The sequence below is a fragment of the Ranitomeya imitator genome, chromosome 4 (assembly GCF_032444005.1).
Source record: "Ranitomeya imitator isolate aRanImi1 chromosome 4, aRanImi1.pri, whole genome shotgun sequence".
Lineage (NCBI taxonomy): Eukaryota > Metazoa > Chordata > Amphibia > Anura > Dendrobatidae > Ranitomeya > Ranitomeya imitator.
Genome location: NC_091285.1, coordinates 462045270 through 462164461, shown reverse-complemented (window position 1 = coordinate 462164461; position 119192 = coordinate 462045270). Strand labels below are relative to the sequence as shown.

General features: G+C 43.7%; 1 protein-coding gene across 2 annotated transcripts; it reads right to left on the bottom strand.

Moving 5' to 3' along the window:
- Positions 1-24335: 24335 nt before the first annotated feature.
- Positions 24336-86812, bottom strand: BNIP2 (BCL2 interacting protein 2). 2 transcript variants are annotated; one of them, XM_069765817.1, is made up of 11 exons: positions 86658-86812; positions 65942-66058; positions 63934-63995; positions 54536-54721; positions 44854-45030; positions 34521-34623; positions 34027-34158; positions 29454-29540; positions 29258-29356; positions 27636-27671; positions 24348-24458 (listed from the first exon to the last, which is right to left on the bottom strand). In XM_069765817.1, exons 1-11 carry the CDS (start codon positions 86717-86719, stop codon positions 24407-24409), a joined length of 1113 nt encoding a protein of 370 aa, XP_069621918.1. In that variant the 5' UTR covers positions 86720-86812; the 3' UTR covers positions 24348-24406. The 2 variants fall into 2 exon arrangements, with proteins under 2 accessions (XP_069621920.1, XP_069621918.1); XM_069765819.1 differs by lacking the exon at positions 27636-27671 and having other exon boundaries at positions 24336-24458.
- Positions 86813-119192: the final 32380 nt, after the last annotated feature.

Sequence of the window (119192 nt, the reverse complement as noted above, 5' to 3'; positions counted from 1 at the left end):
ATGAAAATGTGTATTTTTACCACCTAAATGTTGCTAAATTCTAAACAGATTACTATAGCCGGCAGACTCTAAGGCCGCTATTTGGTCATGAATTGCCATCGCAAACATCAGGACAACAAAATCATGATCTGAGGGCACCAATTGGGATAAAGAAGAAGCCCCCACACTCTGTTAACCATTTATAATGATGTAGTCACTATTGACAGCAGCATCTAAGGGGTTAAACAGATTTAGAAGGCGCAAATACTGATCGTGGCTGATACAGCAAGTTGTCAGCTATAGTGTACAACCAACAGATGCTGGATTGTCACCTGTATGGGGATACTATTCTCTTATATCTAAGGTCAGTTAAAAGACGTATTGGCGGTCATTAAGGGGTTAAAACAAATTAAATGAGGATAATAATACCAAAGAATTTGTGTTTGCAATCATTTTCAGGAAGAAAATGAGTATTATCTGACAGAATTGCAGGGGTGTCAATACTTTTGGCCATGACTGTATATCCGATCACTCACTCGCTCCTGTCACCTGCATCTTAAAAACATCTCCAGAATCCGACCTTTTCTCACCTTTGAAACTGCTAAGACTCTTACTGTCGCTCTTATTCATTCTCGTCTGGATTACTGCAACTCTCTTCTGATCGGTCTCCCTCTTAACAAACTTTCTCCTCTCCAATCCATCTTGAATGCTGCAGCCAGGGTCCTACAGTATTTCTGTCCAGCCGCTTCACCGATGCTTCCATCTTGTGCCAGTCATTACACTGGCTACCCATTCACTCCAGAATAAACTCATCTCACCCAGAAAGCTCTCCACAGTTCTGCACCGCCTTATATCTCCTCTCTCATCTCTGTCTATCGCCCTACACGCGCCCTCCGTTCTACAAATGACCTAAGACTAACATCCCCTGTAATCCGAACCTCGCACCTCCGTCTCCAAGACTTCTCTCGTGCTGCGCCAGCTCTCTGGAATGCACTTCCCCAGACAATCAGAATGATACCTAGCCCCGACCTATTCAAGCGCGCTTTAAAAACCCATCTCTTCAAACAAGCCTACCACATAAACTACTCAGTAAACTAACTTTGCCCTGTTCCCTCCTTCCAAATATTACTCTGAATATGCACCCTACTATTCATCTGTCTCCACACCTTCCATGCACACGATAACTGCACTTGATACTTGACTATTGCACTTAAACACACGGGCTGATGACCGGATCATGCAGCTTTATATGAAAATCCCTATTTATTATAATTGCCAGACCTGAAATAACAAGCACTTTTCACCTATTGTGTCCCATTTCCTTGTAGATTGTAAGCTTGCGAGCAGGGACCTCACCCCTAATGTCACTGTTTAAATTGTCTTAACTTCTACTGAATTTATTGTCTGTACATGTCCCCGCTTAATTGTAAAGTGCTGCGGAATATGTTGGCGCTATATAAATAAAAATTATTATCTGCAGTGCAATGTGCATGCACAAGGGGGCAGCAAAGTGCAATATGGTGAATGCAGATGTAAACCAGAGAGAGCGCGACGCAGGAGAACGTAAGGGTAGATGTACTCTGTCAATGACTATATTCCCAAAATAGCAGCCCTCCATTCAGTCACCTCAGAAATGACTAAACACAATAGAACATACTAAAGGTCCTGCTTGTCAGAATGACCCACACCAACAAACACATGTAGACACAAGATGTGGGCTCCGGGCCCCCCGGGGGCTGTCCCCTACATTTAGAGGAGTTGCGTTTGGTGGCGTACAGTAATCCAGGATGTCCCATCTTGTCTCTTTGTGACTGTTTCCGCTCATCCGTACGGTATGACAATACGCCGGTGTATGCCAGGGGGCTTGTTGCCTAGAGGGGTTTTTCATACATAGTTGGCATGTTTGGCACTTTTGTAAATCTGATGGTATTTGGGCTGCAACATGAACAAAAGAAAACGCACCAGGCAATTGTAAAATTTGATAATGAGAAGCCTCTAGTAGGAGCTCTTATAACTCCCGCAGAGGCAATGACACTTATGGAAGACTTGCTAGTAAATTGCTAATACCCTGAGACTCAGGCCTGTAGTGGACACGTAAAAATATCTGAGCACTAGTTATAAAAAATGAAAACCTACATGACTGCAGAGAAATATTTTTTGACCCAAAAAATAAGTTGACTAGATATGAGAAAATAGATTGACACAACCCTGGTCCAGCATCTACATGGACCCTCCGAAAAGCCAGGCAAGGCAGTGTGACACTTCAGTGCCAGGGTCCCGGGCACCTCTAGGATCCCACAAAGTACATAAGCATGACAGTTCGCCCAGGACGCCAGCATTCTTGTGGCGGCTGCAGACGTTTGCACTGCCCTGGTCTGGCTGCAAAGGAGCACAGACACCAGGCCAGGGTCCTGCAGACCTAGCTGCTCAATGCCATTGTGTAAACATAGAGTAACCTAACGGCGATACACAAAATGAATGGGGTGCAATCAATTGGAGTTGGCAGTTTTCTACCAGAATATCATCACCCAATACTATCGGAGCGATACCCTAATTTGTAAAAGATCAATGATTTAAAAAAGTAAAAAAAATGATGGTATGTCCTGGCCACCTTGCCATAGCCCTGATTATCATCGTCTGCAGAAAGAAGCACGCCAAAGAGATTTTCAATGACTACTAGGAGAAGTTTGAGAACCCTTCATCAGTTTTTTTTTCCCTTTCTCTTTACATTTGGTACAAACTGTCACAAAGACCAAACACCGATGAAAATATGATCTGACACATTGAAGGAAATAGTTTTTTTTTCAAGCACAATAAAAAATAATGGCATACTCTGTCACACAAATGTAATGTTGGCAGGCTTCTGCACCAAAATTACGGGTGGAAATGTGATAACACTCGCCGCCAGGCCAGGATATCCACCTGTAAATAAATGACAGCACTGTAAAGATCAGGATGGGTTTTGTGGACAAGACACAGACACCAGAATGTTCTCGTGTTACTGCGAAGTTTACCTAAAGGGTTTATGCATTCAACATCCCAAACTTTTTTCTTCTTATAATACTGTATTGCTATTAACCCCTTAACAACCTTGGATGCATCCATACGTTCATTTTGATAAGTACTTACCGAACTTGGATGTATGGATACAATGTATCTTTAATGCAGCACAGCAGTCGTGGTGATCGCATTAAGATGCCTGCTGATTCTCACGGCAGGGCACCAGGAGTTGTCGTCGTCCCGGGGGGGTGGTATCAGCACCGATCATAGGCTGGAGACTGGCAAAGTCAGCGTCTCCAGGCCTACAGCAATCAGATTGCACACGATGTGCCCCCACAGTGACAGCTTTGTGCTTCCTCATTCTAGCTCCGGACGTATGCAGAGTGGTCAGAGTGGTGTTCTGTCACCGTGCCGGACCTTGTGGTACCACATACTTTTGAAACCTGCACCATCACTGCTGCCAGTGTTCCTGCAATTACTGAAGGGCGACGTTCCCAATCCCTGATTTTTCCTAATCCACCCCAATCCACGTACCCCGCCCTCCACATCCCCCCACTTCTGCTGCCGAGCGCTGATTAGTACTTGATCACTCCATTTTTGGCAGTTTTTCTGTTCTTATGTCCTGCAGCCTCCAAGCACTGATCAATGGCATAAATGATGGATCGGCACCCGTGCTTGCTGTTTTACAGGACTTTTAGTCCTTATTTTTTCTCCTCCCCCACCTCTTTGCATCACTGCTGAGCCGCTGATCAAACACACGTCACTGATTGTCAGCTGTGATCACTTTTGGCAACACCTTTTTTTTTTTCTGTATTTTTTTTATACCCTTTTTGCACCACATCAGTGCCGCGTCCTACAGCCGTTGAGCACAGGTTGGGGACGAACTTCACTTTTGGACCTCTGCTGATTTTGTGTGTGGAAAAAAAAGAATTAAAATTTTTTTAGATTAGTTGACAGGACTAGATCAGGGATATTAAAAATATAAAATATACTGTAATAATCGGTGTCTACTACCGTATTTTTTTTACTGAATTTAGTTAGGGCTAGTGTCAGATAGCAAAGCGGGAAAAAAAAAAAGAATCATATCCGTGCATGCGTCCTGCAGCCATCTAGTGCTGATCAGAAACACATCACTGATCGGCATCCGGTTGTTTTTTTTGTGTGTGTGAAAAAGAATGAAAAAAAAATAGTTGATATGACTATATTAGGGACAGTAAAAATATACTATAGTGATCGGCGTCTACTACAGTATTTTTTTTTTACTGAATATAGTTAGCTTAGTGTCAGATAGTTGCGGGTGTTCATTTTTTTTTTTCCATGGTCTGTCTAGTTTGTTTTTATTTTGCCAGTTTTTATATTCTTTTAGTTGTATCTTTTTCTTTCTAAATTATTTTTTAGAAGTGAAGAAAATAAAGTTTACACCAAACACACACACACACACACACACACACACACACACACACACACCTGAATAAAATTTGGTACACGAACACCACATACATGAAAAAAATGTCATGCTTGTTCCAATCATGGTACTCGGCTGATAGTGAGGGATAGGATCCCACCTTCCTTTATTTTTTTATCTTCCTCCTCAAGTGATACCGAACTGCTACGCAGATGTCCAAGGACATAAAATGAACCAGCGCCCACCATTACTGACCCTGTATGGGCCTCATCCCCAAAAGATTATGGACCACAGATTAGTGGCGCAATAACAAATCAGATTTGAAACTACTGGCTTCACAGAAATATTTTTTCAAAGTCTTTTTCTAGGAGGATTTTGTAAATCTCATGGTGGCCTAGACAAATTTGTATGCCCAACAATTTTTGGCACATAACCACCCTTCATCATTTTCTAACTGGACCCTTGTAGACACAGAAGAAATGATGGGGTTAATGAAGCCAGAGCATTGGCAAAATTGGAGTTTTGACGTTTTGAATCACTACACTCTTCTGCATGGTTATGATCCATAAACGATTTGAGGCAATCCACAAATGTTTGCATTACAATGATAATGCGCGGTTTCCTCCCCGAGATGACCCAAAGTGTGACTGACTTTTCAAAGTTTGGCCGGTTATTGGGCATTTGTGTACATTCCCCAACGGGACATCTACAAGTCCCTGATACATTTGAAGGGGAGGCTCAAATTCCAACAATACCTGCCCAGTAAGAAGGCCAGATGCAAAATTAAAATTTACAAGGTATACGAGAGTACCTCAGGGTACACCCACAGGTTTAGAGTTTATGAAGCGCAGGACACCTGGACTGATCCCTCTGAATGTGCCCCTGTCCTGGGTGTGAGTGAGAAAACTGTGAAATTTGGTGCACCCACTGCTAAATCAAGGTTATCACTGTTAACTTTTCTACCAGCATCCCACTCTTCAAGTCCCTCCCTGTGTGAGCTACTGCAGCATGCAGTACTATCTGCATAAATCAGACAGGACTCTGTAAGACGCTAAATGGGCATCTGCTCTGAAAGGGTGAGAGCAGAGCCCAATGTAGCGAAAACATGCTGGTGGTCAAGTACAAAAGGGATGTCCTTTTCTTGATTCACCATACATAGTGATGGCAGCACTTCCACCATTATATGAGATAATCTGCACAGGTCGCCAAAGCAAATATTATTTGGAAGACACTGCACGCTCTAGTGATAATTTATGCAAGATAGTGTGAGTTTATTAGACATAACTCAGTATAAATAACACATGGGAGCACATCAACAAACATTAGATAAGCAACCTAATATAATAACACAACATGACGTTTCGACTCTCCCGAGTCTTAATCATACCATCGCTAAAAGACAAAAAAATAAACATAGGTAAATATAACATAGTATGTACATATATAAAGTCTGCAAAGTACATGCACCGTCCGTTTATCGAAAGGATTTTCAAAGAGGCACGACAAGCAACCATAGAACCTTCAAGGCACCAATGAGTACACCAAGGTGAATAAGCTGCTAATACCATCATGGAGGTGGAGAATATAGGTGGTCCAGAAGTTAGTGGTTTAGACCGGGAGGAGGTAGATAGGAGAGGTGACAGCAAACGCTAGTTACCTTAGTATGGTGATAATATGTAAAGGTAGCAAATCCCTTGTTTTGGGTATATGGATAGTGCTGTAGAGGGTTAATGGGGGATATAGATCAGTATCATGGAAGTAACAGTGAGGCTGGATTACAATAATGAAAAAAAAGGGGGGGGAAGTCATTGATTAAATACCTAATTATTGATAAGGTAATCAAATGCCAATGGCTGTATGCTGCCCTGTGCGTAGGACCTCGAATTGAATGAGGAATAATGAATATTGAAAGCCCTTAGTCAGGGATCGTATTGCATTAAGCTTAAAGGTACCGTCACACTTAGCGACGCTGCAGCGATACCGACAACGATCCGGATCGCTGCAGCGTCGCTGTTTGGTCGCTGGAGAGCTGTCACACAGACCGCTCTCCAGCGACCAACGATGCCGGTAACCAGGGTAAACATCGGGTAACTAAGCGCAGGGCCGCGCTTAGTAACCCGATGTTTACCCTGGTTACCATCCTAAAAGTAAAAAAAAACAAACAGTACATACTTACCTACAGCCGTCTGTCCTCCAGCGCTGTGCTCTGCACTCCTCCTGTACTGGCTGTGAGCACAGCGGCCGGAAAGCAGAGCGGTGACGTCACCGCTCTGCTTTCCGGCTGACCGACGCTCACATCCAGTACAGGAGGAGTGCAGAGCACAGCGCTGGAGGACAGACGGCTGTAGGTAAGTATGTACTGTTTGGTTTTTTTTACTTTTAGGATGGTAACCAGGGTAAACATCGGGTTACTAAGCGCGGCCCTGCGCTTAGTTACCCGATGTTTACCCTGGTTACCAGTGAAGACATCGCTGAATCGGTGTCACACACGCCGATTCAGCGATGTCTGCGGGGAGTCCAGCGACCAAATAAAGTTCTGGACTTTCTTCCCCGACCAGCGACAGCACAGCAGGGGCCTGATCGCTGCTGCCTGTCACACTGGACGATAGTGAGGACGCTGCAACGTCTGGCTCTAACAGGAGGGACGTTAGTCTCAAGTGGTGAGAGCACGGAGGGCACTGGTATGTGGTCCCACTAGCAAACCCCTACGGTACCTGTTGTGCGTCTTGAATAGCGGTGCTCCAGCACCTTGCAGATGTCGGCATGGTGAGAGGAGGCAGGATGGGGCTATTATAGGAAAGCACAGCGCTGGGGACAGACAGCGGAAGGTAAGTATGTAGTGTTTGTTTTTTTTTTACTTTTACGATGGTAACCAGGGTAAACATCGGGTTACTAAACGCGGCCCTGCGCTTAGTAACCCGATGTTTACCCTGGTTACCGGCATCGTTGGTCGCTGGAGAGCTGTCTGTGTGACAGCTCTCCAGCGACCAAACAGCGACGCTGCAGCGATCGACATCGTTGTCGGTATCGCTGCAGCGTCGCTGAGTGTGAAGGTACCTTAAGAAACTCACATTATCTTGCATAAATTATCACTAGAGCGTGCAATGTCTTCCAAATAATATTTGATTACTAGGACTTTCCAGTCCGTGACACTAGCACCTCGTTCTAAATTGACTGAGTACACACCATTGTACCCCATTACATTATACTGCTCAGGTCACCAAAGCAGACTGTGTCCTGGAGTACAACAAAAACATGGGGGGAGTTGATCTCTCTGATGAAGTCCTCCAGCTGTACAGTGCCATGAGAAAAGCCAAGTTGTGGTACAAGAAGCTGGATGTGCACATTGTACAAAGCTTATGTGCTATCATGATGCGCAGGCTATGTCGTACCCGTCATTCACCCAAACCAAGTATCCTAAAGATCATCAACTGAATTTTCTTAAGTTCCTCAGATAAGGATTCAAGCTTTTTTATAGCCAAGGTAACCTTTCCATTCGGACCTGAGTTATCGGGAATAAAGGTACAAGTTTCTCCAATCATTTTACATACCCCTCCTTTCTCTGCTAGTAACATATCCAAAGCCATCCGGTTTTGGAAAGCCATAGTGGATGTAGCTTCCAACTGTTCAGCTATCCCCTTTAATGCATCCTTAGTATAATTTATGAATCTTTGTTGGTTATAATATATGTAGTTAATCCAATCTACGTTTTTATTGACAGTTACAATAGGGATTATAGACTCAAATCCTGCTTTAACCTGGTCCCTTGCTTTAAACTCATCAGGGCTCCCCCCCCCCCCCTTGGTACCCCTATAGCATCAATATACACATGAGGGTCAAAGCTTTCTTTGGGGGCAATTCCACTTTTTATACCTTGGGGCTGTTTCTGATTAGTCAAAGGCGAACCTTCAGGGATAAGATGAAAAGGCATGATGGCCTTGGCCCAAGTACACTGTCCCATCCAATTACCCTCTTAGACCTTATCTTCATATCCTCACACATCCAGAATATGTTCGCTACTGAGGAGACCTGCTGTGTTAACTTCTCGGGGGTTTCTGAGGAGTAATTATGGCAAAAACCCTTACTAAAATTCCTCAAGAAACGGTCCTCTCCTTGTATTTGCATACAGGTGTAATTCCCAGGATAGATAGTAATACTTCGACCAAGAGACGAAGTTTTATCCAACACAGGATATTTATCCCTCCATCTCCCACATTGTATATAATTAGTGGAGGTGTTGGTAAAGAGGGCAAGGGCACACTCCTCCTCCAATTCAGGGATTAATAGGGGAACAGATCCCAAATGGGGCCTGGCTGCTGCACACATAACAATTGGCTCTATTTTGTTGATGTGCAGTGTACCTTATCCACTCAGCCCAGGCGTAAACATCTGTATATCCAGTCTCTATATCAAGTGTATCCTCATAAGTGGGGTTCTGAATTGCAGTTATGCCCCTAAAAACACAAACATGTTGAAGAAGTGGAATCCATGGTATTCCAGATTTGTCACTTTCACCCTGCACATTTGCCCATTCTTGAGACTTCAACATATTTTCAAGTTGGAAATTGCCTGTTGGGGTCTTTCCCCCTTGACTATAATATGCACCCAAAGTATACTCTCCTACATCATTAGGTGATGGATCCTCAATACTGAGTATCAAAGGATGACACTTTGTCCTACATTGGTCACTAGAGTCAGACTTGAGTAAAGTCATTCGTGTAAGTAAGGACTTCCCTTTACTACTCTTTTGTTTGAGGGCAGGGGTCGGTTTATATCCCCACTCTTTATCACTTGTATCCCATCCTACAGATGTCCAAGAACCAGTTTTTATTTTTTTCTTAATTACCACAAATAAAGAATACAAACTGTTGTCTTTCCCGAGAGTCGTGACGCTCCTAGCTCCCCATACCCACTTCCCTGAATTATGTCACAGGCATCAAACCCATATGTAGCCAACACTGTACTCGAGGAATTATACCAAAAAGTAATAATTCCCTTTTCTTTAGTTACAGCTACCTGTTGCCCGTTTCCTATACATAACAGCATTAGGTAGATGATGGCAAGGATATGTATTACTCGGGTGGTTAGTCCACCTTTTTTTTTAATGTTAGGCATGAATCCATGGTGGTCTCCCTTAGAGTTTCACTGAGGTAAGCGTTGTCAGAACCTGGACATAGGCTGTAGTACTTATGGGAAGTACAGACCAGTCTTTGGGGCACTACCAAACAGGACTTCAGAAGAAGATAAGCCTGTCTTTCTATTTGGATTGCGTCTGACTGAAGAGAGTGCAAGAGACAAGCACTCTACCCAATTCTTTAATGTGTCTGTCATGGCCTTCTGAATTTTTAAGTTTAAGTGTCATTTTAGCATTAATTAGCACATTTTACTGGATGGGCCTCCGGCCAACCATAGGAGAGATCTACACATACTAGGACATATTCATACACTCCTACCTGGGTAGTTGTATGTAGTCAGTCTGCAGTCTCTGAAACGGGTAGAGAGGCCTGGGTGTCGCTTTCTTAGCGACTTTTACTGTTTTACCTGGGTTGTGCTGTGCACAGATGAGGCATGACTGTACGAGTTTCACCGCTACGTAACTGAAACCAGGAGCGATCCAGAAGGCATTTACCATGGACACATGTGCCATTTTGAGGTGTGACTGGGGCCATATGTTGCTTGCGCCTTAATTGGGAACAGGGACCTTGGTATATACAATTCATCCTTATTCCCCCATACTCCATTCGAGTTCAGCTCAGCTCCCAGTGTTCTTTCTCTGGGCAGCTGGAGGGATTTCAGGACATCTAGACTGTGTGGCTGGAATACGCTGACTCTCCTCGCCACCGTCCACTGCTCCCTAGGCCGCCTTGCTGCTACTTTAGCAGCCTCGTCCGCCCTTCTGTTGCCCTCTACCTCCACGGAGTCACCGTTTGTGTATGCTTTCACCTTGATTATGCCAACCTGGACTGGTAACATCAATGCGTCTATTGTTTCACCAGCTCTGCATTGTTAATGGGCTTACCAGCTGATGTAAGAAACACTCTGCTTCTCCAGATAGGGCGATAATCAAGGGATATTCCCCATCCGTAATTCGAGTCTGTAAATATTAGCGACTTTACCTGCAGCAGCTCTACACGCCTCAGTGAGTACCTTCAACTCTGCCTCCTGCACCGACATGTGAGGAGGGAGTGGTTCAACTCGGATTACCTCATGTGAGGATACTACTGCATATCAAGTGTAGAATCACCCATCCTGGTGGTATCTGGAGCCATCTACAGGAAAAAACTCAAAATCTGCATTAGGATCAGGTTTATCATGGACATGTGCAAAACCCACGGTCTCCTGACTCATCTATGCAATCATGTTCGTGCGTCACGACCAGGGCTGTGGAGTCGGTAAGCCACAGTTGCAACTCCGACTCCTGGATTTTATCAGGTTCCGACTCCTTCATAAATGGCCAATTCGTAACAAATTTACTGTTGTCAAATATTAACATCGTGCTTATTCAGTTTCTCACCATCATATAAGAAATCAGACCACTTAGAGCAAAAACTATATTTATTAGAATACAATTAGGATATAGCAAATAACTTTTATAAACTTTTCTAAACTCTTGTAAGTAAATATGCAATAAAACACTGTTCTGCAGTTAATAAGAAGAAATCTATAAATTTGTCCTTAGAAAAAGGATCTGTCAGATCCTCCTTCATGGATGCCCTGATCTTGGCTTCACAGCATTTGTTTTGATCTGGATCATTTGTCATACACTGACAGACATAATGTTTTCTATCTTGAGTGATGGTGAAATGTTCAAATACAGCTGATTTAATTTGACGCTTCTTTGACATTCTCAGGTTTTTAATTCTGTAGTCACAATTCAAATGACAATTGTTTTTCCTAAAAACAATTGTACAAAATTATTGCCAGGTCGTACAACTGATATAGTGATCAGTAATAACTGTGAGTACATGAGGAATAACAGTAACTGATGCAAAGTTCGTTGAAAGGATAATACTTCTTACAGTCTTCCTCTTCTGAGTAGCAGCTGTGAGATGCTTGGAAGACGCACACCAAACATCTAGTCTAGAGGAGGAGCTTTATTACTAAGAATTTGCAACACATTTTCACTTTGTTTCATACATTGTAAGTAGGGGGGTTGGGGCAGCATGAGGTTAACCAAGGATAAAATTAGATAAGGGCAGTGGAGAACAGTGACACACAAGAAGAAATGTCTCTATCTCCAGCAGAACTGCTTATCACTGTTGTTCATAGTTTGATAGAGCATATATATTTGAGTAACATTTATAAAATTCCTATGAAAGTTCAATTACAAAATACTAATACATTTTTTTTAAAGCTGGAGTCGGAGTCGGTACATTTCTACCGACTCCGACTCCAACCAAAACTAACTCCGACTCCACAGCCCTGGTCACGACAGAGTACTCTTCCTGGACCGACATGTGTGGGGGCAACGGTTCCACATTTATGGTTTCATGGACCAACAGCATATTCGGTGTAGAACTGGCCTGGTCTGAGTTATCTAGTGGAACATCGGCACCATGACTAAACCCCCCCCACCTGTGGGACATTATCTGTACACAGTCATGGTCCTGTTGTAGTTCAATTAGCAGGTCAGGCAGGTCCCACTACCATCCACTTCCCTCCAGAGGCAGCAGGATGGCTGAAATCAGTAGTGCGGCCATGAATGCTGATGTTATCAGACATAAGGAGGCAGAGTGAAACCTGAGATCGCAGCAGCACTGAGAGAAGGGTGAGAGAGGGAGGTGGCCATCACAGCAGCACAGCTTTATGACCCTGACTCACCCTAAGGCCGGTGTCACACTCAGCGTATGAAAATACGGTCTGTTTTTTACGGCCGTAATACGCAGAAAAGTCCCCAAAATAGTGATCCGTATGTCATCCATAGGCAGGGTGTGTCAGCGTATTTTGCGCAATTAGTAGGAGTTTCTTAGTTTGGAGACGTGCTCAGGTGGGAGAGCACTCCTCGGGCGGATGTGCTTAAGAAGTCCTCCTACCTGACGTTACCATTAGACCCGTAGAAGCTCAGGAGAGCGAAACGGCCGTCGTCACTAGGAACCACAGGTTCTCCCTGCTATGCCCTGCTATTTTAATATGAAGCCTCAATAAAGAAAGGACATTTTTTGTACGGATGGTGAGTGCTCGTTTTTCTATCAGTTTTTACAGTTGCCAGTATTATCTTTCTTCAATGAGCACCCGTATTTCGTTGTGGCATATAACGCTATCTGGTCCGTGGGAGGTGTATAAGAATACAGGAGCTGATTGTGCGTTACACTTTTTTCTTATTGGTTTTCAAAACACGGAGACATGTCAGTGTTCGTGGGAGCGCACGGATTACACGGACCAATTAAAATCAATGGGTCCGTGTAAAACACGTACCGCACACAGACGCTGTCCATGTGCAGTCCATGTGCCATGCAGGAGACAGCGCTGCAGTAAGCGCTGTCCCCCCAGCGTGGTGCTGAAGCCTCCATTCATATCTTCTCTCCAGCAGCGTTCGCTGGAGAGAAGATCTGAAAAATCCTTTTTTTTTTCGTGTTTATAATAAAGATCCCTGTCCCCTCCCCTCTCCTGTGCGCCCGCCCGCTGTTAATGAAATACTCACCCGGCTCCCTCGCAGCTTCCTCTCAGTGCCAGCTTCTCCTGTATGAGCGGTCACGTGGTGCCGCCGATTACAGTCATGAATATGCGGCTCCACCTCCCATAGGGGTGAAGCCGCATATTCATGACTAATGGGCGTCACCACGTGACCGCTCTTACAGGAGAAGGTGCAGCGCGGAGAGGATGCTTCAAGGGAGCCGGGTGAGTATTTTATCAACAGCGGGTGGGCGCACAGGGGGTGGGAGGGGACAGGGATCTTTATTTTAAACACGAAAAAAAAAAAAAGGATTTTTCATATCTTCTCTCCAGCGAACGCTGCTGGAGAGAAGATATGAATGGCGGCTTGGCTTCAGCACCAAATGCAGGGGACAGCGCTTATCTCTAGCGCTGTCTCCTGCACGCTCCGTGTGGTACCCAGTCGGCACACGGCTGCCGCACGTGTGCCACACGGATGGCCTACGTGAGCTCACGGATAATTCCGGTACCGATTTTTCCAGTGCCGGAATTATCTGGACGTGTGAGACTGGCCTGACAAGGTGCAGTACCCCAAAACAAAGGATAAAAGCCAAAACCCAAATCTCAATTAGCAGACACTGTTTTTCGGGGTACTGCCCCTCGTCAGTGCAAAGTGTGAGATCTGGTTTGGCTGGGTGAGAGGCATTTGACCAGGATCCAAGTGTCAACTGTATAAGGATTATTAACATCAACTCTGTGACGATGCCTTGTGAAAAAAAACGTAAAAACATCCTGACAGAATTTTATTATTTGCAATAAAAACAAAAAAGGAAATGAGCCAAACCGTTATATTTTGCCTGCCCAGTATAAAGGGATCATAAATGAGCAATTTCACAATTTTGCCAATAATGCACATTTGTAAGAACAGAAACATTGTCTGATCACAGCTGCGTGTACAATACAGCTAGGTAGGGTTTGTGTCTTATTACAACAGACATGGAGGAACACTTACCTGGGGCAGCAAGTACATTAGAAAATATTGTTCACAAAAATGTCATAAAAATATATATTAGCTCTGTCCTTTCCATTTTATGAATATAAATATTTCATTAAAGAACATGCATCCTCCAGGTAAAAGTTGCAGAGTGCATTCTATATACATAAAAGAGCAAACAAGAGAAGAATGGGATTTGCCATTTTACATTATAAAATATAAAACAATACAATATTAAAAAGGTAAAACACAAAATAGCAGTTTCCTCTGAAAGCATCTGACATCCACAGAATAACATCCACAGAGATGCAACTTTCCTTTCCAATATCTTTGGGATCTAGGCTGCAAGGGTCAATTTCCCTTCTAACCAGTCATTTCCCTGTAACATATTGTGGAATCACTGGTGATATGATCCAGATATACGGGTTGTCTAATCAGGAAGATACCTATGACCCCATCAGACCCTCAGCGGTGATAGACGGGTTTCCCTTTTGGAATTCCTCTCTATTTCTAGAGGTACTCTGTAATATAACATTTCCTCTGTAACGGATAAAGGGTTAATGGCCTCTTTTTCTGTCAATCATTTCCCCACAGGAACATTAAAACAAAAAGTGGATCACGCTAGACAATTCCTTCGGGACGTGTGTGTAGGGTGTAACACCTATGTATCTCTAGAGTTCATAGACACTATGGCCATAATCTCCTGAACACACTTGCCATCGCCTGGGGGTAAGTAGCTTTAAAGGAAACATTATTTCTCCTACAGGTTTTACAATAGCCCTTGCATAGCAATTGGGCATAACATGAAGTTGAGACATATGGTAAGATATAAAAAGGATGGCATCATATAGATCAGGTCATCAGTCTATCACCAACCATGGCAGACATTAGTGACCATCCAAAGCCTCTCCCGTAAGCGATTTCTGGATAATAACTTAGGCTTGATGCTTGGACACTGCTACATTATAAAGACTAAATTGTGCAGACGCTATACATAACTATTAAGGGGGACCTCTTAGTTGTCACTGGCAGCATGAATCAGGAACAGACTTCATTATTGCAGCCGTGGTTGTTTTAGGTCAGACTCAGATGGGAGTATTTCATGGTCTTTGATGGACTTCAATGCACAGACTGCTAGTCTCATGTGTCAGTGAGGTCGTAAGTCTGGGTCGGCACATCCAACGTCAGTCCGGGCATTGGGGTCTGCATTCAGACAATGAAATATGCCTGTCACTGCGTATAAAAGAAAACATACTTTTAAAAGGCTGTCCCTTGTTGTCTCCTAGCGTGACTACTCTTTGCCTATGTGTGATTTGCAAGTCAAGGGGAGCGGGGTGTGGATAAGCCACCAGGGGGACGGCTCTTGGACTTTTTAACATAGGTTTTCTCGGATACGCTGCTGTTTTTCATAGTATGAAAAAAATAGAATTAGACTTACTGGTAATTCGGTTTCTAGGAACCTTCCACGACGGCATACGGAGGTTGCCTCTTTGCCCTAATGGGGAACAGGAAATACGGAGAGGTTAAAAAGCCCTCCCACTTGCCAGTGACTTATAACTGAAAACCATAGGACCGGTTTACCTTGAATCCCAGATTTTAATCCAGGAGTATAGGAAGGGAACTAGGGCCGTCGTGGAAGGTTCCTTGAAACCGAATTACCGGTAAGTCTAATTCTATTTTCTCTAGTCCCCTTCCACGACGGCATACGGAGAAATACCAACTAATTTGGCGCTAGGGAGGGACAACGGCCTGGAGAACTTTCCGGCCGAAGACTAAATCCTTGTTGGGCATTATGTCCAATCTATAATGCTTGGAGAAGGTATGTAATGAAGACCATGTAGCTGCCCTGCAGATTAGTTCTGCTGATGCACCTGCTCTTTCTGCCCAGGAGACTGAAGTAGCTCTGGTCGAGTGGGCCTCAATCCCCACTGGGGGTGTCTTGTTTTGAGCAAGATAAGCTTCCGCTATAGCTTTCTTAACCCCTTAATGACAGCCAATATGTCTTTTAACTGACCTGATATAAGAGAATAGCGTGCCCATACAGGTGACATTCCAGCAGCTGTCGGCTGTACACTATAGCTGACAACTTGCTGCATCAGCCACAATCAGTGTTTGCACCGTCCAAATCTGTTTAACCCCTTAGGGTACCGTCACACAGTGGCATTTTGATCGCTACGACGGCACGATTTGTGACGTTCCAGCGATATATCCGTGACGTTCTAGCGATCTCGCTGTGTCTGATCAGGAACCCCGCTGAGAATCGTACGTCGTAGCAGATCGTTTGAAACTTTCTTTCGTCGTCTAGTGTCCCGCTGTGGCGGCATGATCGCATGGTGTAACAAAGGTGTGCACGATATTGTATACGATGTGCGCATAGTAACCAACGGCTTCTACATCGCACATACGTCATGAAATTATCGCTCCAGCGTCGTACATTGCAAAGTGTGACAGCAGTCTACGACGCTGGAGCGATATTGTTACGATGCTGGAGCGTCACGGATCGTGCCGTCGTAGCGATCAAAATGCCACTGTGTGACGGTACCCTTAGATGCTGCTGTCAATAGTGACTACATCAATATAAATGGTTAGAGTGTGGGGGCTTCCTCTTTATCCCAATTGGTGCCCTCAGATCATGATTGTGTGGTCCTGATGTTTGCCATGGCAATTCATGACCAAATAGCGGCCTTAGAGTCTGCCGGCTGTAGTAGTCTGTTCAGAAGATAGAGGCATTTAGGTGGTAAAAATAAACATTTTCATTTCTGTCATGCCACATTGCATTAATTCCTGAAAAGCACCTTAAGGGTTAATAAACTACCTGACAGCAGTTTTCAATATGTCAGGGGGTGCCGTTTCTAAAATGGTATCACTTTTGGGGGTTTCCCGATATATAAGACCCCTAAAGTCACTTCAAACATGGATAAGTTCGTAAAAAATAAAATTTTGTAAATTTCCTTGAAAAAATGAAAAAAATTACTGCTACATTTTTAAACCTCCTAAAATGCTAACAAAATAAAAGAACATTTTCTAAATGATGCTGATGTAAAGCAGACATGTGGGAAATGTTATTTATTAATGTTTTGCTGTGGTATGACTATCTGGATTAAAGGGATAATCATTCAAAGTTTGAAAATTGCTAATTTTGTAACATTTTTCTCAAATTTCTGATATGTTTTGTGTTTATTTATAAAAAATATCAACCTAAATTTACCATTATCATAAAGTATAATGTGTCCCGAAAAAAACTATCTGAAAATCACTGGGATTTGTTGAAGCGTTCCAGAGTTATTACCACATAAATTGACACTGGTCAGATTTCAAAAATTTGGCTCCGTCACTAAGGGGTTAATCCAGTTAGCAATAGAACTCTGCTACTTTTTTCCCCCTATTTTGCCCAGAGAGATGGACAAATAGATTTTGGTCGATTCTATAAGAGCTGGTTTGCTCTAAATAATGTAGTACAATACATCTGACATCCAGAGTATGAAAACTTTCTTCTTTTGAATTTGCTGGTTTTTGGCAAAAGGAAGGTAGAACAATTTCCTGGGAGCGGTGGAATTCTGACACAACTTTTGGAAGAAAAGAAGGGTCGAGACGCAGCACTATGGAGTCATCTGTAACAAACAAATAGGGCTCTTTTATTGAGAGAGCCTGTAGTTCTCCTACTCTTCTTGCCGAGGTTATGGCTACCAGAAAAATTGTTTTGTAAGTAAGATTTTTTGGAGAACAGGAGGATAACGGTTCAAAGGGTGGACCCGTAAGCCCCTGTAACACCAAATTAAGGTCCCATAGGGGCTCCCTCGTTTGGTTTTAGGATTTATCCTGGAGGCTGATATCATGAATCTCTTAATCCAGCGATGATTTGCCAGATCCTGGTCAAAAATAGAACTGAGGGCGGAGACTTGGACTTTTAAAGTGCTAGGCCTAAGGCCTATTTCTAAGCCTTTTTGTAGAAAATCTAGGATTTGAGACAAATTCAGATTGAAGGGATCTGGTAATTGAGGAAGACACACTTAGGGTAGGAGAAAAAAAGGATCATCCCCGCGCTCCCGCAAGAATTCCAAAAATTGTAGAGGTTTCAACGTGGTTTATTCTACGCGTTTCAGGGTTCAGGTGACCCCTTCATCAGGACATACCACAAATAATGGACAATATTTGTGGTATGTCCTGATGAAGGGGTCACCTGAACCCTGAAACGCGTAGAATAAACCACTTTGAAACCTCTACAATTTTTGGAATTCTTGCGGCAGCGCGGGGATGATCCTTTTTTCTCCAACCTAAGTGTGTGTTTCAATCAGGTCCTGCACTGACCTGTGGATCTGCAGCAGCCATTAGTATATGTCCTTCCTTCACTCTCACCAGATGGGTAGTTCTCTTGGTGGGCAACTTTGTGTACCGTTTGATAAGACCCTTTTGTGTCTCCCTCTTTTCTCTGAATTGAGGAAGACAAAGATGAAAATTTCTTCCAAACTTTATGGTATATGGCATTGGTTACTGGTTTCTTTGATTTTTGAAGTGTGAGTCTGATAGTCCTTTGGCTCTCAGCACTTGGGCTTCAGTAACCATGCCGCCAGATTCTATTTGTGAGAATCTAGGAGATGAATTGGTCCCTGTGAGAGTAAGTCGTCTCCTACTGGAAACTGGACCGAGCAGTCTACCTGTAAGTCCACGATCAGGTTGTACCAGCTTCTTTTTGGCCACAACGGGGCTACCAATATAGTTGGTGTTTGTTCTTCTCGGATTTTCTGTAGGACTTTTGCCAAAATTGGGATTGGTGGAAACGCATAGGCGAGGCGAAAGTTCCACCTCTAGGCTAGAGCATCCACCCCTATGGAGCAGTCCCTGGAATTTAGGGAGAAGAAGACTTCGACTTTCGTGTTTTGGCGAGATGCAAAGAGGTCGATTTCCAGAACACCCCACCTGTTTACAAGCATCTTGAAGCTCCGGTTGCTCAGGCTCCATTTTCCCGGCGACTCAGATAGTCGGCCTGGGTGTTGGCAGAGCCTCTCAGGTGAATTGCCGTCAGAGATAGTAGATCTCTCTCTGCCCAGGAGCATATTCGGGTAGATATGTCTTAAGTTGTTGTTCTTTGAACTGCCCTGGTGTCTGATGTGAGCAACCGCAGTCATATTGTTCGAATATACTCGAACGTAATGTCCCCTGATGAGATGACCCCCTATTAGAAGGGCTTCCTCTACAGTTTTTAGTTCTCTGTAGTTGGATGACTTTCTGCTCGTTGCCCAGTCCCAGAGCCCTTGGTAGGGGGTATCGTTTATCATGGCCCCCCAGCCTCTCTTGCTGGCATCTGTTGTAATTGTAGTCAAAGGAACCTGAGTCCAATTGACCCCTTTTTGAAGATTCTTCAGGTTTACCTACCATGTCAGGGAGGCTTTGACTCGACCCGGCGTGTATAGTTTTTTGTTCAATGAAATTGGATGACCATTCCAATTCTGCAGAATATGTGCCTGAAGAATTCTGGAGTGGGCCTGGGCCCAGGGTACCGATTGAATGCAGGCTGTCATAGATCCTAGAAGTGACATGCCCTCTCTGATCATAGGAGATCTCAAGTCCCTGAAAGTCTTGTCCTTTGATATCAAGGTTAGACTATGGTCCTCTGGAAGAAAGGACATTTGCCTTGCAGAGTTTAGGAGGACTCCCAGGAATTTCCTGGATTTGGAGGGCAGAAGCTGTGATTTTTTCAGATTCGGGACCCACCCTAGAGACGTCAGAATATTGAGAGTTTTTGAGACATGAGACTCCAGGATCACCTTGGTGGAGGCTACTATCAGTAGGTCATCTAGATAAGGTACTATACAAACACCTTGCTTCCGAATAAAGGAGACTACTTCCGCCAATATCTTGGAAAACGCTCTTGGAGCAGAGGAGATTCCAAACGGAAGGACATTGAACTGGAAATGTTCTATCAGACAATCCCTTTGCACCGCAAACTTGAGATACTTCCGCTGTTTTGGGTGAATCGGAATATGAAAGTATGCATCCTTTAGATCAATAGTTGCCATGAAGAAATGAGGACTTATCAAAGGGATGGCAGTTTTACCGATTCCATTTTGAATCTTCGGTATTTCGCATGTTGATTGAGTCCTTTCAGATTTAATAATACGTGACTCACCCATAGGTTTGGTTACCAGAAATAGACGGGAGTAATGTCCCAGATCTTTCTGATTCCGGAATTTGAGATATGACATTTGATTTTATTAAATCTCTGAGGCCCGCTTTCAATATTGTCTGGTCTTTTAAGGAGGGAAGGGAGGTGACTTTTAGACCCCATGCAGGGGAGGAGATGAACTCTATTAAAAGGCCCTCTTTGATGACATTGAGGACCCAGGGGCAATTGGTGATATTTTGCCACTGTAGGAAAAAATTTGAGAGTCTCCGCCTCACCAGGTCGAAGTCACCGCTTCTCCTGTTGGGACTGCTGTTGTCGTTGAGGGATAAGGATATTTTTCCCCCCGCCCTTCGGATAGCTCCACCTTCCAGACTTGCCTTTCCCTCTTTGAGAGGTTTGGGGCTGAAAGGGACGAAAAAAACTTTCTTAGGGGTTTTTTGTTCTGGAAGAGCTTTTTTCTTATCAGTTGCCTTTTCCAATATTTCATCTAGAGAAGGCCCAAAAACGTAGTCACCCTTAAATGGTATAGCACATAATTTGGCCTTGGAGGTGATATCGCCAGACCACATCTTGAGCCAGAGAGCTCTTCTAGCTGAATTAGTTTGTACTAATGATCTGGCGGCAACTCTGACAGTCTCTATGGAGGCATCCGCCAAGAACCCAGTAGCTCTAAGAAGACTGGGTAGAGAATCCAGCAATTCGCCCCTAGAAGTACCCTGGGATATATGGGATTCTAGTTCCCCTAACCAGCGGAAAAGGGCTCTAGCTACACAAGTCGAAGCAATATTGGCTTTGAGGGCTACCGTAGAAGTCTCCCAAGATTTTTTCAATAGACTTTCTATTTTCCTGTCCATTGGATCTTTTAATTGCGAGGAGTCTTCGAATGGAAGAGCCGTTCTTTTTGACACTCTTGATACTTGTGAGTCGACCTTGGGGATATCCCATTTGGCCGAATCTCCTTCTAAGGGGAATCTGTGCTTCAACTCAGAGGGAATGCTGAGGCGTTTTTCTGGCAGTTCCCACTCTTGGCTAATCACGTCAGTTATATTAGAGTGAACCGGGAATCCTACACGTTTCCCCTTGGTTATTCCACCAAACATCTTGTCCTGTATGGACTGTAGTTCTGACTCCTCCTCCAGCCCCATAGTACTGCGTACGGCAGATACTAAATCCTAAATCCAATCTGAGGAAAACAGATATTTCCTGGTTTCAGAGGTCATAGGGGACATTGGTTCTTCCCGTCTACCTGAGGATGAGGCATAGGAGACGTCTGATTCAGACTCAGAATCCTTGTCCTGAATTTTTCTTTACTTTGCTGGAGAAAGTGGTGGGGGTGGAGGGGTAAAGGCCGCCAGGGAAGACTGCACCTCTTGCTTGACTAGCGAGCGGATTTCTTCCAATAGGGATGGTTGCTCTGCTCTGACTATTTTGTCAGTACATGATCTGCAGAGTTTTTTTCTCCCATAATGGGGGCAATTTAATATTGCAGATGGCACATTTTCTTTTAATAGAGGTTTTAGGGGTAGACTTGTCTCCCTGCAACGAGAAAGAGAGAAGTGTCAGAAAAAAATAAAGATCCCCTCACCTATCTAAGGTCCCCCGTCCCTGCAACACTTACTGTGGCAGGGGCAGCGCTAGGCTCTGCAGGCGCAGGGCAGGTATTGCCTTCCATCAGGACAGTCTTACCTGTAATGTTTTCCGGCAGGTTTTTATACTGAAGTAAAATTCCTGCCCCCAGCGAAGGATGGTTCCCTCCTTCCCTCCGTGCTCCTGGGTGGAGGAACAGCGTCCTGTATGAGGCGCCGCCGGTAGTGCTGCATTGAGCGGCAGAAGAGACCGGAAGTGACGCGCGCGATCACTTCCTGGACGCCGGCAGAGCGCGCAGAGGGAGAGGAGACCGGAGAGGACTCTGGTCGGGATCATTGGCCTACTTTACCCTCTAGGGGGTGCTGGAAGGCCAGGGAACAGTCCCGAGGACACCGCAAAGTGGCCCGACGGGAGCAGCAGACCAGGGGGAGGTGAGACACGACCCATGCTGCCCGGCTATAGTGAGGCAAAGCCCATCAGGTCCTGTAGTCGCCGGCCACCACAGTACACAGAACCTCTCTCTGTCCCATGGGGAACAGTAAAGACACTGGGAGGTGGGAGGGCCTTTTAACCTCTCCGTATTTCCTGTTCCCCATTAGGGCAAAGAGGCAACCTCCGTATGCCATCGTGGAAGGTGACCTAGAGAAAGAGCTGGTCTCCAGAGAGGGTAAATGCTCTTTAAAATGCTATCTGCTACTATGCCACCTGGCCTAAACTTTAATAAAGCAATGTGATGGAAGTAGATGTCAAGTACAGTCTTCAGCTATACCCTATAGCAGTCAATGTCCGTCATCACTGCACATTACATTCAGTAACACATGTACAATGGCTTTAACGTTAATGAATTGCGTGTGCGTACGCGGTCCGTAAACAATTTTTTCATAAGCTTCCATATTTTTACAATGTTCAAAAGTCACATGGCTAAATAAGACTATTGCTAAAAAATTTACTTGAAGAAAACCAAAAGGGCAGTTTTCATGGCACCATAAATACTCTAGGATCTAGGAACAAAGATGACAGAACAACAACTAGTTATACTCACAATGTATGAGAAAATATAGGCATTGATAAAGAAAAAAAGGAAAAATATTAAAGCGGTAACATGACTAGATGATTGCAATTTTCGGAAGCCTTCCACTTCATAATGAACGCTCTCCAATAATACAGATACCAGTGCACTAGGATTGTCAGCAGACCACAGTAGTCCATCCGCAGGTTGGTCAATGAGCGCTAATTGGCTGTAAACCGGTCTGTGTCTGCAGTAAGCAACGGACAACTCAAAATCCCTCACAGCCATGTGTATGTAATGCTCTCTGCGTCTGTCTGACCAATATGTTCACTGTATATTCTGGGGAAAGCTCCCAGTGTATATGGCAAAGAGGGTGACCACTTTCTTATTATCTTTACCGATGTGATGTAAGTGGATAATGTACCACTTACTACTATACTGTTCTCAGCAGCTCAGTCCCACTATGGACTCACTGGTCCTAAACATGGTAGCTAATGTAAGGGCATGTGATCAAACCCGTCCATAAGCAGCCTCCACTGAAGAGCACTGCGTAGCACATGGGAAACTAGCACATGCACAGTGTTGTTAAATAGGCTTCTTTCACCCAAAACAGTCTCCTTTTGACCTGTCGGGATGGGCTACCATACAGCATTTATGGTATTTTCTTATAGAGAGAGGGCCACAGAAAAAAAAACAAAAACCATACAGTACAATTTTTTTTTCCTCAATAAGATCCTAGGAGTGAATCCTGCCACTATATGCCTATACACCTGCACATGTCGGAGCATTCAGTCTCAAACCCAAGTGATGGGCATATGATGTAAGGCTCCAGACCACCCGCAATGTCCTATGTGCTGGAAGGGACAATTGTGGTATCTATATTACTACATGTTCAGTGAGGAGGTATGTGGAAGACTGATTCACTTGGACTTGTAAGAACTTTGGGTGTGTTCATTTACTACTACAAAAGTTGACAATAGAAAACAAAAAATAGGAAAGCGGATCTTTGATATGCTTAAAATAATGCAGCAACTAATTGAAATGCAAGCTACCAAACAATGGGGTAATCTCTTACCTAGGCTGACACTAGGTCAGGCACTAACCATGGAAACTCACAAGTTATACTCTTTGCACATGAAACCCATAACACTTTCTATGCGTCAAAGCTCTTCCTTAGGTCAACATTCAGTGTTCTCACTGACAAAGCACAAGGTATGAGTCCCCTAATATAACTCACTGGACATGCAATGTATATCACCAAGAGATGTATCATATGAGTCAAATATGACAAAAACCATTATAGCAATAGTGCATCTAACCACCCAAAAGGCAACATCTGAACACTTACTCAGTGGCCTAAAACCAACTTCTACAACAATGACTTGTGGTCTCTACTTCACAACGGCTTCTTCTCTGGTATAACCATATGGTGTGCACACTTTCACTGTCACTATCACATACATTAACTATTCAAAGGTAGGGCCCCAGCAATGGGTTAACAGTCAATATATTGCAACACGTCCAGTGCCTTTGTATATTTGTAACAGTATGAATAAGGATCCAAGATTCCTTTTCAAAGAAAACCCATAGTCACATCTGAAAGGCACGTTTCAGAGCAGGAAAACTTTGACAACAGTATACTGCAAACAGGAGTAACGGACACGTGTCCCCATCTTGACGGACGTTCTACCGGTTCATAGGACGTCATCTACAATCTTACTGCACATTAGCTTGGTCTTCTGTCTTCTTGTTAAGTTCTTTATCAACACTGAAAAATAAAGTAGAAAATTAAGAAATTAAAGTTTGTTAGGACTCAGTCTAAGTAACTGTACTTGTAGATAATTGTTAAGGTACCGTCACACTAAGCGACGCTGCAGCGATACCGACAACGATCCGGATCGCTGCAGTGTCGCTGTTTGATCGCTGGAGAGCTGTCACACAGACAGCTCTCCAGCGACCAACGATCCCGAGGTCCCCGGTAACCAGGGTAAACATCGGGTTACTAAGCGCAGGGCCGCGCTTAGTAACCCGATGTTTACCCTGGTTACCATCCTAAAAGTAAAAAAACAAACGCTACATACTTACCTACCGCTGTCTGTCCTCGGCGCTCTGCTTCTCTGCTCTGGCTGTGAGCGCCGGGAAGCCGGAAAGCAGAGCGGTGACGTCACCGCTCTGCTTTCCGGCTGCTGTGCTCACAGCCAGAGCAGAGAAGCAGAGCGCCGAGGACAGACAGCGGTAGGTAAGTATGTAGCGTTTGTTTTTTTTACTTTTAGGATGGTAACCAGGGTAAACATCGGGTTACTAAGCGCGGCCCTGCGCTTAGTAACCCGATGTTTACCCTGGTTACCAGCGAAGACATCGCTGAATCGGTGTCACACACGCCGATTCAGCGATGTCAGCGGGAGATCCAGCGACGAAACAAAGTTCTGGACTTTCTTCCCCGACCAGCGACAGCACAGCAGGGGCCTGATTGCTGCTGCCTGTCACACTGGACGATATCGCTAGCCAGGACGCTGCAACGTCACGGATCGCTAGCGATATCGTCTAGTGTGACGGTACCTTTAAGGTATTTGCCAAAACAGTTCTCAGCTGGAAGGTGCTCTCCTCTGAGACTAAGACTTTAGTCAGCCTCTTTACTCCTGAGCAAAAGTCTCTGCTGGCTGCTTCTGCCCATCCGATTTAGTGATCTCGAACCCCCACAGATTAAAACTTCAAAAGTGCAGGTACGTTTTAAAGGGGTTGTCAGCAATTTCTGGAATTACTTTTTTTCAATGGTGAATTTACAACCATGTCTTCAACAAGAAAGGGAACCCATTGAGGGCGAATTTACAGCACACACCTTGCAGGCAGACAGGCCACATTTCCTACTCGTACAGAATGATCAGTAATGCATCGCTCTGTGTGCCCAGACTGTCATTGCCCTATTACACAGGATCATGAGCTGCCAAGCTTAAAAATCATTTCACCTGACGAATGAGTGTTTTGCACTTTTGTCAGGAGATTATCAGCCTGTTTAAACTCAAATATCGTAAATCGGGCGTTCCTGTAAAGGCTTATTCAAGATAACTGGCCAGTGTAAATCCAGATAAAGTGTGAGCACCCCAACTGATCACACTCCATAACAGGCCGTAGCAGCAATGGCTTTTTCCTGAAGCGGCTTTGCCTAGGAAAAACCTTCCCAGCTGAGCTGGAGTCTTAAAGATGACTTGTGCGCACAGGGAGGTTTTTGGAGATTTTCTTATTTTTACTTTCCTTGAAGTGTTCTTGTAGGATTTGGATTCTTTTTTTTTTCTGAGCGGACACTGCATAGTTTAGAGCAGTTTCCAACAGAATCCACTTCAAAGTGACATGCACTTAATTTTTTTCCACTAGGCATTTTGCAAAACCTATTTAGAACAACAACAAAAAAATCACGTGAACAACGAAGTGGATTTTTCATAGAAATTAACTAGAAGTTTTCCAAAAGTTTTTGAAGAGGATTTTGGTGAGGATCCACTAAAAAAATAAAAAAAATCCTCCATATCCTAAAAACCTTTAAATGGCAGTCTTAACATTGCGAAACTGAATTTGTAATAAGTTTCATGAGATCAATAAAAAAAAAAAAAAAAAAAAAAAAAACGCATTTCACTTAAAATCTTGATTTAAACGAAAAGTCATTTTCTCGTGACACATTCCCTTTGTAAAACATTTTTTAAGTATTAATTTATACAATTTATCTTAAAAAGTAGCCATCATCAATAAATACCCAGCTCCCTCTGCATGTGGCACATTTCTACCGCTAGGTGCATATTGAAGTCAGATTTTACAGGGGTTCTCTGGTAATAGCAAAAAAATAACTAAAGAAAATAACATTATAAAAAAAAATTCCTAAATACATTTTATTAACAAATCATGCTCATTTTGTCAAGGGAGATAATCACTATAGAACTAAAATGGCTGCTGTCTTGTTACCCCAACAGAAACCTGTCCCAGAAGCGGAGGGGCACGTTAGCATGTGCAGTGGGGGGCTCACCATTCTAGGACAGGTTTCGGTCATTGTAACAAGGACAAAAAAAATTGAGATTTGCCATTTAATAGTAATCGGGAATTTATTTATCAGGACATTTCCTTTAGTTATTTTTTCTATTCCCGGAGAGAACCTTTAATGAACCTGTAAAATAAGCTGTGCTGCCCCTTGTGGCGATGGTGTTCTGCAGAAATTATCATACGTGGATAAAAGGCACCACTGTTCAATAGTCATTGAATGGTTATACAAATTCATAGAAAGACAATGGTGAGTAAATGAAAAGATGATGAAATTATCTTGAAAGCATTTGTAAAATAACTGGGATTGATGGTGCTTCTAATTAAATGATGCACCAATATTTCATTAATATAATGACTCATGCAAGCTGTGGGAATTTGGCAACAGCATGTCAATGACAGGCAGGGGCACAAAATGCAGATTGGAAAGTGCCCGTGTCCCTGCCGGCCGCATGGAAGCTGGGAGAGGGGGATCAAGAGCAGACTCCGCTTTGGCGTAGTGGTTAGCCTGAACACCACAGCACAGCAAATACAAACATTGCACTGGTTAAATACCTTGTTATCATGTGTGCCCACAAACAATCATACCATGCCATATATACCTCTGTATCACTCAACAGCATGCGGATATATGTACATAGAGACATCAAACCAATTAGATACTGGGACTATTAGTGAACAGAAGAACAGACGTTGATTTAATGGAATCGTATTGAAGTTGGTTGGCAGAAAAAAAGACCACGATGTCCACATCTTGTATTTTTATCCCATGATTATGTACAATGTAAGACTACGTATAGGGTGCATGTTTGTATTTACTAGTGCAATATGGTATTCTCCAAGCTGACCAAGAAGGGAAGGGTTAGTTTGTGCAGAGCAGATGGACTTGTCTCGGTGCAACCCACAGAAGGTGTGCAGATACCTTTTGTGTTTCTTTTTACTTTTTGCGTCGTCATACCTTAGTAGGAGAGAGTTGGAATTCATTAAACAGAAACAACGGCTAGATAACGGATATGACAGGAGTATTTAGTTAAGAGAAATCAGCACAATAATGCAAACCATAAAGCTACGCGCTTCCATATTTTCTACAGTTCATGCTATAAGGACATGTCCCCTACTGTCTAGAGTGCTGTCTATATGGAGCAAGAAGTGCAGGAAGCACATCAATCAGAAAGTGACAGGGCATCTGCAGGACAAGAATGAGGTGTCACGGAGATAACACGTAACCTACACGTTCTTATGTGGAAACATGGAGAAGATATCCTACAAGCAGCTGGTGTGTGGGGACAACGATCTACTGGCTAGTCACAAGAAAGATTCCTTGACATAGGCCATCATCGGTTTAGGTGTAATAAGAGTCATAAGTAATGAGGTTCTCCAATCCAAACTATTTCACAAGAGAATACTATAAAAGGGCATTAGGTGGAGTCAGAACGATCACTGCACACTTACAGAGAGCCTAAGGCTACTTTCACACTAGCGTTAACTGCAATCCGTCACAATGCGTCGTTTTGCAGAAAAAACGCATCCTGCAAAAGTACTTGCAGGATGCGTTTTTTCCCCATAGACTTGTATTGACGACGCATTGCGACGGATTGCCACACGTCGCATCCGTCGTGCGACGGATGCGTCGTGCTTTGGCGGACCGTCGGGAGCAAAAAACGCTACATGTAACGTTTTTTGCTCCTGACGGACCGCTTTTTCCGACCGCGCATGCGCGGCCGGAACTCCGCCCCCACGTCCCCGCACCTCACAATGGGGCAGCGGATGCGCCGGAGAAATGCATCCGCTGCCTCCGTTGTGCAGTGCGTTAAACGCTAGCGTCGGAATCTCTGCCCGACGCATTGCGACGGGGAGATTCCGACGCTAGTGTGAAAGTAGCCTTACAGAAGATTCATGCTGGCCGAATCACCGGAGTCAGACACTGGTGGAGCCATCAGCTATGTCTGCTTGAAGCATGTAAGAGAAAGCTTACTATTAAAAGCCAGCTTGGGATTGTGCTTTGGATGACTTGTCCGATGCAGGTCCCTGGCTGCTTTTCTCTGCCTTTCTCCCCATAACAGACCGGTCTCACAGGGGCAGGGAAACACACAACCCTGTCAGTCTGTGGGACCACGAGGGACCAGTTTTGGACTAGTCATCTGAGACACATAGTCCCTGGCCAGCTCTTCTAAGCAATTTATTTTTTTTAATCTAAAATGCCTCCACATTTCAGAGAAATGTATGCACAGCTGCAGTGATGGAGCCAGAGTCTGATTCCCGATGCCCAAGGTTCATGGTTTGGGTAGCATGAGTCAGCTGACATTTTAATATGATGTGTTTAGATAATAGAAATATTATAAATAGAGACCAAATAATACATATCATTAAAACGTGTTGCCCTACTGTTCCTGCAACTTTACAACTTCCAGCATTCTCTGAAGACCTGTTGCCATCATGGATTGCTGCGTGTTATATTCTTGCAATAACTGGTGAACCAAAGGGGGTCACTACTAAATGAAAACATTTGCTCAATATTAGTCTAGAAACATAAATGTAACATACTCTTTTATGCAGTCTGGTATGACGACATACTCCATAGGAATAAGCTCGGCTAGTTCTACCAGGCTAAAGACATACTTAATCTTCTGACTGAATTTCGAGCTAAAGAATGGAGAAACAAAAAGCAAAAGAAATAATGAGGATACACGAGGTAAAAAGCTTATACATTTCTTGTATGGAACGGATCAATCGGACGTACCTGATGAAGGGCTTGGTAATAGCGAGCAATGTTCTGATAAACCAGGAAGGATGGACTATGATGAGAGACTTCAGATTTTTCCGTAGCCTTCAAAAAAAGAGCACGTTATTAAAAAAAATTTTAAAAAAAAATCACATCTCTGATTTACATGACTTTGATGGGCTGGGGAGGTCCTCGGAGTCAGGGGGCTGATACATATAGAAATGTGCTACTGACACCTGACTACATTTCTATGGATGTCTATCAAAGCCCTTATTGCCTGGCTATTACAGTTAACTCATGGAATGATGTTACACTGTCAAATAAACGTATCCAGCTGGACCACCAGGATTCCTGAAAATGGACAGGTGTGAATCTCCAAATGTATGTGTGATTACTAGCCATTGGAAGGAATGGGGATTACATAGTGTTTGTTTTCTGCTTAAGCCACAGTGGAGCGGATCATATACAGGGGAAAGGCATAAAAGAGATCGTTCTACAACTTTGACAATTCCGGAGCGCTTGCATGTACAATAGTGTTGTATGGAGCCGTAGTGTGCATGATCGACCAACTTTACATAGTGCAATTTTGTTTTAGCCTATGGTACAGTCATTTTGTCCCCTCTGGAGGAAATAATGCAGACAGTAAAGATCTTTATGCCTGTATCATTGCTCCTGGGTGTCCATGCCAATATAGCTTAACCCCTTTACCCCCAAGGGTGGTTTGCACGTTAATGACCGGGCCAATTTTTACAATTCTGACCACTGTCCCATTATGAGGTTATAACTCTGGAACGCTTCAACGGATCCCAGTGAATCTGACATTGTTTTCTCGTGACATATTGTACTTCATGACAATGGTAAAAATTCTTTGATAGTACCTGCGTTTATTTGTGAAAAAAACGGAAATTTGGAGAAAATTATGAAAATTTTGCAATTTTCCAACTTTGAATTTTTATGCAAATAAATCACAGAGATATGTCACACAAAATACTTAAGTAACATTTCTCACATGTCTACTTTACATCAGCACAATTTTGGAACCAAAATTTTTTTTTGTTAGGGAGTTATAAGGGTGAAAAGTTGACCAGCAATTTCTCATTTCTAAAACACCATTTTTTTTTTTAGGGACCACATCTCATTTGAAGTCATTTTGAGGGGTCTATACGATAGAAAATACCCAAGTGTGACACCATTCTAAAAACTGCACCCCTCAAGGTGCTCAAAACCACATTCAAGAAGTTTATTAACCCTTCTGGTGCTTCACAGGAATTTTTTGAATGTTTAAATAAAAATGAACATTTAACTTTTTTTCACAAAAAATTTAATTCAGCTCCAATTTGTTTTATTTTACCAAGGGTAACAGGAGAAAATGGACCCCAAACATTGTTGTACAATTTGTCCTGAGCACGACAATACCCCACATGTGGGGGTAAACCACTGTTTGGGCGCATGGCACAGCTCGGAAGCGAAAGAGCGCCATTTGACTTTTCAATGCAAAATTGACAGGAATTGAGATGGGATGCCATGTTGCGTTTGGAGAGCCCCTGATGTGCCTAAACATTGAAACCCCCCACAAATGACACCATTTTGGAAAGTAGACCCCCTAAGGAACTTATCTAGAGGTGTGGTGAGCACTTTGACCCACCAAGTGCTTCACAGAAGTTTATAATGCAGAACCGTAAAAATAAAAAAATCATTTTTTCACAAAAATTATCTTTTAGCCCCCAATTTTTTATTTTCCCAAGGGTAAGAGAAGAAATTGGACCCCAAAAGTTGTTGTACAATTTGTCCTGAGTACGCTGATACCCCATATGTGGGGGTAAACCACTGTTTGGGCGGATGGGAGAGCTCGGAAAGGAAGGAGCGCCGTTTGACTTTTCAATGCAAAATTCACAGGAATTGAGATGAGACGCCATGTTGCGTTTGCAGAGCCCCTAATGTACCTAAATAGTAGAAACCCCTCACAAGTGACACCATTTTGGAAAGTAGACCCCCTAAGGAACTTATCTAGATGTGTGGTGAGCGCTTTGACCCACCAAGGGCTTCACAGAAGTTTATAATGGAGAGCCGTAAAAATAAAACAAACATTTTTTCCCACAAAAATTATTTTTTAGCCCCCAGTTTTGCATTTTCCCGAGGGTAACGGGAGAAATTGGACCCCAAAATTTGTTGTCCAATTTGTCCTGAGTGCGCTGATACCCCATATGTTGGGGGGAACCACTGTTTAGGCGCATGGGAGGAATCGGAAGGGAAGGAGCTCCATTTGGAATGCAGACTTAGATGGAATGGTCTGCAGGTGTCACATTGCATTTGCAGAGCCCCTAATGTACCTAAACAGTAGAAACCCCCCCACAAGGGACACAATTTTGGAAACTAGACCCCCCTAAGGAACTCATCTAGATGTGTTGTCAGAGCTTTGAACCCCCAAGTGTTTCACTACAGTTTGTAACGCAGAGCCGTAAAAATAAAAAATCTTTTTTTTCCCCACAAAAATTATTTTTTAGCCCCCAGTTTTGTATTTTCCCAAGGGTAACAGGAGAAATTGGACCCCAACAGTTGTTGTCCTATTTGACCTGAGTACGCTGATACCCCATATGTTGGGGTAAACCCCTGTTTGGGCACACGGGAGAGGTCGGAATGGAAGAAGCACTGTTTTACTTTTTCAACGCAGAATTGGCTGGAATTGAGATCGGACGCCATGTCGCGTTTGGAGAGCCCCTGATGTGCCTAAACAGTGGAAACCCCCCAATTATAACTGAAACCCTAATCCAAACACACCCCTAACCCTAATTCCAACGGTAACCCTAACCACACCTCTAACCCTGACACACCCCTAACCCTAATCCCAACCCTATTCCCAACTGTAAATGTAATCTAAACCCTAACTTTAGCTCCAACCCAAACTGTAGCCCTAGCCCTAACCATAGCCCTAACCCTAGCCCTAACCCCAACCCTAGCCCCAACCCTAGCCCTAATGGGAAAATGGAAATAAATACATTTTTTTAATTTTTCCCTAACTAAGGGGGTGATGAAGGGGGGTTTGGTTTACTTTTATAGTGGGTTTTTTATATCAGATTTTTATGATTGGCAGCCGTCACACACTGAAAGACGCTTTTTATTGCAAAAAATATTTTTTGCATTACCACATTTTGAGAGCTATAATTTTTCCATATTTTGGTCCACAGAGTCATGTGAGGTCTTGTTTTTTGCGGGACGAGTTGACGTTTTTATTGGTAACATTTTCGGGCACGTGACATTTTTTGATCGCTTTTTATTCTGATTTTTGTGAGGCAGAATGACCAAAAACCAGCTATTCATGAATTTCTTTTGGGGGAGGCATTTATACCGTTCCGCGTTTGGTAAAATTGATAAAGCAGTTTTATTCTTCGGGTTAGTACGATTACAGCGACACCTCATTTATATCATTTTTTTATGTTTTGGCGCTTTTATACAATAAAAACTATTTTATAGAAAAAATAATTCTTTTTGCATCGCTTTATTCTCAGGACTATAACTTTTTTATTTTTTTGCTCATGATGCTGTATGGCGGCTCGTTTTTTGCGGGACAAGATGACGCTTTCAGCGGTACCATGGTTATTTACATCTGTCTTTTTGATCGCGTGTTATTCCACTTTTTGTTCGGCGGTATGATAATAAAGCGTTTTTTGCCTCTTTTTTTTTTTTTTCTTACGGTGTTTACTGAAGGGGTTAACTAGTGGGCCAGTTTTATAGGTCGGGCCGTTACGGACGCGGCGATACTAAATATATGTACTTTTATTGTTTTTTTTTTATTTAAAGAAATGTATTTATGGGAATTATATATATATTTTTTTCATTATTTAGGAATATTTTTTTTTTTTTTTTTTTTTTTTTTTTTTTTACACATTTGGAAAAATTTTTTTTAACTTTTTTACTTTGTCCCGGGGGGGGGGACATCACAGATCGGTGATCTGACAGTGTGCACAGCACTCTGTCAGATCACTGATCTCACTTAGAGCAGTACAGCCTTCACCGTGCCTGCTCTGAGCAGGCTCTGTGAAGCCACCTCCCTCCCTGCAGGATCCGGATCCGCGGCCATCTTGGATCCGGGCCTGGAGCAGGCAGGGAGGGAGGTAAGACCCTTGCAGCAACGCGATCACATCGCGTTGCTGCGGGGGGCTCAGGGAAGCCCGCAGGGAGCCCCCTCCCTGCGCGATGCTTCCCTGCACCGCCGGCACATCGCGATCATCTTTGATCGCGGTGTGCCAGGGGTTAATGTGACGCGGGCGGTCCGTGACCGCTCCTGGCACATCGTGCCGGATGTCAGCTGCGATAGGCAGCTGACACCCGGCCGCGATCGGCCGCGCTCCCCCCGTGAGCGCCGCCGATCGCGCTGGATGTACTATCCCGTCCGTGGTCATAGGGGCCCACCCCACCTCGACGGGATAGTACGTCCGATGTCAGAAAGGGGTTAAACACAAGGTGTAGCAAGGAAAACATTTGAAGCAGAGAGGAGTGCGAAAAACAACTAGAAAACACTTATGTATTGAACAGCCAAAATTCTCAAAAAAATAATTAAATAAAGGAGGAAATAATTGTAAATCAGTCTTACCGCCTATCGATTTGCTGATAGCATCTCCGCAGCCAGCCAAGACTTGGCATTTTTCTTCTGGTTGTGGCTCCATTTAAATAAACAATCATGTAGTTCTCTGCAACTAGCATTTCCAAAGTGCCAATGACGTACCTGCCAAAACAGTGTGCACAGGTCTTACAATGCTGGAAATTATTAGACAGAAGCCAGAATGTATCACTGCTGTACGTCTGAGAAGTGAAGGTGGATAACAGATAACATCCTAGTATTCCTGGTTCTGGTGTCCTGGGACCCTGACAATGCAGCAGAACCTCTGTGGAATCACAGATTATAACGAGATCTATGCACGTACTCTATACGTACAAGTGTCAGAAGACACACTCCGCCATGTGAGCCTTTACCTTAATGTTGTGTTCCTACAATGCACAAACTGCAGTGCGAGCATGGCCAGGTAGCGGTGCAGGGAGAAATCATTCATACACCCCATCCACGTTACCCCACACAGCAACACTTACTTGAAGAGATTGTCCATTAGATATCGATAGTTCGGTTGACTGCTGTCTGGCATAAAACATACAGCAAATACAATAATGGCGTTCAAGCCATCACCATAGTAACCTAAAAATACAATGGAACAGGTTGGACAAAAATTTCCCACAAAAATGCAAAGTATATACAGTGGGGAAAAAAGCATTTAATCATTCATCAATTGTGCAAGTTCTCCCACTTATAAAGATGAGGGAGGCCTGTAATTGACATCATAGGTAGACCACAACTATGAGAGTCAAAATGAGAAAACAAATCCAGAAAATCACCTTGTCTGTTTTGGCAAGATTTATTTTGCAAATTATGGTGGAAAATAAGTATTTGGTCACCTAGAAACATGCAAGATTTCTGGCTCTCACAGACCTGTAACTTCTTCTTTAAGGCTGCTTTCACACATCAGGCTAAATCCGGCAAATTTGCAAAAAAATGGAAAAGAAAGAAAGAAAAGAAAGCAAAGAAAGCAAAGAAAGAAAAGAAAAAAAAGAAAGAAAAGAAAAGCAAGAAAAGCAAGAAAAGAAAGAAAAGTTTTTTGTGCCCGACAAAAATGCATAAAGGGACGCATCCCGCACAAAACAAATGAAACGCATGTCCTTCAGGCACAATCCAGCGCTAATACAACTCTATGGGGAAAAAACGGATCCGGCGTAAGAAGAAAAACGGATCGTTTTTTTCAAAAACTGCCGGATTGTGCCTGAAACAAAAACCTGATGTGTGAAAGCAGCCTAAAGGCCCCGTCACACATAGCGACGCTGCAGCGATACCGACAACGATCCGGATCGCTGCAGCGTCGCTGTTTGGTCGCTGGAGAGCTGTCACACAGACAGCTCTCCAGCGACCAACGATCCCGAGGTCCCCGGTAACCAGGGTAAACATCGGGTAACTAAGCGCAGGGCCGCGCTTAGTAACCCGATGTTTACCCTGGTTACCATCCTAAAAAGTAAAAAAACAAACGCTACATACTTACCTACAGCCGTCTGTCCTCGGCGCTCTGCTTCTCTGGTCTGGCTGTGAGCGCCGGGCAGCCAGAAAGCAGAGCGGTGACGTCACCGCTCTGCATTCCGGCTGACCGACGCTCACAGCCAGAGCAGGAGGAGTGCAGAGCACAGCGCTGGAGGACAGACGGCTGTAGGTAAGTATGTAGTGTTTGTTTTTTTACTTTTAGGATGGTAACCAGGGTAAACATCGGGTTACTAAGCGCGGCCCTGCGCTTAGTAACCCGATGTTTACCCTGGTTACCAGCGAAGACATCGCTGAATCGGTGTCACACACGCCGATTCAGCGATGTCTACGGGGAGTCCAGCGACGAAATAAAGTTCTGGACTTTCTTCCCCGACCAGCGATCTCCCAGCAGGGGCCTGATCGCTGCTGCCTGTCACACTGGACGATATCGCTAGCGAGGACGCTGCAACGTCACGGATCGCTAGCGATATCGTCTAGTGTGACAGTACCTTAAGAGTCTCCTCTGTTCTCCACTCATTACCAGTAGTAATGGCAGCTGTTTGAACTTGTTAGCAGTATAAAAGACACCTGTCCACAACCTCAAATGGTCACACTCCAAACTCCACTATGGTGAAGACCAAAGAGCTGTTGAAGGACACCAGAAACAAAATTGTAACCCTGCACCAGGCTGGGAAGACTGAATCTGCAATAGGCAAGCAGCTTGGTGTGATGAAATCAACTGTGGGAACAATAATAAGAAAATTGAAGACCTACAAGACCACTGAATCTCCCTCGATCTGGGGCTCCACGCAAGATCTCACCCCGCGGGGTCAAAATGATCACAAGAACGGTGAGCAAAAATCCCAGAAACACACGGGGGGACCTAGTGAATGGCCTGCATAGAGCGGAGACCATCGTAACAAAGGCTACCATCAGTAACACACTACGCTGCCAGGGACTCAGATCCTGCAGTGCCAGACGTGTCCCCCTGCTTAAGCCAGTACATGTCCGGGCTCATCTGAAGTTTGCTAGAGAGCATTTGGATTATCTAGCAGAGTATTGGGAGAATGTCATATGGTCTGATGAAACCAAAGTAGAATTGTTTGGTAGAAACAAAACTCGTCGTGTTTGGAAGAGACAGTATGCCGAGTTGCATCCAAAGAACACCATTCCTACTGTGAAGCATGGGGCTGGCAAAATCATGCTTTGGGGCAGTTTCTCTGCAAAGGGACCAGGACGACTGATCCGTGTACATGAAAGAATGAATGGGGCCGTGTATCATGAGATTTTGAGTGCAAACCTGCTTCCATCATCAAGGGCATTGAAGATGAAACGTGGATGGGTCTTTCAGCATGATAACGATCCTGGCCAGTCTCCAGATCTCAACACCATAGAAAACCTTTGGAGGGAGATGAAAGTCCGTGTTGCCCAGCAACAGGCCCAAAACATCAATGCTATAGAGGAGATCTGCATGAAAGAATGGGCCAACATACCACCAACAGTGTGTGCCAACCTTGTAAAGACTTAGATTTGGATTTGTTTTCTCATTTTGACTCTCATAGTTGTGGTCTACCTATGATATCAATTACAGGCCTCTCTCATCTTTTTAAGTGAGAGAACTTGTACAATTGGTGGCTGACTAAATACTTTTCTCCCCACTGTAACTGGTTTATATTTTTCGAATATTTTATAAGTAGAAAGTAACATTTCTGAACATAGTCACCTGGCACATTGTTAAAATGCCAGACGGTAATTCATTCCAGTAAAGCAGTGTTCCCCAACTCTGGTCCTCAAGAGCCACCAACAGGTCATGTTTTCAGGATTTCCTTAGTATTGCTCAGCCGATAATTGCATCACCTGGACAGGCAAGCATTCAATCACCTGTGCAATACTAAGGAAATCCTGAAAACATGACCTGTTGGTGGCTCTTTAGGACCGGAGTTGGGGAGCACTGCAGTAAAGAGAGACCGCTTATGTATGAGAGCCCGTCTCATCTCCCCTTCGTAAGATCACTGGAGCTTACATCTAGGATGGACAAAAACCGATCATCTGCATGTTTTTCTGACACAAATAATAATAGATGCAATCTATGGCATACGTGTCGAAAAGTTAACTTGCGGACTGACATGTCTGAACCTCATCAACCAAAGCCAAGTCTGAACCACAGATCATGAGAGTTATCGGTAATATGTCATTTTTATTTACAAATATGTCATCCAAGATGAAGACTTTTTAACAGACCAACCAAGAAAGACAATATCAGTAGTAATAACTAATATTCAAACCCGCCAGTCTATACGAACATCCCAAGATATGAATGCTGCAAGTCCACCAGGTGAATTCGCTTTTGTGTTTTTTTGTTTGTTTTTTTATATTTAAAACAATTGCTGCTGTCAGTTTTTACTTTCGGACAACTCCTTTAAAAGTCCACCTTGCTGTCCTATAAATCTGTCAGCAGAAAACAGGTGCCCGTAGGTTGTGAATGGTCTGTCAGCAGAACACTTGTATAAAACCTGTATCTTTGTGGGATTACATGAAAGCAGATAATCTCTTAACTGTAGGATGCAGATAATATGCAGTTTAGTGGCGGCTCTGGATGCGCTGTACAAATATTTTTCTGATCACTCATGACAGCACCTGAGAGAGTGGTACACGCTCCTTTCACTGGACAGGAAAACCAAGAGCACAAAATAAAAGGCAGCTCCCTCTTCCTCCTTCAATGTGGTTTCTTGTCCTTTGGATATAGGAGCCTGGAGCAGCGGAGAATCATAGAACACCACAGCGTGTCCGATAGCATCCTCTAATAAGAATGGCAGTGAGTACAGGGGCCCTGTTGGAAGCTGAAATGCTAACATCAGTTTGGGAGATTCAACATTTAAATCCCTTAAAGACCAGGGGCAATTCCGTTTTTGCATCTTCATTTTTTGCTTCCCTTCTTCCCAGAGCCATAACTTTGCTATATTTTCGTGAATATATCCTTGCTTGTTTTTTGCGAGACGAGTTATACTTTTGAACACCTCCATTGCTTTTACCATATCATGTACTGGAAAATGGGGGGGGGGGGGGAGGAATCTAAGTGCGGTGCAATTCTACATTTTTTTTACCATGTTCACTAAATGCTAAAACTGACCTGCCATTATGGTTCGCCAGGTCATTACGAGATCTTAGACACCAAACACGTATAGGTTCTTTTCTATTTAAGTGTTAAAAAAAAAATCCAAAAAGTTGGTTTAAAAAAAAAAAAAAAATAGTGCCATTTTTCGATACCTGTATCGTCTCTGCTTTTCTGGATCTGGGGCTGGGTGCAAGGCTTATTTTTTGCGTGCTGAGCTGTCGTTTTTATTGACACCATTTTGAGATAAATACGATGTTTTGATCGCCTGTTATTATTGCAATGTTACAGCGACCAAAAAAAACGTAATTCTGGCATTTGATTTTTTTTCTCGCTAAGCCGTTTACTGATAGATTGGGCGAGTCTGAATGTGGCAATACGAAATGTGTATTTTTTATTTTTTCTAAATTGTTTTATTTTGAATGGGGCAAAAGTGGGTTGATTTGAACTTTTATATTTTATTTTTTAATATTTAAAAAAAAAAATGTTAACACTTTTTACTAGCATCAATAGTCTCCATTGGAGACTAGAATTTGCGGTCATCTGATTCCTTGTGCTACATACAGCAGGATTTCAGCCCTTCTATGTGTAGCTAAAATGTTCATCTGCTATAAGTGCCGGCCACCAGTGGCGTTCATAGCAGTTCTGCAATGACAAACACAGGGGTTTCCTGCAGATGCCAAATTGTCATGCCAACCCATCGGCGACCTGCGGTCATGTAACACAGGTGGCATTAAGACGCGCATCTGGTTTGGGCGAGTTAAATGCTGTTGTCAGAGATTGACAGATGCATTTAACTAGTTAACAGCTGCGGGTGAATCGCAACTCCACTCGCAGCTGTTAGGGGCACATGTCAGCTGATTAGACCAGCTGACGTGCTGGAAAAGGTGAGGGCTCATCGCTGGAGCCTGCACCAAAGAGAGAGAGGTGACCTATGATGGCCACGGAATATCACAGGTCATTAAGGGGTTAATGCTTCAGTACCTACCTATGTTTGACTTGGGACTACTGAAACACAAGGTCCCATGGTTTTGTGATTCTAGCATGTCTTACAGCCTGGTGTTTCTTATTTAGGTTCTGTGGCTTAGTTAAAGCGCCTGTCTTGTTAACAGATCCAGTGTTCGAAACTCAGTAGTATCTCGCCTTGTGTTTTGTATGTTGGACCGGCTGCCTCATGTCTTATGTGTTGGGCTGGCCACCTCGGGTATGGCCTCATGATTCATGTTTGCCATCCCACCTGTCTGGTCTTATGACTCATGTTTTGCCTGCCTGAAAGTTTTCTGGCCACTTTGTAGTTGTTGAAAAAACCTGCCAGCTCAGGTCTACGGTTTTCTTCGGCTGCCTCTGTCTTACAGCTTGACTTGATCGGGCCATCAGTTCATAAAATACAATCCTGAGGATGGCTGCTGAGACCAATAGATTTCCAGTCAATATCGCATACTTGAATAACATATACAACTGGTCCGCATTTAATATTTGATCCCAGTTTGTCCTCTTGGTAGGAGGTGTAAATTGTTGCGCTAATCAGAATGAAACTATTTTAAATCTAGTGTGGACGGGTTGACGTATCTAAGCCAAATTTCTACGTCCCGAGTTATTCTTCTAGTTGGAGTTGGTCATGGCTGTGATAAGCCAAATGACATTATTGTAAGTCCAGTTAATCTTCAGGGTCTGGAGTTAGAATTTGGAATGGTGGGCATTTAAGTTCCAGGTTATACTTTTAGTGGGATTTGCAGCTTGGGCATGGCTAAGCTAAAGAAAACCAGTGTAAATCCAGTTCATCCTTCCAGTCTGATGTCCTAACATGGACTAGTAATAGCAAAATACTTGGCACTCAGAGGTTTTTTTGCAGAAGAAAGTTGAAAGCTGCTAAAATGTAAAAGACCATTCCGGTCTGTGGGCTTAGCAAATAAAATCAATGGCAAGAGTGCCCCCCCCCTCTCTTTATAGATTAAAGTGTCCAGGAAATTGATTCGATTTGTATCATGCTGTATCGAAAATTTTAGTTCAGGCCAAATATTGTTAATATGACTATCAAAAAGTAGAAGTGATTCAATAGGTTCATCCCAAATGCAAAAAATATCATCTATATATCTCCACCAGATTTTACAGTGATCAATGAATAGAGGAGGAGTATAGACAAAATCTTTTTCAAAAGCTGCCATGTAGGCAATAGTATAAGGGGGCACTACGTTTGAGCCCATTGTTGTGCCCTGTTGCTGGATGTAGAAGGTGACTTGGAACATGAAATAATTCTCTTTAAAGTGCCAGGTCTAAAAGATCAGCACAAAAATATCAGATTTTACCATCAACCCCGGCTTCACTAAGGAGTCTGTCCGTTGCCATCAATCCTTTCTCATGGGTTATGGACGTATATAAGCGGTTTACATCCCAAGTGATCAGGAAGGATGTGGGGAATAAAGGGCCCAGGGATCTAATGACTCTGATGAATTCATTGGTGTCTAGTAGGAAAGACTGGGTAGATTTGAACAATGGTGTAAGGATTTTTTCCAACACTATGGCCAATGGTGATAAAATAGAGTCAGTCAAAGACACAATCGGCCGTCCTGGTGGTTTCAGCAGTCTTTTGTGTATCTTAGGTAAGATGTAAAATATTGGGATGATGGGGTCTGTTTTAATGAGGAAATCCCGCATTTTACTATCGATGGTACTTGCCGGAAGATGAAAATCTACAACTGGTTTAATTTTTTGGGCTATCTGACTTAGGGGATTATACGATATTATTTTATAGAACGAAATGTCATTGAGCTGTCTGAACACCTCCTCTAAATAGTCAGATTTATCCATAATCACAGTGGCCCCACCCTTATCCACTGGTTTTATTATCAGTGTTTTGTCAGAAGATAACTGATCAAGAGAATCTCTGACTGTGTAAGATTAGTTTGATAATGAAACTTCCCCCGATTCACCTCTCGATTGAACAAATTAATGTCCCTTTCAACTAGGGAAACGAATGTTTCCACTGGTGGATTGTCCCTTGGTGGCATATAGGAGCTGGAAGTTAGTAGCCCCAGTCCCCGGAGTTCAATTAGAGGGCTGATGCCCCGACGTGATGAATCCAGCGCAGGTGGCTGTTCTTAAAAGTGAACTCGTAATCTGAGGTTACGATAGAACCTCTGTAGGTCCATGCTGAGTTCAAAAGAGTTAAATTTATACATAGGGCAAAAAGACAAGCCCTTTTGAAGCAAAGATAATTGGTATGTGTCCAGATTCTTGGAGGAAATATTGATCACCAGTGGGAGGTCCTTACCTGTGATGAGACACGCATTTGGAGCTCAGAATAGGGATGGATGCATTAAAATCCAAAGGGATATAGTGTTGGAATATGTGTGCGGTGAAGGGACTACTAGGGGGGGGTTATCGGCACTCTTTATAAAGATTTACTGCATATATACCTTTTGGGATTTCCGATAAATGCGAGAGGATCTGGGCCCATTGGAAAATGAAATTTGGGAGTCGGTGCTGGAGTGGGTTCCACGACTGTCACTGAGCGAGCCGTATAGGCTGTCACAGCTCTATATAGTGCACAGGGTCTACAAATCTCCGGAAGTATTATATAAAGCAGGTCAGCGTGCTGACTCTGATTGTCCAAGGTGTAAGTCTGCAAATGCTGATATATTTCATATGATGTGGACGTGTCCGAGATTGGCTGCTTTTTGGTTGGTGGTTTTGAGTCGCATGGAAGGAGCGTATAGATGCAAGGTGCCAAGGGATCCGTTGGTATGTTTGCTGGGATATGTGGATTAGATTGGAGTGGATAACACCCTGAAGATAGCAATTGCCAGATTGTTGTATACGGCCCGAAAGGTAATAGCGCGAAATCGGATTAAGGTTGAACCACCTACAAGAAGAGAATTCCTCCAATATGTGAAGCAGGGTCTGACATTGGAAAAAGGGATCTATAAGAAAAGAGGGAAAATAGAAATGTTTGATAAACTGTGGTCTTTGTGGCTAAAAATGGGATGAGGTAGATACGTGGGATGGGAGAGTCTAGGGCCTGACTTGGTAAGGACAGAATAAGAGGTCTGCAGGCTTACATGGGATGATATTCATTCAGTATTATTGATGGTGGCGATATTGAAAGAGGTGGGCTGTCTTCTTGGGCGGGAGCGGGAAAAGTTGGGAATGATGGGGATTGGTTAGGGGGGAAAGTTTGCATTGAAAACAAGAATATAATATGTAAATTGTGCTGATATTCTTAATAAAAATTTACTTGAGTAAAAAAAAAAAAAATAAAAAAAAAATTGGGCAACTTCTGCTTGACTTCTTGGATAGCAGATTGAAGGAGGAACTGGGAGTTGCCTCTTTATTTTGTTCTCTTGGCTTCCTGCCCAGTGATAGGGGCAGATCCCACTTTCTCAGGTACGGTCATGGGTTTCAGCAAAATTAATTTAGCGGTAAGTAAATATAATGTTTAAGGGTAGTTTCCCATGTCAGACCCTCACGCTCTGAGCATGTAATGCTATGCTCAGACCGGCAGCAGCTCTCATGACCTGAACACAACAACCTCATATGAGTTTGTGATTTCAGGTCAGGACACCCACAGCTGGTCTGAACATCACAACATACTCTGAATCAGTCAGTGGATGTGTGAAAACTGCCTTACATGTGCTTAGTAAGTATAAATTAGACACTTGCATTTGAGTGTATATTCAATACATGAAGAAGAAAAAAAATCCGCCCCCTAGTTTTCTAACAAAATTAGATTTATGCAAATCTCAGTATTGGAAATCTTCTAATTGCTGACAACATGGGAGAGAGAAGAAATAGATTTGCTGACCATAAGTGCTTACACTCTAAAAATAGAGAGAAAAATAGAGAGAAAACTCCACTGATCACAAGATCTTACACTCTGCAAGAGAATCCAACTAATCATAAGAGCTTACACTCTGCAAGAGGGAGAGCAACAACCCCACTGATCATAAATAGAGAGAGAACTCAAGAACCCCACTGATCAGAGAGAATGCACAAAAAGAGAAAACGCCGGTTCTGTTCAAAGCGACAATACGTTTGTGGAAGCACAGGGATTGAGTGCAGCTGATTAGCTTCCAGGACGACAGGTGCAATACCCCAGACAAGCAGAGTCTTAAGAAATCCTGGTAAAAAATGAATGGCAGGCACTCTGTGTCCAGTAAAACTCTTCCTTTACCTGAAGAATCTGGATCCGTTGAAGTGTAGTCTGTGCGCCAAACAGCCGTCATCCCCATGGTGACCCACTCCCCCTGCATCCAGGTTTTAAAACATCTTCAAATAATGAAGTGTTACTGGGCACCGAGTGCCATCCAACCATCTTTTTAACAGGATTTCATAAGACAGAACCCCACAGAGAGAGTGTGAGAGAACTCCGCTGACCATTCATTAGAGAGGGACTTATCTAATGACTCTGGAGATGGAAAATGACTGCTGCACAAACTGTGCTCCACTGGAAACCGCTGATCTATAATGGCCTCGGTACTGGCCACCAATGTAAAAAGATATCTGTAAGGTGTCATAGCTGCAGGGCATCATGGGGAGGCCTGCGCAACAACTTAAAACTACATTAGCCTGGTCTCTAATGTCTCAGCAGTGTATGAAATGGTGCTGGACAAGTTTTTTTCTATTGTGAGCTGAATCTCAAAATGTTCAAATTTGGGGAGGATTTGCTATTTTTAGGAAATCTGACTCAAATTTGATCCTCTGCAGATTGATCAGCTCATCTCTGACAGGTCTGCCTTGAGGGAAAGTAGTAGTATCTATTCTCTGGACCCCCCTTGGAATGTATGCGCTGTGGCCTCTTTGCAGGTCAAGAGGAAATATAAATAACCCACAGCTATTTGTAGACTCCTATCTACAGAGCTAGAGTTGCTCTTATGTTGGTGTAGTGACTAAAAGGATTGATCTGCACATTCAGGTCACGCTTATAGTGCTGCGAGGAAGACTACTAGATGTTCTCTCTCATTTCACCAACCAAGCCCCACTGAAGTCCATGAAGAGCCCAAAGGCAAAACTCAGAGATGGAAACTGTTCAAGTCTCGTTATGTCTGGAGATAGATAGCGCTTGGTCTGTTTTATGTACCGATGCATAGAGGTGGTTATTGTACACATCCTCCATCTCTCCATGTAATAGATCTCTACAAATATGTACTATTAACATTGTCTTCATAGCAGTGAACATCGGGTATTGATTTTGAAACATTGGACTCCATTACACAGAGTGCCAGGTGCCACACTCAGACCATTGTCCAGATTACCTCCATGGCTAATGACTTTCTTGTAAGGCTCGATGGCTGACATGTCCACTCTATGATCCTGCTCTCCAATCCTGAACATACGCCAGCGTCTGCTCTCCTCCTTCTCCTCAGCAGCACTGTACTCTGGGATTGACCCTTTCGGAAGCACTTCAGCGGATTTCGGTTTTGGAAGGTCATCTGTTAAAACAGAACAAAATGAAGGTGCGCACTTCCAGAGATATCATCCGCTAGGGTCATTAACCACTTTCCTGTGGGTCTCTGGGAACAATGCTCTGTGAGAATTCTTCTTTTCAGGTAACCAAGAACATGGTTCTTTGTGCTGAAGTGGGACATTACCGACAATCTGTAATACACTTCATACACAGTACGCCATTTATAGGGAACAGTGCATTGATTTTGGAAGACAACACTGGGCGGCCTATCATGACTATGAATTTACGTCACCAGCAGACCTCATGGTGCCACTGGATGGAGCGGACGCCCCTGTTAACAGTTTAGTATCTATATAATACAAAGAGAGAACGACAATACAAGTAAGCCATTTAACGCACATTCAAAAATATTACCTTGATCATAAAGCAATCTCTGATATAAAACCCTTTTACTTCATGCCTTATTTTCTGTTATCCAATAGTAGGACTTCACTGATTTTTTCTGAAATATTTTTTCTCCTAATAACACATTCACAGTGTTGTCTCCCAAATTCAAGACATGGTATTGCTGGATGATTTGGACACGTTCTCATAGTTTCCAGAGTCCTTTCGCAGAGAGTGATTACTTGCACACACGAGGGCTACCAACTGCTTATCGCACAAGACATACTAACGGTGCTGTGTAAGCAGGCAAGCAAACGATCAAATATGAATTAACACGTGGACATGCGCCAGATCACAGCTAGGTATATACACGGACAAAGCATCCCATTACGGGGTACACAGTATTTTGGTTGATTATGTGATTAATTGTAGGTTTTCATGATTTCTGCAAACCAAGAAGCCTGCTCCCTTACCACAAAGCAAGGAAGAAACGACCTACTGTTAGATGCCTCTTTCGAAGGCTTAGCTGTTAAAGTATACTATCCTCCACGGCAATGGAAACAGCAGCATAGAAAATAAAACAACAAATAGAAAGGAACCCCTTTACAGTGTCTTTAAATGAAGGGCACACCTTGGGCTGGTTAATGGCTTCATGAGCACACAGGCATGGCTTGCCGGAGAGGAGCCATGAAAGCATTAAACAGCTCGGTACATGAGTATTATAACAAGCAATCGACAAGCCACCCAGTATGTGATACAGTTGTGCTCGACACCATAAGCCTCCCTGAATATTAGGCAAGTCATGAAAAACTTCTCCCGAAATAAAGGGTTTAGTGACACTGCTTGGAGATCTAGATTTATTCTTTTAGGGTCTTGCACAAGCTTGGCATGGGAAAAAGAAACAGAACCGAAAGCAATACAGACACGATTAACCCCTTGCCTCCGCAGACGGTTTTCGTATTTACGTTTGCATTTCTTACTTTCCTTCAAGAGCCATAACTTTTTTTCTCCCATCAACCTAGCTGTATGAGGGCTTGTTTTTATTTTGCAGGACGAGCTGTAGTTTTTAATAACTCTGACCAATTTTATCATACAAAGTACTGAAAAATGTGAAAAAAAATCCAAGTGGGATGAAATTGTGAAAAAACAAATGCAATCCTGACATGGTTTTCTAAATTTTGGAATTACTGTGTTCTGTTTAAAAAAAAAAGAAACAGGATTCTCCGAGTCAGTTCAATTAGGATTATGGCAATATCAGATTAGCATAGATTTTTTCATTTTACATTAAGTAGTGTACAAAAAAATAAAAATGTGACATTTGTCTTGTCCTTTAGCATCATCTGTATTGTTATTTTTCTGTCAACGGAGCAGTGTGAGGGCTTGCTTTTTGTATGGCGATTATTTTCTGGGTTACATACAATGCATTTTATTTAGGTAGGCGAGGTGACAAAAAAACACCTCAATTCTGGCATTTAGATGTTTTTTTCTGTTCATGGTGTTTGTTTCATCAGATAATTTGATAGACTGGACTATAATGGATATAGTGATGACAAATAGGTTTGTTTTTTTCTGTCATTTCTTTATTTTTAATGACAATGGGTATAATGCAAATTACAGTGGGTACGGAAAGTATTCAGACCCCTTTAAATTTTTCACTGTTTCATTGCAGCCATTTGGTAAATTCAAAAAAGTTATTTTATTTTCTCATTAATGTACACTCTGCACCCCATCTTGACTGAAAAAACAAATGTAGAAATGTTTGCAAATTTAATAAGTATTCAGACCCTTTGCTTAGACACTCCTATTTAGGTCACATGCTGTCCATTTCCTTGTGATCCTCCTTGAGATGGTTCTACTCCTTCATTGGAGGCCAGCTGTGTTTGATTAAACTGATAGGACTTGATTTGGAAAGGCACAAACCTGTCTATATAAAACCTCACATCTCATAGTGCATGTCAGACCAAATGAGAATCATGAGGTCAAAGAGCTCAGAGACAGAATTGTGGCAAGACACAGATCTGGCCAAGGTTACAATAGAATTTCTACAGTACTCAAGGTTTCTAAAAGCACAGTGGCCTCCATAATCCTCATATGGAAGAAGTTTGGGACCACCAGAAGTCTCCATAGACCTGGCGTCCAGCCAAACGGAGCAATCGTGGGAGAAAAGCCTTTGTGAGAGAGGTAAAGAAGAACCCCAAGATCACTGTGGCTGAGCTCAAGTGATGCAGTAGGGAGATGAGAGAAAGTTCCACAAAGTCAACTATCACTGCAGCCCTCCACCAGTCGGGCCTTTATGGCAGAGTGGCTTGACGGAAACCTCTCCTCAGTGCAAGACATATGAAAGCAGGCATAGAGTTTGATAAAAAATAAAAAAAAAACATGGATGACTCCCACACTATGAGAAATAAGATTCTCTGGTCTGATAAGATGAAGATAAACCTTTTTTGGTGATAATTCTAAGCAATATGTGTTGAGAAAACCAGGCACTGCTCATCACCTGCCCGATACAATCCCAACAGTGAAACATGGTGGTGGCAGCAGCATCATGCTATGGGGGTGTTTTTTTAGCTGCAGGGACAGGACGACTGGCTGTCATTGAAGGAAACATGAATGCGGCCAAGTACAGATATATCCTAGATGAAAACCTCTTCCAGGGTGCTCTGGACCTCAGGCTTGGCCGAAGGTTCACCTTCCAACAAGACAATGACCCTAAGCACACAGCTAAAATAACAAAGGAGTGGCTTCAGAACAACTCTGACTATTCCTGACTGGCCCAGCTAGAGCCCTGACCTAAACCGAATTGAGCATCTCTGGAGAGACCTGAAAATGGCTGTCCTCCACCGTTCACCATCCAACCTGATGGAACTGGAGAGGATCTGCAAGGAGGAATGGCAAAGGATAATATTCTACTAGTTTCTGTTCTTAGCCCCCTAACTAGATTTTAACCTGTCAGAGGACCTGAACCTGCAATACCACAGTAGTGCAGTACATGTTGTAAATCTCAGTCCAGAGGTTACCTCAGGTCAGGCTGTGAGGGAGCGCAGGCTCGGTGATGTCACCGCTAGTTACTGAGCCTGCGCCCTCTCCGTCTCATTCATTCCTCAGTTGCTTACAGCCAGGAGTGGTCACATTAGCAGTGCTCCCGGCTGTCAGCTTTATCTCCCCCAGATATGTTGTGGGACACTCGTTATATTGGACTGCGACAGATCAGGGAGTATGCTTTGCTTTTTTCATTTTAATTTTTATTACAGAAGATTGATGGCTTCGCTTTGGAATGGCAGAACAATAAAAAGATGGTCAGAACTGTGTGGCGTTTTATTTCATTAAAAGACTTTTTTCTGCATGTGTGTTTATTTAACCCTTTAACTGCTATAGGATTAGTAATGGATAGGTGTCTTACTGACACCTCTCCATTACTAAGCCGGCTTAGTGTCACCTTACAAAAAGAAGGTGACATTAACCCCTCATTACCCCGCTTGCCACCACTACAGGGCAAGTGGGAAGAGCCTGGCAAAGCGTCAGAATTGGCGCATCTAATAGATGCACCTTTTCTGGGCAGCTGCTATTTTTAGGCTGGGGGGGCCTATATCAATGGGCCCTTACCAGCCTGAGAATTATCAGCCCCCACCTGTGAGCTTTAGCAAAGCTGTTTGTCAAAAATGGAGGGGACCCCACGCTGTTTTTTTAATTTATTTAAATAATTTAAAAAAAAAAAAAAAAAGCTTCAGGACCCCTCTATTCTTGATAACTTGCCTTGCTCAAGCTGACAGCTGGTTGGTTATCAAAATTAGGGGGGAACCCATGCCGTTTTTTTATTATTTATTTATAGCGCAGGAGCGGCAGATGAAAACTCCCATCCGCTGCTCCTGCTCTCACTGTAATTAGTGGCTGTAGGTGCCAGATGATGGGATAAGTAGTCCCATCAGCTGACACCAGTGACAGGAGGTGAAGTTTACACCTCCGATCATAGCTGAGCGCTCCCCACTGTCTTCTGACAGCGTGGGAAGCGCGGCTCTCTCACCGGCAGGGATGATTTCCCCGCCGATCAGAAGCGGTGTTTGCCGCGCTGTCATGCATATGACAGCGTGTCAAACACTGTAATGTTGGGCCCCCCATTCAAGTGAATGGGGATCGTGTCCGCTCTGCTGGATAACAGGCTGTATGGACGCATCATGCAGCCTGCCATCTACATGTAGCAGAGCTGAGTGTGAGGTCTTGACTTTTCTGCAGCAAATACACTGCAAGAAAAGTCAACCTGCGTATTTGCAGCATTTTTTCACCATCCATTCAGGTCAATGGGTGGAAAATGCTGGAAAAACGCTGAAAGAAGTGACATGCCCTATGTCCAAAAAAACGCTGCAAAGCATAAAATACTGATCACACAAAAACCCAATGTGTGTGCATAAAATTTCTGAAATCTCATAGGCTTTGCTAGTACTGTAAAAAGCAGCTGAAAATTAGCATAACTAAACGCAGCAAAAACACCTTGTGTGAACTTACCCTTAGACAGATGACAGCTATGTAAGCAGCCGACATCGGCTGCATGTGGAGGGAGCTCGGATTCTGACCGCAGTGCTGACATACTTGTAGGTCATTTTGCGCTGAGGGGTAAATGGCATGAGCAGATCAGTTTGAAACAAAAGACCTTATTAGACTAATCTGTAACTAACTACAAACTAGACTCCCCTCCCAATCTGGTTAGGGTACGGCCAGATGGAGAGGCCTAATACTGCTGTTTGATTTTGCAAAGGAAAAGCTGAAATTCGCGGTGTGGTTTTGCAAATGAATCAGTAGTTCCTCAGTAAGATCAAGTGACTGAAGGTTAATTGATTGGCACCAATTCATAATGACCAGTAATTTTCCCTGGCAGAGAAGGCATGCGCTTCTTAATGAATCAGGAGTGCCTAACCAGTGTTGTGTGTCTCCATGTGCCACGTCAGAATTCTTACTCTAGTCTCTAACTAATTGGGGTAAGATTTCTTGGGTAAGGAATGCCACAGCTTGTCATGCGTTAGATGAGCTGTGGTATCACACCCCTGCTGCGCTCCCTCCCATCTCCTCTGTATTTTAGCAGAGCTGGGATAAACTTGTGCGAAAACACCAAAAGTCACAAAAAAGTTTTACGCAACTCCAAGATACTTAGAAATGTAGTAACTTTTCAAAAGCAATTTATGCCAAAATTCAGGTGAAGTTGTTTTGACGAATTGGTGCCTATAGATCTGTTTACAGTGCACATTTGCTGACTTCAGAAGCACACTGAACGTTCTTAGGAATGCTCCTTTCACGATAATTGCGCAGTCTGAACAAGCTGCCCATCACCCAATGAATGAGCAAAACACTCGAGTGAAATGATATTGCACAAAAGATCATCATTCTTGGCAGCGCATCATCCCGTGTAAACAGGACTCACTCTGTCGAACAATGGCAGCTGATGTGCACCGAACAATCTATTACAGATCATCCAGAGCACATCAGAAATGGAGTCGGCGTGTGTAAAATAAGCTATTGAATAACTGCCAAGCATGTTGATAGTCAGGGGACACAACACTGCTAGTTGTGTAATATGTGCAGGCCTTTGCACCCTAGCTTCAATATCTCAAAATGTTATTATGAAGCTTGCTACTCGTGGAACTGTCAAGAACTTTCTTGGATGTGGAAGAGAAAGTTTGATGGTGGAACCCAATATTTGTTTGAAATGAGGCAAAGAAACCATGTACAACATTCAAAGAACTTCAAGTTGATCTGGAGTGATGGTTTCAAACTGTATTCTACGCAACTCACTGAGCAACATCCGCCTGTATGTGCGAATGGATGCCAGACTGAACTCTGCCTAGACACAAAGAAAAACTACAGTACTTTTGGGAAAATATTCTATGGACAGATACAGTAACACTAACCTAAAGATTGCTATGTTTACAGACAAAGAAATAAAGCCTATAAGAAAAGTGCACACTGCATATAGTGAAACATGGTGGAGGATCCATAATGTTGTGAGGCTGCCTTATTGCATCTGGAACCGGAGGCCTTGAATGTGTAACAGGAATAATGAAATCAGAGGATCATCATAGCATTTTATTGACCTGTGCAACCAAGTAGCAGAAATTAGGTTGGAGTGGAACAAAGTGGGCCCTACAAAAGAATAATGACATAAAAGCACAAAATGATTAAAAAATAAAAAAAATGGACTGTTTTATCCTGGACATCTTAGAGAGCTGAAATCTACTATTTGGAAAATAAATTCTGCAAACATTTAGGGCCTTGAGAAATGCAGTGGAAAAGATACCCGCAGAAATGAGCAAGGGGCTTACAGAGGCAGGCATTGTTGCCAAAGCTTGTGCAACTAAGTGTTAGTGAAGGATGCCTTAAATCCCATCCATGCCCTGTATTAAGCGTTTTTATTTTGATTTTTGAAGTGACTGCATGTATGATGACAGGACAATGTTTAACCCCTTAATGACCGCCAATACGTCTTTTAACTGACCTGAGATATAAGAGAATAGCCTCCCCATACAGATGACAATCCAGCATCTGTCGGTTGTACACTATAGCTGACAACTTGCTGTACCAGCCACGATCAGTATTTGCACCATCTAAATCTGTTTAACCCCTTAGATGCTGCTGTCAATAGTGACTACATCATTATAAATGGTTAACAGAGTGTGGGGGCTTCTTCTTTGTCACAATTGGTGCCCTCAGATCATGATTGTGTGGTCCTGATGTTTGCCATGGCAATTCATGACCAAATAGTGGCCTTAGAGTCTGACGGCTGTAGTAATCTGTTTAGAAGGTAGCAACATTTAGGTGGTAAAAATACACATTTTCATTTCTGTCATACCACTTTGCATTAATTCCTGTAAAGCACCTGAAGGGTTAATAAACTACCTGACAACTGTTTTCAATATGTTTAGGGGTGCTGTTTTTAAAATGGTATCACGTTTGTGGGTTTCCCAATATATGGGACCCCTAAAGTCACTTCAAACATGGATAAGTCCCTAAAAAAAACAAATTTTGTAAATTTCTTTGAAAAAATGAAAAATTGCTGCTACATTTTTAAACCTCCTAAAATGCTAACAAAATAAAAGAACATTTTACAAATGGTGCTGATGTAAAGCAGACATGTGGGAAATGTTATTTATTAATGGTTTGCTGTTGTATGACTATCTGGATTAAAGGGATAATCATTCAAATTTAGAAAATTGCTAATTTTTTAACATTTTTCTCAAATTTTTGATATTTTTTATAAATAAACACAAAAAATGTTGAACAAAATTTACCATTATCATAAAGTATAATGTGTCACGAAAAAACAATCTCAAAATCACTGGGATTTGTAGAAGCGTTGCAGAGTTATTACCACATAAAGTGACCCTGGTCAGATTTCAAAAATTTGGCTCGGTCACTAAGGGGTTAAAATAATCTAATACACAGCGTGTAAATAACCAATTATTTCTGAACATATTGGCCTAAAATTATGAATAATCAAGAGTGCCAGTAATGTCAAGCACAACTGTATAGTACACGTATTCTGATGAATGAACAAAAAATAGCCAGAATGCAATATCATCAATCACCATTGACCATTAATGTGAACTATGGAACCACCAGGCTGTACCACCTTAATGTCTACAGCCAATCAGAAGCTGCAGCAGCCAAATGGGACGTAACGAGACCACAGTGACATTTTCTGCAAGACCAGAACAATATGGTGTTCGCCTGCTGACAACTTCCCCGAGAGGGGAATATTTATAGATTTGTTGTGGAAAGCGATCCCCAGCAATGTGTGAACATACCCTTACAGAAAAGCAGAGTGTTTCAACACATCTCATTCTGAAGCGGATAGATTAGGTTTGGCCAAAAAACATTATTTGGGCACCACAGATGAATAGGTGATAGAACAGATGCAGGTTACGCTCTCCATGGCCTATCTAGTAGCCTGAAAAGTACCTACTTTTATCTTCAGAAGTCATTAATTCCTTCCTGTGCAGAATCCTCCCAAACTTAATAAGTCTGTAGGTTTTTAAGGGTATGTTCACACAATGTCTTAGATGCCAGCATACCCAGATAGTTATTGAAGAGACTTCTTTCACATCTTTTTTTCATACATAAGATAGTGAAGCCACCTAAATAATTGTCAGATTACTTCTTTTAAAGCCTGAAGTGGTTAAAAGAAGAGAGACTAGATGAAACATATGTACAGCAATTCATTTTGACATTGCTGTGCTTATGTTCATTATTTTGGCATTTTATTAGCGTTTTTTTCTGGTAGGTTCCAGGAAGAATCTGCCAGGAAAGAAACAATGTGTGAACCTACCCTAAGGGTATGTGTCCACGTTCAGGATTGCATCAGGATTTGGTCAGGATTTTATGTCAGTATTTGTAAGCCAAAACCAGGAGTGGAACAATTAGAGGAAAAGTATAATAGAAACATATGCACCACTTCTGTACTTATCAGCCACTCCTGGTTTTGGCTTACAAATACTGACATAAAATCCTGACCAAATCCTGATGCAATCCTGAACGTGGACACATACCCTAAGAGTTTGGAAACATCCTTATTTTATAAAAAGTGTCTGCTGTGGACAGGAGGTAAGAGGGGGGAGGGGTGTGCAGGTGAAGTTTCTTTCCTCAGTGTGTCTGGGACTGCATGAGGAGGGGCGCAGCAGCTGGAGCGGACGGGCTCAGAGCACACAATACAGCTCTTGCATCTCACCAAGAAGAGCCCATCCCTTCAGCAAGCATGGAAAGAAAAAAAAAAGTCCATTAGCGAAAACCAGCAGAGTGCATGAAAAATACCAAAATCATTTCTTGTGGTTAGATGTAGACACAGACAAACAAAACCATGACATTTGGCTTTACAGGTTATAACTGTTGCATCTGGGGAAAAAAAACAAAAAAAAACACTTCTCTACAAGCAAGCTGCCTTTAGAGGATTAGCACTAATCCAGCTCTATGTATTCAAGGTCCCCATAAGCCATGTAGCTCATGAGTTAAGCGCCTCTGGCATCTAAAAGTCATTATATACTGCATGTCCGCTACAGGAATGGCTTATCTCAGACACGGGGAATACTATTGACCAGGTCACTACGAGCGCTAAAATAATTGCATGTAAACCATACTAAATACACAGCATGAAATAAATCCATTACCTTCCCATTCAAATTCATTGCTGTTTTCAGAAGGTGTATCTAGATCATCTAAATCCAAATCTCCACTTTCATCCAAGTCTTCAGATAAGATGGAGCCTTCGCTACGATCCAGAGTTAAGCTTAGGTTGGGAGCCATGAGTTTCTTCTTTGCTTTTCTACTGCCATTTATTTCCTCTGGACTCGGTACTAATAAGAAGAAAATGCCCACAGTGATATAAGCATAAGTGTCAGGTACAAGTTCTGAAAACTCTCATCGTATACATAAATGTGTGCATCACAACGTGGAGAGCATGAGTAATAAAGGTGAGATGGGAGCGCTTCTCGCAGAGAATAAAAGCATGAAAAACTATTGGCATGCAGTGGTCTTGACATTGCCTTAAGAGAAGATGGCTTATGAAATATCATTTCAGTAAATGGTAAATTACATTCTTATAATATATAAAAATGGGTCAACCCAACAGTTGATAAAAAGTAAAAAAATATATAAATTAAAAAAAATAAAATGAAGTACTCACCTTTTTGCCCTGGCAATCCAGTGAAGTCAGTGGACACAGCAGCCAATACCATACTGTACTTGCACCATTGCTTAGCCCTGAGGCATGACGACAGTAGGGCACATGAGTGGTCACTTGTAGATAAAGGCCGGGAGGACCCCAGGAGTTTATTAGCCAGATCACAGTCTGCTACGCTTTCCTATACAGTAAAAGAAAGGTATCCAACGCATACGGACCCGACAGTGACCAAAAGGACACCTTTGGCCTGTGTTAATTGAATGGGGCCCTATATGGAAATATAGACTAAATGTAAAGATATAATGCAGTGTGCACGCATAGAAGCTCTATGGAGAGGCACGCTCCATCCCTAGAGCTCCATACTACAGAGCATTAGGCATTCTGGCATCTACTCCCCGATGTCTTTGTAAAGTGACGTATTCCAGGAGTATTCTAGATACAGCCAGAATATGAAATCAGAGGCATACGAAGGTACAGCACGCCCCAAGTCATAAGATGTGCAGAGGCTGAATATGATACTGTCCATAATTGGAGTTCTCTGCCCCATATCCTTAGAGAGTCAAATGTTTAGTTGTAATCTATTAGTGCCAACAGTCTCCTGTCCACATGTACAGTAGGTACAGAAAGTATTCAGACACTTAAAAGATTCCCTCTATGTCGTTGCAGCCATTTGGTAAATTCAAAAAAGTTCTTTTTTTTCTCATTAATGTACACTCTGTACTCCATCTTGACTGAAAGAAACAGAAATGTAGAAATTTTTGCAAATTTATTAAAATAGAAAAACTGAAATATCACGGTCATAAGTATTCAGACCTTTTGCTCAGACACTCATATATAAGTCACATGCTGTCCATTTCCTTGTGATCCTCCTTGAGATGGTTCTACTCCTTCATTGGAGTCCAGCTGTGTTTAATTAAATGGATAGGACTTGATTTAGAATGGCACAAACCTGTCTATATAAGACCACACATCTCACAGTGCATGTCAGACCAAATGGGAATCATGAGGTCAATGGAACAGGCCAAGGAGCTCAGAGACAATTGTGGCAAGGCACAGATCTGGCTATGGTTACAACAGAATTTCTCTAGTACTCAAGGTTCCTAAGAGCACAGTGGCCTCCATAATCCTTAAATGGATGAAGTATGGGACCACCAGAAGTCTTCCTAGACCTGGCCGTCCAGCCAAACTGAGCAATCATGGGAGAAAAGCCTTGGTGAGAGCGGTAAAGAAGAACCCCAAGATCACTGTGGCTGAGCTCCAGAAATGCAGCAGGGAGATGAGAGAAAGTTCCCTACAAAGTCAACTATCACTGCAGCCCTCCACCAGTCAGGCCTTTATGGCAGAGTGGCCTGACGGAAGCCTCTCCTCAGTGCAAGACATATGAAAGCCCGCATAGAGTTTGCTTAAAAAAAAAAAAAAAAAAAAAAAAAAAAACACACATGAAGGACTCCCAGACTATGACAAATAAGATTCCCTGGTCTGATGAGACAAAGATAGGCCTTTTTGGTGATAATTCTAAGCGGTATGTGTGGAGAAAACCAAGCACTGCTCATAATCTGCCCAATACAATCCCAACAGTGAAACATGGTGGTGGCAGCATCATGCTATGGGGGCGTTTTTCAGCTGCAAGGACAGGACAACTGGTTGTCATTGAAGGAAATATAAATGTGGCCAAGTACAGAGATATCCTGGATGAAAACCTCTTCCATAGTGCTCTGGACCTCAGACTTGGCCAAAGGTTCACCCTGCAACAAGACAATGACCCTAAGCACACAGCTAAAGTAACAAAGGAGTGGCTTCAGAACAACTCTGAGACTATTCTTGACTGGCCCAGCCAGAGTACTGACCTAAACCCAATTGAGCATCTCTGGAGAGACCTGAAAAACGCGAAAAATCCGCACAAAAAAAATGCATGTGGATTTCCTGTGGAAAAAGTCCGGTACGTTGTTCAGGAAATTTCTGCAAAGAATCCTGACGTGTGCACATAGCCTAATGAGAAAAAAAATGAACTTCTTTGAATTTACCAAATGGCTGCAATGAAAGAGTAAAAAACTGAAAGGGGTCTGAATACTTTCCATGCCCACTATATATACTATTAATATGTGTAGGTTACACAATGTGGTCTGTATGAGTGAAGTCATGCGTGGTCATAACCTTCTTCAGAAGGTAGTGAGTCAGGACGGTGCAGACAAAAGGACAAACCACAGATGGTAGTTAATACAGCAGGCACAGAGAGTAGCATGCAGATATAGCTAGGAGGTAGATACTTGCGTGAGTTATGAGATGCTGAGTAAGGGGTACAGTAAACTGACTGATCCAGCACTGGAAATGCCCAAGCTAAAGCAGACACACAGGGTCCACAGACAATAAAGGGACACAAAACAAGACGCATATTATAGGAGGAGTAAGCAGCAGAAATATTTCTAAGACCAATGTACAGAGAAATAATCACTTTATAGCTATGTTTTGTATTACTTGAGATTCAACTGGGACTTAAAATTCTACTTGTCATTGACTATTCATGGATCTAGGATTCAGCAATTAATTGCCACCTTATGGCCATGTTCACAGATTGCATTTTTTTAATGCAAATTAAAAGCTGCGTTTTACAGTAAAATACAGCTGAAAAAGGGCAGCACAGCTTACCTGCCCAGGTATCTGAACAAATACACTACAGGAAGCAGCCAATCTATATAGCAAAGATGTTGAAAAACACAGGTGCAAAATACTAAATAGGCAGCCACTCACCACATACCCATTCGCGGAGGGGGTGACTGCTTAGTATACATTTGCACAATAGAGGCCTGTATAGGGCGCTGTTCACATGTATGTAATGCATAGTGTCTGGTTCTCAGCCTTAGTCACGCCCATACTATTCGATTAGGTGGGCTGGCCAGCACTCTCTCAATGCATCCCATGGGAACACCCCTGTATACAGGACCCAACGTGCTGGGCTTGGCTGCACCCTGAAAAATAAAGCGCACAAAATAAATATAAATATGTGAGGTATTGGTCAATATTCTGTCCAAGATATGGAGGATTTTTAGTCGTCTTTTGTGGCTTTGCTACTAAGTTTAGTAATAGGACTCACAAGCGTGAGGACCCTTGACGTTGTGTTGCAAGCTTGCATATCCTGTATGGTTATAATCGAAGAAATGTTACCACTAACATGAAGTACCATATGTCACGAAAAAAAAAAAAACCATCTCAGAATCACTGGGATACGTTGTAGCGTTCTAGAGATATAACCTAATAAAGAGACAGTGGTCAGAATTTTAAAAATTGGCTTGGTCATTAAGTACCAAATTGGCTCTGTCACTAAGGGGTTAAATTTGTGTTAGTGATGCGCTAAACAATTGCCTGAGAAATTCAATGGCCAACCAAGGTGTAACTAAACAATGCCTACCAATGTGTGAAACTGAACAATGCCTGACCAACTCAAGGGTTGACCAATGTGGGAAAGTAAACACAGACTTAAAAAATCTTCCTCCACTAAATAATTTTATCAATTTGCCCTTTTTTCACATATGTCTTGCATTGGTGGCCTAACACCTTGTATTGTTCATGCTTGTAAGGTGGAAGCAAAGCTAGATTTTGTTATCCTGAAAAATTTAGCAAAAAAAAAAAAAAAAACAGCAAGAAAAGCAGCAAAAAAGCCAGCAAAACCTACCGCACTCTTTGCCTGCAGCTTTACTGCCAATGATCAGGTTTTGGCTGCAGAAAAATAAGCAGCAAAAATGCAATTTGTGAACATAGCCTAAGGCTACTTTCACACTAGCGTTAACTGCAATCCGTCACAATGCGTCGTTTTGCAGAAAAACCGCATCCTGCAAAAGTGTTTGCAGGATGCGTTTTTTCTCCATTGACTAACATTACGCGACGCTTTGCGACGGATTGCCACACGTCGCAACCATCGCGCGACGGTTGCGCCGTGTTGTGGCGGACCGTCGGCCACAAAAAACGTTCCATGTAACATTTTTTGCAGCTGACGGACCGCTTTTTCCGACCGCGCATGCGCGGCCGGAACTCCGCCCCCACCTCCCCGCACCTCACAATGGGGCAGCGGATGCGCTGAAAAGCAGCATCCGCTGCACCCAGTGTGCGGCGGAGACAACGCTAGCGTCTGTAACCTCGGCCCGACGCACTGCGACGGGCCGAGCCCGACGCTAGTGTGAAAGAAGCCTTAGGCTCTCCTGGATTTGGGCAAGTCAGGATAACTGAACAGATACAGTGTTTCTAGAAGAATTCTGATTTTAGAAAATTGACAATCAGCCTAAACTGGACATAGATATGCTTACAATTTTACTTCTGCCAGTCTATAGTAGAAGAAATTGCATATAAAGGCCTCTTATGTCAAAGCTGCTCGACTGAGGATTTAGACGTCATTTTCTCCAAAGTGTGATATATGTAGCCAAAATGTCCAAATGCTGCAGTCTAAGGGTATGTACACAGTGCATACAATGTATTTTTCAGGGTCTGCTATTAAATCTGTGTGAAAAAGGACTCGGAACATCGGCATTTGTATGTAAAACTAGCTTGCTATGCAAATGTTCAGCCTCAGGCTGCCGTCACACTAGCAGTATTTGGTCAGTATTTTACATCAGTATTTGTAAGCCAAAACCAGGAGTGGAACAATTAGAGGAAAAGTATAACAGAAACATATGCACCACTTCTGCATTTATCACCCACTCCTGGTTTTGGCTTTATTTTATTCTGGCTGTGCCTTTTTTTACAATGCAACTATAGGATTAGTAATGGAGAGGTGTCTTATAGACACCTCTCCATTACTAAGCCATGGGATTGATGTCACTTGACAATACAAAGGTGACATCAACCCCACAAATATGAACCCAACTTGCCACCGCTACAGGGCAAATGGGAAGAGGCGGGCAAAGCACCAGAATTGGGGCATCTAATAGATGCGCCTTTTCTGGGCAGCTGCAGGCTGCTCTTTTTAGGCTGGATGGGGGCCTATATCAATGGTCCCTTACCAGTCTGAGAGAGAATACCAGCCCCCAGCTGTGAGCTCTAGCAAGGCTGGTAGTCAGAAATGGGGTGGACCACACGCCGTATTTAAAAAAAATTTTTTATTTAAATAATTTAAAAAAAACAGTGTGGGGACCCTTCCATTCTTGATAACCAACCTTGCTGAAGCTGACAGCTGGGGGTTGCAGCCCCCAGCTGTGAGTTTTGCCTGGTTGGTTCAAGAAAATAGGGGGAACCCATGTCGGGTTTTTCATTCATTTATTTCGTTATATTTCAGGCGCCAGCTGAGGAATACCCCAATCATCTGCTCCTGCTGTCACTGTTATTAGCAGCAGGTGTCGAATAATAGGAGTAAGAGTCGCAAAAGCCCCCCACTTGCTGTCATCATTCAGACTTTAAATATAACGCTCATCATTCTCCTCTGCTCGCGCCGATTGCCAGCAGAGCAGGGGAGAATGATGAGAGCCATCTTCAGCACCTGCTGCCGGGGAACAGCGCTTACCGTAGTGCTTCTTCGCCGATGCGTGTCACACGGAGGACATCAATGTGTGTTCTTCGTGTGCGGTAAAAAGACAGACATATCAACGTGTGGGCCACACGGTCCATGCAAACCCACTGACATGTGCATAGACCAATTCATTTGAATGGGTCTACGTGTGTCAGTGTCTCTGATACGTGTGAAAACTGTCACCACAAGTACTGGAGACAAGGACGTGTGAAAGAGGCCTAAGAATGTATTTGCAATGACCATTGGGAACAAGCGATCCTAGGAAGATTTGTTTGCCAATAATTAGGTTGCTTAAACAGGCCGCCAATCATCCAACAAAAAAGCAAAATGTTAGATTGGTGGTAACATTCATCCTGGATACAGGACATGAGCTCACAAGAAAGCCGATATTCTATATGCACAGGAGGGTCATATTAATGACTTGTGTGCACGGGAGTGTGGTTGGCTTGTCTACGCCTCCAGGCTATTAAACGGCCGACAATTAACTTCATTATGGATGACCGGAGATTCATTTAACAACCCTATCCGAAAGTCAGGTTTTATGGAACAAGTCAAAGACAGTCAGTGTTCTGATTTGTTCTCCAGTGCCACGGAACAGATGAGAGTACCAAACAAGGCAAAGCCGCAATGTGCCGTGGCAAATGGAAGGCTATGTTCACACTTTGCGGATTTTGCTGCGGATCCGCAGCGGATTTGACCGCTGCGGATCCGCAGCAGTTTCCCATGAGTTTACAGTACAATGTAAACCTATGGGAAACAAAAAACGCTGTGCACATGCTGCGGAAAAAAACGCGCAGAAACGCTGCGGATTACATTCCGCAGCATGTCACTTCTTTTCTGCGGATTTTCACCTGCTCCAATAGGAATCTGCAGATGAAAATCCGCAGAAGAAACCGCAGTAAAAACCGCAACGGGTTTTCACTGCGGATTTTGGAATTCTGCTGTGGAAAAATCCGCAGTGGAATCCGCAAAGTGTGAACATAGCCGAAAGGTTCTGATAAAGCATGCATCACAGTTATTGAATACATTATTGCTTTTAAACAATCTCTTTAGACGTCCAAAAAAACTGATGTGCTGCAATAAGCAACATTGATTTTAGTGGAAATTTTTTTTTTTATACCCAGAGTGTGCATAACCTAGATAGAAACCATAACTGCATGCTGCAATTTTACACTCAAAAAAAAAACAAAAAACAAAAATTAAAATTAAACATAACTTATAGGACAAAGTTTGACAAAAAAAAACAAAAATTAGCAAATTTGCGATTTTACCAACAAACTGGCAAAAACTCAAAAATTATATTCACAGGCAGCCAAAACCTGCTCTTGGCAGTAATAACGCTGCATTCAAAACACCCGTTTTGCAGCGTTATCCTGGCATTTTTTATGGTACGGATTACACATGTGCTTTGCCAATGTATAGGGGGATATAATTGAATACAACTGTAAGATCTTATTTTGGGCCCCATATTCAAAAGACGCTCCCAAAATTGTAACATATCTGACTGGTTGTCAGGATTGTAAGCTCTAGCTTAAAATGAATCGGGGTGGCTAGATATAAAGTGCTCAGAGTACAAATACGGTAGGTTTGTGGAACCACTAAATTTATTTTAAGTCTTCTGAAAATCCACAAAAAACTCCACCTCACTGTATCCCCCATAACAATATAAATGTATGACAGGGGGTAGGCAGCCACGCAGGGTCACTGGCACATGCATTAGGCTCAGCCTACTCTGCCTAGATTGGGGGCATCGCTGTTGCAAAATGAGGAGACCAGCAAAGAACTCATCTCACCCTCCTCACCCTGGAGGGTTTCACAACAGGTCATCTCACAGGCTTCCTCAGTGGTGAACATGCGCTCAGCAATGCCGATAAATAGATGCGTGTGGACATACGCAACACACAATGATTTTTCATCAGTATTTGTAGCCAAAACCAGGAGTGGAACAATTAGAGGAAAAGTATAATAGAAACATATGCACCACTTCTGCATTTATCACCCACTCCTGGTTTTGGCTACAAATACTGATGAAAACTCCTGACCAAATCCTGATGCAATCCTGAACGTGTGCACATACCCTTAAAGCTGAGGGGTGCTGTACTAATGTATAGTTTTGGCTTTTTGATTTTTTTTTTTTTTTATATGTAACACAGCTAGAAAGTAAAATATGCACCTAAGTGCTAAACTTAACCACTGCAATTAAGGTCCAGCCCTAATCAACACTGCTCCATACAAAATTAACACCCACTACAACAGGCCACAATTACCTACCATTAATCAATTTTTTCCCCATTTTTTATTTTTATAAACATTGCAAAAAAGTAAATAAAGGAAGAAGATGCAACAGGGAGGGATTTTGAGGTACATGTAACAGAGCTATACGCGTCGCGGGACAAATTAATTATCCCCTCGGCTGACAGGTGAGGAATATGGTTGTTTATGATTTTAATTCTGTTACACAAGACATTGGCTTCAGTGGATTGGGCGTTGCGGCGAGTATGCGTGGTTATGGAAAATTTAGATTAAAGAAGTCCATGTAATTATTTCAAATGAAGGGACTTTATTCTGGGTGTGTATTTTTTTTACAATATCACTATGGGGTTAGCAATGGCGGCACCTTACAGACACCCCTCTATTACTAACCTCTGGGCTTGATGTCACCTGACAATACAAAGGGTGACATCAACCCCCCTATTATCACCCCACTTGTTACCGCACCAGGGTAAGTGGGAAGAGCAGGGCTAAGTGCCAAATTTTGGGAAAAGGAAATGCTAGCTATACAGCAGTGAGGTGATATTAATAGCCCGGGAAGCCCCATAGGTATTACCCCCTTCCCTGGCTATAAACATCTACCCTCAGCTGTCCACTGTCCTTATGCTGGTTAATAGAATGTAGGGAGATCCCACGTCATTTTTTTTTTAAATAATTTATTTAATAAAGTACACATGTACAGTAAACTACACACAAAAGCACTGATTTTATCTCATTCGTATTTACATAGATTTTTTTTATCTATCTGTATATCTGTCTATTCTCTCTCTAACAGATATAGCAGAATATTTCCTTGAAAAACCATGTGTAATTACCCTATTTAAAAGCTCATGTTAATATTGTATTGCAATCGGATTGCATTTGCATGTAAATCGGATGCTAGGTGTTAAAAATCGCATTGTACTGGCATGAAAATCGTCCAACTTTTCTGGACTGAAATCGGACCTCTTTTCTTCCACAGTGATGAATATGAGCCCTTCGTTATAGAACAGCATAAAAAAATCCCTGCAAATTTTTTTAGATGGGTTCAAAAATATGGATAGTGGTATTCCTGAATATCTATATATAGCATTTACAAACAGAAATTTAGGTAGCACTATAATAGCCAAATCCTCTCTTACCTGGCCTGCCATCTGCTCCAGATAAGAAATCCCCTTCAATATGGTCATCTTCTGGAAGTGGTCTATTAAAAAGTACATTGCAACATGATTAGCTAAAAGCACACTAAGGGTAGACCTTGTACACATACTAAGGTCTTTAGGAGGCATCTATAACACATGATGGAATTCCAACTAAGTTGTGTACAACTGCACTGAGGAGATTGATGACAGGAGGAAAATGAAGGATAAATACACATATAACCTACATCGAAACTAAGAATAGCTCGAATATAACTTTGGCTAAAATAAGACAGACATTTTTCAATCTAAATTTAAAGGGTTTAACCAGGAACTTTTTTTTTTTTTAACCCTCATCCGGCTGACTAGGTACAATTGTAAGGGTATGTTCACACGTTCCTGATTTCCATCCTTTTTTTTCAGGACTGTTTTTTAAAAAACTGCAGCTCTTGGCAGAAAACGCAGGTCCTTTTTTTGGTCCTTTTTTGATGCTTTTTTGATGCAGTTTTCTAGCCAGAGTCTGTGTGTTTTCTAGGAATTTTTTTAGGGTTAAAATGGCTGAAAATACCCTAACCCTACCCCTACCCCTACCCCTATTCTAACCTTAGTGAAAAAAAAAAAAAAAAAAATTCTTTATTTTTTTTATTGTCCCTACCTATGGGGGTGACAAAGGGGGGGGGTCATTTACTATTTTTTTTATTTTGATCACTGAGATATAACCTATCTCAGTGATCAAAATGCACTTTGTAACGAATCTGCCGGCCGGCAGATTCGGCGGGCGCACTGCGCATGCGCCCGCCATTTTGCAAGATGGCGGCGCCCAGGGAGAAGACGGCCGGACGGACACCGGGAGGCCGGGTAAGTATAAGGGGGGGAGATTAGGGCACGGGGGGGGCATCGGAGCACGGGGGGGGGGGCATCGGAGCACGGGGGGGGCATCGGAGCACGGGGGTGGGGCATCGGAGCACGGGGGGGGGTGACATCGGAGCACGGGGGAGGGGCATCGGAGCATGGGGGGGGTGGGATCGGGGCAGCCACACTCCACCCACGCACTTCCGCCCGCTTCCCCGCACTTCCTGCTGCAGCGGTTCTGCACCACGAACCGCAATAAAACCCGCAGATCTATTTTTGATCTGCGGGTTTTACTGCGGGTTTGACCTCACAATGGAGGTCTATGGGTGCAGAACCGCTGCTGTTTTACAAAAAGAAGTGACATGGTACTTCTTTTTTACCGCAGCTAATCAGTGCGGTTTTTTTTTTTCAATTCAGGACCATGTGCACAGTGGGTCCTGTTTTCCATAGGGTACAGTGTACTGTACCCTGCATGGAAAACAGCCGCGGAACCGCAGCGGCAAAACCGCTGCGTTTCCGCGGTAAAAAACGCACTGTGTGAACATGGCCTAACTATTCCGTTTTAAAATTGCAATAACTTTTTTAGAAAAGCCATAGAGGGCTGAAATTTTGTGACATCTCTGCAGTTTTGGTCCAGAATATATTGGCCAAATATCACAGTGGAGGTATATACGAAGGTACAATTGTACCTCTGCAGCCTGTTAACGTTGTAAAATTATGCAGCCTGACAAAGGTTAAAGATCCAACTGGCTGTAACCACACTGGGCTCAGCGGTGATGCCAATGACAGTGATTGGCTGCAGTAGTCTCATTATCGCTGCAGCCAGTCAACAAGAGCCAGAGCAGAGGCTGAGAGGCAGTGTTGGAGGGTGAGTAACTGCAGAGTTTGTTATTTTCAAAGAGCACAAATCTATGGGACCTACAAAAATTATTCCAAGAAAACCCCTTGAAAAGGCATCTAGGGCAAATATAGTAGACCTCCCTCTATGAGCCAAACGGAGAAAAACTGCTCTACTAGGCCTGTGCATTTAATATTATGGGATGGCTTGCATCTGATGAGACATGTTTCAGTATTAAACAATTAATCTGTTACATAGAGTATCAGCAAGATAACAAGCTGCATAATACATACAGTAGCTATGGTAAGAAACAACACTTACCTGGGAAAATCTTCATCCTGCCATTCCTCCTTAAGCTCTACACCTTCCATCCTAAGCCTTGCTTCGGTTGTAGCCACAGACTCCTGTCTGTCAAAGGATCCAGAAAAGGTGTCTTGCCTAAAACATAATTAAGTGAATAATACAATTAGAAGAGGATAATCAGAACATGAAACTATCAAATAAATGTAAAGTGAAATAAATGTGGCATAAAACTATCTCATGTGCACCAAGCAATGAAAAGGCTTCATAGAAAGTCATCCAATCTGAGATTAAGGCTGCATTCACACTACATTCTCTGTGCAACTGTTTATGATGCTCGGCCCGGTCAAGAATCTCATGACCTTATGATGCTCGGCCCGGTCAAGAATCTCATGACCCCAAGTCAACAAACCCAGAGGTGTACAAGAGGCTATCGCAGTATCAAGGCCAGGAGAGCGGACTGACAGGGCAGCAGAATGTAGATTTGGATTTCTCATAAGTTGCTCTGTCCAGTAATGCATACCTATCTGACGAACAACAAGACGACACTCCTTTGGCCTTCGTCTGGCGAATGTGGGCCTATGGGTAATGTACCAGGAACTTTCCTGCTACATGTAGTAGTAAGAGCATGAGAGTAGCATCACATGTATCGAAAACATATCAGATGGAAATTTTAACTACTTCCCCCTCTAAGTGCAGCATACTGAAGAGTCTTGGCCCACGTTTGCAGCTTTGAGCACTCAACTTGAACGACAATTCAAATAAGTTTCACCGAACCTTACAGAAATGAAGAACCGAGAATGACTAGAAGATGCACCAGATAATTAGGAGACAACACATCTGGGTAGTAGTTTACACCTGGCTAGCGTGCAGCCAAGCGTGGCTGGCATCCTGTCCTGATGGTCAAGGAATGCAGCGGAACAGACCTGGTATAACGCAACCCATGATACAAGTTAACATATAGAATTGCAAGGGCAAGACACAAACTGTTCAGTGGTGGCACATGCACAGCAGCAACACATGTTCAACACTTAGTGGCAAAATGTACATCTGAGACATGTCCAACTTATAGCAGAACAACTTTCATATAATGGTCACCGATAAGAAACAGACATAAATGACTACAGTGAGATGTGTAAAATAATTCAATTGTACCCATCCAAGCAAAGAAAGTATTCATAAGAAGCATTGAAGATGTCCACTGGAGGACTAGGTTGGGAAATCCTCCAGACATCTCAGAGGGCTAGAACATAGAGAACAAAGCCAAAGTTAAAGGGGTTATCCACTACTATGTGTGCAAACTGTAAAGCGCTGCGGAATATGTTAGCGCTATATAAAAATAAAGATTATTATTAGGCTGTGTACACACGATGCGGATTTAGTACGGATCCGCAGCGGATTTTTCCGCACAGAAATGCTACAGATCCGCACTGTGATTTACAGTACAATGTAAATCAATAGTGAAAAAAAAAAGTGCTGTGCTAAGGCCGGGATGACATGCGAGAAATACATCCAAGTCTCGCATGGTAATCCCTGGCTCTGCCGCCTGCCCTCCGGAGCGGAGCGTGCGGCCGCATAGCAATACATGGAGCCGCACGCTCTGCTCCTGAGTGTCGGCTGCAGGGCCGGGGATTACCATGCGAGACTCGGCCGTATTTCTCGCATGTGTCATCCCGGCCTAATGGTGAGGAAAAATCCAGGCGGAAACGCTGCGGATTTAAAAGAAGTGCATGTCACTTCTTATGTGCGTATCTGCAGCGTTTCTGCACCCTTCCATTATAGAAATCTGCAGTGGTAAAAAACGCAGAAAATCAGCACAAAATCTGCATAAAAACCGCACAAAGACCACACAAAATCCGCACCTACGGTTTCTGCCAGGAGATGCGGATTTTGTGCAGAAAATTCTGCACCCAACTCCGCAACGTGTGCACATAGCCTTAGGGTATGTGCACACGTTGCGGATTCTCTGCGGATCCGCAGCGTTTTTTTGCAGTGCAGAAACGCTGCAGATCCGCAATTGATTTACAGTACAATGTAAATCAATGAGAAAAAAAAAATGCTGTGCACACTTTGCGGAAAATCCGCAATTTGTATGAAGGCGGGGAAAGTGACGCCAGCGCTGATCAGGCGCCGGGCACAACGTGTCATAACCACATGAGAGCCCCGAAACCGCAAGTACAAACACTGCTGAAATAGCGCCAGCACAGGCGGTGAGTAAAAGCTTTTTTTTTACTTTCTCGGGGGCCAAACATTTAGATCAAGAAGGGGGTTGTCCTAGTAGTGGACGACCCTTTTAACAAATTGGATTTCTAATTAAAACCGAGCTTGGTTTTAGTGTGTGGAGATGGTGAGAATGCTTGTGATACTCATGTTTGTGGATGACCAATAGGAAGTAATGCGACGATGGCCAAGAGGTAGAAGCTTCTCTGTCATTCTGTGATGGAGTATGCTGTATTTTTGCACAGACTTGTGTACAGGCCTAGAGGGCAATGCTCTCCTGCTGCAGGTAAAAAATGCTCTGTCGTAACCTGTTTATCACAGATCTTTTCAAACTGATCTCCCTAATAGTCATGCGACATGCAGGTCCTCATGTAGCTATATCATATAACTTATGTCTTATTATATTTCCATAATATTGGATATTTTAAAGTACTGTATATCTGCCCCAATAAGCAGCATTAGACTCCTGCAAATGACAGGGTGGGACAATTTCTGCATGGGACTTCCATATGCATTCTTTGTGCAGGAAAGGACTACGATCTTGAAAGGCGGAAAAGCATCCATCCCCCTGGTAAAAAAACAGTCCAGAAAGCTACACAGAAAGGGTCTTTTCCACAAACATGGACAGACCCTAGTACAATATGACCAATGTATTATACATATGAAGCTAGAATAAAAGCGAAATGTACAGGACTGTAGTAAGTAGTAAAACATGTAAAAAACATAGGGTGCTTAGTTAACATTTCTTTATAAAAAAATAAATAAAAAAAAAAAAAGAGTGTAAAAGCCATTCCACCACGAAAAGATGTAAGGAATCATTATAATGACAAACAGAATTATGTCCCAAACAGGCCTTAAGGTAGACAGGGGCAAAGCAGGACCTGCGTCTGGCTGTGTTGGGACTGGTCTGTGGAATGCTCAGTACATAAAGGTGCACAGCCAAGGAGGCCACACTCCTAAATGTATCGAGCACAGGAAGATAAAGCAAAACAAAAAACAAGGGACAGCAAACCTGGTAATAGGAGTGCAGCATGCAGGAAAACAGTGGGTGCTTGGATCACTCTTTAAAACAAAGTATAAAGCCATCCCACCGCAACATTACACAGCAAGAGATATTTCCAGGACTTGTTTTCATTATGCATCTCTTTGATAGGAACATGGACTTCTATTTTGAACAATATACCTGCACACTATCCAATTACGATAAAGAACATTTCAATTCTAATTTATACCTATATATTTTGATAGTAAATGGCAGTCAAAGGTCCACTGACATAAGAAAATAGTAATATTGTTATTAATAAAAATTATATAACTCGCTATTAAACCAATACATCTATTCATGGTAAGAAGATGGGATCCATTAATATCGGTGGAAGAATAATCGATGATAATGTATGTAAAGCGCTGCGGAATAAGATAGAGCTATATAAGCAAAGTATAATAAATAATCATCTATGAGAACAAAAAACAATGAGATTAGGCTTCAAACACACTTATCAGCTGTACAGATGTAAAACAGGAAACCCCAGAAGGAAAACCGCTATACAGCGCTGGTGCCCGAGAGGAAGCAGGAAAGCAGCAAGGACTGTGTGGCTACTACACTGGGAGCAGCCTCCATGTGCACATAATGGCTCGCCTTAACATGCACAGTTATATACAGCTGCTTCTTTAGGCCAGTCACCTCTTCGGATTGGTCTGTATAGTGTTCTACATGAAATAACAATTCTGGAAAATGTTTAGCACTCTACTGTCCAACACTATAATGAATCTTGCAATACCATCATAGATATTCACTAAACCATCTACACTTAACTGTTTCAGTGTACTTCCCCCTCATCAGGGTAGTTACCGCAAGTGGCAATATAGCATTCTCCTGGAAGGAAAGAAAGCTGGTGAGTGTTATCTGTGGAGGATTTCCAACGAGTCTCCATATTTAGTGGAAAAACTACCAGAAACTGTGACCAAATGATTGTATACTTGCAAGACAATAAAAACAGATAGTACTCACCCTCCACAAAGCCAGTGCCGGCTCTTTGACGCTGTTCCGCTCTCTGTATTGGCTGCAGTGCTGACGTCTACATCAGCAAAGCAGCTGAGCTCGAGGATTGGAGGCAGCGGTAATAAGTGCTTTAGCTGTGATGTGTTACCGATGTTATCGAGAAATAGAGACCAGAGCAGCGGCGGAGAGCTGGCACTGGACCCTGGGAAGGGCGAGTACCATCTGTGTTTCTTGTTTCACAAAGCATACAATCATTTGGGTGCAAGTTCTATGATAGGGGCAGTATTGTCCCAAAACTCATCAACAGGTAAAGTGAGCCCCTCTAGAATATGACATGTATATATTTTTGGTCTAATTATTAATAATAATAATAATAATAATAATATTATTATATGTTATAGCACCATTTATTCCATGGCGCTTTACATGTGAGGAGGGGTATACATAATAAAAACAAGTACAATACAAGTCATAACTGGTACAGGAGGAGAGAGGACCCTGCCCGCGAAGGCTCACAAGCTGCAAGGGATGGGTGAGGATACAGTAGGTGAGGGTAGAGCTGGTCATACAGCAGTTTGGTCGATCGGTGGTTACTGCAGGTTGTAGGCTTGTCGGAAGAGGTGGGTCTTCAGGCTCTTTTTGAAGGCTTCGATGGTAGGCGAGAGTCTGATGTGTTGTGGTAGAGGGTTCTAGAGTAGGGGTGATACGCAAGAGAAATCTTGTATACGATTGTGGGAAGAGGAGATAAGAGTGGAGTAGAGAAGGAGATCTTGTGAGGATCGGAGGTTGCGTGTAGGTAAATACGAGACGAGGTCACAGATGTATGGAGGAGACAGGTTGTGGATGGCTTTGTACATCATGGTTAGGGTTTTGTACTGGAGTCTCTGGGCAATGGGGAGCCAGTGAAGGGATTGACAGAGGGGAGAGGCCGGGGAATAGCAGGGGGACAGGTGGATTAGTCGGGCAGCAGAGTTTAGAATAGATTGGAGGGGTGCGAGAGTGTTAGAGGGGAGGCCACAGAGCAGGAGGTTGCAGTAGTCAAGGCGAGAGATGATGAGGGCATGCACTAGGGTTTTTGCAGATTCTTGGTTGAGGAATGTACGGATTCGTGAAATATTTTTGAGTTGAAGTCGGCAGGAAGTGGAAAGGGCTTGGATATGTGGTTTGAAGGAGAGATCAGCGTCAAGGATTACCCCGAGGCAGCGAGCTTGTGGGACTGGGGAGAGTGGGCAGCCATTTACTGTAATGGATAGGTTCGTTGGGGGGGGTCGTGTGAGATGGGGGAAAGATGATGAATTCTGTTTTGTCCATGGTAAGTTTCAGAAATCTAGCGGAGAAGAAGGATGAAATAGTGGACAGACATTGAGGGATCCTGGTTAGTAGGGAGGCGATATCTGGTCCAGAGATATAGATCTGTGTGTCATCAGCATAGAGGTGATACTGAAAGCTATGATATTCTATGAGCTGTCCCAGGCCAAAGGTGTAAATGGAGAAGAGCAGGGGCCCTAGGACTGAACCTTGTGGGACTCCGACAGATAGTGGGCGAGGTGAGGAGGTGGTGTGTGAGTGGGAGACGCTGAATGTCCGGTCCGTTAGGTATGATGAGATCCAGGATTCGGCCAAGTCTGTGATGCCAAGGGATGACAGGGTCTGTAATAATAGGGAATGGTCCACTGTGTCAAAGGCAGCCAACAGGAGTAGTGTCGCTTGCTCTTGGCGGTTAAGAAGTCATTGGTGACCTTAGTTAGGGCAGTTTCAGTGGAATGGTGTGACCGGAAGCCAGATTGTAAGTGGTCAAAGAGGGAGCAAGAAGAGAGGTGGGAGGACAGTTCAAGGTAGACATGTTGTTCAAGTAGTTTGGAGGCATAGGGGAGAAGTGATATAGGGCGATAGCTAGATACAGAGGATGGGTCAAGAGAAGGCTTTTTGAGGATAGGTGTGATGGAGGCATGTTTAAAGCTTGAGGGGAAAACACCAGTTGTTAGTGATAGGTTGAAGAGATGGGTTAGGGTTGGGATGAAGACTGTGGTGAGGTTTGGGATGAAGTGGGATGGGAGCGGGTCAAGTGCACAGGTGGTGAGATGCGATCTTGAGAGTAGAGTGGAGAGTTGATCTTCTGTAATGGTGGAGAAGTTGGTTTTGGAGGCGGAGGGCTGGGAAGTCGGGAGGAAGAGCTCTGGTGGTTGTTGACCAAAACTGTCTCTGATGTTATCAATCTTCTGCTTGAAAAATGAGGCAAAGTCTTCAGCTGAGATAAGTGGGGAGGGAGGAGAGAATTGAAGGTGTTGAATAACTGTTTAGGGTTGTGAGACAGGGAGGATATGAGAGATGAGAAGTAGGTTTGTTTAACTGTGGCAAGTGTGGTCTTGAAAGTAGTGAGGGACTATTTGAATGCGATGAAGTGCTCATTGGAGTGGGATCTTTTCCATCTGCGCTCAGCAGCCCTGGAAGCTCGCTTCAGTTCTTTGGTCAGGCTGGTGTGCCAGGGCTGTCTGTTGATTTTGCGAGCTTTGGTATGTGTAAGTGGGGCAGCAGATTCCAAAGCTACAGCTATTGTGGTGTTATATAGAGCGGCAGCGTCATCCGCATTGTGTAAGGAACTTATATCTGTGAGAGGGAGGAGGGATTCAGAGAATGAATGTAGGTCAAGATGTTTAGGATTTCTGCGAGGGTGTAAAAGTTTGTGGGGTGGGGATTGTAAACATGGAGTGGAGAGGGAAGAGAATGTGAGAAGGTTGTGGTCAGAGAGAGGAAGAGGTGAGTTAGTGAGGTTAGATAGGGAGCAGAGGCGGGTGAAGATGAGGTCCAGTGTGTGACCATCTTTGTGGGTGGCTATAGAAGACCATTGAGTGAAGCCGAAGGAGGAAGTGAGAGATAGAAGTTTAGTGGCAGCTGAGAGAGAAGTGTCAATGGGGATGTTGAAGTCGCCCATGATGATAGCGGGGATGTCCACGGAAAGGAAATGAAGTAGCCAGGTGGTGAAGTGGTCAAAGAAGGTGGTGGCTGGCCCTGGGGGCTGTAAATGACAGCCAGTTGGAGGTTGGAGAGTAGATGCGCACAGAGTGCACCTCAATGGAAGGGAGGGTAACAGAGGGTGGCAGTGGGATTGGGGTGAAGGAGCAGTTATCTGACAAAAGAAAACCAACTCCTCCACCATGTTTGCTGCTGGGGCGGGGTGTGTGAGAAAGGTGGAAGCCACCGTAAGAGAGTGCAGCAATGGAGGCTGTGTCAGAAGGGGTGAGTCAGGTTTCGGTGATGGCGAGGAAGGAGAGTTTGGTAGTAACAAAAAGATCATGGATATAGGAAAGCTTGTTGCAGACAGAGCGAGCGTTCCACAGAGCTCCTGTTAGTGGGACTGGGGAAGCGGGGCTGGGTGAATGGGTATAAGGTTAGAGAGGTTACGGAAGTTTGTGATAGAGCGTGGATGGGAGGTAGAAATGACTGTGGGAATGTGGTGAGGAGGACCAGGATTTGGAGAGATATCACCAGCAGTGAGAAGGAGCAGTGAAAGTGTTAGCAGGTGGGAGCAGGAGAGGGCATGAGGGGGCTGTCTGTGTTTGGAGGCAGAGGATTGTAGGTTAAGGAACAGTTCTGAGGAGGAGGTGAGATGGATGGGGAGGATTGAAGCAGAGATAAACAGTTCCTTACTTGGTGTGGGGATTAGGGGAGGTGGCATAAAGTGAAGGATTATAGTGGTGAGAGTGAAAATAAACAGAAACATTGTTTACAGTGACTGGCCAGTTACCTTCAGTTCCCTTCAGGTTTTAATTCTACTGTAATCTTCACACTTCTAGGACACACTGATAGGAACCACACTGCAGACTGAAGTCTATGCAGACTTGAGCTATGCAATAAAAGTACAGCTAAGGCTACGTTCACACTAGCGTTATGCTAGTGTGCGTCGGGTTAGCGTCAGGCGACGCAGCGGCGACGCACGCGTCATGCGCCCCTATATTTAACATGGGGGACGCATGCGTTTTTGTTTGTTGCGTTGTGCGACGCATGCGTCTTTTTTGCCGCAAGCGTTGGACCAAGAAAACGCAACAAGTTGCATTTTTCTTGCGTCCGATTTTCGGCAAAAAACGACGCATGCGTCGCAAAACGCAGCGCTTTTGCGTGCGTTTTGCCGCGTTTTTGCGTGCGTTGTGCGTTGCGTCGCCGACGCAGCGGCGCACAACGCTAGTGTGAACGTAGCCTAAGGCTACGTTCACACTAGCGTCGTACTCGGCCCGTCGCAGTGCGTCGGGCCGACGCTAACAGTGAATGCGCCGCACAACGGGGGCAGCGGATGCATTTTTCCAGCGCATCCGCTGCCCCATTGTGAGGTGCGGGGAGTTGGGGGCGGAGTTCCGGCCGTGCATGCGCGGTCGGAAATGGAGGACTGTCGGCAGCAAAAAACGTTACATGTAACGTTTTTTGCTGCCGGCGGTCCGCCACAACACGGCGCAACCGTCGCACGACGGTTGCGACGTGTGTCAATGCGTCGCAATGCATCGCTAATGTTAGTCTATGGGGAAAAAACGCATCCTGCAGACAACTTTGCAGGATGCGTTTTTTCCCCTAAACGACGCATTGAAAACGACGCTAGTGTGAAAGTAGCCTAAGTGCATTCAGGTGTGAAGCAGAGAGGAGTGGTCTCTGCTCATCATGGTCAGAGAATTAAGAGTGGACCAAATGCATACAATCAAGCCAGAGTAAACAACGTCATAAATAGCACGGGTGGGGTAAAGCTGGGGTTATGTGGTTATACACAGTTAGACTGGAGTCACACTGCCGAGTGCTATGTTATATAACCTGGCATAGCATTCGGCCCAGTGTTATTATATGGGGAAGCGCAGATCTGCGGTTATTTTCTCATGCCAATTCAACATAAGAGAACAATGGCAGTATGCTGACATTGGCAGTGAGACTCACCTCACCTGCACACATACAAGTCTATGGGAGCGAGTGAAACATCGCGCTGCTCTCGGATATCACCCAAGTGCACTGGCAGCAGAGGAGATGGAGAAATTCCTTGCTCTGATCCGGTCATGAGAGAGGATCGGAGTACGGAGCACTGAGACTCAGCTCCCAATCGCAGCAGAGCAGGAGCCAAGAGTCATTAGCAGATCACATCCGATGTCATACGCTGGTGAGACTCCGACCTTAAAGAAGCACTTCTACAAAGTTTTTTTTCATTCATGAAATGTGTGCGAATTTGCATGTAATATAGTGTGATAATATACCGTACTCAACCACCCCTGTTCTCTCTGGTGTTCAGCGCTGTTCTACTCTTCTGACTGACGTCATCACAATTGCAACTAACTGGCTCACTCTATGGCTATGCTCACATGTTGCGTCTGCTGCATTTTCTTCTGCAGGTAAAACCTACTCACTCGGCAGTAAAGAAGCTGCTAAAAAAGAAAAAAAAAAAAAAGCAGGTTTTGGTGCATTTTTTATGTGTTTTTCTTGCTGATACAGTTTAGTGCCTGTTCCTGAGTTTTCTTCCCCAAAAACGCAGCAAAACCCAATACCTCGTTCAGCGTCGGACTGGAGCACCTTGGGCCCACCAGATCATTCTTGGGGCCCACTATGTAGCTACACAGAAATAAATACAAGACCACCAATTGAGTGATAAAACAGGCTAATATCAGGGTATAAGGTAGTATATGTCCTAATTATGTAGAAGGGGTTGGGGTAACCCCTCTCATAGAATGTAATGTAGCCCCCCTCATAGAATAAAATGCAGCCCACCTCATAGAATATAATGCAGCACCCAACAAAATATAATGCAACCCCCTCATAAGATATAATGCAGTCCCCACCATATAATATAATGTAGCACCCTCATAGGGTATAATGCAGCCCCCACCATATAATATAATGTAGCACCCTCATAGGGTATACTGCAGCCCCCCCCCATATAGGAGTATACTGTAGCCCCCTCATATAGTATGATGTAGCCTCTCAGAATATAATGTAGTCCCCTGAGAGAATAATGCAGTCCCCCTACAGAATATAATGTAGCCCCCTCATAAAGTATAATGCAGCCCCTCTTCACCTCCATCATTGTTCTCCCCATCCACCCCAAAATTGCCTTGTCCCCCACCACCCCTATCATTGCCCTTTCCACAACCTCCTTCATTGCCTTCTCCCCTACAACCCCCATCATTGCCCATTCCACCACCACCATTGTCTTTTCCACCACTATCATAATTGTTCTTTACACCACAAACCATAATTGCTTCCTCCCCCACCGCCCCATCATTGCCCATTTCACCACCTCCATCATTGCCTTCTTCCCCACCACCCTGTGGTGCTGTGTGTCTCTCTGCGCGTGTGAGTATGTGGTGCTGTGCTTTGTGTGAGTGACTGGTGCGGTGGGGCTTTACATGCGGGCAGTGTTAGCTGCAGCCTGCGGCTAATGCTGCCCGCTATTAAAGTGAAATGGTATTCACTCCTCTCCACGCCCATGGGGGCGTTGAGAAGCGTGAATATTAATTTCTCTTTAGCAGCGGGGACAGGTGTGGCTTCCTGTCACCGGCTGCTGCTCCACTGGCACAGAGCGGGCTCCCTTGACTCACGGGCCCAATAGCCACTGGCTAGGTGCCGTTAGAGCAGTGAGGGCCTTAGGCAGCTGCTGGCCAGTATGTCAGTAGGTGTCAGTGCCTGGACCCAATGGAGAATCCTCCGGTTATCAAGAGGGCCAGTGTGACCCTATCAAACGTTTTTTTGCCGTCATCAAAAATGTATTGTGTGAACATAGCCTACACACTGTAAAAGCCACTTCCGGGTCACGCAGAGTAGTGACGTCATAGAGAAGAATGGCGCTGGACACCCGAGAGAGCAGGGGTAGGTGAGCATATTAATATGTTCTTTACTGTCCTGTGATCTTTACTTGCATTTTTTGTGCAGATTTAAATCTGCAAGTAAAAAATAAGCAACACGTGCATGAAACTTTAGGACTCATCAGTTTGCTGGCATCAGGAAATGTGACAAACTTGCACTGAAAAAAAAAAACGCAGCAAAAATGCAAGGTAGGCACACAGCCTCAGGCTATGTGCCCACGGTGCAGATTCGTGTGCAGATTTTTCCACACTGTTTTTGAAAAATCCGCAGGTAAAATGCACTGCGTTTATGGTTTTCCATAGGTTTACATGGTACTGTAAACCTGACGGAAAACTGCTGCGAATCTGAAGGCAAATCTGCACCTTGTGCACATAGCCTCAAACATACAAGCATTTTCTTCTTAATCAAAGCGCTATTTTACAAATATAAAAGTAATCATCAACATTTACAGAACTAAACACATGAAATAGATCACTCTGTTTGCAATGACTATATAATATATGAGTTTCACTTTTTGTATTGAAGAACTGAAAAATTAACTGTTTGATGATATCCTAATTTAGTGAGAAGCACTTGTAAGTCTGCCTGGCTATGTAATGAAGCCTGCTGGTGGGGGGAATCCCACTCAAACATGCCAGGCTCTTCCTCAGGATGACGAGACCAGCGAACTCATAGCGACTAATTTAAATATGATGCAGGAACGCCTGGAAAACAAACTGCAAAGGCATTACACATTCATTTGAAAGAGAAATACTCAGGGACGTTGATCATTTCTTTACAAGCTAGTCTGAGTTTTTTGGGTATCAAAACGGAAACGACAGGTTCCCCTTTACTGTATTTGAGCAAATACAGGAATGAAGTAGTAACCGGCTAGCAACCAATAAAACCCACAGCGAAAAACATGACGTTACTTTATGTACCCTTTTAGGGGCCATACCAACAACCCAACCCTATCTCAATGTTGAAAAGTCTCAGTAATCAGCTGATCACAGGGGTCCAGTTAGGACACACAATCCTGCATACAGAATAGCTGGCTTGTGTTACATCCAATACATGGGGATCGCCCCTGCATACAGAAACAGAACTATATGTCCACATTCAGCAGCCAATATAGCCCATCCCAAAACGTCAACTGTAATAGAAAATGCATCCACCTAAACAGAATCCGTCACCAGGTATTAACTACCTCATCTGAGAGCAGCATGACAGAGACCCCGATTCCAGCCATGCATCACTTAGTTTACTGGGTGCAGCCATTTTGACACAGTTTTTAGATTTAGCAATGCGGCAGAGCTGGGAAAGCTACCTCCGCCCACACCAGACTCTCTGTATGCATTGTCTATAGACAGTGAGCTGCCTATATGAGAGGGCGGAGTCAGACTAGCCTGCACATGCTGCTGTAGTCTGGACAATGATAATCAGCAGGTGATAAAACCTTCACTCTAGGTAAACCCCAAAGCACACAGCTTGAAACACACATTGCTGAAAGTACTGCAGTGCGCAGGCGCCGGGCCTCACTGACCTTTCCCAGCACCTGCGCACTGCAGTACTTTGCTCTGCCCTCAACAGGGAGATAAAGTACGCCTGCGCTGGAGCCGCAGCGTGAAGACCAGAAGAGGACGTCATCTGATGAAGATGGGAGGCGCCGGAGCCGGACCAACAGCGGGAACGCCCCTGGGTGAGTATAATCTAACATCTTTTTCTCATCTTTTAGGATACATCGGGGGCTAGATAAGCCCCTGATGCCGGTGGGCTTACCTCACCCGTGATTTTGGGGGTGACAGGTTCCCTTTAACCCCTTTCTGACATGGGACGTACTATCCCGTCGAGGTGGGGTGGGCCCCCATGACCATGGATGGGATAGTACGTCCAGCGCGATCGGCGGCGCTCACGGGGGGAGCGCCGCCGATCGCGGCCGGGTGTCAGCTGTTTATCGCAGCTGACATCCGGCACTATGTGCCAGGAGCGGTCACGGACCGCCCCCGGCACATTAACCCCTGGCACACCGCGATCAAAGATGATCGCGATGTGCCGGCGGTATAGGGAAGCTTCCCGCAGGGAGGGGGCTCCCTGCGGGCTTCCCTGAGCCCCCCGCAGCAACGCGATGTGATCGCGTTGCTGCGAGGGTCTCACCTCCCTCCCTGCTTCCTCCAGCCCCGGATCCAAGATGGCCGCGGATCCGGGTCCTGCAGGGAGGGAGGTGGCTTCACAGAGCCTGCTCAGAGCAGGCACTGTGAAGCAGCCTGCACTGCTATCAGATCGGTGATCTGACAGAGTGCTGTGCAAACTGTCAGATCACTGATCTGTGATATCCCCCCCTGGGACAATGTAAAAAAGTAAAAAAAAAAATTTCAAAATGTGTAAAAAAAAATAAAAAAAAATATTCCTAAATAATGAAAGAAAAAAAAATATTATTCCCCTAAATACATTTCTTTATCTAAATAAAAAAAAAAACAATAAAAGTACACATATTTAGTATCGCCGCGTCCGTAACGCCCCAACCTATAAAACTGGCCCACTAGTTAACCCCTTCAGTAAACACCGTAAGAAAAAAAAAAAAAAAACAAGGCAAAAAACAACGCTTTATTATCATACCGCCGAACAAAAAGTGGAATAACACGCGATCAAAAAGACAGATATAAATAACCATGATACCGCTGAAAGCGTCATCTTGTCCCGCAAAAAACGAGCCGCCATACAGCATCATCAGCAAAAAAAAAAAAAAAAAAAAGTTATAGTCCTGAGAATAAAGCGATGCAAAAATAATTATTTTTTCTATAAAATAGTTTTTATCGTATAAAAGCACCAAAACATAAAAAAATGATATAAATGAGGTGTCGCTGTAATCGTACTGACCCGAAGAATAAAACTGCTTTATCAATTTTACCAAACGCGGAACGGTATAAACGCAACCCCAAAAGAAATTCATGAATAGCTGGTTTTTGGTCATTCTGCCTCGCAAAAATCGGAATAAAAAGCGATCAAAAAATGTCACGTGCCCGAAAATGTTACCAATAAAAACGTCACCTCGTCCCGCAAAAAACAAGACCTCACATGACTCTGAACCAAAATGTGGAAAAATTATAGCTCTCAAAATGTGGTAACGCAAAAAATATTTTTTGCAATAAAAAGCGTCTTTCAGTGTGTGACGGCTGCCAATCATAAAAATTTGCTAAAAAACCCGCTATAAAAGTAAATCAAACCCCCCTTCATCACCCCCTTAGTTAGGGAAAAATAAAAAAAATGTATTTATTTCCATTTTTCCATTAGGGCTAGGGTTAGGGCTAGGGTTTGGGCTAGGGCTATGGTTAGGGCTAGGGTTAGGGCTAGGGTTAGGGTTGGGGCTAAAGTTAGGGTTAGGGCTATGGTTAGGGCTAGGGTTAGGGCTACAGTTTGGGTTGGGGCTAAAGTTAGGGTTGGGGCTAGGGTTAAGGCTACAGTTAGGGTTGGGGCTAAAGTTACGGTTAGGGTTTAGATTACATTTACAGTTGGGAATAGGGTTGGGATTAGGGTTAGGTGTGTGTCAGGGTTAGAGGTGTGGTTAGGGTTACTGTTGGGATTAGGGTTAGGGGTGTGTTTGGATTAGGGTTTCAGTTATAGTTGGGGGGTTTCCACTGTTTAGGCACATCAGGGGCTCTCCAAACGTGACATGGCGTCCGATCTCAATTCCAGCCAATTCTGCGTTGAAAAAGTAAAACAGTGCTTCTTCCCTTCCGAGCTCTCCCGTGTGCCCAAACAGGGATTTACCCCAACATATGGGGTATCAGCGTACTCAGGACAAATAGGACAACAACTTTTGGGGTCCAATTTCTCCTGTTACCCTTGGGAAAATACAAAACTGGGGGCTAAAAAATAATTTTTGTGGGAAAAAAAAGATTTTTTATTTTCACGGCTCTGCGTTATAAACTGTAGTGAAACACTTGGGGGTTCAAAGCTCTCACAACACATCTAGATGAGTTCCTTAGGGGGTCTAGTTTCCAAAATGGTGTCACTTGTGGGGGGTTTCTACTGTTTCGGTACATTAGGGGCTCTGCAAATGCAATGTGACACCTGCAGACCATTCCATATAAGCCTGCATTCCAAATGGAGCTCCTTCCCTTCCGAGCCCTCCCATGCGCCCAAACAGTGGTTCACCCCCCCCCCACATATGGGGTATCAGCGCACTCAGAACAAATTGGACAACAAATTTTGGGGTCCAATTTCTCCTGTTACCCTCGGGAAAATACAAAACTGGGGGCTAAAAAATAATTTTTGTGGGAAAAAATTTTTGTTTTATTTTTACGGCTCTCCATTATAAACTTCTGTGAAGCCCTTGGTGAGTCAAAGTGCTCACCACACATGTAGATAAGTTCCTTAGGGGGTCTACTTTCCAAAATGGTGTCACTTGTGGTCGGGTTTCAATGTTTAGGCACATCAGTGGCTCTCCAAACGCAACATGGCGTCCCATCTCAATTCCTGTCAATTTTGCATTGAAAAGTCAATCGGCGCTCCTTCCCTTCCGAGCTCTCCCATCCGCCCAAACAGTGGTTTACCCCCACATATGGGGTATCAGCATACTCAGGACAAATTGTACAACAACTTTTGGGGTCCAATTTGGGAAAATAAAAAATTGGGGGCCGAAAGTTAATTTTTGTGAAAAAATATGATTTTTTATTTTTACGGTTCTACATTATAAACTTCTGTGAAGCACTTGGTGGGTCAAAGTGCTCACCACACATCTAGATAAGTTCCTTAAGGGGTCTACTTTCCAAAATGGTGTCACTTGTGGGGGGTTTCAATGTTTAGGCACATCAGGGGCTCTCCAAACGAAACATGGCGTCCCATCTCAATTCCAGTCAATTTTGCATTGAAAAGTCAAATGGCGCTCCTTCGCTTCCGAGCTCTGCCATGCGCGCAAACAGTGGTTTACCCCCACATGTGGGGTATTGTCGTGCTCAGGACAAATTGTACAACAATGTTTGGGGTCTATTTTCTCCTGCTACCCTTGGTAAAATTAAACAAATTGGAGCTGAATTAAATTTTTTGTGATAAAAAGTTAAATGTTCATTTTTATTTAAACATTCAAAAAATTCCTGTGAAGCACCAGAAGGGTTAATAAACTTCTTGAATATGGTTTTGAGCACCTTGAGGGGTGTAGTTTTTAGAATGGTGTCACACTTGGGTATTTTCTATCATATAGACCCCTCAAAATGACTTCAAATGAGATGTGGTCCCTAAAAAAAAATGGTGTTGTAGAAATGAGGAATTGCTGGTCAACTTTTAACCCTTATAACTCCCTAACAAAAAAAAATTTTGGTTCCAAAATTGTGCTGATGTAAAGTAGACATGTGGGAAATGTTACTTATTAAGTATTTTGTGTGACATATCTCTGTGATTTAATTGCATAAAAATTCAAAGTTGGAAAATTGCAAAATTTTCATAATTTTCGCCAAATTTCCGTTTTTTTCACAAATAAACGCAGGTACTATCAAAGAATTTTTACCATTGTCATGAAGTACAATATGTCATGAGAAAACAATGTCAGAATCACTGGGATCCGTTGAAGTGTTCCAGAGTTATAACCTCACAAAGGGACAGTGGTCAGAATTGTAAAAATTGGCCCGGTCATTAACGTGCAAACCACCCTTGGGGGTAAAGGGGTTAATGTGTCAAGTGGTAATCTAACCACATGGCGACAGCATTTTGGTCATAATTGAAAAAGGACACGCTAAGGCGTAAGTTTTTGTTGCCTACAAATGTAGGCATGTGTTCCAGAAAGAAAAAAAAGGTGTAAATGAAGGACACGACAGTAACTTTTCTGACAAATGCGTAAACTCTTCAAAAGCAGTCATCACTGAGACTTCACAGTGTCGTTATGATTATCCAGGATTGGCAGCAAGTGTGGACGGGCACATAACTGCAAGTGTGTGATTTGCTTACTTCCGGCCACATTCTAACTACACATGCTCGGCCTCACTCAATGTATTGTATTACAGAAGTGTATAGTATTGTATTACAGCGGTGTGCACACTGTAAGGATTCAAAAGACTGGACGACCCATTTTAAAAGGGCCTGTCGGCACAGAATGACTGCTCAGTGCTTCCCAGCAGGGCCAAACATTTATATACACCTTCCCACTTGTTTGTTTTCCATCTGTCTCCATCATTTCATCTTTGATTGACAGCTCTGGCTTCACAGAGCCGGAAGAGGGAGGACAGAGGGAAAACAAGCAGGTGGGAAGGTGTATGTAAGCGATTGCCCTTCGCCATGAGGCACCGAGCATCTGTACTTGGTTTGAACAGTCATTCTGTGTTGACAGTCCCTTAGGCACGGTGGCTCAGTGGTTATCATTGCAGAGCTGGGGTCCTGGGTTCAAATCCCACCAAGGAAAGCAACTGCAAGGAGTTTGTATGTTCTCCCCGTGTTTGTGTGAGTTTCCTCCTGGTTCTCCGGTTTCCCCCCACATTTTAAAGACATACTGATAGGGCTCACAATCTAACTTCCCTATTGGGGACAGCGATGATAATGTGTGTAAAGCGGTGTGGAATTAATGGTGCTATAGAAATGAGTAAAATAAATAAACAGTGCAGCTCCACAACGAGAACAACATGAAAGAGATAAACTCCAAAAGGTTACAAGTCCACTAAGGTCCCTGCCGGACATGACCTGTCGAGCATTGCATCTACAGTCACAGCAGATCTTCCAAATCTCAGCGATGAATAACTTAGTCAGCTGCCAACTATTGTCCTGTATAACATTGCCAGGCTGATACCCATGGAGGACTCAAATCCTCCGCCTCTGACAGAGCAGCAATTTTCTGACCGTAAAGTCAAATGTTCTATATTTTGGGTAAACCAGCATGATCTACAGGTATAAAGGACAACCTTCTCAGCCCAGATGGAAGACAGCTTAGTTTCAGGCTAATCACAGGTGCTTTAACATGATATATACCGGGGATGCATCACTAATGAAATTATTGTAAAATAAAATATTGTATCCCCTTCTGTAGCATAACCTCCAGAAGCACAAATATGCACAGTTTAAGGGTATGTGCACACGTTCAGGAATTTTCGCGTTTTTTCGCGATAAAACGCTATAAAAGTGCACACACATGCATCCTATCATTTAGAATGCATATCGCCTTTTTTGTGCACATGATGCGTTTTTTCCGCAAAAAAAATGCATTCCGGAAAAAGAAGCATCATGTTCATTATTTTTGCGGATTTCCCATTATATTGGAGTGTCCGATAAAAAAAACACAAAAAATCTGCATAAAATCCACACAAAAAAACGCATGCAGAATTCCTGCGGAAAACCTCAGGTTTATCTCAGGAAAATTCTGCATGCATTGCGGACGTGTGCACATACCCTTACTGACCAGTTTTCTTTTGATTGTTTTTTTGGCCTTTGTCAGGTATTTGGAGCCCGGGCACATGCCATCAAAAATGGCAAGTTTTGTAAGGGTAACCAATTCTGGAAATTCTCTGTCATAGGAGGGGGTTTTGGAGGAGTTTGAGGGTATGTGCACAAAGCGTCTTTTTGGGGTGATATTCCGCCTGAAGGAGCTACAGAAACTCTACAAAGAATGAACATAATGCACTAGTGATGAGCAAGCATACTTGTTGCTCGGGTGATCTCCGAGTATTTGTTAGTGCTCGGAGATTTAGTTTTTGTCGACGCAGCTGCATAATTTATGGCTGCTGGACAGCTTCAATAAATGTGGGGTTCCCTAGCAACCCCCACATGTACTCAGGCTGGCTAGCAGCTGTAAATCATGCAGCTGAATTGACAAAAATGAGATCTCCGAGCACTAACAAATACTCGGAGACCACCCGAGCAACAAGTATACTCGCTCATCACTGTACTGCACAGCAATGTCTGAGCCACTTGCTGAGAACACATTCAGTCTTTCCTCACTTCTTTCAACTGCTTCAGACCTCGAAAGACGGGAAGCACCTGACAGACCTAAAATCTTCATTCTTGGGGTGACTTCCATTTAGGATCTGCTCACTGAAACTGAAAAAACGCCAGAGAAGCAGAAAATATCGCCAGTGGTTTCCTCAAGCGTCTTCAGCTTCAAAGACAAACTAAAGGACGCTCTGTGAAAATTCCCTAAGGGTGGGTTCAAACAGGATTTTTTGCTGAATTTTCACAGCAGAAACTCTCCAAGGCTAGGTGCATACGACGTCCTTGTTCTGCCAGCATAGCCGCATCAGGATAATGCCAGAGGTCTTTTTCCTGATGCATATTTGCTGGCGGGTGATACATTTCTGCGGTGACTCCACCACTGACATCTTTTTACTGGGCAAAGTGGTGATCAGCTTCATAGCTGAAGTAACCTTCTGAATGGGCAGGTTACTTCTTTCAATCACTTCATGGTTTCTGAACCCTGAAGCACTTAAAAGAAGTGGCAAAACACAGAGCATGTGCACAGTGGTGTCGTTTTCACATTGCTGTGCATTATATTCATTTTGTGCATCAGGTAGTGATGAGCGAGCGTGTTCGGGTGAGGTGTTATCTGAGCATGCTCTGGTGCTAACCGAGAGTCTTCGGCGTGCTCGAATAATACGTTCGAGTCCCCGAGCCTGCATGTTTCGTGGTTGTTCAACAGCTGCAACACATGCACAGATTGCCTAACAAACGGGCTATCCATGCATGTGTTGGGGCTGTTGAACAACCACGAAACATGCAGGCTCGGGGACTCAGGCATATTATTCGAGCATGCTGAAGACACTCTGTTAACACCCGAGCATGCTCAGATAACACCTCACCCGAACACGCTCGCTCATCACTAGCCTTATGGTGGTTCTTCAGGTCAATGTCAAGTGGAATCCACCTAAAAAAAGTCATGTGCGCATATCCCGCCTCACCAATCTGACCTTTTCTTTTTTTTAACTCCTCGTGGCTTTTGTTGAAAAAATCTCACACTTTTTACATTTCCTTATCGGTGTTGACTAGTTTTTGCAGTTTTTCCTGCAGTGCTTATTGATTGGTCCGTGACGAGTTTGGATCGGTCGAGTGCCGTCAGCACAGTGTGACGTGTGACATACACTTATTATTTTTTACCGACAAGCGTTCTTCGAAATCTGAAACGGAAAAAAAAACGCTTGAAAGCCTGAACTTTGGCCCAGAAATGAATAGGAAGAGTCTCTCGAGCGTTTCTGAGGTGATCTTTCTGGAGAATTTTAACCCGACGGCTCCAAATAACGTCATTTTCAGCGGTTTCCCCCAGAAAGCACTAACCGCACGCGCTTCTATATAAAAACCACTGTCTGTTCAGTGTCTTCCATCACCTCAGGTGCCAAAGATGCCAAGAAGGTGAAGGAAGCGACCGGTCTCCCGCCGCCCCGAAGACGCCGCGTCCATATACGGGTCAGTGGGAATCCTGGAGCCGCCCGGGGGTCTCCACTTGGGAAACGACCAGTGGGGGCTATTTTGTTTTTGAAAGGCGTTAGAGAGGAGTCTGGGAGACGGGAGCACAGGGGGACCAAGCAGAAAATGCCTCACAGAACAAAGTGACAAAAAGAAGAGATATCAGAAGTCGCCGTCCGCCTCCAGCTCGCCCACCTGGGTAATTGTGCCCCCCCAACAATCAGTGCCAGGACACGGGCACAGCTCTCAGGCCGTGTTCCGGCAGGCCACCCAGGTACCGAGCACATGTACAGACAGGGAGCACCGCCGTCAGGCGCGGGGAATGGCAGCACTCACTCGGCATCCTGGACGTCCGGCTCCTCGGCAGACATGTCTGCAGCTCCGTCCCCATCAATCATGTCATCGGCTCCGCACTCACCACCACAAGGAGTGGCCCGGACCCCGCTGCGGACACGGCCTCCGGGGGTAGCGGCACTTCCTATCCTCTGCAAGGACCTTGTGACGTCACGGGGGGCACATGATCATGATGTCAGCACCACGTGACCGCTCACTGGCGGCTTGTCTGTCAGTGAGTGAGGGACTGCTGCTGTGGTGTCCTGTAATGGGGGCGACCAGTAGAGTCCTACGCTGGGGGACGTCTAGGGGAGACCAGTAGTGTCCTGCCTTGGGTGGGAGACCAGTGGTGTATGATAATTGGGGGCGACCAATGGTGTCTTGCGGTGATTGGGGGCAACCAGTAGTGTTCTGCTCCCGGGAAGGGGGGACCTGTAGTGTCCTGCTCTGGGGGGCGTCTAGTGATGTCTGGTAATTGCAGGAGACCGGTGATGGGGGGCAACCAGTGGTGTCCTGCTCTGGGGGGCCGACCAGTAGTGTCCTGTAATTGAGGGTGACCAATGGTGTCCTTCTCTGGGGGCCGACCATTAGTGTCCTGCCTTGGGTGGGAGACCAGTGGTGTATGATAATTGGGGAGAACCAATGGTGTCTGCTGGTAATTGAGAGTGACCAGTGGTGTCCTGCTGTGGGGGGATCAGTGGTGTATGATAATTGGGGGCGGTCAGTAGTGTCCTGCTCTGGTGGGCTACCAGTGATGTCCGATAAATGACTACTAGTAGTGACCTTCTCTGGAGGGGCCACCAGTGGTGTTTAATAATTGGGGGCAGCCACTGGTGTCTGCCAGTAGTGTCCTGCTCGTGGGGGGGGGGGGGTTCTGGGGCGACATATATACAATGTGCATATGGCTCTAAGGCGGGTGCGCCTCATGGAGGGATTCGTATTATCTGGAGGGAATGAAAAAAGTAAAAAAACAAAAACCATTTTTCCAACTCTCAGTGATTTATGGCACGGTACACATGGCAGCTCTCCTGCACACATAGCGGCTCTCCTGTGCACGTAGCGGCTCTCCTGTGCACGTAGCGGCTATCCTGCGCATGTAGCGGCTCTCCTGTGCATGTAGCGGCTCTCCTGCGCACGTAGCGGCTCTCCTGTGCACGTAGCGGCTCTCCTGTGCACGTAGCGGCTCTCCCGCGCACGTAGCGGCTCTCCCGCGCACGTAGCAGCTCTCCTGCGCACTTAGCGGCTTTCCTGCGCGAGCACGTAGTGGCTCTCCTGCGGTCCGGGTGGTTTATGTTTATCTTCTGGTTCTTTATTTTTTGCTTCTTTTTTTGTTTTACCAAATAATTGCCTTTTTTCCCCCCAAATCAGTATTTAGCGGTGTGTGAGGCGTTGTTTCTTGCACAAAATCGTGTTATTCTGTGGCATTTTGGGTACACGTAATGTTTTTGGGAGGCAGGACGAAGACTAGGCTGCGGGTGCCCCCAGCTCTGAGGGGCCACAGAGAGCCCCTTTTGGTGCCATGGTCCTGAGTGCAGCATCTGAGGGGTTAACCTGTCAAGATCTGTGTGAAATGGCCTCTGCTGTGTCAGTAATGTCTTCTGGTGGCCGGTGCCAGGTCCGGCTGTGCCGCTACGTACATCGTTTACTATTGATGATTGAATCCATCCATGGAGAATCAAACTCAAGTTTAATTTCTTTAACTTTTTCGGGTCCTCGTGACTCCAAATAGCGCTTGATTCGTGCAGATCGGCCAGAAGAAAAGCTGTCAGGTGGTCAGGCGGCCTCCCCATATTTCCCTGCAGCTTTCACATCAAAGCTCAGTCCACATAAAATGGTCTCTGTGCCCCTCTATGCCCCGCTGTACCCCTTCCCCGAAGACTATTGACAATAAAATAGATATATTATTGGGGGATTACAAATCGCTCCACACCTTTCCAAGGCAGTTGGACTACTTGAGATTTGAGCAAGCAAAATTTTTGGGAACATTTTTTTCAGAACTCAGTGAATTAGAATTTTAACAACCGCTGATACGCTTTTTCACGGCAGCCGGTAAGGTGGCTTAAGCCTCAGCGCCACTTTTTAACCTCTTAAGGACTTTAGGATTTTCCATTTTTGCGTCTTTCATTTTTTTCCCCCTTCTTCCTAGAGCTATAACCTTTTTATGTTTCAATTAATATGGCCATGTGAGGGCTTGTTTTTTGTGGGATGAGATGTTCTTTTGAACAACACCATTAATTTTGCCATACAGTGTACTGGAAAATGGGAAAAAATTCCAAGTGCGGTGAAATTGCAAAAAAAAGGTGCAACTCCACAATCATTTTTTTTTTACCATGTTCAATAAATCCTAAAACAGACCTGCCATTATGATTCTCCAGGTCATTATGAGTTTGCAGATACCAAACGTATAGATTCTTTTTTATTTAAGTGGTGAAAAAAAATCCAAAGTTTGTGAGGTTGATACGATTTTTTTGATCTACTGTTATTGCATTTTAGTGCGATGTTACAGCGATCAAAAAAACGTAATTTTGCCATTTTGACTCTTTTTCTCGTTCCGCCGTTTACCAATCGGATTAATGGCTTTTTTATTTTGAAATATCGGGTCTTTCTGGACGCAGCAATGCCAAATATTTGTATTTTTGATTTTTTTTCTTCATTGTTGTTTTTTTTTTTTTTTGAATGGGACAAAAGGGGTGATTTGAATTTTTATCAATATACCTAATTTGGACGTGTCCGTGTGTCTGTGCACAATGAGTCGTCCACAGCTGAACAGTAAATTAGGTATCCATAGTTACTACCACTAGCAGCTAACTGCCTGAGCATAACCATGGCTACCTAAGGAGAGGAGCTCTCCCTGGTGGCGAGTTAAGGCATAAACATTTTTTCCAACACTGAGGCAACAGTTTGAGGCAACATTGCAAAGATGGATCAAATTGAGCGTGCTTCGGCACGTAGAGAAGCGAATCGCATGCGGATGTGTAACCTGCATCTTAATGAAATAGAAGATATGAACGAAATTGTCAAAGAACTGCTGATGCAGCCCGACCGAGGGCGGCCAGAGCAAGAGAAATGAATGAAGTAGCGAAGTACGCAGAGCATCTAATGTTGCATGACAACAAGCAATACGCAATGCACAAAGTGATACACATATTTCACAAAAAAGAGAACAAGATAGAATACGTGTCCAAAATGCAAGAGCCACTTGACGACGGCAAGTTACATTTGCCGCTAGAGGACTTCTCAATCAAATTGATGAGACACGTATCGAAGAGCACTGTGCTGGCAAACTGACATTTTGAGGTCAGTTCTGCCAATCTAAAAATTTCAAAGACGAAATGGAGCAGGACAAAACATTCCCTTCCTGCTGCAAGAGAGGGCGCATCCAATTACGTCCCATTCGTATGGATAATCAATTAGTCAAGTTGATGAAAGGAGAGCATCAGCACTCCAATAACTTTATGGCTAATATAAGTCAATACAATAGCTCGCTTGCTTTGGCATCAATGGGAGCAGCGCCACCTCCTGGGCATGGTCCATACTGTTTTCAAATTCATAGACAAATTAACCACAGAATTGCCCCATTGTATCCCGCTGTGGGTAGCACTCCCAAGTTTGCCCATATTTATATCTTGGACAGTGAAGAAGCATTAAGTATAAGGAGTCAAGCAAATAAAAAGTGCCTCCCTGCACTGCTATCATCTCTTGGAGAGAAAGTGAAAGCAATTAACCCACTCGCAAGAGCCTTCACAATGACGAGGGAATTTGAAATAGAGGAAGAGAGGATTGCTGAATTAGAAAACCGCGATCCACTCGCAATAACAATGTCAATTATAAATGACTACAACGATGACCAGAGGTGCTACAATGCACCAAGGTGCAATTAAGTAGCTATAATTTATTTACTATAATAGGGACATCAGAGTTCACCTCAAAAGTGAAAACCAAACTGTTCAAGTCAGCTTTCTTCACAGAAAGTGCAATGCAATGACATATCCACTTCTATTCCCATATGTGGACAGTGGATGGACAATAAATTTGACAACTCCAATTGCCCTAAGTGTGCAACATCAAGGAATTGGTGACATTCATCTACTATCCATAACAGTGGATCAAGATCGACAAGAAAAAAATCACCCTGTTGCAGTACTATGCATACAGGCTTGCCATTCGTGATGAGTTCAATCCCCTTTTAAATGCTGGGAAGATGAAGCATCAATTTATCATTGACAGTTACGTCAAAATTGAATCCGACAGGATCGAATATACAAAAACAAAATCAAAAGGCATTACGCGTCAACAGTTATGTCGGCGTTATGGATCAGATCCATAATGCTGCGTTACATAGGGCTATGGGATAGCTCTACCCCAACAGTATTAACTACAGAGCTTTTTCATACACAAGGTAGGAGTGGCAGGAGATGTACACCAAGTATTTATGCTTGCTGTTAGTCTGCACATACAGTACAGACCAAAGGTTTGGACACACCTCATTTATAGATTAATCTGTATTTTCATGACTATGAAAATTGTACATTCACACTGAAGGCATCAAAACTATGAATTAACACATGTGGAATTATATACTTAACAAAAAAGTGTGAAACATCTGAAATTATGTCTTATATTCTAGGTTCTTCAAAGTAGCCACCTTTTGCTTTGATGACTGCTTTGCTCACTCTTGGCATTCTCTTGATGAGCTTCAAGAGGTAGTCACCGGGAATGGTTTTCACTTTAGAGGTGTGCCCTGTCAGGTTTAATAAGTGGGATTTTTTGCCTTATGGGGTTGGGACCATCAGTTGTGTTGTGCAGAAGTCTGGTTGATACACAGCTGATAGTCCTACTGAATACACTGTTAGAATTTGTATTATGGCAAGAAAAAAGCAGCTAAGTAAAGAAAAACGAGTGGCCGTCATTACTTTAACCCCTTCCCGACCTTTGATGCACCGTATGCGTCATGAAAACCTGTGCCATTCCGACCTGTGACGCAGCATATGCGTCATGGCCAGATTGGGCTCCTGCAGGCCGGGTGAAAGGGTTAACTGTAATTTCACCCGGCCTGCAGGGACAGGAGGAGTTGTACTTTAGCCCAGAGGGGGTGGCTTCACCTACCCCCCCCCGTGGCTACGATCGCTCTGATTAGCTGTTGAAAGTGAAACTGCCAATCAGAGCGATTTGTATTATTTCACCTAAAAAACTGGTGAAATATTACAATCCAGTCATGGCCGATGCTGCAATATCATCAGCCATGGCTGGAAACACTGATGTGCCCCCACCCCACCGATCGCCCCCCCAGCCCTCCAATCTGTGGTCCACTCCCCTCCGTCCTGTGCTCCGCTCCCCCGTCCTCCTGTCCGCTCCCCCCATGCTCCAATCCCCGTGCTCCAATCCCACCCCCCCGCACTCCGATCCACCCCCCCGCTCTGCGATCCACCCCCCCATGCTCCGATCCACCTCCCCGTGCTCCCCACCCCATCATACTTACCGAGCCTCCCGGGGTCCGTCCGTCTTCTTTCCTGGGCGCCGCCATCTTCCAAAATGGCGGGCGCATGCGTAGTGCGCCCGCCGAATCTGCCGGCCGGCAGATTCGTTTCAAGCGCATTTTGATCACTGTGATAAAACCTCACAGTGATCAAAATAAAAAAATACTAAAGGACCCCCCCCCCCCCTTTCCCCCTTGGGAAAATAAAATATTCTGGGCTAAAAAATTATTTTTGAGGAAAAACGTATTTATTATTTTCACGGCTCTGCGTTATAAACTTCTGTGAAGCACTTGGGGGTTCAAAGTGCTCAACACACATCTAGATAAGTTCCTTTCGGGGTCTAGTTTCTAAAATGGGGTCACTTGTGGGGCGTTTCTACTGTTTAGCCACATCAGGGTCTCTGCAAACGCAACGTGACGCCCACAGAGCATTCCATCAAAGTCTGCATTTCAAAACGTCACTACTTCTACTTTTGAAAAGTTCCTGGGCTTTGCTAATTTTTATCGTCGCTTCATCTGCAATTTTTCTAGTATTGCTAAACCATTGACCGATTTGACTAAGAAGGGTGCTGATGTGGTCAATTGGTCTTCTGCTGCTGTGGAAGCTTTTCAAGAGTTGAAGCGTCGTTTTTCTTCTGCCCCTGTGTTGTCAACCAGATGTTTCGCTTCCGTTCCAGGTCGAGGTTGATGCTTCTGAGATTGGAGCAGGGGCTGTTTTGTCGCAGAGAAGTTCTGATTGCTTGGTGATGAAACCATGCGCCTTCTTTTCCAGGAAGTTTTCGCCTGCTGAGCGAAATTATGATGTGGGCAATCGAGAGTTGCTGGCCATGAAGTGGGCATTCGAGGAGTGGCGTCATTGGCTTGAAGGAGCTAAGCATCGCGTGGTGGTCTTGACTGATCATAAGAACTTGACTTATCTCGAGTCTGCCAAGCGGTTGAATCCTAGACAGGCTCGTTGGTCGCTGTTTTTTGCCCGTTTTGACTTTGTGATTTAGTACCTTCCGGGCTCTAAAAATGTGAAGGCGGATGCTCTGTCTAGGAGTTTTGTGCCCGACTCTCCGGGTTTATCTGAGCCGGCGGGTATCCTCAAAGAGGGAGTAATTGTGTCTGCCATCTCCCCTGATTTGCGGCGGGTGTTGCAAAAATTTCAGGCTAATAAACCTGATCGTTGCCCAGCGGAGAAACTGTTTGTCCCTGATAGGTGGACGAATAAAGTTATCTCTGAGGTTCATTGTTCGGTGTTGGCCGGTCATCCTGGAATCTTTGGTACCAGAGAGTTAGCGGCTAGATCCTTTTGGTGGCCATCTCTGTCGCGGGATGTGCGTTCTTTTGTGCAGTCCTGTGGGATTGTGCTCGGGCTAAGCCCTGCTGTTCTCGTGCCAGTGGGTTGCTTTTGCCCTTGCCGGTCCCGAAGAGGCCTTGGACACATATCTCTATGGATTTTATTTCAGATCTTCCCGTCTCTCAAAAGATGTCAGTCATTTGGGTGGTCTGTGATCTCTTCTCTAAGATGGTCCATTTGGTACCCTTGTCTAAATTGCCTTCCTCCTCTGATTTGGTGCCATTGTTCTTCCAGCATGTGGTTCGTTTACATGGCATTCCAGAGAATATCGTTTCTGACAGAGGTTCCCAGTTTGTTTCGAGGTTTTGGCGAGCCTTTTGTGATAGGATGGGCATTGACTTGTCTTTTTCCTCGGCTTTCCATCCTCAGACTAATGGCCAGACCGAACGAACCAATCAGACCTTGGAAACATATCTGAGATGCTTTGTTTCTGCTGATCAGGATGACTGGGTGTCCTTTTTGCCTTTGGCTGAGTTCGCCCTTAATAATCGGGCCAGCTTGGCTACCTTGGTTTCGCCATTTTTCTGCAACTCTGGATTCCATCCTCGTTTCTCTTCAGGGCAGGTTGAGTCTTCGGACTGTCCTGGTGTGGATACTGTGGTGGACAGGTTGCAGCAGATTTGGACTCATGTAGTGGACAATTTGACCTTGTCCCAGGAGAAGGCTCAACGTTTCGCTAATCGCAGACGCTGTGTGGGTCCCCGACTTCGTGTTGGGGATTTGGTTTGGTTATCTTCTCGTCATATTCCTATGAAGGTTTCCTCTCCTAAGTTTAAACCTCGTTTCATTGGTCCGTATAGGATTTCTGAGGTTCTTAATCCTGTGTCTTTTCGTCTGACCCTTCCAGATTCTTTTTCCATACATAACGTATTCCATAGGTCATTGTTGCGGAGATACGTGGCGCCTATGGTTCCATCTGTTGATCCTCCTGCCCCGGTTTTGGTGTAGGGGGAGTTGGAGTATATTGTGGAGAAGATTTTGGATTCTCGTGTTTCAAGACGGAAACTCCAGTATCTGGTTAAGTGGAAGGGTTATGCTCAGGAAGATAATTCCTGGGTCTTTGGCTCTGATGTCCATGCTCCCGATCTTGTTCGTGCCTGTCATTTGGCTCATCCTGGTCGTCCTGGGGGCTCTGGTGAGGGTTCGGTGACCCCTCCTCAAGGGGGAAGTACTGTTGTGAATTCTGTGGCAGAGCTCCCTCCTGTGGTCACAAGTGGTACTTCGGCTGATTCTCTCTGTGAGCTTCCGTTGGTGGAGGAAAGTGGTACTGCGGCTTCTGAGTTTCCTTCCTCAGGTGATGTGGTGAAGTCGTTAGGTGCTGCTCTATTTAACTCCACCTAGTGCTTTGATCCTGGCCTCCAGTCAATGTTCTAGTATTGGACCTGTTTCCTCCTGGATCGTTCCTGTGGCCTGCTGCTCTGCATAGCTAAGTTCCGCTTTGCTATTTTGTTTGCTGTTTTTTCTGTCCAACTTGTCTATTTGTTTTTTCTGCTTGCTGGTAGCTCTGGGACGCAGAGGGTGTACCTCCGTGCCGTTAGTTCGGTACGGAGGGTCTTTTTGCCCCCTTTGCGTGGTTTTTGTAGGGTTTTGTGTTGACCGCAAAGTTACCTTTTCTATCCTCGCTCTGTTCAGAAAGTCGGGCCTCACTTTGCTAAATCTATTTCATCTCTACGTTTGTCTTTTCATCTTAACTCACCGTCATTATATGTGGGGGCTGCCTTTTCCTTTGGGGTATTTCTCTGAGGCAAGGTAGGCTTATTTTCTATCTTCAGGCTAGCTAGTTTCTCAGGCTGTGCCGAGTTGCATAGGGAGCGTTAGGCGCAATCCACGGCTGCCTCTAGTGTGGTTGGAGAGGATTAGGGATTGCGGTCAGCAGAGTTCCCACGTCTCAGAGCTCGTTCTATGTTTTTGGGTTATTGTCAGGTCACTGTATGTGCTCTGACCTCTATGTCCATTGTGGTACTGAATTACCTTTTCATAACAGCGTGCCTTCCCTTCCGAGCCCTGCCGTGCGCCAAAACAGTGGTTTACCCCCACATATGGGGTATCAGCGTACTCAGGACAAACTGGATAACTACATTTGGGGTCCAATTTCTCCTATTACCCTTGGCAAAATAGGAAATTCCAGGCTAAAAAATAATTTTTGAGGAAAGAAAAATAATTTTTTATTTTCATGGCTCTGCGTTATAAACTTCTGTGAAGCACCTGGGGGTTTAAAGTGCTCAATATGCATATAGATAAGTTCCTTGGGGGGTCTAGTTTCCAAAATGGGGTCACTTGTGGGGGAGCTCCAATGTTTAGGCACACAGGGGCTCTCCAAACGCGACATGGTGTCCGCTAACAATTGGAGCTTTTGCATTCAAAAAGTCAAATGGCGCGCCTTCCCTTCCGAGCCCTGCCGTGCGCCCAAACAGTGGTTTACCCCCACATATGAGGTATCAGCGTACTCAGGACAAATTGGACAACAACTTTCGTGGTTCTCCTTTTACCATTGGGAAAATAAAAAAAATGTTGCTAAAAGATCATTTTTGTGACTAAAAAGTTAAATGTTCATTTTTTCCTTCCATGTTGCTTCTGCTGCTGTGAAGCACCTGAAGGGTTAATAAACTTATTGAATGTGGTTTTGTGCACCTTGAGGGGTGCAGTTTTTAGAATGGTGTCACTTTTGGGTATTTTCAGTCATATAGACCCCTCAAACTGACTTCAAATGTGAGGTGGTCCCTAAAAAAATGGTTTTGTAAATTTCGTTGTAAAAATGAGAAATCGCTGGTCAAATTTTAACCCTTATAACTTCCTAGCAAAAAAAAATTTTGTTTCCAAAATTGTGCTGATGTAAAGTAGACATGTGGGAAATGTTATTTATTAACTATTTTGTGTCACATAACTCTCTGGTTTAACAGAATAAAAATTCAAAATGTGAAAATTGTGAAATTTTAAAATTTTTTGCCAAATTTCCGTTTTTATCACAAATAAACACAGAATTTATTGACCTAAATTTACCACTAACATGAAGCTCAATATGTCACGAAAAAATAATCTCAGAACCGCTAGGATCCGTTGAAGCGTTCCTGAGTTATTACCCCATAAAGGGACACTGGTCAGAATTGCAAAAAACGGCCAGGTCATTAAGGTCAAAATAGGCTGGGTCATGAAGGGGTTAAGAAATGAAGGTCAGTCAGTCTGAAAATTGGGAAAACTTTGAAAGTGTCCCCAAGTGCAGTGGCAAAAACCATCATGCGCTACAAAGAAACTGACTCGCATGAGGACCGCCCCAGGAAAGGAAGACCAAGAGTCACCTCTGCTTCAGAGGATAAGTTTATCTGAGTCACCAGCCTTAGAAATCGCAGGTTAACAGCAGCTCAGATTAGAGACCAGGTCAATGCCACACAGAGTTCTAGCAGCAGACACATCTCTACAACAACTGTTAAGAGGAGACTTTGTGCAGCAGGCCTTCATGGTAAAATAGCTGCTAGGAAACCACTGCTAAGGACAGGCAACAAGCAGAAGAGACTTGTTTGGGCTAAAGAACACAAGGAACACAATTAGACCAGTGGAAATCTGTGCTTTGGTCTGATGAGTCCAAATTTGAGATCTTTGGTTCCAACCACCGTGTCTTTGTGCGACACAGAAAAGGTGAACGGATGGACTCTACATGCCTGGTTCCCACCGTGAAGCATGGAGGAGGAAATGTGATGATGTGGGGGTGCTTTGCTGGTGACACTGTTGGGGATTTATTCAAAATTGAAGGCATTCTGAACCAGCATGGCTATCACAGCATCTTGCATCAGCATGCTATTCCTTCCGGTTTGCGTTTAGTTGGACCATCATTTATTTTTCAACAGGACAATGACCCCAAACACACCTCCAGGCTGTGTAAGGGCTATTTGACCAAGAAGGAGAGTGATGGTGTGCTACGCCAGATGACCTGGCCTCCACAGTCACCAGACCTGAACCCAATCAAGATGGTTTGGGGTGAGCTGGACCGCAGAGAGAAGGCAAAAGGGCCCACAAGTGCTAAGCATCTCTGGGAACTCCTTCAAGATTGTTGGAAGACCATTCCCGGTGACTGCCTCTTGAAGCTCATCAAGAGAATGCCAAGAATGTGCAAAGCAGTCATCAAAGCAAAAGGTGGCTACTTTAAAGAACCTAGAATATAAGACATATTTTCAGTTGTTTCACACTTTTTTTGTTAAGTATATAATTCCACATGTGTTAATTCATAGTTTTGATGCTTTCAGTGTGAATTTACAATTTTCATAGTCATGAAAATACATAAAAATCTTTAAATGAGAAGGTGTGTCCAAACTTTTATTTTACATCCTATCCCTGTTATAAGAGACTAAAAGTAAATAACTAGAAAGGTGACATGAGGCAGTACAGAAAATAACATGATCTGGGCAAAAATAAAAAAATAGAGAAACAAGTGTTAACAATTATTTACCCAGATAGAATTCTGCCATGGATACCAGAACAGAAAGACCGGTTATCAAAACATAAACTGAGCAGGGGGGAGGGGAAAACCTCCAAAAGATAACCAAAAGTCCATTACGGTGCAAATGCTTTATTGTACAAGGTATAGAAGTGGTGACAACAGGGTCATCACCAAACATGAAACAAAAAAGGGCACAGGAGAACCCACAAATGCCTTACAAATACAAGTAATATATCAGAAATAAATAAATACATCCGGGTACAGAGTATCAAAAGTAACATAACACATATGTATATGATAAAATCATATGTCGCTAGGTACACCAGTAACACCGGAAAAAATCCGGACATATCAAAATTACAAAGTTACAAGGCTAAACAAGAAGAAGCATAGTACTTTACCCGGATAATGAATGCTAGTGCAGGCAAAAGGGGGCTCCCAGCGCCCACTCCAACGCAAACATGGAATGAGTCCTTAACCCTCCCAGCACCGAAGGAAAGGCAATCCATTTAAAATAGGACATGAATCATACCATCTCTAAAGAAGTGTGCAATTCATTACCCAATGTGACAGTCTAACTCCAGCTCTCCCAGGGGGACGTGACACCCTTGTTACATCAAATCAGCCGTCATGGGCTGGAAAAGATGCGGGCTCAGCGCCGGAGCCCACATCAAATGCCGACACATGACCTATGATGTACCTATACATCATAGGTCATTAAGGCGTTAATGATGCTGAGAATTAAGTGAATAGCGCCCCTCAACGGGTGAAAATCCCACTGGTGACAGCTGTATATGATAGCTGACATCCCGCAGCATCGACCCTGACTAGTTTTAGAACTGAATGGGACGACTAACCCCTTAAACACTGCTGTCAATAGCTACAGTGGCATCTAAGTGGTTAAAAGACCCTCTTTGATACCATCAGGTCCCTCCGATCGGAATTGCGGGAGCTAATTGTTGTCACGATGCCCCTAGGTCATCTGATGACCACAGGGTATGGCGGCCTGTTAGTTTCTGCTATAAGTACTACAATGCATAAGACAGCGATCAAAGTAAAACATGTTTTACAGTGGAACTAAGTGAAAAAGTAAAAAAGAAGTGAAATTGAGGCTATGTGCACACGTTCAGGAATTCATGCAGAAAATTCCTGTGAAAATCCGGACATTTCTGCCAGATTTCCGCATGAAATCCGCATACGTTTTTTTGCGCGGTTTTGACGCGGTTTTTGCGCGTTTTTTCCTGGACATTTCCCAATGCATTAAACAGTGGGAAAACCGCGAAAAAAACGCAAAATTAATGAGCAGGTTCATTATTTTTCCGCAATGCATTTTTCATGCGGAAAAACGCACATCATGTGCACAGAAGTTGCGGATTTCATTAAAAATGATAGGATGCTTAATGTATGCAGATTATTTGCGGTTTTTATAGCGCAAAAACGCTAAAAAACCGCAAATAATCTGCAACGTGTGCACATAGCCTTAATGTGTAAAAAAACCTCCAAAAAAGCAGTTTTGCCACTCAAAACACAGCTTTTGTGTTAAATTAACAAAAAACAAAACTGGTATTGCCGCTTCCGGACCCAATCTATAACACTATCACTTCATTCCTTATAAAGTAAGAAATTAGCCTGCACACTGTTATAGAGATGAGGCGCTGGTGTAATGGACATTTCTACCGTACAGTAAGACTTAAAACCCACTTTGGTCACTCGGCGGGTGTCACTGACAACAGAACATCTCCTGAAGAGGAAGTTACTGTTCCTGAGCTTTCAATCTCTTTGCTTGGTCTCCGCAATCCCAGTTCCTTCTGCCCTCCTTGCACACACCATGCCACGGAAACTTTCATTAAATTAGTAGACCGTGAGGTTAGACAGCTTTCCCATCAGCAAAAACTTGACTTTTTTCCTACACATTCTAACCTTTCACAAAGTGAAAAAGTAGCATTGAGGTCCCTACATAATAACAAAACAATTATTATCAAACTCGCCGACAAAGGGGGTGCCACTGTAGTCATGGACCAGTCAGCGTACTTTAATGAAATCTACCGTCAACTATCTGATCCGGATACCTATAATATAATTTCCAAATATCCCACCACAGAAATCAAATCAAATATATGTAATCTTGTCACCCTCTACCGGATCGATACATCATTGATAAAAAGACAGCCACATTTCTTATACATCCTCATCCCATCACGCCAGTTTTCTACATATTACCCAAAATACACAAATCACTGGACAATCCACCTAGCAGGCCAGATGTGGCATCAACGGATTCTATTTTATCACCACTCTCTATTTTTCTTGAAAAAGTCCTTTCACCACTTATCAAAACAACCAGATCGTTCCTGTTGGACACAGGGCTTTTCCTACAGATCATTAAACATTTGGGCTACATACCACCTGACAGTATGTTTGTCACATTAGATGTTAACAGCTTATACACATCCATTTCACATGAAAAAGGCATGGAAGCTACCAGGTCTCTTCTAGTCTTATCCAGCTTGTCCATTGATTCAATTCAGTTGTGTCTTGACCTACTAAGATTGGTTCTCTATGAAAACTTCTTCCTATACGAGCACACATTCTATATTCAGAAATGCGGGACCGCCATGGGATCGAATATGGCGCCAGCATATGCAAATGCTTTCATGAACCACTTTGAAATCAATCATATATTTACTAATGATTTGTTCCTACAGTATGCCAACAACTACTATCACTATATTGATGATATATTGTGTATTTGGACAGGAACTTTGAGTTCCTGCAATGATTTTCACTCGTATCTTAATTCCATCCTACCAGAATTACAATTCACTATACATTATAGCAACAGGTACCCTTTCTAGACACCCTGGTACTCAAAAATGAGGAAGGACACCTCAAAACGGACCTATACAGCAAGCCCACAAATTGCAATAACTTCAATAAAAATTCAGTTAAAAAATAAATAAATAAGTGTTTGTGTTTTATTTTTGGTAGCACATCAATCAAATCTGTTGCCCTTTTGGAGTTGTCCCCTCCCTGGCAAAAAGGAACAAAGTCTACCTGATCCTTACTAATAAGCCGGAGTAGCCACTGACCAAGTCTATTAGCCTACATACACATAAATATTTTCAAGTCTGAGATTAATAGGGCTATCAGACAATTATTAGAGCAATCCAAAGTGTCTTCCTGCCGTAGGAGTCATGTGGGGGATCAGCACTTCAAAGTTTTATAATCAAGATATGTCCGTCTGGGCCAAAGGCAAGTCTTTCAAGATTTCAGCTACTTCTTCTTGGGTAACCGGAATATTAAGAGTTTATCGCTTCAGGAGCTAGGGCAGGTAAATTTAAATGTGATAAATAATTTTTCAATAGGGAGTCCCATCTATTCACATCCGAAGGAAGCGTATCCCGGAGATTATTTAATTTACTATAGAAGTTATAAAATAAATTAGATATCTCAGATGAATTATAGTGTGTAGTAGGGTTGAGCAAAACGGAACGGACAAATTCAAAAATCGCCGACTTTCGGCAAAGTCGGGTTTCATGAAACCTGACCCGATCCTAGTGTGGGATCGGCCATGAGGTCGGCGATCTTCGTGCCAAAGTCGCGTTTCGTATGATGCTTTCAGTGCCATTTTTCAGCCAATGAAGGAGGACGCAGAGTGTGGGCAGCGTGATGACATAGGTCTCGGTCCCCACCATCTTAGAGAAGGGCATGACAGTGATTGGCTTGCTTTCTGCGGAGTCACAAGGGCTATAAAGGGGTGTGCACGCCGACCGCCATCTTACTTCTGCCGATCGTAGCATAGGGAGAGGTTGCCGCAGCTTCATCAGAAGAAGGGATATAGTTAGGGAGGGAAGATTAACCCCCGAAACTGCTTGTGCTGTAGCGATTTCCACTGTCCGACACCACCATTTGTTTGCAGGGACAGTGGAGGCTATATTTTTGTGCATCAGCTCTGTAGCTTATTAGGCTGCCTTATAAGGCTCCGTGATAGCTGCATTGCTGTTTGCAGGCTGCTATGCAAACCAACTGCTTTTTTAAAAGGAAAAATCCTGTTGCTCCTTTCTGCACAGCTATCTTGTTTGTTTGTCCACACTTTTGTGTGCAGCAGTCCTTTTTATTGCTGCCATACTTGTCCTGAGATCATTGTAGGGAGATTGAAATTGTACTACAGTCCTTGTATTTTTTCATATATCTTAAAGTGGATCTACTGCAGTCCTGTTAGTTTGGTGTATGTCAGCCAGCCACTTTCTGCCACTTAGATTGCGTTGTTTTATACACTGGGCCTGAGTTTTGGGTCAGTCTCCCTCAAAAAAAGGGAGTTTCAAATTCTCACAAAGTGGATCTACTGCAGTCCTGTTAGTTTGGTGTATGTCAGCCAGCCACTTTCTGCCACTTAGATTGCGTTGTTTTATACACTGGGCCTGAGTTTTGGGTCAGTCTCCCCCCCCAAAAAAGGGAGAGTCAAATTCTCAACAAGTTTATATACACCTTCTACCTTGTTTTACAGTACCATATAACGGTTGTTATTTTGGTTAGATTTTCCAAAAAATGAGGAAGTCTCGTGGAAGAGGCCGTGGGCGGTGGTTGCCAGCTGGTACTGATGGTGGTGGTTGTGGTGCATCTGGTGATAGTGGCAAAAGCACCATAGCACCTAAGGCTGGAGGTGTTGAGCCAGCGTCATCGTCTGGCTACACAAGGCCTCGAAGGCTCCCTTTTCTGGGAGTAGGAAAACGGCTTTTAAAGCCGGAGCAGCAGGAAACAGTTTTGGCTTTCATTGCTGACTCAGTCTCTAGCTCTTTCGCCTCCTCTTCAGAAAGTTCCAAATATAAAAGCAGCGAGTCGTCAGTGGATGCTCCCGGTCAGGAACAAGACGTTTCCTTGTGTCTTTCACCCAAACCAAAAGTGAAGGATGTGTCAGGCGACACTACAGGTTACGCCATGGAGCTCTTTACACATACCGTGCCTGGGTTAGAACGGGAAATTGTTAACTGCCCATTACAAGATGAATCGGACATGGAGTGCACTGATGCACAGCCACAGCTAGATTATTTGGCTGTTCCACTGACTCAGATCACTACATTGCCCTCGCAGTGTACTGAGCCAGATTCTGACCCTGATGAGACTATGGTGCCCCGTCCCGAACGCTATAGCACCTTACACGGTGACACAGAGGAAGGTGCACATGACGTAGAAGAGGAGGTGATAGATGACCCAGTTGTTGACCCAGATTGGCAGCCATTGGGGGAAGTGGGTGCCGCTGCAAGTAGCTCTGAAGCGGAGGAGGATCATCCGCAGCAGCCATCTACATCGCAACAGCTGTCATCTGGCAGGCCCGTATCAAGCCAAAAACGTTTGTCAAAAACAAAAACAGTTTAAGGACAGCGTGGCCATCCGGTGAAAGTAGCACAGCGTGCAATGCCTGAAAAGGTATTCCATAGTAGGAAGAGTGCAGTGTGGCAATTTTTTAACCAAGATCCGAATGATCAGTCAAAAGTTATCTGTAAAAAAAGCAACAACAAACAAATCTGGATAGGGAATAATAAAATATATCTAAAGAATATATATAAGAAACGCCAAAGAGCATATGATATTAATTAAAAAGACTTTATTTGAAATTTTGGCAAAATGGCACTGATCACATGTGCCTGTACTTGAAAAAATCATAAAACCATAATAAATCTCAGGACTCACAATCATACATATAAATCAATATACGGACACAGGGTGTAAGAAAACTACTATATACCCACTAAAAAGGATATAAAAAAATATATATATATGTATATATACGAGTGTAATAGTACCTCATAAAAATAAATAAATAAAGTGCTATGTGTGCAATGTGAGAGTAAACAACACCAACACTATGTGTATGATTAAAAGTGCAACCGTGCTTATATAACCAATAAATAAATAAAAGGCAGTATTTTAGCCAAACGTGTGGGGATTAAATCTATATATCTAAATCATACCCATATATATAATATAATGCAAGCATAGAGTGTATCCTAAATGTTAAAAAAAATACATATACGGGGAAATGTGGGACTAAGAGAGACTACCACTTACAAAATGAAAAACTAAGGAAGGTAAAGACAATATACTAAAAGACTGTGGGCCAATAATAGAAAAAATACACCGTGGTCCTAAGAATGACAAGCCATATATGGCATAGAGCAAACAATGAGCTACCTGATGGCTGATGATGTCCATCCCTCAAGTACAGCGCAGCCCGACGCGCGTTTCGGAATTAATCCTTCGTCAGGGGGTGATGTACGTGTGGGACCGGACGGTTTATATACCCTTGAGATGAATGCCGATGAGAAGATGCGGGAGCGCCAGCAGCGCATGCGCAGTCAGGAGGACCCGGAAGTGGAACAGAGCCCGCGTCACATTACCCGGCAGCAGAAAGGCTGCAGCCATGGAAACACAGACGCGGGATGGCCGCTATCCAGGATGCAGACCACGCATGCGCACCGCCATAGCATACCTCAAATGGACGATCAAAGGAACTAATGTGTGTGAATAAGAGGTAATGTGGAGTGTAAATCAAGTGTGTGCAGTGTGAAGATAAGGAGTGTGCAACCAGAAAAATAATAATAATGAGGGGTAATAGTGAAAATAATAATAAGCAATAATATATGAATAAAAGTGATAATATGAAAAGAAGTATTCAAAGATATATTAACCTTTAGAATAAATGATACTGAATATATATATATATATATATATATATATAAATAAGTAATTGAAAAAATAATGATTATAAAAAAAGTCAAAAATGAAAAAAATATATCAAAAAAATAATAAAAATAAAAAAATATATGGAAAAATAAATAATAAAATAAAAAATAATATTAATAAATAATAAAATAATAAAAATAAAATAGTAGAATAAAATAAATATATATAAGAGGATAATCCTAAATATTAATAAATGAAAATAATAAAAATAAAATAATAAAAATAAAATAATAAAAAATAAAATAATGTGAGTAATGAAATTATATAAAAAATAAGTAAATATACATATATACACACATACAAATACATATGCATACATATATACGTACACACCCATACACATGTATACACATCAACTACTAAATCATAATATATATTGTATAATATAGTGCAAAAATACATATAGTCCATAGAAATAGAGTGTACATGTGGTATTGTTGGAATATTTTCCTATATCGCTAAAAAGCTGGAAATAGTGAAAGCCATAAGATCCATCCATCGAGGGTCTTCTCACATCATTCCGTATACATAGAAAAAGGGACCATTCCAAAGGTAAACTAAATAATTAATAAAAGAGATTATTAATATTATTATTATTATTATTTATTTATATAGCACCATTGATTCCATGGTGCTGTACATGAGAAGGGGTTACATTCAAGTTACAAATATCACATACAGTAAACAAACTAACAATGACGGACTTATACAGAGGGGCGAGGACCCTGCCCTTGCGGGCTTACATTCTACAGGATTATGGGGAAGGAGACAGTAGGTTGAGGGTTGCAGGAGCTCACAGGGCACACAATATAAAAAGTATATTATATACAATAACCAAGGGCCAAAAACGATATATATATAATATATAAATATTAAATAAAATATTCCTATATTATAAAGGGCCAACAGGAATTTGTATATAAAGTATAAAACTTTAAGACATAAAAGAGAACTACACAAAAGAACAATGTATATAAATGTAAAAGGATAAAAGCCGTACGGTACATTAAGAAAGAAGGTTCACAAGAAAGAGGCAAAGCTAAAATTCTCATTTAGGCCTAGAGGAGAAACTGTTTTGAGGGTCCAAATCCATTTAGATTCCAATCTTGCCAATGGTATACTTACCACCTCTAATAGTGGATTTAATTGTATCAATCCCAATAACTCGTAGCAGTGACGCATCCAAGTCATGGCAAATTCTAAAGTGTTTTGGAAGAGTCTTAATCCCCAACTGAGTAATTTGACCAGGTGAGGAGGCAGCTTTCAAAAAACTCCAAGATCTCCAGGATGTAGTCTTTAAACCGGCAGATAAGGGTGGGAATGTGGTGATTTGGCCAAAATCACTATATGTGTCAGAGGCTTTACGCAAACTTAAAGACAGTACGTGCTATAAAAAATTAACGTACAATCCATTGATTAAATTTCAGTCAGAATTGCTTTCTATTCTAGAAACAGCTAAAGACGAAGGAATTATTAGCAGGGAACTGTTTACCGCCCTACAGGTCCATGAACCATCCATTCCCACCCTTTATCTGCTGCCAAAAATCCATAAGAACCAAACGGTTCCTGTTGTGAATTCTGTGGCAGAGCTCCCTCCTGTGGTCACAAGTGGTACTTCGGCTGATTCTCTCTGTGAGCTTCCGTTGGTGGAGGAAAGTGGTACTGCGGCTTCTGAGTTTCCTTCCTCAGGTGATGTGGTGAAGTTGTTAGGTGCTGCTCTATTTAACTCCACCTAGTGCTTTGATCCTGGCCTCCAGTCAATGTTCTAGTATTGGACCTGTTTTCTCCTGGATCGTTCCTGTGGCCTGCTGCTCTGCATAGCTAAGTTCTGCTTTGCTATTTTGTTTGCTGTTTTTTTCTGTCCAGCTTGTCTATTTGTTTTTTCTTGCTTGCTGGAAGCTCTGGGACGCAGAGGGTGTACCTCCGTGCCGTTAGTTCGGTACGGAGGGTCTTTTTGCCCCCTTTGCGTGGTTTTTGTAGGGTTTTGTGTTGACCGCTAAGTTACCTTTCCTATCCTCGCTCTGTTCAGAAAGTCGGGCCTCACTTTGCTAAATCTATTTCATCTCTACGTTTGTCTTTTCATCTTAACTCACAGTCATTATATGTGGGGGGCTGCCTTTTCCTTTGGGGTATTTCTCTGAGGCAAGGTAGGCTTATTTTCTATCTTCAGGCTAGCTAGTTTCTCAGGCTGTGCCGAGTTGCATAGGGAGCGTTAGGCGCAATCCACGGCTGCCTCTAGTGTGGTTGGAGAGGATTAGGGATTGCGGTCAGCAGAGTTCCCACGTCTCAGAGCTCGTTTTATGTTTTTGGGTTATTGTCAGGTCACTGTATGTGCTCTGACCTCTATGTCCATTGTGGTACTGAATTACCTTATCATAACAGGTTGTTAGGACTGGCGGAACGCACCAAGACAGATGATAAAGGTGCGTTCGCAGTCCGGGGTCCACCGTGCAGGTGAGAACCTGCTGCTAGCAATTTGCAGACAATATGGCGGTACACTAAAGTTTACACGCGTGGGTTAGACCTCACCCAGCGTGAAGAAAGCGATCCTGTTAATTCACAGGACCGCAGTACCGCACTAGTGCGCGAGCAAGTGGTCAGCGGACTTAACCCCAGAAGGGATTGGAGCCCGATTAGACCCTTGCTGGTGTAACACCGCAACTGGGTGTGTAGAGAACCTTAAGAAATCTATGTGCACAAGAGTGCGAGCGATGCCGCACTAACGGACGCCACTAACCACCCAGACTCGGGTATGGAAAGCGCAAGGCAGGCGCACGGCGCCGTACTGGCAGGCACAGCTACAGGACGCTGTGATGTGTGTTTAGTGCTGTAGGCTAAGTCGGGCGCTAGATAGCAGCCATACACCTTCCGCGAACAGACATTCAATAGGGTAGGGGTTTCCAAGGACGACTTGCACTCACAACATACACACATAAGCAATTGTAAGACAATACTAGCGCATGGCCGTGCGGTCATGCGCAGTTTATATAGCAGCAGCACAGGAAGTGGCCACAGCACTTTTGCCCTTCTAGGACCTGCCAAGAGGACCAATGGAATGTGCTGCAGCGCCTGAGCACATGACCCTCGATCTCCAACGGGAGACCTTAGCTGGGCATGCTCAGTACATGCAGACAAGGACTTAGTCCCAGAGAAGTCCGCTCGCTGCTGACCAGCACTGACTTTAATGGCAGAGACTGGAGAAGCAGCACTAACTCTCAGAACAGAGTGAGAATGAGCAAGACGCTGGGACCGACGTCCTTGCTGAGCAGGCTCCACTGCGGCTGGACAAGAATGGGAGACCGCAGCGGAAGTGGCTCGAGATTCCCCCTGTGCAGAAGCGGGAACTCGACCCCTAACACAGGTTCCCCCGGGTCGACCAATTATTTCTGGATGTGGCAGTTATTTGGAGAACGTGAATAGATTTGTAGATTCAGAACTTCAGCCTTTGGTAGAGGTTTTACCGTCTTTTATTAAAGACACAAATGATTTTCTTTAAAAAATTGATGGCCTGTACATTGGTACCAACACACTATTGGTAACATGCGACGTGGAATCGCTTTATACCAATATACGACATACGGATGGTATACGAGCAACACAATTTTATTTAGTCATCTACCACATCTAACCACAAGAATTCCTTTGTGGAACAATTGCTGTTTTTCACTCTGTCTCATAATTTTTTTCTTTTTAAAGGGTCCTTCTACCTGCAGCTCCAGGGGACTGCCATGGGCGCTTCTTTTGCACCCGCCTATGCCAACCTTTTTTCTGGGGCTGTGGGAGAAGGACCTCTTCCTGTCGGATCACTCGTCGTCAATGGACCGCGTCCTCTTTTGGGAGCGGTACATTGATGACATTTTTTTGATCTGACAGGGCTCGGTTGAATCGTTGCATCAATTTATGTTACGACTCAATTGTAATCCATATAATATACATTTGACGTATCACTTTAGTATGGATCAGATTGAGTTCCTGGATGTAAGAGTCTTCAGAGGGACGGATGACTGTTTACAAACAGATTTATATCGGAAGTCCACAGCCGTCAATTCCTTTTTACATGACTCCTCTTCGCATCCACCAGCGATGATTAGATCCATCCCCATTGGCCAATTTCAGCGTTTACGCAGAATTTGCTCTACAGATGAGGACTTTGAAAAACAAGCAACAGACCTTAGGCTGAGGTTCTTAGATAGAGGGTATAGCCGCCGTTCGATTAAAAAGTCATATAATCATGCCAGAAATACCACAAGGCACCAAGCACTACATTCTTCTACGCCAAAGATGCCTAATCAACGGGTGAGATATATAACGCAATACACGGGACAGACCACCTTGATGCAACATTTTTTGGAGAAATCTTGGCCTATTCTTCAAGCGGACCCTGTTATTTCCCAGTATATCGGTGAAAAACCCAGTTTAACATTTAAAAGGCCGAAAAACCTGGGAGACTAATTGGTCAAGAGCCATTATGTTGAAGAGGTCAGACCATCGTTTCTCTCTGTCTCTAAACCGACTGGTGGTTGCCGTCCCTGTGGCAGGTGTGTGGCATGCCCTAATCTCGAGAGGGCTCAGACCTTTACGAGCTCAGATGGTCTGAAGACCTTTAAAATCAATCAGTCTATAACATGTACTACCAAGGCAGTAGTATATTATGCTACTTGCCCATGTTCTCTAATATATGTCGGCCTGACCACCCGACAATTAAAAATTCGTATTCGTGAACACGTGTTGGTGATCTTGGCCGCTAAAGAGACTAAGGACATATCTACTCTCAAGACTCTTCCAAAACACTTTAGAGTTTGCCATGACTCGGATGCGTCACTGCTACGAGTTATTGGGATTGATACAATTAAATCCACTATTAGAGGTGGTAAGGTAAGTATACCATTGGCAAGATTGGAATCTAAATGGATTTGGACCCTCAAAACAGTTTCTCCTCTAGGCCTAAATGAGAATTTTAGCTTTGCCTCTTTCTTGTGAACCTTCTTTCTTAATGTACCGTACGGCTTTTATCCTTTTACATTTATATACATTGTTCTTTTAATGTGTAGTTCTCTTTTATGTCTTAAAGTTTTATACTTTATATACAAATTCCTGGTGGCCCTTTATAATATAGGAATATTTTATTTAATATTTATATATTATATATATATATCGTTTTTTGCCCTTGGTTATTGTATATAATATACTTTTTATATTGTGTGCCCTATATTAATAATCTCTTCTTTTATTAATTATTTAGTTTACCTTTGGAATGGTCCCTTTTTCTATGTATACGGAATGATGTGAGAAGACCCTCGATGGATGGATCTTATGGCTTTCACTATTTCCAGCTTTTTAGCGATATAGGAAAATATTCCAACAATACCACATGTACATTCTATTTCTGTGGACTATATGTATTTTTGCACTATATTATACAATATGTATTATGATTTAGTAGTTGATATGTATACATGTGTATGGGTGTGTACGTATATATGTATGTATATGTATGTGTGTATATATGTATATTTACTTATTTTTTATATAATTTCATTACTCACATTATTTTATTTTTTATTATTTTATTTTTATTATTTTTTCTTTATTATTTTCATTTATTAATATTTAGGATTATCCTCTTATATATATTTATTTTATTCTACTATTTTATTTTTATTATTATATTATTTATTGTTTTTTATTTATATTATTTTTTATTTTATTTTTTATTATTTATTTTTCCATATATTTTTTTATTTTTATTATTTTTTTCATATATTTTTTTCATTTTTGACTTTTTTATGATCATTATTTTTTCAATTACTTATTTATATATATATATTTTTTTCTCAGTATAATGTATTCTAAAGGTTAATATATCTTTGAATACTTCTTTTCATATTATCACTTTTATTCATATATTATTGCTTATTATTATTTTCACTATTACCCCTCATTATTATTATTATTTTTCTGGTTGCACACTCCTTATCTTCACACTGCACACACTTGATTTACACTCCACATTACCTCTTATTCACACACAAATGATTAGTTCCTTTGACCGTCCATTTGAGGTATGCTGTGGCGTTGCGCATTCGTGGTCTGTGTCCTGGATAGCGGCCATCCCGTGTCTGTGTTTCCATGGCTGCAGCCTTTCTGCTGCCGGGTAATGTGACGCGGGCTCTGTTCCGCTTCCGGGTCCTCCTGACTGCGCATGCGCCGCTGGCGCTCCCGCATCTTCTCATCGGCGTTCATCTCAAGGGTATATAAACCGTCCGGTCCCACACGTACATCACCCCCTGACGAAGGATTAATTCCGAAACGCGCGTCGGGGTGCGCTGTACTTGAGGGACGGACATCATCAGCCATCAGGTAGCTCATTGTTCGCTCTATGCCATATATGGCTTGTCATTCTTAGGACCACGGTGTATTTTTTCTATTATTGGCCCACAGTCTTTTAGTATATTGTCTTTACCTTCCTTAGTTTTTCATTTTGTAAGTGGTAGTCTCTCTTAGTCCCACATTTCCCCGTATATGTATATTTTTCACCATATGCACCTCTCCAGTCCAGCTCACCCTACAAGAGACTCTCGTTAGGAAAAGAAAGTACTCATCCTCTCATCCGCGTACACAGAGTTTGAACGCCCACATTGCTAGACTAATCTCGTTAGAGATGATGCCCTACCGGTTGGTTGAAAGCGAAGCTTTCAAAGCCCTGATGGCCTACGCAGTACCATGCTATGACCTACCCAGTCGACACTTTGTGAGAATAGCCATCCCAGCCCTCCACCAGCATGTCAAAGACTGCATTGTGCATTGTCCATGCACTGAGGCAATCAGTCAGTAGAAAGGTGCACCTCACAACATATGCATGGACGAGTAGGCATGGCCAGGGACGTTACGTGTTCATCACGGTACACTGGGTTAATGTGGTGGATGCAGGGTCCACAGGGGACAGCCATAGTGGGACAGTTCTGCCTAGCCCACGGTCTACGAAACAGTTGGCTGTAGGCATTCGCCACCCCTCCTCCTCCTCCTCCAGAAGCGAAAGCTCGTCCACAGAGCGCAGTCGCACGACCACTCCACAGCTGCAAGTGTTGCACACGAGGTGTCCCATTATTGAACAGCTAGTGGTAAGCATCAGCAGGCTGTGTTAGAAATGAAGTGTTTGGGTGACAACAGACACCGCGGAAGTCCTGGCCGTGTACTTGCAGCAACAAACTCAGTCATGGCTGGGCAGTGTACATCTTGAGGCAGGCAAGGTAGTCAGTGATATTGTAAGGAATTTTATGGCCGCCATAGCCCTTTCAGAACTGAAACACATACCTTGCCTGGCTCACACCTTGAACCTGGTAGTGCAGTGCTTCTTCAAAAATTATCTGGAGTTACCAGCCCTGCTCCTGAAGGTGCAAAGACTTTGCTCGCACATCTGCCGGACGCCCGTACACTCCAGCCGCATGCTGAACCATCAGCAATCGCTAAATCTTCCCCAGCACCACCTAATAATTGACGTTGCAACAAGGTGGAACTCCACACTGCACATGCTTCAGAGGCTGTGTGAACAGAGGCGTGCTGTGATTAATTTATGGGAGGATACACATACACAGGCAGGCAGTTGGATGGCAGACATGAAGTTGTCTGGTGTGCAGTGGTCGAAGCTCCAAGACCTCTGTCAAGTCCTTCAGTGTTTTGAGGAACGCACATGGCTGGTAAGTGCAGACGACGCCATCATAAGCATGAGCATCCCACTAATGCGTCTGCTGATGCAAAGTTTTACGCACCTTAAGGAGCTGGCATCTGCAGCCGAGGAGGAGGGAAGCCTTGATGACAGTCAACCATTGTCTGCTCAGGGAACTCTTCTGGACGAAGTGGCAGACGGAGAGGAGGAGGAGGATGATGGGGATGAATATTTATGGGAGGAGGATGCTTCTCAGGGGGCAATAGAAACTGGTGGCGTTGCAAGGTCAGGTACAGGGTTTTTGTGATGTTGATTTGCAAGAAAGTGCTCCTCAACCCAGCACAAGCAGTGAATTGACACCTGGAACATTGGCCCACATGGCTGAGTATGCCTTGCGTATCCTAAAAAGGGCCCCCCCATTATCAAAATGATGACTGATGACGATTACTGGTTGATCTGCCTGTTGAATCCACGATATAAAGGAAAATTACAAAATATCATGCCACATGAGAACCTTGAGCAAATATTGGCTACGAAACAAGCAACTCTTGTAGACCGTTTGGTTCAGGCATTCCCAGCACACAGCAGCGGTGATGGTTCTCACACGAGCCGTAGGGGGCAACATGGCAGAGGTGTTAGAGGTGCACAAATCAGAAGTGGCGTTGGACAGATGGGTTTTATGACCAGCTTGTGGAGTGATTTCGCAATGCCCGCTTACACGACAGGTAGTGCTGCATCGATTCAAAGTGACAGGAGACAGCATTTGTCCAGTATCGTTACGAACTTTTCCTCCCTTATTGATGTTCTCCCTCACAGGTCATTCCCCTTTGATTACTGGTCATCTAAAAAACAGGAGCTCGCTTGCCCTGTTTGTAGTGTGCTATCAGAAAGAGTCTTCAGTGCTGCTGGTTCAATACTGACCAAAAAAAGGACACATCTGGCTACCCAGAATGTTGATGATCTAACCTTCATTAAAATGAACCAATCATGGATTTCAAATTATTTTGCCCCACCTTCTCCTGCTGACATGTAGCTTGCCTGAAAAATGTCTTTCTTTTGGCCTCCTCTTACTGACTTCTCCAATTCCTCCATTTGCAGCTGCTGAATGTCCACCATAGACCATTTTTATACCTCCCTAAATGGGCTGACTCCCCCTACAGGGCCGTGGTCACCACCTGGCGCAAGCACCCGTGTGAGTGCCGTTTGCCTGGACAGGTGGGTGCGCCCACTCTTGGGCGACAGCAGTGGCACAGGGTCCCTCATAGTACAATGAAGTGTCTCTGACGGTGGTGGTGCACACCCAAGTCAGACACACGTAATATGAGGGGCCCTGTGCCAGTACCGCCGCCCACGAGAGAGTGTTCCCCCCAGCTCGAACAGTGCTCTGCCACTTGCAATACTTACCTCTCCCTGCTCCACCACTGTGTAGTCTGTGCTGTTAAATCCTTCAATGGCACTGCCAATACAAATTTGTTGAAATGATAGATGATAGTTAAAATATTCAGGGGCCCTGGCTGTTATGAACAGGTAATTCAGAACCACAATGGACCTTGAAGTTCAGAGCACACAAAGTGACCTGACATTTTACCAAAAACATAGGACGAGCTCTGAGACGTGGAAACTCTGCTGACCGCAATCCCTAATCCTATCACACCACACTAGAGGTAGCCGTGGATTGCGCCTAACGCTCCCTATGCAACTCGGCACAGCCTGAGAAACTAACTAGCCCTGAAGATAGAAAAATAAGCCTACCTTGCCTCAGAGAAATTCCCCAAAGGAAAAGGCAGCCCCCCACATATAATGACTGTGAGTAAAGATGAAATACAAACACAGAGATGAAATAGATTTAGCAAAGTGAGGCCCGACTTACTGAATAGACCGAGGATAGGAAAGATAGCTTTGCGGTCAACACAAAAACCTACAAACAACCACGCAGAGGGGCAAAAAGACCCTCCGCACCGACTAACGGTACGGAGGTGCTCCCTCTGCGTCTCAGAGCTTCCAGCAAGCAAGAAAAACCAATATAGCAAGCTGGACAGAAAATATAGCAAACAAAAATAACACAAGCAGAACTTAGCTTATGCAGGATAGAAAGGCCACAGGAACGATCCAGGAGGAAGCAAGACCAATACTAGAACATTGACTGGAGGCCAGGATCAAAGCACCAGGTGGAGTTAAATAGAGCAGCACCTAACGACTTAACCTCATCACCTGAGGAAGGAAACTCAGAAGCCGCAGTACCACTCTCATCCACCAAAGGAAGCTTATAGACAGAACCAGCCGCAGTACCACTCACGACCACAGGAGGGAGCTTGGCCACAGAATTCACAACAGTACCCCCCCCCTTGAGGAGGGGTCACCGAACCCTCACCAGAGCCCCCAGGCCGACCAGGATGAGCCACATGAAAGGCACGAACCAGATCGGCAGCATGGACATCAGTGGCAAAGACCCAGGAATTACCTTTCTGACCATAACCTTTCCACTTAACCAGATACTGGAGTTTCCGTCTCAAAACACGAGAATCCAAAATCTTCTCCACAATATACTCCAATTCCCCTTCAACCAAAACCGGAGCAGGAGGATCAATAGATGGAACCACAGGTGCCACGTATCTCCGCAACAATGACCTATGGAACACGTTATGGATGGAAAAAGAAGCCGGAAGAGTCAAACGAAAAGACACAGGATTAAGAACCTCAGAAATCCTATATGGACCAATGAAACGAGGCTTAAATTTAGGAGAGGAAACCTTCATAGGAATATAACGAGATGACAACCAAACCAAATCCCCAACACGAAGTCGGGGACCCACACAGCGCCTGCGGTTAGCGAAACGTTGAGCCTTCTCCTGGGACAAAGTCAAATTGTCCACTACATGAGTCCAAATCTGCTGCAACCTATCCACCACAGTATCCACACCAGGACAGTCCGAAGACTCAACCTGCCCTGAAGAGAAACGAGGGTGGAACCCAGAATTGCAGAAAAACGGCGAAACCAAAGTAGCCGAGCTGGCCCGATTATTAAGGGCGAACTCAGCCAAAGGCAAAAAGGACACCCAATCATCCTGATCAGCAGAAACAAAACATCTCAGATATGTTTCCAAGGTCTGATTGGTTCGTTCAGTCTGGCCATTTGTCTGAGGATGGAAAGCCGAGGAAAAAGACAAATCAATGCCCATCCTAGCACAAAAGGCTCGCCAAAACCTCGAAACAAACTGGGAACCTGTGTCAGAAACGATGTTCTCTGGAATGCCATGTAAACGAACCACATGCTGAAAAAACAATGGCACCAAATCAGAGGAGGAAGGCAATTTAGACAAGGGCACCAAACGGACCATCTTAGAGAAGCGATCACAAACCACCCAAATGACCGACATTCTTTGAGAGACAGGGAGATCTGAAATAAAATCCATAGAGATATGTGTCCAAGGCCTCTTCGGGACCGGCAAGGGCAAAAGCAACCCACTGGCACGAGAACAGCAGGGCTTAGCCCGAGCACAAATCCCACAGGACTGCACAAAAGAACGCACATCCCGCGACAGAGACGGCCACCAAAAGGATCTAGCCACCAAATCTCTGGTACCAAAGATTCCAGGATGACCAGCCAACACCGAACAATGAACCTCAGAGATAACTTTATTCGTCCACCTATCAGGGACAAACAGTTTCTCCGCTGGGCAATGGTCAGGTCTATTAGCCTGAAATTTTTGCAGCACCCGCCGCAAATCAGGGGAGATGGCAGACAAAATTACCCCCTCTTTGAGAATACCCGCCGGCTCAGACAAACCCGGAGAATCGGGCACAAAACTCCTAGACAGGGCATCCGCCTTCACATTTTTAGAGCCCGGAAGGTACGAAACCACAAAGTCAAAACGGGAGAAAAACAGCGACCAACGAGCCTGTCTAGGATTCAACCGTTTGGCAGACTCGAGATAAGTCAAGTTTTTGTGATCAGTCAAGACCACCACGCGATGCTTAGCTCCTTCAAGCCAATGACGCCACTCCTCAAATGCCCACTTCATGGCTAGCAACTCTCGATTGCCAACATCATAATTTCGCTCAGCAGGCGAAAATTTCCTGGAAAAGAAGGCGCATGGTTTCATCGCCGAGCAATCAGAACTTCTCTGCGACAAAACAGCCCCTGCTCCAATTTCATAAGCATCAACCTCGACCTGGAACGGAAGCGAAACATCTGGTTGGCACAACAAAAAGGCAGAAGAAAAACGACGCTTCAACTCCTGAAAAGCTTCCACAGCAGCAGAAGACCAATTGACCACATCAGCACCCTTGTTGGTTAAATCAGTCAACGGTTTAGCAATACTAGAAAAATTATTGATGAAGCGACGATAAAAATTAGCAAAGCCCAGGAACTTCTGCAGACTCTTCAGGGATGTAGGCTGAGTCCAATCAAAAATGGCCTGAACTTTAACAGGGTCCATCTCGATAGTAGAAGGAGAAAAAATGAACCCCAAAAATGAAACCTTCTGAACACCAAAGAGACACTTTGACCCCTTCACAAACAAAGAATTAGCACGCAGGACCTGGAACACCATTCTGACCTGCTTCACATGAGACTCCCAATCATCCGAGAAGACCAAAATATCATCCAAGTATAAAATCAGGAATTTATCCAGGTACTCTCGGAAGATGTCATGCATAAAGGACTGAAACACTGATGGAGCATTAGAAAGCCCGAATGGCATGACCAGGTACTCAAAATGGCCCTCGGGCGTATTAAAGGCTGTTTTCCATTCATCGCCCCGTTTAATACGCACAAGATTATACGCACCACGAAGATCTATCTTGGTGAACCAACTAGCCCCCTTAATCCGAGCAAACAAATCAGACAGCAGCGGCAAGGGGTACTGAAATGTGACCGTAATTTTATTTAGAAGGCGGTAATCAATACAAGGTCTCAGCGAACCATCCTTCTTGGCCACAAAAAAGAACCCCGCTCCCAATGGCGACGATGACGGGCGAATATGACCCTTCTCCAAAGACTCTTTCACGTAACTCCGCATAGCGGCGTGCTCAGGTACAGATAAATTAAACAGTCGACCCTTAGGAAACTTACTACCAGGAATCAAATCGATAGCACAATCACAATCCCTATGCGGAGGTAGGGCATTGGACTTGGGCTCATCGAATACATCCCGGTAATCAGACAAGAACTCTGGGACCTCAGAAGGGGTGGATGATGAGATAGACAGAAATGGAACATCACCATGTACCCCCTGACAACCCCAGCTGGACACAGACATTGATTTCCAATCTAATACTGGGTTATGGACTTGTAGCCATGGCAACCCCAACACAACCACATCATGCAGATTATGCAACACCAGAAAGCGAATATCCTCCTGGTGCGCAGGAGCCATGCACATGGTCAGCTGGGTCCAATACTGAGGCTTATTCTTGGCCAAAGGTGTAGCATCAATTCCTCTCAATGGAATAAGACACTGCAAGGGCTCCAAGACAAACACACAGCGCCTAGCAAACTCCAAGTCCATCAAATTCAGGGCAGCGCCTGAATCCACAAATGCCATGACAGAATAGGAAGACAAAGAGCAGATCAAAGTAACGGACAAAAGAAATTTCGACTGTACCGTACTAATGGTGGTGGACCTAGCGAACCGCTTAGTGCGCTGTTATGAAAGGTAATTCAGTATCACAATGGACATGGAGGTCAGAGCACATACAGTGATCTGACAATAACCCAAAATAATAGAACGAGCTCTGAGACGTGGGAACTCTGCAGACCGCAATCCCTGATCCTCTCCAAACACAACTAGAGGCAGCCGTGGATTGCGCCTAACGCTCCCTATGCAACTCGGCACAGCCTGAGAAACTAACTAGCCTGAAGATAGAAAAAATAAGCCTACCTTGCCTCAGAGAAATACCCCAAAGGAAAAGGCAGCCCCCCACATATAATGACTGTGAGTAAGATGAAAATACAAACGTAGGGATGAAATAGATTCAGCAAAGTGAGGCCCGATATTCTAGACAGAACGAGGATAGGAAAGATAACTTTGCGGTCTACACAAAACCCTAAAGAAAACCACGCAAAGGGGCAAAAAGACCCTCCGTACCGAACTAACGGCACGGAGGTACACCCTTTGCGTCCCAGAGCTTCCAGCAAAACAAATAGACAAGCTGGACAGAAAAAATAGCAACAAATAGCAAAGAAGCACTTAGCTATGCAGAGCAGCAGGCCACAGGAATGATCCAGAGAAACACAAGTCCAACACTGGAACATTGACCGGAAGCATGAATCAAAGCATTAGGTGGGGTTAAGTAGAGAAGCACCTAACGACCTCACCAGATCACCTGAGGAAGGAAACTCAGAAGCAGCAGTACCAGTTTCCTCCACAAACGGAAGCTCCCAGAGAGAATCAGCCGAAGTACCACTTGTGACCACAGGAGGGAGCTCTGCCACAGAATTCACAACAGTACCCCCCCCTTGAGGAGGGGTCACCGAACCCTCACCAGAGCCCCCAGGCCGACCAGGATGAGCCACATGAAAGGCACGAACAAGATCGGGAGCATGGACATCAGAGGCAAAAACCCAGGAATTATCCTCCTGAGCATAACCCTTCCATTTAACCAGATACTGGAGTTTCCGTCTTGAAACACGAGAATCCAAAATCTTCTCCACAATATACTCCAATTCCCCCTCCACCAAAACCGGGGCAGGAGGGTCAACAGATGGAACCATAGGTGCCACGTATCTCCGCAACAATGACCTATGGAACACGTTATGGATGGAAAAAGAAGCCGGAAGAGTCAAACGAAAAGACACAGGATTAAGAACCTCAGAAATCCTATATGGACCAATGAAACGAGGCTTAAATTTAGGAGAGGAAACCTTCATAGGAATA

Coding starts and splice junctions, on each gene's coding strand:
- BNIP2 (XM_069765817.1), bottom strand. CDS start 86,719: ATGATTGATGGGGACGGAGCTGCAGACATGTCTGCCGAGGAGCCGGAC. Junction 27,672..29,257: donor ATACCAGACTGCATAAAAGA/GTATGTTACATT, acceptor TCTCCTACTAAG/GTATGACGACGCAAAAAGTA. Junction 24,459..27,635: donor AGTAAAAAGAAACACAAAAG/GTATCTGCACAC, acceptor TTTATTTTTCAG/TGTTGATAAAGAACTTAACA.